Source organism: Somniosus microcephalus, chromosome 9 (assembly GCF_052327205.1).
Source record: "Somniosus microcephalus isolate GS21.2 chromosome 9, FLI_Smic_1.0, whole genome shotgun sequence".
NCBI classification, from domain to species: Eukaryota; Metazoa; Chordata; class Chondrichthyes; order Squaliformes; family Somniosidae; genus Somniosus; species Somniosus microcephalus.
This window is the reverse complement of record NC_140995.1, coordinates 197,611,581-197,755,759: the sequence shown is the minus strand read 5'-3', so window position 1 is coordinate 197,755,759 and position 144,179 is coordinate 197,611,581. Positions and strand designations below refer to the sequence as shown.

The 144,179-nt window shown below is 44.3% G+C and overlaps 1 protein-coding gene across 8 annotated transcripts; it reads left to right on the top strand.

The window, feature by feature from the left end:
* Positions 1-44,266: 44,266 nt before the first annotated feature.
* On the top strand, positions 44,267-136,766 carry hace1 (HECT domain and ankyrin repeat containing E3 ubiquitin protein ligase 1). 8 transcript variants are annotated; one of them, XM_085997715.1, is made up of 25 exons: positions 44,267-44,616; positions 57,966-58,020; positions 58,941-59,030; positions 70,557-70,661; positions 72,210-72,285; positions 74,120-74,251; positions 74,741-74,823; positions 77,099-77,195; positions 83,384-83,485; positions 85,763-85,869; positions 86,663-86,813; positions 92,182-92,528; positions 98,699-98,737; positions 103,993-104,061; positions 104,146-104,233; positions 105,215-105,326; positions 112,397-112,494; positions 114,344-114,431; positions 115,070-115,219; positions 116,378-116,574; positions 121,577-121,708; positions 124,132-124,230; positions 128,029-128,099; positions 131,359-131,472; positions 135,863-136,766. In XM_085997715.1, exons 1-25 carry the CDS (start codon positions 44,538-44,540, stop codon positions 135,963-135,965), a joined length of 2,784 nt encoding a protein of 927 aa, XP_085853841.1. In that variant the 5' UTR covers positions 44,267-44,537; the 3' UTR covers positions 135,966-136,766. The 8 variants fall into 8 exon arrangements, with proteins under 8 accessions (XP_085853841.1, XP_085853839.1, XP_085853842.1 ...); XM_085997713.1 differs by having other exon boundaries at positions 86,663-86,909; XM_085997716.1 differs by lacking the exon at positions 74,120-74,251 and having other exon boundaries at positions 86,663-86,909.
* Positions 136,767-144,179: the final 7,413 nt, after the last annotated feature.

The following is a 144,179-nucleotide window of genomic DNA, read 5'->3' as shown; positions in this document are numbered from 1 at the left end:
TCTCTTACAAACTTCTTTTCAATAATTTTCTCATTGAAGATGTGCACCCCTTCCCCACAAATCAAATCAAATCAAATCAACTTTTATTGTCATTGTTAGTGCACAAGTGCAGTACAACGAAATGTAGGCTTGCGGCTCCCGAGAGTGTACATTTGGATTAAGACATTTAAACATTCAACATACATTTGGCTTGTAGTATATTATCATAAACATAACCATAATAAAGTGCATTGGCAGATGTGCAGGCTTTAGAGTTTATTTGTGGAGTTCAGTAGGATGACAGCCCTGGGAAAGAAGCTGTTCCTAAATCTGGTCGTACGGGTGCGAATGCATCTGTAGCGTCTCCCAGATGGCAGGAGGGCGAACAGACTGTGGCTGGGGTGGGTAGGGTCTTTGATGATGGACCGTGACCTCCGTAAACAGCGTTTCTGGTATATGTGCTCTATGGTCGGTAGCCGGGTGCCAGTAATGCGTTGGGCAGTTCCCCACTTCTACATTCCAGCAATTCCTCCCCTTGTAACAGTGTAACCTCTGTCTCACCGTGAGTTATGAGTTATGTCATGGGTGGGGGTGGGGGGGGGCGGCGGGAATCTGCCACTGATGTTATCAAAACGGTTCTGTGCACACATTTCCTGTCTGTCACACCCTATTGCCCATTTGCCATACTACCCTTCTGTTACACTTAATCATAGTCAAGAATATTCAAAATTCTACATCACACTGCAACTGATTGGCTGGGTGTTAACGTTCTTCCAGGTGATTGACTCATATGCAAACTTTACTTCCTAATTTAAAAATATAGATGGGGAATTGACAAGAGCTGCAATAATTCTGAAGATTTTAAAATTAAATCTAAGGATTTACACTAAGGAGGAGATATTAAAAAATTTAATTGAATACTGAAAGTTCAAACACTTGGACTCAGCAATGCATTCAACACACACTACTGTAAACTCTGAAACAGCTTGGTCCTGGGCTCCATCCCTTCCTCCTCCACTTTCCAACTCCCACTCCTGCTCCTGCTCCTTTTCCTCCAAGTAACGTATGTATGATGGGATTACAAATGGGAAATAACAACAGAAAATGCTGGAAAAACTCAGCAGGCCAGGCAACATCTGTGGAGAGAGAGAAACCCTTCTACAGAACTGGGACATCCATTGTGCTAAGGGGATGGTAGGATCCAAAAACTGTGTGTAAGTCTCCAGCTTTCCTTAAAATTCCCCTGTATTAATAGGTGATTTGGCATCAAATGGTAATTCATTTTAGCAGAATGAATGAGGAGAAGCAATATAAACTAAATGGTACAATTTTGAAGGGGGTGCAGGAATAGAGCGACCTGGATGTGTACGTACACAAATCTTTGAAGGTGGCAGGACAAGTTGAGAAGGCTGTTAAAAAGTCATAAGGGATCCTTGGCTTTATAAATAGAGGGGTAGATTACAAAAGCAAGGAAGTTATGCTAAACATTTATAAATCACTGGTTAGGCCCCAGCTGGCGTATTGTGGCCAATTCTGAGCACCACACTTTAGGAAGGATATCAAGACCTTGGAGAGGATGCAGTTAGCAGTCAACCTCCTTTCTCCTCTGGTTCACAACAACACATTTCGAGTAAGCACGAGACTTCATAGTGGAGTACAGTACATGGAACAGACTTTAGTGATACACAGTAAAGGTGATCGGCATTTAACTGTATACAGGGAGTGTCTTTTCCAGTTTCTGTATCTTTCGAGCACTCTGAGATACTGTTGAAAACCATGATCCTTTATACACCATATTTTGACTACATCAAAGGAAACCATCATAAAGAAGACTGTATGATGTATCTATTCCCAAACCCTTTGAAAACAGACAATTCATGTAAACAGTTGTAGTTTGTTTACTTCAGAACTACTTCCCCTACACGAGTCTTCCTGACGTAACAGTTACTAACATCTTTAAAGTAAAAGCTTTAACAACTAGCTAATGGATTCCTCCTACCCATGTTTATTACCCTAAAACGAAAGTTACATTTTAATACGTAATTACTAACACTTATCCCCTTACACAAGCACTTTACATCTCAGAAAACAGGCAATGCATTCTTTTTACGACACTTCAAAGTCATCGGGGGAAAATTTCGGTTTCTTTGCGCCTCCAGTTAGCGCCCGGGCACGCGTCGCCAACGCCTCCCATGAAATTCAGCGGGAGGTTAGCGGCAGTGCTAACCATTAGCGCCCCGCAGCGCTGCGCCGCCAATGACGTCATCACCGTGCGCAGCACCCTGCTCGTGCCCCGGCCACGATCTTCGGTAGCAGCCCCTGACTTACCGGCGGACGCTATGTCCAACGGGGTCAGGGGGGGGCCTACCTGCGGCCGGGGCAGCACTATTTAAAGGTGAAGTGCCGGGCGCCCATTTTTGTTGCTGGCCGCCTGCCAGCACCTGCCTCGGCTGCCGTCCCCGGCCTCCTAACCCGCCCCCCCTCCGCGGAGTGCCTGTTGCTTTAAGACACAAAGAAGTTTGACTGTTAACCCTTAACTCCCAAAGATGTCCAACAAGGAGATTTACTAGAATGGTCCCAGAGATGCAGGACTTCTGTTATGTGGAGAGACTTGAGAAGCTGGGATTGTTCTTCTTAGAACAGAGAAGGTTAAGGGAAGATTTGATCAAGGTGTTCAAAGTCATGAAGGGTTTTGATAGAGTAAATAAGGAGAAACTATTTCCAGTGGCACATAAGTCGGTAACCAGAGGACACAGATTTAAGGTGTTAGGCAAAAGAACCAGAGATGACATGAGGGAAAAAATTTTTACACAGTGAGTTGCTTTGATCTGGAATTCATTGCCTGAAAGGGTGGTGTAACCAGATTTAATCGTAACTTTCAAATGAGAATTGGATAAATTTTTGAAGGCAAAAATTTTGCAGGGCTTTGGGGAAAGAGCAAGGGAGTGGGACTTTCAAAGAGCCAGCACAGGCACAATGGGCCAAATGGCCTCCTTCTGTGGCTGTATCATTCTATGATCAAGGGAGATTGATAGAATTATAGAACTGCCATTATAATCAAGAGTCATTAGAACTAAGTTATGCCTGCTCATACAATAAAAGTTAAAACTGCTTATCTTCAGCTTCTGCCAAGCTTTACTTTTCCAATTACATTTAATTCTAAAGTTAGGATCACAAATAAATCTTTTTCAGTCAATGTAATTATTAAATAAAACAGTCTGACCATTTACATCAAATTGCACAAGAACAATAGTGAAATAGATTCAAATTCCAGAAATTCTAGTCAGGGCTCAGCTGGGAAGGCCAAACACAGGTAGGCATTTCCTACCTTCTACAACACAATTGGAAGCAGACTGAACTTTGTTCAGTCCAGTAGAATAACAGCAATCGAGGAATTCTACATCTCACTTAATAGTCAATTTCAATTGTAATAAATGATTGAGTGTCACTTTGGCACAGTTGGTAGCAGTTTAGCCTCTGGATCAGAAGGTTGTGAGTTTAAGTCCCACTCCAGAATTTGAGTATCTGATCTATGCCGACACTTCAATGCATTAGTGCAAGAAAGGTGAGCTTTGAGAAAACACTTTGGGGGAGAAATTGGGTGAGTAGCGCCACCTGTTAGCGCCTAAAGAGGCAGTCAGTGGCTGTAGCGCCACTGGCTGCATCTCCGGCGATATTCAGTAGGGGCGCTAATGGTGGCGTTAGGCATTTGCGCTGCGCCGCCACCGATGACGTCATCGATGTGTGCAGCACCCCATTCGTGCCCCGTTCGCGATATTTGGTAGCGAACGCCGCAGTTGCGCCGCTCGCTACCCGCGCCCGGTTCACGGGGCCTTACTGTGCCGGCAGCGGCGCAAGTTAAGGTGGAGGTGCGGGGCGGCCGCTTTTTCGGCGGCTGCCTGCCAGCACCTCCGTCCCCGGCCTCCTAACCCCCCCCCGCCGCGGCATTGCCGGCTGTTTCCCGAGAGCCCGGCACTTCTCCTTGGTGCCGGGCTCATTTGCCGGCACTTGCAATCGGGGATCGCGCTGTTGCAGGCACCTCCCCCTTAACAGTGGGAGGAAGACCTGCAGTACCGCAGCGTGCCGTGCCGCAGCATGTGGCGCTGCGGCACGTTGCGCTGCGATAATCAGTTTCAGCGCCCTAAGAGGGACGTGGAGCGCCTCGAGCCTCGCCCCGTCCCGTCTCCCTCAAGGGGCACTGAAACTGAATTTCTGGCGATCGGTATCACTCCGATCGCTGCGCTAAATCCTGCGCTCAGGCGACTTTTGCGCCACAACCCAGTTTAAAAGAAAGGCATCAAAGAGGTGATCTTATAGAGTTATATAAGATTGTTAATGATTTTTTAAAAAGGAAACCCAGAATATTACTTTAGATTAAAGTGTAGGAACAGAACCAGGAGACGCATTAGTAAAAGGTAATTTTAGGGCTAATAGCATGAAATTATTTACACAAAGTGTGATCAACATGCAGAATAAATTCCAGGGAGAGTACTGGAGTCCTGGAATGAGTTAAAGAACAGTAGGATGCATCACTGGGAAGACTTTAAAATGTTCTTGTATGGATGGATTAAGATGGACAAATGCCTTCCTGATCAATAATTATTTTGTGATTTGCGATTGCTCAATTTCTGTTGCTTATTCATTCCTCATTGGTAGTTACTGCCTGAATCAAGGTGCTTTTGGATTGTTTATGTTTAATCATTCAGATATTTGATTGGTGACAACAGATAAATACATTTTTCAATCAATTACTAATTTTTCTCCTCCTGGTATTTGACATTTTGACGTGCGCACTGGGATTCTCCACTGCAATCCTGCTCAAAATCGGGCGAGATGAAGGAAATTGTGGCCAGACAGCCCTACTGTCCCCTCAATGCCTTGCTTGCATTTCTGCCTGCCAGGGCCACCAATGACATCTCCTTCTCCGTATAAATGGTGACGGGCAGGGGGAAAAGGGCGGGGTGGGGGTCGGGGAGGCCGATTTTGCCTCCGTTCACTTGTATTACCGCTGCATCGTGGGGCAGCCACGAAGAAAGTGGCGGTAGGCTGTAGGGGTTTTTTTCCTGCTCTCTTGCCCGTTCTGGCCTCCTGCCAGGCTTCGTGCAAGAATCACCCTTGAGTCGTTCGACCCACTCCCCCTACGGTTCTAGACCTTGGACTTAGATGCAGAGAACAGTAGTGCAGAGAAAAGGACTCAATAGACCAGGCTGAATAGCACGAAATGGATGCTTTTATTTTTAAACAGTTTGAAGCATTACAAAATACATGTCATAGGCACAGATTAAAGTAACTACAATCATGCACAAATTTATGAACTTGACTCTATGGAAATGGGGAACACACGGCACATCGTAAAAGGGGAAACACATTACGATTTCCCTTAACTCCCTCCCCTATACCTAAACTAAGTTTCGACCTGGGGAACCTGGGATCATGCTCACCACTCTCGAAATCGTGAGAAAGGGGGGTTCGCAGCCCTTTTGGCACCGCTTTCCGTCGTCACGTGGATTTGGAAACTTCTGGCGCAGTCGATATTCTCTCTCTCCAATTCCAATTCCAATTAAAATGCTTTATTGGCATGAAAGTTTACAGAGAACCATATTGCCAAAGCTTACATAGCAAAAAGGTACAGTTTTCCAACATTCTGTAGGTGTCAATCGATTTGACATTTGTTGGGTACATACAATATTACTTTTAAACAATATTAATTTTAAACAGTCTTTGTACTTCATTTGGTACGTTCAATATTAATTTTAAACAGTCTTAATTTTAAACAGTCCTCAGGTTGTGACATGTTGTTACATATTTGGCCCCAAGGTATGGTCTGTCTCCTTCTCCTAGGACTAATCTCAATTTTGACAGATCATCCAATTCCTTGAAATCTGGGGTTGTTTGGCTTAGCTTGTTGAATAATATGTTTCTTGATGTGTTGAATTTTTCGCATTTTAGGAGGAAATGCATTTCTGTTTCAACCTCGCCAGCCAGACATTGATCGCATATTCTATTCTCTCTAGGCTGCCAGGATTTCTTGTATCTGCCTTTTTCAATTTCCAGTTGGTGGTCGCTTAGTCTGTACCTAGTGAGGGTCTGTCTCTGTTTTGTGTCTCTGATGGTCGTGAGGTAGTCTGCCAGTTTATATTCTCTTTTTAGGGCCCGGTAACATTCTAATCTGCTTTGGCTTTCGGTTATTTTGTTCCAATGTTCCAGGTAGGTTTCTTTGCATTTTTTAATGATTTGGTTCACTCGGATTGGTGTTTGGGCGGCTGTGTTGGTCTGGGGCTGGTCAGGGTCCGGCTGAGTACTTAGTTTCCGTAGCAGCTGACTCAGGGGACTCTTTTCTGGGTTTAGCTCTTGGGTCTGAAAGGCTTTGAAATGAAGGGTGTCTGGGGAGCTAGATTTGAGGTGATTTAGGAAGTTTAGTGCTCGTTTTTGGATGTTTATTATCAGTGGGTATCTGCCTAGTTCGGCTCTGCATGCATTTGTTGGCGTTTTCCTTTGGGTGCGAAGGATGCTCTCTCTCTCTTTCTCGAGGCGATGGGGTAGACACAGCCTCGATGAGCGCTCGTCAAGGTTGAGATTCACTAAGCCTGTCGTGGATTTTTGTTCATGGAGTAGGACAACAACCCAATGGGATGTTGAGACACGGAAGTGTCAGGCCCGGACTGTCTTTTTGTCTCCGGCCTGGTCGGTTCTCCAGAGGGTCTCTTCTCCGTCGGCCTGGGTCGTCGATGATCTCCCGACCCCAGTACCCGGGCCACCCTCGTCGTCTTCTCGTCGTGGCCGAGCCTTGTTTGGCTGAACACCGACCACGTTGTCCTTTTACCGAAACCGTCCGTCTTTAAAAAGACGAAAACGTTTTCATCGATTCTGCATCTGCCGAAGTGGAAAAGGCGCCGATCCTGGCCCCGTCCGAAGAAGTTGAAGTAACGTATATGGACTTTCAATCCATAGTTATACTCTTTTGGAACAGTCTTATCTCCCGCCAAATCATAGTCCTGTCTTTGTATTAATTTTGGCGGGCTGAAATCTCTGCAGGGGCGCTTTGTCTTGTAACGGAGCCGGTGATAACTTAAACTGGCCTTCCTGGCCGATAATGTCTTTTAATGTCTTTTGCATTGTCACCGCGGCTCGGTTCGCATATTGATCGGTCCGGAGATTTTCCTTGATGGCTGCTAAACGGTTTTTCCTTTGTACAATAAATGGGTATGAGTGATTTTGCATTGTCCGCCCATATCTTGATGGGCCCCATCCTGTACTTGTAATCCATTGAATATGTATGCTGTTCCTCAGTTTCGGTTCCCAGATACTGGCTTTCGCGGGCTCACTGTCTTCAATCCACAAGCCTGTCTGGCTTGCAGTAACAGAAATAAAATGGTTCAGAAACTGATCACGGGGCCTGGCGGCCATTTTGTATGCCCTTTTATCAAAGGTTTTTCTGTGCAAGCTTACTTTGGTCAATAAACAGTCTTATTTTATCCAGTTTTCTTGCGTGATTTTTGCCGAAAATTGCGAATCTTACAAGGCCCCAGAAAATGGTGGTAGTGGCTTTGAGATCCCCCATAATAAGGAGGCCTCCTCTCCCTCCAGAGTTACCTTCATGTGTGGGCCTCAGTCTCCACTGATAGCCTATCAGGATGCCAATGACCTGATCCTTCAGTCCTTCTGGTGCTGCAGTGGTAGTCCTGTTGCAGCAACACATGGATTTTGTGGCCGGGCAATGGCGGGGTCTCACTTGGTGATCGACCCACTGACGTAAGAAAACTACTAGGCACTTGGTCTAAGCGTTAAACAAAGCTTTAATCAACTGTTTTACAACATGGAGGTCTAGTTGTGTCTTTCACTAGTTCCTGTTAAGGATGTCCTGCGCAAGCTGGGCCCGTGCCCGAGTATTTATACTCTCCCTGGACAGCGCCATCCGCAGGCCACTCAGTATTATTTCATAAGTCTATCTTTCATGAATGACTGATTCATGTCATTCTTCCCGCCTGAAGGATTGGTAGTCCGGCGACTTCCTTCTAATGGATTAATCGGACTACGAATAGCCGCAGTCATTTGGATCTCCATTTGTGGTTGGAAGACATGTCTCCTCGGACCGTGTCTTGATCCCTGGGTCACTTGATTCGTACCAGCGGGCTGGCAGAGCCCATGTCGCCTTGATCGACCGGAGGGGGACTGGGGAGATCATGACTCCGGGTGCGGGCCCCCACAGGCGCAGAACTGGCTTCATCCTGCTCAGTAGTCGGTGATTGCGGCGTCCTGGCTTCGGGTGGTCATCCCGCAGGGAGCGCTCTGTTCCCTGGGTTGATTTGGGCGAAGTGGCTGGCAGATCCCTTGATGTCCCGGGTAGAGCGTCATCCTCGGAGGCATGCAGAGTATCAGCGTCGTTAATACGGATCCCTCTATCGATTGGGACCGGTGGGGCAGGGAGCCAGATCCCGAAGTGAAACTGTGGACTCCCGGCCATCAGGGTACCACACGTATGCATATGTAGGATTGACATCCGATAGTTCCACTTCGTCGATGAGGGGATCACTCTTGGAGGATCGGACGAATCTTCGGAGCAGCACGGGGCCAGGAGCACATCACTGCATAGGTTTTTGAGCACCCCAAGCTATGGAAAAATAAGTGCGGCCATTGAGAATAAGGTCGACAAGACAAAAGCCGGAAGAGTTGGTGGTCAGTGTCGTCAGAGCCATTGCAATTTCCCTGTCTGAGGGGTAAATGCACAGTTTTAACTTACTGACAGCCTGCTCACTGATGAAGCTGTCAGAGCTACATGAGTCGATTAGTGCACTCAAAATGTGTCCATTTACCAAAACCTTCGTGGCTCCATGGGACAGACTTTGAGGAAAAACAGCTGTGATCTGTAACATTAGTAGTGGCTCTTGTGGGGAGGAGCAGTTTTATACTTGACAGCTGTAACATTAGTAGTGGCTCTTGGGGGAGGAGCAGTTTTATAGATGACAGCTGTAACATTAGTAGTGGCTCTTGGGGAAGGAGCTGTTTTATAGGTAGCAGCTGTAACCCTGGGAGAGGCTCTTGACTGACATACTTTAGAAAAGTGACCTTTCTTACTGCAATGATTGCAGGTTGCATTACGAGCAGGACAAAATTTCCTACAGTGAAATACACCTCCACAGAAGAAACATTTCTTTTTAGATTGCCAAGATGCCGCTAGGGTAGGGTCGTCATCAGCTAGGATAGAATAGTCATCAGTAAGGGCTTCCGCCTGAGGCTTATTGGAGGAGTCACTAAAAGTGATAGCAGCAGTCCGTGCACATGGTAAAAGATAGGCATCTGCATTTTTTTTTGCTAAGTCCAGAGAATATGCCTGGTCATAGGCAGTTTGTAACTCAAGGGTTTTATTCTCCAACAGACGCTGGCATATGAAGGGAGACACAATTCCATTAATAAAAGAATCACAAATTAATTCTTCCTGTTACTGCTCAGCTGAGACAGCTTTGAGATTACAGTCTTTGCTGAGCCTGCGAAGCTTTTGAAAGAATTCGTCAAGTGATACCTCGGGTTGTCGTCAAGTTGTGGCCAGTAAGTGACAAGCAAAAATTTCTTTTGGGGCCTTAACATATAATTGCTGCAGTATTTGGATAGCGGAGTCATAGTCTACACAGTCTTCGATATAGTCAAACACACGAGGAAATACATAATTGGCAAGCATTTGTAACTTATCAGGAACATTCTCACCACAAGCCCCGAGGAAGTTGCTGAAGGTACGATACCAGTGTTTCCATACCTTAGCAGATGTAGGTGACTTCGTGTCCAGGTCAAGACGGGCGAGTCTGAGTAGTTTCTCCATGATGGATTGATTACTACGTCTGGTTCCCTTCTACCATTTGAGTCGTAGCTGTCTGTTCCCAAAATCACTCAGAGCATGAAGAAAGTTCCAGTTGATTAAATTAATGTAAGAAAACTACTAGGCACTTGGTCTAAGCGTTAAACAAAGCTTTAATCAACTGTTTTACAACATGGAGGTCTAGTTGTGTCCTTCACTAGTTCCTGTTAAGAATGTCCTGCCCAAGCTGGGCCCATGCCTGAGTATTTATACTTTCCCTGGACAGCACCACCCGCAGGCCGCTCAGTATTATTTCATAAGTCTTTCTTTCATGAATGACTGATTCATGTCAACCCCCTCACTGGGAGCCAGCCTATGCGCGGGTGAGATCCCTAGCTCAGTTTCATGGGCAAGAATTGTGGGCGGTGTCAGAAGGACAGGCAGATGAAGACCTGCCTTGGCCAGAACTAGGAGGACAATCCCAGCTATGATATCTTGAAGTATAAAAGTTTCACATGTGATGCCTTTGAAAGGCATGTTGTGATGGATGTGAGGTAGGTGAAAGACTTTTAATTATATCAACAGGTATTTTGAAAGTATTAATACATATAAGATGCTACATTCACGTAGGGCGCAAAGGGTAAAAAGAGCATGATATTAGACAGATGACCCTAAAAACCTTTCAACAACTGCAGTTCAGCTCCCCCTGCACGCTACCTATTAATAATTGCTTGCAGAGACAGGATGACCTATTATACTTGTGACAGTGGGATCAATATTAAATAAATCTAGGGAAAAAAAGCTAGTATCAGTAATGGTGACCATAAATCTATCGAATTATCGTAAAAACCCATCTGGTTCACTAATGTCCTTTAGGAAAGGAAGTCTGCCATCCTTACCTGGTTTGGCCGATATGTGACTCCAGACCCACAGCAATGCGGTTGACTCTTAACTGCCCTCTGAAATGACCTAGCAAGTCACTCAGTTGTAACAAACCGCTACGAGAAACAATAATAAGATTCAAACAGAATGGACCACCCGGCATCGACCTCAGCACTGGCTTCAAACACGACAATGGCACACCCAGCCCAGTCAACCCTGCAAAGTCCTCCTCACCAACATCTGGGGACTTGTGCCAAAATTGGGAGAGCTGTCCCACAGACTAGTCATACTCACAGAATCATACCTTTCAGCCAATGTCCCAGACTCCTCCATCACCATCCCTGGGTATTTCCTGTCCCATCGGCAGGACAGACCCACCAGAGGTGGAGGTACAGTGGTATACAGTCGTGAGGGAGTGGTCCTGGGAGTCCTCAACATTGACTCTGGACACTGAAGTCACATGGCTTCAGGTCAAGCATGGGCAAAGAAACCTCTTGCTGATTACCACCTACTGCCCTCCCTCAGATGATGAATAAGTACTCCTCCATGTTGATCACCACTTGGAAGAAGCACTGAGGGTAGCAGTGGCACAGAATGTACTCTGGGAGGGGGACTTCAATGTCCATCACCTAGTGTGGCTCGGTAGCACCACTACTGACTGAGCTGGTCGAGTCCTGAAGGACATAGCTGCCAGTCTGGGACTGCGGCAGGTGGTGAGGGAACCAACACGAAGGAAAAACCTACTTGACCTCGTTCTCACCAATCTACCTGTCGCAGATGCATCTGTCCATGACAGCATTGGTCCTTGTGGAGACGAAGTCCTGTCTTCACAATGAGGACATCCTCCATCGTGTTGTGTGGCACTACCACCATGCTAAATGGGATAGATTCAGAACAGATGTAGCAGCTCAAAACTGGGCATCCATGAGGCGCTGTGGGCCATCAGCAGCAACAGAATTGTATTCCACCACAATCTGTAACCTCATGGCCCAGCAAATCCCTCACTCTACCATTACCACCAAGCCAGGGGACCAACCCTGGTTCAATGAGGAGTGCAGAAGAGCATGCCAGGAGCAGTACCAGGTCTACATAAAAATGAGGTGCCTGGGGAAGCTGCAACACAGGACTACATGCATACTAAACAGCAGAAGCAGCATGCTATACACAGAGCTAAACGATCCCAAAATCAACGGATCAGATCAAAGCTCTGCAGTCCTGCCACATCCAGTTGTGAATGGTGGTGGACAATTAAACAACCAACAGGAGGAGGAGGCTCCATGAATATCCCCATCGTCGATGATGGTGGAGCCCAGCACCTGAGTGCAAAAGACAAGGCGGAAGCCTTTGCAACCATCTTCAGCCAGAAGTGCCGAGTGGATGATTCATATCAGCCTCCTCCTGAGGTCCCCACCATCACAGAAGCCAATTTGATTCATTCCATGTGATATCCAGAAACGACTGAGCGCACTGGATACAGCAAAGGCTATGGGCCCTGACAACATCCCGGCTGTTGTGCTGAAGACTTGAGTTCCAGAACTAGCCGCGCCTCTAGCCAAGCTGATCCAGTACAGCTACAACATTGGCATCTAACCAACGGGGGTCACGGTTGACCAGAAAACTGCCCAGGTATGTCCCGTCTACAAAAAAAAAAGGACAAATCCAATCCGGCCAATTACCGCTCCATCAGTCTACTGTCAATCATCAGCAAAGTGATGGAAGGTGTCGTCAACAGTGCTATCAAGCAGCACTTACTCACCAATACCCTGCTCACTGACGCCCAGTTTGGGTTCCGCCAGGGCCACTCGGTTCCAGACCTCATTACAGCCTTGGTCCAAACATGGACAAAAGAGCTGAATTCCAGAGGAGAGGTGAGAGTGACTGCCCTTGACATCAAGGCAGCATTTGACCGAGTGTGACATGAAGGAGCCCTAGTAAAATTGAAGTCAATGGGAATCGGTGGGGAAACTCTCCACTGGCTAGAGTCATACCAAGCACAAAGGAAGATGGTTGTGATTGTTTGAGGTCAATCATCTCAGCCCCAGGTCATTGCTGCAGGAGTTCCTCAGGGCAGTGTCTCAGGCCCAACCACCTTCAGCTGCTTCATCAATGACCTTCCCTCCATCATAAGGTCAGAAGTGAGGATGTTTGCTGATGATTGCACAGTGTTCAGTTCCATTCGCAACTCCTCAGAAAATGAAGCAGTCCATGCCCGCATGCAGCATGACCTGGACGATATTCAGCTTGGGCTGATAAGTGGCAGGTAACATTCGTGCCACACAAGTGCCAGGCAACGACTATCTCCAACAAGTAAGAGTCTAACCACATCCCCTTGTCATTCAACGACATTACCATCGGCGAATCCCCCACCATCAACATCCTGGGGGTCACGATTGACCAGAAAATACTGTGGCAACAAGAGCAGGTCAGAGGCTGGGTATTCAGCAGCGAGTATCTCACCTCTTGACTCCCCAAAGCCTTGCCACCATGTACAAGGCACAAGTCAGGAGTGTGATGGAATATGATAGCAAAATACTGCAGATGCTGGAAATCCGAAATAACAACAGAAAATGCTGGAAAAACTCAGCAGGCCAGGCAACATCCATGGAGAGAAATTAGAGTCAACGTTTTGGGTCAAAACCCTTTATCAAGACTAAAGAGGCACAGGGAATGAAATAGATTAAGAGGCCGGGCTGGGAGAGAACAAAAGAGAAGAGACATTAAGAGGTATTCAAAACGAGACGAAATGGTGATAGGACTAGTGGAGACAAAAGACAGCTCTAGATTAGGTGTGAAATGCACTGGCAGAATGGGAGACAGCTGCCATGTGGGAGAGAGAAAAAAAAAGGAAAGGGGGCGGGGGAAAAAACCTCATCTTCCGATTAGGCACTTTACAGCCTTCCGGACTCAATATCGAGTTCAACAATTTCAGATCATAACCTCGGCCCCCATTACATTTTACTTATATTTTTATCTACACCTTTGTTTTGGCCTTCCCCCCCCCCCCCCCCGCTAGAGCTGTCTTTTGCCTCACAGTGTCGGCGGGAAACTCGAGCGGTGGAGTGGGGCTATAAAAGGCTCCAGAGACCAGGTAAGGCCTCAGAGCGTCGGCGGGAAACTCGAGCGGCAGAGCGGGGCTATAAAAGGCTCCAGAGACCAGGTAAGGCCTCACAGCGTCGGCGGGAAACTCAAGCAGCAGAGCGGGGCTATAAAAGGCTCCAGAGACCAGGTAAGGCCTCACAGCGTCGGCGGGAAACTCGAGCAGCAGAGCGGGGCTATAAAAGGCTCCAGAGACCAGGTAAGGCCTCACAGCATCGGCGGGAAACTCAAGCGGCAGAGCGGGGCTATAAAAGGCTCCAGAGACCAGGTAAGGCCTCACAGCGTCGGCGGGAAACTCGAGCGGCAGAGCGGGGCTATAAAAGGCTCCAGAGACCAGGTAAGGCCTCACAGCGTCGGCGGGAAACTCGAGCGGCAGAGCGGGGCTATAAAAGGCTCCAGAGACCAGGTAAGGCGTACCAGTCTCCGAACTCGGAACTCAAAGGGAAGGAGAGAGGTAAAAAGAAATTGAAGTGTGACGTCACCAGAAAGCAGGTAAGTGATTGGTTGGTGAGTATTTCTCTCTTTTTAAACTTAAACTCTGTGGTTTATAGTTTCTAGGGTCTCTGTGGTACAGCGGGGACTTCTGCCATACAAGCGCCCTAGAGTATATCTTTAATTGGTGGTATTGAATTAATTTAAATTAATTAAAGGGTAAGTCATGTCAGGACAGCCCAGCCCCGTGTTATGCTCCACCTGCGCTATGTGGGAATTCAGGGACACTGCCAGTGTCCCTGACGACCATGTGTGCCGGAAATGTATCCAGCTGCAGCTTCTAGCAGACCGCATTGAGGCGCTGGAGCTGTGGATGGATGAGTTTTGGAGCATTTGCGATGCTGAGAGGGTCGTGGATAACACGTTTAGTGAGTTGGTCACACTGCAGGTAAGGGCTGAACAGGCAGAAGGGAAATGGGTGACCATCAGGCGGAGCAGTAGAAGCAGGCAGGTAGTGCAGGGGACCCCTGTGGCCATCCCCCTCTCAAACAGGTATACCGATTTGGATACTGTTGAGGCGGATGACTTACCAGGGGAAGGCAGCAGCAGCCAACTTCCTGGCACCGGGGGTGCTTCTGCTGCTCAGGAAGGGAGGAAAAAGAGTGGGAGAACAATAGTGGTAGGGGATTCTATCGTAAGGGGAACAGATAGGCATTTCTGTGGCCGTAGACATGACTCCAGGATGGTTTGTTGCCTCCCTGGTGCCAGGGTCAAGGATGTCATTGAATGGTTGCAGGGCATTCTGAAGGGGGAGGGTGAACAGTCAGAGGTCGTGGTTCACATTGGGACCAACGACATGGGTAGGAAGAGGGATGAGGTCCTGCAGCAAGAATTTAGGAGCTAGGTAGCAGATTAAAGAGCAGGACCTCAAAGGTTGTAATCTCTGGATTACTCCCAGTGCCACGTGCTAGTGAGTATAGGAATAGGAGGATAGAACAGATGAATGCGTGGCTAAAGAGTTGGTGCAGGAGGGAGGGCTTTAGTTTCCTGGATTACTGGGTCTGCTTCTGTGGAAGGTGGGACTTGTACAAGTCGGACGGGTTGCACCTGAACCAGAACGGGACAAATATCCTTGCAGGGAGGTTTGCTAGCACTGTTTGGGGGGGGGGGGTTTAAACTAACTTGGCAGGGGGATGGGATACAGAGTGGAGCTATAATAGGGGGTGATGTACAGCCAAATATAGAGCAAAAAACAAGTCAGCTTGGAAGGCAGAGCAAATATGTAACGGCACAAGGGAGTAGGGCAAGGCTGGATGGCATTTATTTTAATGCAAGGAGTCTTGCGAATAAGGTGGATGAACTGAAGGTGTTGATGAACACATGGGAGTATGATATTTTTGCTATCACGGAGACATGGTTGAGGGAGGGACAAGACTGGCAGCTCAATATTCCGGGGTATAGAATCTTCAGGTGAGACAGAATTGGGGGGTGGGGGGGGGGGGGGAGTAAAAGAGGAGGGGGTGTCGCAATATTAATTAAGGAGTCAATTACTGCTGTAAGGAGGGATGATATATTAACAGGTTCCTCTAATGAGGCCATATGGGTAGAACTTAAAAACAAAAAGGGGGCAAGCACTTTGCTGGGAGTGTACTATAGGCCCCCAAACAGTCAGGGGGAGATAGAGGAACAGATATGTAGGCAAATCTCAGAGAAATGTGCAAATAATAGGGTAATAATAGTGGGGGATTTCAACTTCCCCAATATTAACTGGGATAGTCAGAGTGTGAAAGGACTAGAGGGTGCAGAATTCTTAAAGTGCATCCAGGAGAGCTTTTTGAGCCAGCATGTAGAAAGTCCTACAAGAGAGGGGGCGGTACTGGACCTAATTCTAGGGAATGTGGCCGGGCAAGTGGTAGAAGTATTAGTAGGTGAGCACTTTGGTGACAGTGACCATAATTCAGTGAGATTTAAGGTAGTCATGGAAAAGGACAGAGATGGACCGGAAATAAAGGTTCTAAATTGGGGGAAGGCCGATTTTAATATGATAAGGCAGGATCTGGCCAAAGTGGACTGGGATCAGCTACTTGTAGGAAAATCCACATCGGAGCAATTGGAGTCTTTCAGAAAGGAAATTGAGAGAGTACAATGGCAACATGTTCCCGTAAAGGTCAAGGGTGGGACCAACAAGCCCAGGGAACCTTGAGGGATATACGAGAATGGATTAGGAAAAAAAGGGGGGCTTTTGGCAGATACAAAGGACTAAAGACAGAGGAAGCCCTAGAGGAGTATAAAAAGTGCAGGGGGATACTTAAAAAAGAAATTAGGAGAGCGAGGAGGGGCCATGAAATAACACTGGCGAGCAAAATAAAGAAAAATCCTAAGGTGTTTTATAAGTATATTAAGGGCAAGAGGATAACTAGGGAAAGAGTAGGGCCCATTAGGGACCAAAGTGGCAATCTGTGTGTGGAGCCATAAGATGTAGGTGGGGTTTTAAATGAATTTTTTGCATCTGTGTTCACTATGGAGAAGGACGATGTAAACATAGAAATCGGGCAGGGGGACTGTGATATACTTGAACATATTAGCATCGAGAGGGAGGAGGTACTAGCGGTTTTAGCAGGCTTAAAAGTGGCTAAATCCCCAGGCCTGGACGAGATGTATCCCAGGCTGCTGTGTGAAGCAAAGGAGGAGATTGCAGGGGCTCTGACACGAAGGGACAGAATTAGTCTCCACTTGGAGAGGCAAGGATTAATCAGGGATAGTCAGCATGGCTTTGTCAAGGGAAGATCATGTCTGACCAATTTGATTGAATTTTTCAAGGGGGTGACTAGGTGTGTGGATGAGGGTAGTGCAGTGGATGTGGTATACATGGATTTCAGTAAGGCTTTCGATAAAGTCCCGCATAGGAGACTGGTCAAGAAGGTAAGAGCCCATGGGATCCAGGGTGCCTTGGCACATTGGATCCAAAACTGGCTTAGTGGCAGAAGGCAGAGGGTGATGGTCGAAGGTTGTTTTTGTGACTGGAAGCCTGTGCCCAGTGGGGTACCGCAGGGATCGGTGCTGGGTCCCTTGCTGTTTGTGGTCTACATTAATGATTTGGATGTGAATGTAAAAGGTATGATCAGTAAGTTCGCAGATGACATGAAAATTGGTGGGGTGGTAAATAGCGAGGAGGGTAGCCTCAGTCTGCAGGATGATATAGATGGGTTGGTCAGATGGGCGGAACAGTGGCAAATGGAATTTAACCCTGAAAAGTGTGAGGTGATGCATTTTGGAGGGACTAACAAGGCAAGGGAATACACAATGAATGGTAGTACCCTAGGAAAGACAGAGGATCAGAGGGACCTTGGTGTGCATGTACATAGATCCCTGAAGGCAGCAGAACAGGTGGATAAGGTGGTTAAAAAGGCATATGGGATACTTACCTTCATTAGCCGAGGCATAGAATATAAGAGCAGGGAGGTTATGATGGAGCTGTACAAAACACTGGTTAGGCCAGTTCTGGTCGCCACACTATAGAAAGGATGTGATTGCTTTGGAGAGGGTGCAGAGGAGATTCACCAAGATGTTACCTGGGCTGGAGCGCTTCAGCTATGAAGAAAGACTGGACAGGCTGTGGTTGTTTCCCTTGGAGCAGAGAAGGCTGAGGGGGGACCTGATTGAGGTGTACAAAATTATGAGGGGCGTAGATAGAAAGGAACTTTTCCCCTTAGTAGAGGGCTCAATAACAAGGGGGCATAGATTCAAGGTAAGGGGCAGGAGGTTTAGAGGGGATTTGAGGAAGAACTTTTTCACCCAGAGGGTGGTTGGAATCTGGAACTCACTGCCTGAAAGGGTGGTGGAGGCAGGAACCCTCACAACATTCAAGAAGCATTTGGATGAGCACTTGAAATGCCATAGCATACAAGACTACGGACCAAATGCTGGAAAATGGGATTAGATTAGACAGGGCTTAATGGCCGGCGCGGACGCGATGGGCCGAAGGGCCACTTTCTGTGCTGTATAACTCTATGACTCTATTTTCATGGTCGGGTTTTATTTGCATTAATGGGGTGAGCTGCCAGCACTAAGCGAGCACTGGTAGACAGCTCACCGACCAGGTGAGAAATCCAGAACACTTCTTCCAATTAAACCACAACCATAGGACAACAGGATAAAATTTTCAAACTAATGACATTTAGATTTAGGACTGATGTCAGGAAATTCTCCTTCGCACAAAGAGTGATCAAAACTTAGGACAATGGGGACAAAAACCCTGGAATCTTTAAAAAAATACACCAGGATGCTCCAGTATAAGTTCTTTCTGAATGGCTTCCGCATCGATCTATGTTGTGATCTAGCAAAATTTGAAAACCACTGGAACCTTTACCTCTTCCTAAGTAAATATGTTACCGGGAAGCAACCTACATAACATTGAAGTTTGCTACAGGGTTGGTTTGGTTCTGGCCGTACAAGATCTGCTATGTCTTGTAGCTGAAAGTACTGCACGTCCATTGAAATCACAAAGAAGATGAAAGCTGCTTGGTAGTTACCCTATTTGCCTGGAAACTACGCTGCACTATGGAATTTTAATGATTGCTGGTCAAAATAGATTAGGACTGCGACCATGGCATATTACTTTTCCTCAATTGGTGAAAGGATAATTACAGCAATTAGCAGAACACTTTTATGAATGATGCAACTGTACTTCAGCTGAAGCACCTCAAGATTAACAGTCTGAATAATGATTGGGAAATACCTACTTTTGTGATGTGTCGGAAAACCAGATGCCCAGTTTTCTGACAATCAGATCTCAGTACTTTTTGATTTCTTGTGACAATTCACAACAACCTGAGTGCAGTGATTTAGAAGCCTCTCTGTCGGAAGCCGTTAGCCACATAAATGACTTCATAGCGCGGGTTTCCCAATGATGATTGCCTGTTGTTGCACTGCAGCTCAGATGGCCAGTACCACAACATGGGCTGGAGTCTGTTCTGTCGGAGCTTTGCCCGCTTTTGTTTGCCAACACTCTTTCCGCTGGGCGGGACTAACAGTGGCGGACGCGCCTGCTTCAAACAGGCGGATGTGTCATTGAATATTAATTAGGGGCTTGCGAGCCCTGCACACCATTTCCTGCTGTTCTGCCATGCAGGATGTCCAAAGTAAATCATGCCCATTAGAATGGGCATCCAGGGTTGCAAAGCAATGGTAATTCTTGTGGAGATCATGAAAGAGCACAGAAGTGTGAGGGTAAGTCTATTTTTTAACGGCCCAGAAATTCGGATCGGGGGCTTCCTGCGGGTGCAAGCCTCCGACCTGCACTTAGCTACCGCGCCAGCCGTTGAGCTGTGGGCCCCCATGGAATTGCGATCCTGGGCCTCCTCCAACTGCCGGCGCGCAGTGCTTGCGTATCCCAGGGGCGCAGTTCGTTTGATGCGTCCCCTGGGATCACGTGGGCCATGGAGAGCCAATGGCAGCAGGGAATGCTTCATTCATAAGTTTGACAACCTGTCAAACCTATAAATACTATAAGCCCCAAAACATCACTAAATCTTCAAATAATTTTTTAAAAAAGAATCACATTTTTAAAATAAACTATAAATTACATGAAATAACTATTTTAAACAATAATTTAAGTTTTTGAAAAAATAATTTTATTTTCTAATGGGGCTAAAAATAAACTTACCTTTCTTTAAAGTATTTAAAAATAATAAACCTGTGGAAAAAATGTTTTAATTTTAATAAATTCACCACTTATCTTGTAAAAAGCAGGCCTTGCGACTGCTTTTTATATGTCTAACCTCTGGAGACTTACCTTCCCGGGAAAACCTGCAAAAAAAATGTAAGTTCAATGCGCACGCGCAGCCTCTCCGGCGCTCGCGTTCCACCTCTTAACCCCTTCTTTCAGGGGAACGGAAGTGCCGGTTTCCCGTGCATGCGCAGTGCATGCACGAAACCGGCACTTCCGTTGGGCTTACGGGTGAGTACCCAGCGCATACTCACCCGTGGAGACCCGAATTTTTGGGCCAACAATTTATTGACCATTAATCATTTTTTTTTCCTGCTGGTACTTTGGTTCTCATGAATATTTGTAGCAGCTGTTCTATTTATTTAAAGATAAATAATTGGTGATCGACCCCCAGCACCATTATTGGCACCAATGGAATTCCCACTGAAAATCCTCCTATCTGATGTATTTAGGAGAGGAGCAAAACCTATTGAGGGATGCTAGATAGGTCAGGCTGCACCTCTTCAGATGGAGGTGAACCTACCTGATCACTTTCGCTGTTAATTAGTGTTGATGGAAGCATCATTGAGCCGAGTTATATAATGGTTTCATCCCAGCATTCAGGTCACTTTGAGATAGGGAGTGATGTAAAATAACTACCAAGCGCTTGGTTTGAGTATAAAACAAGGCTTTAATCAACTGTTTCACAACCATAAGATTCTAGTTACATCACTAGTTCCAAAAATGTCCTGGGCAAGATGGGCCCATGCCCGAGTATTTATACTCCTTGGACGGCGCCACCAGCTGGCCGCCCAGTGTTATTTCATGAGTCATTTCTTCATGAATGATAAGATTCATGACATTCTTCCCGCCTGAAAGATTTGGAAGTCCGACGACTTCCTTCTGGTGCATTAGACGGACCACAAATAGCCGCAGTCTTTTAGATCTTTCTTTGTGGCTGGAAGGCACGTCTCCTCGGAACATGTCTTGGTCCCTGGGTCGCTTGGTCCGTACTGGTAGATCGACAGGGCCCGTGTCGCCTTGATCGACCTGAGGGAGACTGGGGAGATCGTGACTCCGGGTGCGGGTCCCCACAGGCGCAGAGCTGGCTTCATCTTGTTTGGTAGCCGGGGATTGACTGGCGTCCTGGCTTCGGGTGGCCATCCCGTGGGGAGCACTCGGCTCCCCGAGTTGATCCGATGGAGTAGCTGGCAGATCCCTTGATGTCCCAGGTAGGGCGTCATCCTCACTGTCGGCATCATTACTATGCGTCCCTCAATCAGTTGGGTCCGTGGGACCGGTTGGACAGGGAGCCAGATCTCGGAGTGAAACGGTGGACTCCCGGCCAACAGGGTACTGCACGTGCGTGTATGTGGGATTAACGTCTGTTAGTTCCACCTCGTCGATGAGGGGATCATTTTTGGAAGATCGGGCGAATCTTCAGAGCAGCACGGGGCTGGGAGCTGCCAACCATGATGGTAGGGACGTCCCATGAGTGGAGCGATGCTGGAATCTGAGGAATCGCTCGTGAGGAGTAACGTTGGTGGATGTAGAAAGAAGAGGCCTGATGGAATGCTACACGTCAGGGAACACAGTTTCCCACTGCTGGTCTGGTAGGTTGCGTGACCACAGTGCAAGACGAACAGCATTCAAAATGCTAGCATTGTATCTCTCAACCTGTCCATTACCGATGGGATGATACAGTGTCGTTTTACTTGTGGCAATTCCCCGTTGGGAAAGATAACTTTTCAGTTCGCTTGACATGAAGGAGGGACCCCGATCAGAGTGGATGAAATTGGCCGCACCACAAAGGGAAAAGACTTGATCGAGGCATTTGATCACTGTGGAAGTAAGCATATTGCGACAGGGGAAAACAAAGGGAAAGTGTGAATATTCGTCCACCATAGTAACTGTGAGGACTGGAACTTGGTGAACCCAACTGCAGTAAGGCAAACTGAGGCAGAGGTTAGGTTGCAAAAACAAAGATAGACTTTACTTGAAATAAACAAAATAACAACAGCACAGATACAGGCCAGCCAGAGTTATCACAAGGTAGTGAAACTCAAGACTAAGCAATGAACATAAACTGAGCACCACTTAAATAGTAGGCATATAACAATGCACAGGTGAGTACAATTAGGAATAAAGGACACAATTAAGAGAGTTCATGGTGCCCTCTGGTGGCGAGGCGAGGCGAGGCAGAATCTGGGTCATTCCTGACAGGACCCCCCACCCTAGGAACGGCCCCTGACATTCCCCCAGAAGGTCCATGGCGACGACAAAGAAAGTTCTGCACTAAATCGTGATCCAGGATGTTCCAGTCCGGGACCCAGGAGCGTTCCTCCGGACCATATCCCTCCCAGTCCACCAGGAACTGGAGGCCCCCGCGAACCCGGCGAGAGTCCATCAGGTGACGGACCATGTAGGCAGGCTGGCCTTCGATGATGCGGGGAGCAGGAGGAGGCCTCGTGGCAGGTGCCAGGGAACTGATGGCCACTGGCCGGAGCCGGGAGACATGGAAGGTAGGATGAATCCGCATGGAGCGGGGCAGCTGGAGACGGTCGGACACCGGGTTGGCCTTCCTCAACACCGTGAAGGGACCGATGAAACGGGGCGCCAGCTTGCGGGACTCCACTCACAGCGGGAGATCCTGCTTAGAAAGCCAGACCCTCTGACCAGGACGGAATGAAGGAGCCGGTCTGCGCCGCTTGTTGGCCTGGATCTGTCGTTGCCGAAAAGCTCGTTGTAGGGCCAGCCGCGCTCTCCTCCAGGTCCGTCGACAGCGCTGGACAAACTTCTCCGCGGAGGGAACCCCCACCTCGAGCTCCTGCAACAGTGGAGGCTGAAAACTGAACTGGCACTTGAACGGCGACATTCCTGTGGGGGAGCAGCGCAAGGTGTTGTGCGCGTACTCAGCCCAGACGATGTGACGACTCCAGGTCGCAGGGTTAGCGGACACGAGACACCTCAGGGTCGTCTCCAGGTCTTGGTTGATCCGTTCTGTTTGACCGTTAGACCGAGGGTGGAAACCTGAGGAAAGGCTGACAGTAGCTCCAATGAGCTTGTAGGAAGCTCTCCAAAACCGGGAGGCGAATTGTGGACCACGGTCAGAGACGATGTCAAGAGGCAAACCGAACAACCTGAAAACATGCTGGACCATGAGCTCGGCTGTCTCTTGGGCTGAGGGAAGCTTGGGCAAGGGCAGAAAGCGACAGGCTTTGGAGAAGCGATCTACGATGACCAAAATGACAGTGTTGCCTTGAGATGGTGGAAGGCCTATGATGAAATCCACAGAGAGGTGTGACCAGGGGCGGGTGGGAATGGGGAGAGGATGCAGCAAACCCTGGGGGCGAGATCGAGGGTTCTTGTTTCGTGCACAAATGGCACAAGCTGCCACGAACGCCTTTACGTCCTTCTCCATGGTGGGCCACCAGAACCTTCTGCGAAGGAACTCCAGCGTCCTGGATGTGCCTGGATGACCGGTGAGTCGTGACGAATGCCCCCACTGCAGGACTTGAGCGTGCCGTGTTGGGAACAAAAAGGCGACCGGGTGGGCCGTTGCCAGGATCTGCCTCCCTCTGTTGCGCCTTTCTGACCAGCGTCTCGATCCCCCAGCAAACCGGTGCTACAATTCGGGAAGTAGAAATAATAGGTTCTGGTTGTCTCTCCCGCTCGGGTGGATCAAATTGCCTGGAGAGAGCATCAGGCTTGCGATTCTTGGATCCTGGATGATATGACAGGACAAAGTCAAAACGATTGAAAGACAGTGCCCAGCGAGCTTGACGAGAGTTAAGCCGTTTGGCCCCCTGGATATAGGCCAGATTCTTATGCTCTGTCCAGACAATGAACGGGTGTTTAGACCCCTCCAACCAATGTCTCCACGCCTCCAATGCCAACTTAACTGCTAGCAGTTCCCTGTTTCCAATATCGTAGTTTCGTTCTGCAGGAGTGAGTCGGCGAGAAAAGAAGGCACAAGGGTGCAGTTTGTTGCGTTTGACCGCTGGGACAAAACGGCACCCACTCCTATATCAGAGGCATCCACCTCGACAATGAAGGGGAGTGAGGGATCCGGAATCACGAGGACAGGAGCAGACGTGAAGCGCCGCTTGAGATCCTCGAAAGCCTGCGCAGCCTCAGCGGACCAACTGAACCGGGTGGAAGTGGTTTTGCTGAGGGCGTTGAGAGGGGCAGCAATGGTGCCGAAGCTCCTGATGAATCTCCGATAGAAATTAGCAAACCCCAAGAAACGTTGCACCTGTTTGAGAGAGGTGGGTGGTGGCCAATCTCGGACAGCTTGGGTCTTGCCAGGGTCCATTTGGATGTTGCCGCTGGAGATGATGAAGCCCAGAAATGAAACCGTGGAAACGTGAAACTCTCACTTCTCAGCCTTGACAAACAAGAGGTTGTTAAGCAGACGTTGCAGGACTTGCCTTATATGCTGGACATGATCGTGAAGAGTTTTGGAGAAAATGAGAATGTCATCCAGGTAGACAAAGACAAAGCGATTCAGCATGTCTCGGAGGAAGTCGTTGATGAGCACCTGGAACACAGCAGGGGCGTTGGTCAATCCAAAGGGCATGACCAGGTTCTCAGTGCCCAGTAGGTGTGTTGAATGCCGTCTTCCACTCGTCCCCTTCGCGGACGAGGTTGTAGGCGTTGCGGAGATCCAATTTTGTGAAGACTGTGGCTCCCTGTAGCAGCTCGAAGGCAGTCGACATGAGCGGAAGAGGATAACGGTTTTTTATAGTAATCCTGTTAAGGCCACGGTAGTCGATGCAGGGGCGGAGACCTCCATCTTTCTTACTCACGAAGAAAAAACCGGCACAGCAGGAGAGGTGGACGGACAGATGAAGCCAGCGGCAAGGGCGTCACGGATGTAATCCTCCATGGCGGCGGTCTCTGGAGCAGAAAGGGAGAAGATCCTACCCCTAGGTGAGCATGTCCCAGGCAGGAGGTCAATGGCACAGTCATATGGCCTATGAGGGGGAAGTGATGTGGCTCGAACCTTACTGAAGACCTCCTTTAAATCCTCATACTCGGGAGGCACTCGGGACAATTCAGAGTGCGATGGGGACTCCTGGGGCTGGGAAGGAGACTTGGAGCGAAGACAGGTGGTATGGCAGGCGGAGCCCCATTCCGTAAGCCGGCCGGCAGCCCAATCCATGCGAGGATTATGGCAGGCCAACCAAGGGTAACCCAGAACTAATGGAAACACGGGAGAGTGGATAAGGGAGAATTGGATGGTCTTGAAATGTTGTCCTTCCACGCCCAAACACAGGGGGGCAGTAAGATGGTGAATAGTTCCAGAGCCCAGGGGTCTTCCATCCAGGGCGACAACTGTGAGGGGATGATCAGGATGGGTCAGGGGAATCTTGAGCTGTTTGGCTAAACCTAGATCCATGAAGTTACCATCAGACCCAGAATCCACCAGGGCCTTAAGATCATGTTGTTGATTGCCCCAGAAAAGGGAGGATGCCAGCAGGACCCTAGAAACAGTGGGGCCGGGAGGGATGGCAACGCTCATCTCGGGGCCCTCCGTCCTGGACGAGCCCTGGCTTTTCCCACCAACTTTGGGCAAGAAGAGCGAAAGTGGCCCGGTTCCCCACAATAGAGGCAAGATCCCTCTCTCATTTGGCGATCACGTTCAGGCTGCGAGAGATGAGTTACTCCCAACTGCATGGGCTCCTCTGGATCAGTCAAAGATGGACTCGGGATGGCTCGGAGGTTCTCGGATGGCTTCGAAGCAGGGAAGGCTCTGGTCTCTGGAAACGGGGTCAAAAAGGAGTGGCGTTCTCTTAGCCTCTCACGGAGACGATTATCCACTCGAATGGAGATATCAAAAAGAGACTCCAAATCACTCACCGGATCTCTGGAAGCCAGTTCGTCCTTGATTTCATCCGTGAGACCGTGGCGAAAAGTGGCGATGAGCGCCTCCGAATTCCATTGGCTCTCTGCAGCGAGTGCGAAACTCAATAGCGTAGTCCGCAACGCTACGAGCCCCCTGGCGAAGCCGAAGCAGTTTGTTAGATGCCTCTCTCCCACTGACAGGATGATCAAAGACCCTTCTCATTTCCTCAGAGAAAAGTTGGTAGTTTGAACATGCTGGAGTTTGCTGTTCCCAGACGGCCGTAGCCCAGGTAAGTGCTTTGCCGGTGAGTAGCGAAATGATGTAGGCCACTCGGGAACAGTCACTGGGAAATAATGAACCTTGCAGTTGGAAAGCCAGGCAACACTGGGTTAGAAAACCTCGACATCCTCCTGGGTTACCGTCGTAGCGCTCGGGTGCAGGTAATCGGGGTTCTCAGAGGGGGAGGCAAAACCGGAGGAGCGGGTAACGGTGCTGGAGCAGCTTGGATCACCTGACTCTGGCCCTGGCTCTGATGGAAAGCAAAGACGAGGGCCTCCAGCTGTCTCTGGCTTCGGGAGAATGACGTGGCGAGGCACCGCAGTTCGTCCAAGATCAGTTGTAGCTGTTCAAAGACTTGTCGTAGCCATTGGTCCTTCTCTGCTGGGTCCATGTTTTGGCTCAGTCTTGCTGTGAGGACTGGAACTTGGTGAACCCAACTGCAGTAAGGCAAAGGTTAGGTTGCAAAAACAAAGATAGACTTTACTTGAAATAAACAAAATAACAACAGCACAGATACAGGCCAACCAGAGTTATCACAAGGCAGTGAAACTCAAGACTAAACAATGAACATAACCTGAGCACCACTTAAATAGTAGGCATATAACAATGCACAGGTGAGTACAATTAGGAATAAAGAAGGACACAATTAAGAGCGGGCGGCCGAGGGGGTCGTCCGGCCGGATTGCCTCCCTCTCTTCCGCGGCCATGTTCGCGGCCGGGTGGCCCTGGAGATGGAGCACGCGGTGTCCGCCGGCGCGCTCGAGCTTTTTCGTGACCGGTGGGCGCCGCGGGGACTGGAGTGCATAATTAGTTTAGACAACCAAATTTTAATTTGATTGGTGAAGGTTTATTTAAAGGGTTATTGGATTTTTGTTAGTTTATTTGTTAACTTGTTTTGGTTGCACAAAAAGAGGAGGAGGGGGTCGTCCGGCCGGATTGCCTCCCTCTCTTCCGCGGCCATGTTCGCGGCCGGGTGGCCCTGGAGATGGAGCACGCGGTGTCCGCCGGCGAGCTCGAGATCTTTCGTGACCGGTGGGCGCCGCGGGGACTGGAGTGCGTAATTGATTTAAGGGGCCAAATTTTAATTTGATTGATCGGGTTTTGTTTAGAGGGTTGTCAGACCTTTGGTTTATTTGTTTAATGTTTTATTTTTTTGGTTTATACAAAAAGAGGACACAATTAAGAGTTCATGGTACCCTCTGGTGGCGAGGTGAGGCAGAATCTGGGTCATTCCTGACAAGTAACTAAGTAAGTGTTTTGTGTTGAGGAAGGCAATGGCCCTTTAAAGTCAATGCAGAGCCGCTGCATAGGCTGAATAGCTTGTATGAGCGAGCCATCCGATGGACGGAAGAATTGCGGTTTTAATTCCGCACAAATTCTACAGGTGGAGCAAGTTCTTTTCACATCTTCCGTAGAAAATGGGAGATTTTTAGATCGCACAAAGTGCAACATACGGGTAATGCCAGGATGGCATAAGTCAGTATGAAGATCCGCAAGAGTCGAAGTTGACACAGAAGAGCAGAATGCACGCGTGAGGGTATCCGGGGCCACATTCTCTTTGCCGGGTTGATAATGTATGGTGTAGCCAAAGGTGGCAATTCCATCCTCCAGAGGTGTATTTTGTTATTCTTGATCTTAGTGCATTTCCGGTTATCCAGCATAAAGGCCACGGAGCGCTGATCGGTTATAAGCGTGAAATGGCGACGAGCAAGAAAATGACTCAATTTACGTACTGCTTCGATGATAGCCGTAGCCTCCTTCTCGACAGGAGGATAATGGAGCTCGCTACCCTGCAAAGTTCTGGACAGAAATGCAATGGGTCGACCACCTTGATTCAAGGTAGCTGAGATCGCCACCTCCGATGCATCGCACTCGACCACGAAAGGAAGATTTTCATCGATGGAACGAAGCATGGCTTTTTCCAGTTGTCGCTTGAGGAGGTTAAAAGCTGAAATAGCCGTTGCCTCCAACGGAAATTACTTCGCGTGAAGCAAGGGCTGGATCTTGTCAGAGAAGTGGGGTATCCACTTCGCAAAATAGGCGAACATGCCGAGTGCCCGATGAAGAGAGCCAAGATTCGTAGAGGGAGGGAGCTCCTGAAGCAGATAAAGTCGTTCCGGATCCAGTTTGATGACACCGTTGCCCACCCAGTAGCAAAGGATGTTGACTGATGGTACTGATTTCACAGATTTGGACTCATTTAAGGTTAAGTTGTGACGACGGAGAATCTCAAAAAATTTCTGGAGGTTGGCATCATGCTCCTTCTTGTCATGACCAGCAATGGTGATATTATCCAGATATGGAAAAGTGTCCGTTAAGTTCTCCTGTTTGATTAGGCTATCCATTGCCCGTTGAAAGACAGCCACCCCATTGGTGACCCCAAATGGAAGGCGACAAAACTGGTAAAGCCGACCATTGGCCTCAAAGGCCGTATACTTTTTGTCAGTGTCCTTTAAAGGTACTTGATGATATGCGCTCTTTAAATCAAAAGTTGAAAATACCTTGTAGTTGGCAAGGTTATTGACCATGTCGTCGATGCGTGGTAGTGGGTAGGCATTCAGGTCGGTATACTGGTTAATAGTTTGCGAGTAATTGATGCAAAGACGTTTCTTGTGTTGCTTCAGAGGATTTTTAACAACGATGACTTAAGCCCGCCAGGAAGTTGAACATGGCTCAATGATACCGTCAACTAGAAGGCGAGAGATTTCTGCCTTGATAAAGGATCGATCACCTTGGCCGAAATGTCGTGATTTACTGACTATGGGCTTACATCGGGGGGAAAGATTGGCAAACAAGGAGGGCTCGTCGAGTGAAGACGCTGAAAGTGCACAAAACGGTACTTTGGAAATAGTAAGCTCCGGCTTTGACCCTCCAAACTCGAAAGTGAGTCTTTTGTGTTGTTTCTGGAAATCCTGTCCCAGGAGCACATCACTGCATAGGTTTTTGAGCACCCCGAGCCGGGTGGAGAAATAAGTGCAGCCATTGAGAATAAGGTTGACAAGACAAAAGCCGGAAGAGTTGGAGGTCAGTGTTGTCAGAGCCATTGCAATTTCCCTGTCCGAGGGGTAAATACACAGTTTTAACTTACTGACAGCCCGTTCGCTAATGAAGCTGTCAGAGCTGCATGAGTCGATTAGTGCACTCAAAATGTGTCCATTTACCGAAACCTTCATGGCTGCATGGGACAGACTTTGGGGAAAAACAGCTGTGATGGGAGGAGGAGCAGTTTTACCCTTGACAGCTGTAACCTTAGTAGTGGCTCTTGGGGGAGGAGCAGTTTTATAGATAGTAGCTGCAAAACTAACAGGGGCTCTCGATCGGTATACCTTAGAAAAGTGGCCTTTCTTACTAACAGAGGCTCTTGACTGGCATACCTTAGAAAAGTGACCTTTCTTACTGCAATGATTGCAGATTGCATTACGAGCAGGACAAAATTTCCTATAGTGGGATGCACCTCCACAGAAGAAACACTTCCTTCCAGATTGCCAAGGTGCCGCTATGGCAGGGTCATCATCAGTGAAGGCTCCTAGGGTAGGGTTGTCATCAGCCAGGTTGGAGTCATCATCAGCGAAGGCTTCTGCCCGAGGCCTATCAAAGGAGTCACTAAAAGTGATAGCAGCAGCCCGTGCACATGGTGAAAGATAGGTATCTGCATTCCTCTTTGCTAAGTCCAGAGAAAATGCCTGGCCATAGGCAGCCTGTGACTTGAGGGTTTTATTCTCCAACAGACGCTGACATATGAAGGGAGACGCAACTCCATTAATAAAGGAATCACAAATTAACTCCTCCTGGTACTGCTCAGCTGTGACAGCTTTAAGATTACAATCCTTGCTGAGCCTGTGAAGTTTCTGAAGGAATTCGTCAGGTGATTCCCCGGGTTGTTGTTGAGTTGTGGCCAGTAGATGCTGAGCAAAAATTTTGTTTGGGGCCTTAACATCTAGTTGCTGTATTATTTGGATAGCGGCGTCATAGTCTACACAGTCTTCGATATAGTCAAACACATGAGGGGATACATAATTGGCAAGCATTCGTAACTTATTAGGAACATTCTCACCACACTCCTCAAGGAAGTTGCTGAAGGTACGATTCCAGTGTTTCCAAACCTTAGCAGCTGTAAGTGAATTCGGGTCCAGGTCGAGACGGGCGGGTCTGAGTATTTTCTCCATGATGGATTGATTACTTCATCCGAGTTCCCTTCTACAGTTTGAGTTGTAGCCGTCTGTTCCCAAAACCACTCAGAGCGTGGAGCAGGTCAGTTGGTTAAATTGATGTAAAATAACTACTAAGCACTTGGTTTGAGTATAAAACAAGGCTTTAATCAACTGTTTCACAACCATGAGATTCTAGTTACATCACTAGTTCCTGGTTACAAAAACGTCCTGGGCAAGCTGGGCCCATGCCCGAGTATTTATACTCCTTGGACGGCGCCACCAGCTGGCCGCCCATTGTTATTTAATGAGTAATTTCTTCATGAATGATAAGCATGGGAATTTCATCCCCTCAGCTCCACCCCTCTGACATCAAGGGACCATGTTTGGAGAAGATGGAAGTTCTGTGCATCCCAGATCCCCATTTAGTAAGAATCCTATCAGAAACCTGGTGCCCCAGAAGTGCCACCTCCATTGGGCCTTGTGCATCCAACTTCCACCATTAAAGCATCACTGGGGTTGAGGAAATTCTTCCCACTGTGCATTTGCGGCCATTGGTACCTGCCTAAAGAGTATTGAATGCAGTTGACAGTAGGCACATGGAGATACAGATGCTGACAATTGATCTGATCGTGTATATAAATTGTAAAGGCTCACATTCCCTCAATTTTAAGATGGTCAATGGAACTAGAAACTGATCCTCATGGTGAATGAATAATACATTGCGTCAACATTAGGCAGTTATGTGTATGTAGTTAGCTGGAATGAGATATCTATCAGCAAGACCATCCATTGGGAATCATGGGCTACAGTTGGAAATTTTGGCCCAGGACTCCATTGCACAATCCACAAAGAGCAGACGAACATCATTCTCGCTACCACAAGGAGTAGTTGAGGCAAGTAACAAAGATGCATTTAAGGGGAATATAGTTAAGTACATGAGGGAGAAAGGAATAGAAGGATGTGTTGATAGAGTGAGATGAAGTAAGGTGGGGACGAGGCTCATGTGGAGCATAAATTCCAGCATAGACCTTTTGGGCTGAATGGCCTGGTAGCTTCCCATTCGTTGGCAGCAGTCACTCTGTTCTAGGATGTAACAGATAGAACCAGGAGCAGAAAGCAATGCCATTAATAATAGAATGTATACTCATTCTCAGACAATGGTTTTAGATCTTGGATTGTTCATGAGGCTCTTTTCAGGATGGAAGCAAAGGGTACAATTCTTTATGATGTACTGCATAATGTTGAGATTCACGTATCTCTGATAAACAGGATCGAGTGCAAACCAATATGGTGGGTATATTGTGTTTAATCAGAGTTTTGGACGGAATAGAACACACTAGTAATATAGTAAAAACATACGACCGTGACAAGCAGCTTGTACCAGACACGATCAGACAGACGGCTGGCATGCGTGAACAGTTCTCTGGCTTCTGGTTTCTCTCTCTCTCGGGCCTTTGATGGTGAGCATGGGATCACTCTTAAAAGAGCGTTCGACCAGCTTTTCGGCTCTCCCTTCCGCAGTCTGTGTGCAAGCCCTTGGGGTGTCAGTTTTTATTCTCTTTTTAGGGGTGGGCCTGAGGCCAAGTTATTGACAAGACCATTTAACCTATAGAGGTTCCTCCAAAACTTCATCAACCAATGACAGCTTAAGTTCTTTGTCTTGGTGTTTGGATGAAAGCCCTCCCCAAAGGAAGGTCTCATTACTTCATCCTTATTTTTACATTTTGAAGGTTCCTCCATTGGAATCCATCTTATCTCTTTTTACTCTCGCCCCTTTTTCCCAGCAAGTACAAGGCCCCAGTCAGAGCTGTCGCACATTAACCAGTCACTATCTCACCATTCTGATCTTCACAAGTAAGGTCTATGGCTTACTCCCTTTTTCTACTGTGAACTTTTCTTTCAGAACTTTTACATTCCTATGAATTATGGTTTTGCGCTGCTTTCAGTGTTCAACAGCTGTTGCTTTACACTTTTCTTCCCTTTCAAAAATACATAGCAACTTGCAGCTATTTGGGCTATGTACATTTTTAGGCACCCCTAGTTTCTAACAATAAGAAGTTTCCGTCCACGTCACATATCACCTTGACTTGGATATATCGCTGTTCCTTCACCATCACTGGGTCAAAATCTTAGAAATCCCTATCTAACACCAACACAGGAGCACCATCAGCACAAGGACTGCAACGTTTCAAGGAGAAGGTCCACCACCACCTTCTCAGGATGATTAGGTGTGAGCAATAAATGCAGCCGTGCCAGTATTGCCCACATACTGAGAACAACAAAAAGAAAAAACTTTGCCTTCCTTAGAGAGGTGTCCATTAGCAAGGAACAGCCCTGTGCTATGGCTATGGACGACCAAAGGCTCCAACATCCTACACCAGCAGAGAATTAGGCAGTGATACAAAAAGAAAATACTGCAGATGCTGGAAATCTGAAATAAAAACAGGAAATGCTGGAGAAACTCAGCAGGTCAGGCAGCATCTGTGAAGAGAGAAACAGAGTTAACGTTTCAGGTCGATGACCTTTCATCAGAACCGGCAGAATTAGGCAGCTTCAGGATGAAAGGTTAGTGAAAACTTCATTGGAAAGTAAAATCGGGTGGGATGTAAAACGGGCGGCTGATCCGATCTCGCTAGTTTCCCACTGGGTGGGTTAGGTTAAAATTACCCTCTTAATGAAGCGTAATGGTAGTAGAGTTTAGGATGAAAAGAATAAGAAAGAAGACAAGATAAAGCAAGAAGTGATGGTTAGTTAATGCCAGGGTTTTGGAAGCTTGTAGCTTATATGAAGGAAAGATTTAGAAAGGTTATGGCCCCAATATTTATGGGGAGGTGGGGAGGGAGCGGGGGAGTGCAGTCGCGGGGCTGGGGGGTGAAACCCCGAAATCCCGGGAGTGTGGAGATCTTGACGAATTTAACGGCAGGACCTGATTATAATTTTTTAAATTCTGTTTCCCGCCTAACAGCCGGCCAGATTGACAGGCTGGGGCCGGCTGCCAGGTGGGAAGACCAGTGGGGACTGCCCCTGCAATCGGAAAAAATCAGGGCTTGGTGGTGGGCTTGGAGCTCGGCAATCGAGACGGAGGGAGGCAAAGATTGGGGCATGGTGGGAGGGCTCAGATCATGGCAATTGGGAGGGAAAGAGGGAGCCAAACTTTGGGGAATGGTGGGGGGGTTTGGCTGATCGCGGCAGCGAGAAGATGTCGCGGTCAGCAGAAGGTTTGCTTGAGGGGCCGGGGATGGGTGGGGGGGGGGGGGGAGAACTCCTGTTCCTCCTGGCTCACAAGCAGTGATCTAAAAGGTACTTAGCTGCTGGATCCGGTTGCACCCATCTCCATTTAGTTACCGGGTTTTCCGAGCCCTGGGAATCCCGGCCGGCTACTGTTAAATTTAAATTAGGCTCCCAACTGAACTGAGATGAGGAGGAATTTCTTCTCTATAAACCTGTGGAATTCTCTGTCCCAGAGAGCTGTGGAGGCTGGGTCATTAAATACATTTAAGGTGGTGATAGACAGATTTTTGCAAGATAAGGGAGTGAAGGGTTATGGGGAGTGGGCAGGGAAGTGGCTTTGAGCCCAAGATCAACCATGATCTTATTGAATGGCGGAGCAGGCTTGAGGGGCCAAGTGGCCTATTCCTGCTCCTATTTCTTATGTTCTTATCAAGATGTTGAGGATTCAAGAAGGAGAAAAAACATGTGGAGAGGTTATTTGAAACTTAGGAGGAGCATGAGAAAAAAATCCAGAGGAGCAATAGCCATAGTGTTATAGACAAAATGGAGAAAGACAAGAAAGATTGCCAAGGAGAGAAAGAGGTTGCAGGCTAAAGCTGAGAGAAGGATCAACTACCAGCTGACAAGCTTTTCTTGTGTCCTGTCCAGGTGCATGAAAGGGGAGCTAAAGGAACTTCCCAAGATATGGGAGCAGTATTCAAGTTTAGTCTAGACTTGGGCTTTATAGAGAGTTAAAAGTTATTGAGAAGAAAAGAAGCATTTGGTATGAAAGACAAAGCTTCTTAGAAGCAGTGTTCGAATCTAAAAGATGAGGGATTTCCACTTGGTATCAGATGAGGTAGGATATCAAAAGATGAAAAAGGACTGAAGGTGAAGCCAAGAAGTGGTAGTTGTTGGTCGGACGGGGTAAAGACATGAAGAAATTGTAGGAGTGATTCTGCAATCCATTTCTCACGGCAGGAAGATTGGGTGGCGCACCTGCGATTTCCCGACATATGCCCTTTGTGAGCGCTGCCCCCACTGGGAGTAATAGATCACTGAATCACCGCTTGTGTCTTCGAAGAAATGAAAGAAACAAGATTTTCACTGTACCATTGAAGGGTATGGCGGAGATCAAGATTGACCCCCCCCCCCACACCCGCCCCACCATTAATGATGAATGGATGGCAAGTCCAGACGTTAGTGATTCAACCATTGCACCGTGAGAGGAATTAAGATTATATACACCAAGGATATGTGATTTAAGGAAGTTGATGAATGGAGCTCTGTGGAATAACAGCCGTGAAGCTTCACACAGCACTCCTCCTGCCTTTGAAACTCTTCTGGACAGTGGCATTGCCTGCAGTTCTGTCCTTTGTACACAAGAGTTCAATTGCTAAGCTAATTGTTAGTTGCTGAACCAGAGCTGTTGCAATAGAAAAAAAGAAAGACTTGTATTTATATAGCACCTTCCACGACCTCAGGACATCTCAAAACGCTTTACAGCCAATGAAGTACAGTAGGTAATGATTTGCCTGTAGAAATTCCTCAAGCCTTTTGATACTGTTAGCAACTGCCAAGTCAGACTCATGAGATCTCTATCCCTGTTAGAGTTGCCACCAGCTGCACCTTGTTATTATGTTATTTAATGACGAAAAGCATACACTTTAAATATGCTTTCTTTCATTAGCTTTGAATGGAAGGGCGCATATGCTTAATTTTAAACAATCTGTCAAATATTAGAATTAATGAGAGATCAACAAGGTCTTGCTCTTTCTTAGAACAACTTCAGTCACTGCTTAGAGGTCACAGAAAATGGGTGTTGATAAACCTGGATATTTAAGTAGTTGTTATAATGAACGTTAACAGTAACAAAGATTTGGTCACAATATTAAATGCTTCCACACATCCCCCGCAAAACAAAAATACCAACCAAAGAAAATGATTGCCTGACAGAATTGAATTAGTTGCCAAACTTTAATTCAGCCTTACACGTAGCAGGATAAGTCCAACTGTCTTGCAAAATATTTAATTTTATTAATTTCCAATTATCGATAATGGAAGTAACTCACAGCTGAGAATGATTTCTTTCCCATTGTGTTCTTTGTGGCTGTCAAAGTTTGATGTTGAAACTATAAAGTAGAACAGCTGTGGAGACGGACAGTGATCGCATTACAAAACATTTCAGATTCTCCAGCCAAAATGCAGGTTGGGCTTTTAGTTACTTCCCAACTGTTTTATTGTAATAGAAATGAGTTAGTTACATGCTTTGAACTGATGATTGAAATAAATGAGAGGGAAACCGAAGCTGCTGACATTGATCTCTATTCAAATTAAAGAGAAGTATTTTCATAACATTTAGAGGACTTTCAAGTGGGGGGAAAAGGCAGCGGTCATCTGGGAGAAATGCTTTGGCACAGTTGGTGTGAGGTTTTGTTTCTGAGCTTTAAATAACATGGTCCTATGCTTCTGACACTTCTTCGCTGGATATAGCCTCCAATACCTGATCTGGACTAGATGGCAATTGAGTAAAAAATACCAGGAGGGGTGGAGGCAGCCTTGTATTTTTTTTATACTAGTCCAAGCTAAAATGCTACTTTCAAGTAGTTATTACTTCTTCATCTTCTTCTCATCTCATCTTAGGCAGTCCCTCGGAACCGAGGATGACTTGCTTCCACGTAAAAAATGAGTTCTCAGGTGACTGATGAGTCCAATGCGGGACCTACAGTTTCTGTCACAGGTGGGGCAGACGGTGGTTGAAGGGGCGGGTGGGTGGGGTGCTTGGGTTGACGTGCGCTCCTTGCACTGCCTGCGCTTGGCTTCTGCTTGGTCCCGGTGAAGAGACTCGAGGTGTTCGGCGCCTTCACGGATGCTTCTCTTCCACTTTGTGTGGTCTTGGGCCAGGGATTCCCAGGTGTCGGTGGGGATGTTGCACTTTTTCAAGGAGGCTTTGAGGGTGTTCTTGAAGTGTTTTCTCTGCCCACCTGGGGCTCTCTTGTCGTGTCAGAGCTCCGAGTGGAGTGCTTGTTTTGGGAGTCTCGTATCGGGCATGTGGATGATGTGGCCCGTCCATCAGAGCTGATCGAGCGTGGTCAAAGCTTCGGTGCTGGGGATGTTGGCCTGAGCGAGAATACTGACGTTGGTGCGCCTATCCTGCCAATGAATTTGGAGGATCTTGCGGAGGCAATGTTGGTGGTACCTCTCCAGTGCTTTGAGGTGCCTGCTGTACATGGTCCATGTCTTACTTCTTACAAAACCTAAGGTGGCTATCACAAGAACTTTTAAAAACAGCCCAACCCACCATATCCCTAAATCCCTGTTCTCTCCTTTTTTTGTTACCTGTTTAAAAATCTCTATCTAATTCAAGCTATTAACAAATCTACATCTATCATAGAATCAGAGCCATATATTGTAGGATTTCTGTTTGTCCAATGTGGGGTGCACACACTCTCCCCATAGAACTCATTCGACTTACCCAAGTCTACAAAGCATAGGTGCAGATTGCCAGAACCAGGGCTTAGGGACCCCAAGTTTGCACAGGGATACTACAGGAATGTAACCAGTTAAAACCATGCACTTTACCAGAACGGGACATTGGTAAGCTTCCCGTTGCTTGTTCAGACAGGATCACTCTTACCCTTTAGGACTTTGACTTGCAGGGCTATCTGGAGCCATGTGGGAAGAATCCCAGTCCCTCACTGACAAGTCTATCTCTCCTGATTGCATTAGAAAATAACATTTTGGGTACATCGGTCATGTGAAGAAGACTGATAAGAGACAATTCTTTAAGATAAGAAGCTTGTTTTCTAGTGTGAATACATTAACTAGATTTATTTGAGCTTTCTTTTTGGAGTTGCCAGAGATTAGAAATAAAACAGGGGACGGGGTTGAAGTGGTGATGAGTTGTTCCTAATTAAAAAAAAACTTTGAAATTCCATATTTAGGATTTTACTGCAAAGTAATACTGTGATAGTGCAGACCATTGGTTTGTTCCCAAATATTACACTTTTTTCTGGGTACTTACTTACTTTCAACTGTTTTGCTGGTGATCACTAGTTTGATGTGTGTTGTTCCAGCTTTAAGTGTCAGTTGTGGTTCTTGTAAAAAATATCTCTCTAGTGCCAAATATTTAGGAGGGAAAAGAAAAAAAATGACTACAGAAGTGAAGCCAAATAAAATTTTGGAAAGCTCCTGAAATAGACTGTAAATACTATGGGAAATGACATGAAAGGATTTCTTCCAGAACTGAGTAGTTACATGATGTAGGTAAGATGTGGTGGCTAACTACATACGACTCTATTGTCTCTTCAGGATATTGGTCTCAGTTGTTGGAAGTATATCATTCATAGGCTTCATTAGTGTTCCTTGCACAGAAATGTTCCATCTCACTACGTACAGCCTCTATATCAGTCTTCAGGTGTTTTACTATGTTAACAGCGCTATATAAATGCAAGCTGTTGTTGTTTGTCATCATCTGTCTCAAACTAAAGACCATCAAATATTTTTGGTGCTTTTATGGCCATTACTTGGTAATTACTTGCAATCTCTAGTGTCACTGGAAATGATGCATTTTCAATAATGGATTCACAGACCTGTAAAGTAGCTGCTTTCTATTTTGTGCTTTAAATTATTTATCAGCTGTTACCGTCACACAGAGCAGGATGTGGTTAAACAATGTGTTAGGCCAAATGGCCTGTTTCGGTGCTGTGAAATTCGACGTAATTTTATGAGTCTCTTCCTGCTCACTTGCTGCCTTCCATGGGTGGTGGACATTGTGTTAACCTGTCTGGTGCTCTCTGCCACTTTCCTTTATTGGAATGGGGTGTGTGCCAGATATGAATGTTGCTATCCTCCTAGCCTGCAGCTCTTATACAGTAAAATTTGCTACTATGTTAGTATAATGTGCATAAGGTGCTGAGAGAAATCATGGAATTGAGCAGCATAGAAGGAGTCCATTCGGCCCATTGTGCATGTGCCAGCTCTTTGAAAGAGCTATCCAATTAGTCCCGCTCCCTGCTTTTTCCTTATAGCCCTGATTTTTTTTCCCTTTTCAACTGAAGGAAACTTCAGTATTCCACTTGTTCATAAACACTTTACATTTGATGACAATTAGGTCTATTAGAGGCCCAAATTTTAAACTTGGAGAATTTTGCCCCCAAAGTGAGTCCCTATTTTGAGCCAAATTGTCATGAGGAAGTGCAGTGTCTTCAGCTCAAAACCTAGGCTGACACTCCAGTGCAGGACTGAGGGAGTGCTGCACCATCGGACGTGCTGTCTTTTGGATGAGATGTTGGACCGAGGCCCCATCTGCCCTCTCAGGTGGATGTAAAAGATCCCATGGCACTATTTCGAAAAAGAGCAGGGGAGTTCTCCCCAGTGTCCTGGCCGATATTTATCCCTCAATCAACATCACAAAACCAGATTATCTGGTCATTATCTCATTGCTTATCATGGGACCTTGCTGTGCGCATATTGGCTGCCACGATTCCTACATTACAACAGTGACTGCACTTCAGAAGGACTTAATTGGCTGTAAAGCGATTTGGGATGTCCTGAGGTTGTGAAAGGTGCTACATAAATGAAAATTATTTTCTTTGCAGAGCAGGTGCCAGATGCTTTCCCATAGTGCATCTTTCAGCAAGATTGGCGGAGAACAGAAAGCAGATTGTCTACCTGCCTATTCTGCATGGTTCAGGGAGACCTAGAAGAGGGCAAAGTGAAAGAATATAAAACAAAAACTTGGAAAAATAGGGCACCTTAGAATGGAATTAAGTGATAACAGCAATAATCTACTTTCCATTTGGCACAGTAACTGTTTTACAAGGTCTCTGCTAAATGCAAAGGAAGATTGAACTAATATTATTAACTGCTGATTATAAATCTATGCTTTCCGTTTCACATCTATTACTGTGTATTAGAAAGCTATTACTGCTCCATGCACTCAAGCCTATTATTCTTTTTAACATACTTAAACCCAAAAATGTTCCGTAAGGTGCCATCTAAAATTAAACAATAAATGCTGCACAAATTGTGATATTCACCTCCAGAGGGCACTGTTTTGTTTGTAGTTCAGAGTTTCTAGACTCTTGTGCATGTTCTTTTCTAAGATTGAAATGTAATACTTTGGATTCTGGAAGTTGTAGTTCTATTGAAAACAGGTGCCACTTTTATTGTGTGTATTGCTAATATTCCCAAACACAATTTGAAATAATCAATGTTACATGTTTTGTTACGTACTGACATCTATTTTAACAATTATGCCGAACAATTTTATTGGATATAATTTCTTTGCAATTTAATCTACTGTTCACTAAATATTTTGGAACACAAAGATGTAATTATGCATCTAGCATGGTTTAAAAAAGTATATCATTTCAAACAGCCCTACATTGTAGTAAATAAACCAGTTAGGTATGAGTTAGGTTTTCCATGATCAATGCATGGGAAATCCAGGAGTGGAGCAGGTCAGGAGATGGGAACTGGTTTGAGACTAAGATGATCAGGCAACTGGGAGCAACAGTGTATAGGGTTGATGAAGGCATGAGTGGGGCTGAGTCTGGAAGTTGAGGATTGGGCTAACTTTGAGAGCCAGGACATGAGTTGAGGCCAAGATGGACTCTGGGAAGAGTGGTAGGGGCAGTGGTGTAACTATTTGTGTGTTTCATTGGTCAACAGGGCTGCTTGAAACATGAGTTTTTTCTGTTGAATATGGCTGCTCAACACTTATCCAATCAGTTACAGGAAAATGACGCTACTGACACATTGGACACAAAAAGTGTAATTTTATAAGTTGATAGATACCTAGAAATCTGGAATGAGAAAAGGGCCTATCAAGCCCAGTCATCTAGAATCAATGTATGATTACTCTATGAAGGACTTTCCCTGCTGCTCCATCTACCACCAAAACTGTTGATCTCCTACTTTAAAAAATGATAAAGGGTAAATATTCCACCTTTGGGCTCCTTGCACAGCACATTGCACACATTGGAATAATGGGCACAGAGGGCAACTTACAGAGAACCTGGTTGATTCAGGGTCCAGTGGCACATTTAAAAGGGGGCTGGATCAATACCTATTGAGGGTTATAGAGATATTAATAGCACTCCTTCAGTAGAGGTAGAGGAAGTAATGTAAAGGGCAATTTTCCACTTTTGTACTCCCGGCTCAAAGCATCACATTTTAGGTATGGATAAGGGTTTCAGCTGGAGTGGGGAAAAGGTGGGGTGGGGTCTTGTTTATGGAATGTTTGTAGGGTGGAAGCTTGGGGATGAGCAGCACATTAAGGTTTTGAATGACCTGATAAAGCTTCAGATAGCAACCTGGGAAGCGATGGAGTCAAGGTCAGAGGTATTGGCAGGAATTTATCAACATTAAGTTAGAGGAATTTTGGTTCCTCCAAGTTTTAATGGAAAACACAGTAAGTCTTTGGATTGATAGAACAATGAAGAATGAGATTCATGAAAATAAAGTACATAGATCCATAGCAAAATACTGCGGATGCTGGAAATCTGAAATAACAACAGAAAATGCTGGAATAACTCAGCAGGCCAGGCAACATCCGTGGAGCGAAAATAGAGTCAACGTTTTGAGTCAAACTCTTTGTCAAGACTGGAAAGGCAGAGGAAATTAAATAATAATAATAATAATAATAATAATCAACTTTATTGTCATTGTTAGTGCACAAGTGCAGTACAACGAAATGTAGGCTTGCGGCTCCCGAGAGTGTATATTTAGATTAAGACATTTAAACATTCAACATTCATTTGGCTTGTAATACATTAACATAAACATAATAAAGTGCATTGGCAGATGTGCAGGCTTTAGAGTTTATTTGTGGGGTTCAGTAGGATGACAGCCCTGGGAAAGAAGCTGTTCCTAAATCTGGTCGTTCGGGTGCGAATGCATCTGTAGCGTCTCCCAGATGGCAGGAGGGCGAACAGACTGTGGCTGGGGTGGGTAGGGTCTTTGATGATGGTCCGTGACCTCCGTAAACAGCGTTTCTGGTATATGTGCTCTATGGTCGGTAGCCGGGTGCCAGTAATGCGTTGGGCAGTTTTGACTACCCGCTGCAGGGCTTTCCGGTCATAGTAGCTACAGCTGCCATACCATACTGTGATACAGTTTGTCAGGATGCTCTCTATTGTGCAGCGGTAAAAGTTAGAGAGGATCAGGGGTGACAGGTTACATCCCTTCAGCCTCCTTAGGAAATATAGGCGCTGCTGGGCCTTCTTCACCAGAGAGGAGGTATTGAGGGACCAGGAGAGGTCTTCCGTGATGTGGACTCCGAGGAACTTAAAGCTGTCCACCCTTTCCACCACAGCCCCATGGATGTGGATGGGAGATGAGAGGCCAGCCTGGGAGAGAACAAAAGAGAAGTGAAGAGACATTAAGAGGTATTCAAAACGAGACGAGATGGTGATAGGACTAGTGGAGACAAAAGACGGCTCTAGATTAGGTGTGAAATTTGCTGGCAGAATGGGAGACAGCTGCCATGTGGGAGAGAGAAAAAAAAGGGGGGGGGGGGGAGGAAAAGCGCCAAAACAAAGGTGTGGATAAAAAATAAGTAAAAATGTAATGGGGCCGAGGTTATGATCTGAAATTGTTGAACTTGATATTGAGTCCGGAAGGCTGTAAAGTGCCTAATCAGAAGATGAGGTGCTGCTCCTTGAGTTTACGCTGAGCTTCCGTGGAACAATGCAAGAGCCCAAGTACAGCGAGGTCTGAGTGGGAATGGGGCGGTGAATTAAAATGACAGGCGACCGGAAGCTCGGGGTCATCCTTACGGACTGAACGGAGGCGTTCCGCAAAGCGGTCACCCAATCTGCGTTTGGTCGCCACAATGTAGAGGAGACCACATCGTGAGCAGCGAATACAGTATACTAGATTGCAAGAAGTACAAGTAAATCGCTGTTTCACCTGGAAGGGGTGTTTGGGGGCCCTGGACAGTGGGAAGGGGGGAGGTATAAGGGCAGGTGTTGCATCTCCTGCGCTTGCACGGGAAGGTGCCGGGCGAAGGGGAAGGGGTGCTGGGGGTGATAAAGGAGTGGACTAGGGTGTCTCGGAGGGAGCGGTCCCTATGGAATGCTGAAAGGGGAGGGGAGGGGAAGATGCGTTCGGTGGTGGGATCACTTTGGAGGTGGCGGAAATGGCGGAGGATGATCCATTGAATGTGGAGGCTGGTGGGGTGAAAGGTGAGGACAAGGGGAACCCTATCGTGGTTCCGGGAGGGAGGGGCAGGGGCGAGGGCAGAAGCGCGGGAGATAGAACGGTGAAACAGCGATTTACTTGTACTTCTTGCAATCTAGTATACTGTATTCGCTGCTCACGATGTGATCTCCTCTACATTGGGGAGACCAAACGCAGATTGGGTGACCGCTTTGCGGAACACCTCCGTTCAGTCCGTAAGGATGACCCCGAGCTTCCGGTCGCCTGTCACTTTAATTCTCCGCCCCATTCCCACTCGGACCTCGCTGTACTTGGGCTCTTGCATTGTTCCACGGAAGCTCAGCGTAAACTCGAGGAACAGCACCTCATCTTCCGATTAGGCACTTTACAGCCATATCGAGTTCAACAATTTCAGATCATAACCTCGGCCCCCATTACATTTTTACTTATATTTTTTATCCACACCTTTGTTTTGGCGCTTTTCCTCCCCCCCTTTTTTTTTCTCTCTCCCACATGGCAGCTGTCTCCCATTCTGCCAGCGCATTTCACACCTAATCTAGAGCCGTCTTTTGTCTCCACCATCTCGTCTCGTTTTGAATACCTCTTAATGTCTCTTCACTTCTCTTTTGTTCTCTCCCAGCCTGGCCTCTCATCTATTTCATTTCCTTTGCCTTTCCAGTCTTGACAAAGAGTTTGACTCAAAACGTTGACTCTATTTTCGCTCCACGGATGTTGCCTGGCCTGCTGAGTTATTCCAGCATTTTCTGTTGTTATTTTACATAGATCCATATAGGCTTTCAGCACAGAAGGAGGCCAATTGGACCATCATGTTTGTGCCAGTTCTTTGTGAGAGCAATCCAAAACTAATCCCACTACTGTGCTCCCCCCTCAGCCATGGTTCATTTGGTAGCACTTTCGCCTCTGAGTCAGAAGGTTGTGGCAGCAAGGTTGTTCCCACTCCAGGAACTATAGCACAAAATCTAGGCTGACACTTCAGTGCAGTACTGGGGGAATGCTGCACAGTCGGATCAAACATTAAACCGAGGCCCCGTCTACCCTTCAGATAGACGTAAAAGATCCCAAGACACTTTTCGAAGAAGAGCACGGGAGTTCTCCCTGGTGACCTGGACAATAATTATCTATCAATCAACATCTCTAATAAAACATATTATCACATTGCTGTTTGTGGGAGCTTGCTGTGCATACATAGGCTGCCACATTTCCACATTACACGTGATTATACTTTAAGAGGTACTTAATTGGCTGTAAGCGCTATGGGACATCCTGAGGGTGTGGAAGGCGCTGTAGTAAGGCCTTTCTTTCTTTAAAACTTATCTCTTTGACCAAGCTTTTGGTCACCTGTCTTAATAATTTCTTATGTGGCTTAGTGTCAAATTTTGCTTGATAACGCTCTTGTGAAGTGCCTTGGAGCATTTCACAATGTTAAACAAATGTAAGTTGTTGTTAAAGGCGCTATATACACCTCCTAAGGAAGGAGATATGCACGCAAATTGTTTTTGTTGAAAGGCTCTATATAAATACAAGTCTTTCTTTTAAAACCCCTGCTTCAAATGTGTTAAAACACTTTTTTTTAAAAACACGAAAATGAGCTAGATCTGTCAGAGTGTGTGTGTGGGATGGAAAGATGGCAGGACTACAACCCCCAGAATTCAGTGCGCGACGCGCTTTTCCGGTCGGACCATCCCTCCAATGGCGAGCGCCGCCCTGGCCGGAAGTGAGTGCGGAGGAGGGAAGCGGTTGGGGTGGTAACGGCGAGGGGTTCGGATTGATTTTTGAACGGCCGCGCGATGAGGGGCGGAGGAGGCTGGCAGCAGCTGCTGCTGCACGGGAGGAGGAGGCAGCAGCTGCAGGGACAGGAGGAGCAGCAGCCTCTGCCCTGAGAGAGCCGAGTCGGGCCCGCCCGCCAGTCGGCAGGGAGGAAGGCCAGCCAGGGTCTGGACCTGTGCGCTTTCCCGTCTGGACTCGCCGCGGCTGTAGATGATGGAACGGGCGATGGAGCAGCTGAACCGACTGACTCGCTCGCTGAGACGGGCCCGGACCGTGGAGCTCCCGGAAGGTGAGGCGACAGGGCCGGGGGCCGCTTCTGTTGACACCCGGCCCGCACTGGACGGGGGTACGGTAGTACAGTGGTTATGTTACTGGGGGACTAATGATCCAGAGACGTGAGTTCAAATCTCCCCCCAGCAGCTGGGGAGAATTAAAATTCAGTTAATCAAATTAAAATCTGGCATAAAAAAAAGTTAGTGTCAGCAATGGTGACCATGAAATTATCGGCTTGCTATAGAGGGAGTGCAACCAAGGTTCACCAGACTGGTTCCTGGGACGGGGGGATTGTCCTGTGAGGACAGATTGAGTAGACTAGGCCTATATTCTCTAGAGTTTGGAAGAATGAGAGGTGATCTCATTGAAACATACAAAATTGAGGAGAAATTTCTTCACTCAGAGGGTGGTGAATCTCTGGAATTCTCTACCCGAGAGGGCTGTGGGGGCTCAGTCGTTGAGTATATTCAAAACAGAGATCGATAGATTTTTGAATATTAAGGGAATCAAGAGCTATGGGGATAGTGCAGGAAAGTGGAGATGAGGTAGATCAGCTATGATCTTATTGAATGGCAGAGCAGGCTTGAAGGGCCAAAATGGCCTGCTCCTGTTTTGTTATATATAAACCCATCTGGTTCACTAATGCCCTTTCCAGGCCTGGCCTATATATGACTCTAGACCCACAGCAATGCAGTTGACTCTTAACAGCCCTCTGAAATGGCCTAACGAGCCACTCCGTTGTACCAAACCGCTACAAAAATGAACTGCGGTTTAAGAAGGCTCAACCACCACCTTCTCAAAAGCAATTAGGGCTGGGCAATAAATGCTGGCCTTGCCAGCAACGCCTGCATCCCATTTAAAAAAAACTTCCTCCTGATCCCTTGCACGCCAGGATTCATGCGGCGTGTTCCACATCACAGAAGTATCACAGATGAATTACAGATTTTTTTTTTTCCCTTAGTAAGGGAAGTTTGCAGCTTGCTTGTTTGGAGCGAGAAATTTTACAAGTACCTGGTGATTTGTGAAATTTCCTAAGCTGACACCCGTTTACCTGCAGTTGTCCTTTGGGACCCATTGCACCACTTTCCCCACACGGAATATCTGGGCACTGACGAAAGGACAAGTCATTTTAGCAGCTGAATAATTCTGCTGTAGGCCTTCAGACAACATGTGAGCAATATCCAGGGGTGTCAGGTAGTATTTAATTGGATTGATGGACTGAAAGGTATCATTCCAGTTAAGAACATAAGAAATAAAAGCTTGAGGAACATTTGGCCCCTCGAACCTGCTCCGCCATTCAGTAAGATCATGGCTGATCTTCTACATCAACTCCACCTTCCCGCACTATCCCTTGATTCCCTTAGTGTCCAAAAATCTATCTCTCCCAGTCTTGAATATACTCAACGACTGAACATCCCTCTCGGGTAGAGAATCCCACAGATTCATAACCCTCTTCAGTGGAAAAAAATTCTCATCAGTTCTAAATGGCTGACCCCTTATCCTGAGACTATGCCCACTAGTTCTAGACTTTCCAACCAGGGGAAAAATCCCCTCAGCCTTTACCCTGTTAAGCCCTCTAAGAATGTTATACGTTTCAATGAAATCACCTGTCGGCCTTCTAAACTTCAGAGAATGTTGGCACGTTCTACTCAATCTGTCCTCATAGCTTAAAAAAAACTCCACAGTTTAAAAACCATATATGGTTCACCACTTCCACCCCCCCAGTTTTTTTTTCCTCACCAAATGCCTGTCCAGTCCAACCCTCAGAAAATTCTTGAACTTATCAGCCTTTATTGTCTTCCTGGACAGGCCTTTCTAAATATAAATCACCCTCTGTAAAATAGTTAAAGCTGATCTGTCCACTCACTTTCTCTCTTCTGATCTTGATCTCATGGCCCCTTGATATAGTTCGCATGGCCATGGTAAACAGTTTCTCAGTGCCCAACACCTTTTACAAGATCTATTCTCTATTTTTCTCTGGTGTAAATAAACTCAACTCCTGTGATCTCTCTCAACTCTGCTGTCTGATGCCAAGTATCAGATGGGTAGCCCTTTGCATCTTGCCCAGTGCCATGATATTCTTCTTGCAATATGGTCAGAATGGCACAGTGTAGTCCAGAGAGGAATGAATCAATTGCACCATGTTGGCTCAGTAACATAGTCTGTGATTTGTGTTCTATTCCATGTGCTAAACAACCCAAGGTCATATTTGCCTTGTTTACCACTGTTGTACACTATATAGCCAAGTTCACTGTTCTGTCCACCAATTCCCCTAAATCTTTTGACCTGTGCTGTATCCTGTAGACTGGCACTCTTCAGTTTATAGCTCCAATGTTTATTCTGCTTCCCTTTGTATGTAACATTAGATTTCAATTGCCATTTCTCAGCTTAACTTCCTCTTTGCACTTCATCAGTCTGCTGTGAATGGTTTATAAACCCCATCCCACCTTAGTGTCACTGGCAAATTTGGATTCTTTTTGCCTCTACCTCCGCTTCCAAATTATTGACATACACCATGAATAGTAAAGATGCTATTCTGATTCTTGTGGCACCCCACTAGTTACTCCCTACCACTGATGCTGCTCAATGCATGGCCACTGTATCTCCTCTGATGCAGCTAGTTGCTAATTCACTTTAATAACTGCCCTTCTATTCCATGTTGTTCTACATTTAGGACCAACCTCCCATGTGGCATTGTATCAAAAGTCTTGCAGTCCTGATAAACAATGTCCATAGAGTTCCCTTTATCCACAAACTCTTGATATCCTCAAAAATGTAAGCATGGTCTGCTGAAGGACTTCATATCCTAGTTTTGTGAAGCTCATCTTCAAGGTAACTGGTCATGTTTTACCTGTGACAGATGTCAGGGTCATTAGCCTGTGTTTTCTAAAACAGTCTTTTTGCCCTTTTTAAAGGTAGGTGTTACGTTCCTTTCTCTCCAATCCTTTGGTGCAATTACCAATTCTAATGGTGCCCTGAAGATCTCTACTGAAACCTGACCATTTTCATCAGCTATTTTCTTCAGTACCCATGTGTGCAGGCTATCTTAATCCTCATTCAGAGCCTTCATTGCAACTCTCACTTATTTATTTCAATTTTTCTTTTTGTTCTTGTGATCAAAATTTCACTCCTGTTGATGATAAAATTAATGATGGATTAATAATGTTCTAGTAATTACATCATAGTCTATGGATGTTATCACGTTGGCGCTATACAGAGGTTGCCCGTGTCTGTCGCAAGACACATTCTTGTGGGCAGAAGGGTGGGGAAACGTGGCTTTCACAGTGTATTTATCTGTCAATCTGGAGTATGGTATGCACTTGCTATAAATATTACGTGTACTGTAACATACTCCCTGTCACCCTTTGTTGATAACTCCCTCCCTGAACCTCCCCGCCGCTCTACCTCGCTTTCCTCCTTTAAGACGCTCCTTAAAACCTACCTGTCATCTGCCCTAATATCTCCTTATGTGGTTCGGTGTCAAATTTTGTTTGATAACGCTCCTGTGAAGCGCCGTGGGATATGTTACAACATTAAAGGCGCTATATAAATGCAAGTTGTTCTAGTATAATAGCCCTGTTATTCACAATGAGCACTGCCAGGGCAGATATGTTCGTGTATCTCAGAAAATGTGATTTCAATGTACCAATTTGATTTTGAAGTTTAGATAAGTTTGGTGTAGAAACAAAAAAACAGACTTGCATTTATTTAGTGCCTTTCACATCCTTAGAAGATCCTAGAGTGCTTCACAGCCAGTTCATTACTTTTGAAGTGTAGGTAAACATTGCAGTATTTTGGACCAACTGATCGGTTTTTGGTGGTGTTCATTGAGGGAAGAATGTTGGCTAGAATACTTGAGGACTCCTTGCTCTTTCAATAGTGTTGTGGGTCCATCTGAACGAGCATACAGGCATCCGTTTGAGCTCATCCAAAACTCTGCTTCCCCTATCCTAACTCACACCAAGTCCTCTTCACCCATCACCCCTGTGCTCCCTCCAGGGTCTCGCCCCTCCCTATCTCTAACTTCCCCTACAACCCTCCAAGAACTCTGCGTTCCTCCAATTCTGGCACCTTGCGTATCCCCGATTTTCTTTGCTCCACCATTGGCGGCCATGCCTTCAGCTGCCTAGCCAATAAGCTCTGGAATTCTGTTCCAAACCTCTCTACCTCTCTCTCCTTTTTAAGAGGCTTCTTAAAACCTACCTGTTTGACCAATCTTTTGGTCACCAGTCCTAATGCCTACTTATGTGGCTTGGTGTCAAATTTTGTGTGATAACCCTCCTGTGAAGCACTGTGGGAAGTTTTACTATGTTAAAGGTGCGATATAACCGCACGGCTGACCCTTTCTCCCGCTTTCAGAATTCCCGTTGTACCTGGACCCCTCCCCCTGGCCTCTAACCCTCTCTAGATCTTTTCATCGCTAACCTCCGCCGTGACATTGGCCGTCTCCATTTCTCTGCTCCCCTCACTCACTCCAACCTACCTCCCTCTGAACTTGCAGCACTCCATTCTCTCAGATCCAACCCTGACATTGTCATTAAACCTGCTGACAAGGGTGGTGCTGTTGTTTGGCGAACTGACCTCTACCTAGCGGAAGCTGAGCGCTAACTCTCCGACACCTCCGCCTACCTCCACCTGGACCATGACCCCACTAGCGAACATCAAACCACCGTTTCCAAGACTGTCACTGACCTCATCTCCTCTGGAGATCTTCCCCCCCACGGCCACCAACCTCATAGTTCCCCAACTCCGCACAGCCCGCTTCTACCTCCTTCCCAAGATCCACAAACAGGACTGCCCTGGTAGACTCATCGTTTCAGCCTGTTCTTGCCCCACGGAACTTCTCTTCCTATCTCAACGCTATCTTTTCTCCCCTTGTCCAGTCTCTTCCCACCTACATCTGCGACTCTTCGGACGCCCTCCGCCACTTTAACAGTTTCCTGGCCCCAACCGCCTCCTTTTCACCATGGACGTACAATCCCTCTACACCTCCATCCCCCACCAGAACGGCCTGAGGGTGCTCTGCTTCTTCCTTGAACAGAGGCCCGACCAGTCCCCATCCTCCTCCGCCTGGCTGAACTTGTTCTCACATTGAACAACTTCTCCTTTGACTCCACTCATTTCCTCCAAATCAAAGGTGTTGCTATGGGCACCCGCATGGGTCCTAGCTATGCCTGCCTTTTCGTGGGATATGTGGAGCACTCTTTGTTCCAGTCCTACTCGGGTCCCCTCCCTCACCTCTTTTTCCGGTACATTGATGACTGTATCGGTGCCGTTTCCTGCTCTCGCCCTGAACTAGACAATTTCATTCACGTTGCCTCCAATTTCCACCCTTCCCTCACCTTCACATGGTCCATCTCCAACTCTTCCCTTCCCTTCCTCGACTTCTCCGTCTCCATCTCTGGGGATAGGTTATTGACCAACATTCACTACAAGTCCACTGACTCCCACAGCTACCTGGACTACACTTCCTCCCACCCCGCCTCCTGTAAGGACTCTATTCCATTCTCCCAGTTTCTCCGTCTCCGCCACATCTGCTCCGACGATGTCGCCTTCCACACCAGTGCTTCCGACATGTCTTCCTTTTTCCTCAACCGAGGATTCCCCTCTACCGTGGTTGACATGGCCCTCGACTGTGTCCGTTCTATCTTCCGCACTTCTGCCCTCACCCCTGCCCCTCCCTCCCGGAACCACGATAGGGTTCCCCTTGTCCTCACCTTTCACCCCACCAGCCTCCACATTCAACGGATCATCCTCCGCCATTTCCACCACCTCCAACGTGATCCCACCACCAAACGCATCTTCCCTCTCCCCTCCCCTTTCAGCATTCCGTAGGGACCACTCCCTCCGAGACACCCTAGTCCACTCCTCTATCACCCCTTCCCCTTCGCCCGGCACCTTCCCGTGCAAGCGCAGGAGATAGAAACATAGAAGATAGCAGGAGTAGGCCATTCGGCCCCTCGAGCCTGCTCTGCCATTCAATGAGATCATGGCTGATCATCCAAATTCAGTACCCTGTCCCTGCCTTCTCCTCATATCCCTCGATCCCTTTAGCCTTAAGAAATATATCCAACTCCTTCTTGAATATATTTAATGAATTGGCCTCTACTGACTTCTATGGTAGAGAATTCCACAGGTTCACCACTCTCTGGGTGAAGAAATTCCTCCTCATTTCTGTCCTAAATGGCTTACCCCTTATCCTTAGACTGTGACCCCTGGTTCTGGACTCCCCCGCCATCGGGAACATCCTTCCTGCATCTAGTCTGTCCAGTCCTGTCAGAATTTTATAAGTTTCAATGAGATCCCCTCTCATTCTTCTAAACTCCAGTGAGTATAAGCCCAATCGACCCAATCTCTCCTCATACGTCATTCCTGCCATCCCAGGTATCAGCCTGGTGAATCTTCGCTGCACTCCCTCCATGGCAAGAACATCCTTCCTCAGATAACGCGACCAAAACTGCACACAATACTCAAGGTGTGGTCTCACCAAGGCCCTGTACAACTGCAGCAAGACATCCTTGTTCCTGTACTCAAACCCTCTCGCTGCGAAGGCCAACATACCATTTGCCTTCTTAACCGCCTGCTGCACCTGCATGCTTACCTTCAGCGACTGGTGCACAAGGACACCCAGGTCTCGTTGCACTTCTCCTTCTCCCAATCTATTGCCATTCAGATAATAATCTGCCTTCCTGTTTTTGACACCAAAGTGGATAACCTCACATTTATCCATGTTATATTGCATCTGCCATGCTTCTGCCCAATCACCCAACCTGTCCAAATCATACTGGAGTTTCTCGGCATACTCCTCACAGCACACACGCCCACCCAGCTTTGTGTCCTCTGCAAACTTGGAGATATTACATCTAGTTCCCTCGTCTAGATCATTAATGCAACAGATGCAACACCTGCCCTTATACCTCCCCTCTTCCCACTGTCCAGGGCCCCAAACACCCCTTCCAGGTGAAACAGCGATTTTCTTGTACTTCTTGCAATTTAGTATACTGTATTCGCTGCTCACGATGTGATCTCCTCTACATTGGGGAGACCAAACGCAGATTGGGTGACCGCTTTGCGGAACGCCTCCGTTCAGTCCGTAAGGATGACCCCCCGAGCTTCTGGTCGCCTGTCATTTTAATTCACCGCTCCATTCCCACTCAGACCTCACCGTCCTCGGCCTCTTGCATTGTTCCATGGAAGCTCAACGTAAACTCGAGGAACAGCACCTCATCTTCCGATTAGGCACTTTACAGCCTTCCGGACTCAATATCAAGTTCAACAATTTCAGATCATAACCTCGGCCCCCATTACATTTTTACTTATATTTTTTATCCACACCTTTGTTTTGGCCCTCCCCCCCCCCCCCCCCCCCCTTTTTTTTCTCTCCCACGTGGCAGCTGTCTCCCATTCTGCCAGAACATTTCACACCTAATCTAGAGCCGTCTTTTGTCTCCACTAGTCCTATCACCATCTCGTCTCGCTTTGAATACCTCTTAATGTCTCTTCACTTCTCTTTTGTTCTCTCCCAGCCTCCAAACTGGCCTTTTAATTTGGTTCATTTCCTGTGCTTTTTCAGTCTTGACAAAGGGTTTTGACCTGAATCGTTGACTCTATTTCTCTCTCGACGGATGTTGCCTGGCCTGCTGAGTTTTTCCAGCATTTTCTGTTGTTTCTATATAACTGCAAGTTGTTTAAATTTCATCTGTCAGTGCAGCATTGAATTGTCAGCCTAAATTCTGTAATCAAGTCCAGGAATGGAGTTTAAACCCACAAACTTCTTACTCGTATATGAGATGCAACCAACTGAGCCAAACTGACATTGTGAGGATACCTGAACAACATATTGCCTGGCACTGTCCCCCAAGTATTTGTTAAATTTACAAGAACAGCAACTTGCATTTGTATAGTGCTATAAAAGTGGTAAATATCCCAAATGGATACCAAACAGCAATAAAAGAGTTGGGAGCTGACTGAAAACATAGATAGGTTTTGAAGAAGTGTCTTTGGTGACTCAATTAAGTCAGATCCGTTAGACAGCAAGACTAAAGTTGCCAAAATTCACTCCTCTGTTGCCAAATTCGTAGAGATCTCAACAACAAATATTCACTCATCACCCCTGTGCTCGCTGAGCTACACTGACTCCCGGTTGAGCATTGCCTCGATTTTAATATTTGCATCCTTGTTTTCAAATCCCTCCATGGCCTCACCCCTCCCTATCTCCTCCAGCCCTCCAACCCTCAGATATCTGTGCTCCTTCAATTCATAAGAACATAAGAAATAGGACCAGGAATAGGCCACTTGGCCCCTCGAGCCTGCTCCGCCATTCAATAAGATCATGGCTGATCTTGGGCTCAAAGCCACTTCCCTGCCCGCTCCCCATAACCCTTCACTCCCTTATCTTGCAAAAATCTGTCTATCTCCACCTTAAATGTATTTAATGACCCAGCCTCCACAGCTCTCTGGGGCAGAGAATTCCACAGATTTACGACCCTCCTGAGAGAAGTTGTTCCTCCTCATCTCAGTTCTAAAAGGGCGACCCTTTATTCTGAAACTATGCCCCGTGTTCTAGATTTCCCCACGAGGGGAAACATCCTCTCGGTATCTACCTTGTCGAGTCCCTTCAGTATCTTATATGTTTCAATAAGATCACCTCTCATTCTTCTAAATGCCAATGAGTATAGGCTCAACTTTCCTTCATAAGTCAACCCCCTCATCTGTGGAATTAACCTAGTGAACCGTCTCTGAACTGCCTCCAATGCAAGTATATCCTTCCTTAAATAAGGAGACCAAAACTGTACGCAGTACTCAAGGTGTGGTCTCACCAATACCCTGTATAGTTGTAGCAGGACTTCCCTGCTTTTATACTCCAACCCCTTTGAAATAAAGGCCAACATTCCATTTGCCTTTTTGATTACTTGCTGTACCTGCATGCTAACTTTTTGTGTTTCATGCACAAGGACCCCATGGTCCCTCTGAACTGTAGCATTTTGTAATCTCTCCATTTAAATAATAATTAGCTTTTTTATTTTTCCTGCCAAATTGTATAACCTCGCACTTTCCCACATTATACTGCATCTGCCAAATGTTTACCCACTCACTTAGCCTGTCTATATCCCGTTGCCGGCTCTTTGAGTCCTCTGCACAACTTGGTTTCCCACCCATCTTTGTATCATCTGCAGACTTGGCTACATTACACTCGGTCCCTTCATCCAAGTCATTAATGTAGATTGTAAATAGTTGAGGCCCCAGCACCGATCCCTGTGGCACCCCACTAGTTAACATTTGCCAACCGGAATTCTGGCCTCTTAACTTCCCTGATTTTAATCGCTCCACCATTGGCGGCCGTGCTTTCAACTGCCAAGGACCTAAGCTCTGGAACTCTCTCTAAACCCCTCTACCTCTCTTTCCTCCTTTAGGACGCTCCTTAAAACCTACCTCTTTCATCTGCCCTAATAGCTCCTTATGTGGCTCGGTGTTAAATTTTGTTTGATAATCACCCCTGTGAAGCGCCTTGGCACGTTTTACTATATTAAAGACACTATATGAATGCAAGTTGTTGGTGGTGTTCAATTAGCAAAACATTCCAGGATATTTACAGAGCCTTAATGCGCCATGTACACAGCCGTGTGCATTGGGCGTGGCTTGTCAAAAATCTTGCACCAGTAGCTTGCTAGTTGTGGGCCATAAAGCCATGAGTGAAGATTGGTGCTTCAATATATTCACTGAACCATCAGACCAGCTGCATTTGGATGGTCGCTGGCCTGTTCTTAAGTGTGCCCTCTACCAAGTGGACGAGCCTGTAACAATGGCTTTTTTATAGTGAACTGAGAGATTAGACTTGTTTCATTAGCAGAAACAAACTGTTGCATCTCCAAAAAACAGTCTGATACAGTGTGTTCCATGATGGCTGATTGTTGAGTTAAATGCAAATGTATGGGTTTGTTCGTGTTGTGCCAATTAATGAATCAAAATTCAGGTTGGTTTTGGTGCGGTAGCTGTCATCTTGTCAACCATTTTGAAATATGCCATTCCGTTTTAGGCAATTTTACATTTCGAATCGAGCTGTTTTTGTAATTGTGGTAAACCACTGTTTGTATTCCTGTTTGTCCTGTTTGTATTCCACTGTGTACATGCCTGGACATGCCTCGGCTGACTCCTCCCACAGGTCCTAGTATAAAGGTGACTGCTCCCCAGCCCTTCGTATCCTGGACCGGTCGACCACTCGAGGCAGACCTCCATTCTATTGTTAATAAAAGCCTTTAGTTACTCTTCTAACTCTCAGTCTTTTATGAGTAATTGATAGCGCATCAGTAATCGAACCATTTCCCATTATTTACCTGCATGTTTTTCCATGAGCAACATGGTGATTAAGGAGTTCTGTTCGAGGAAAAACAAAGACTGTAGTGTACTTTTGTTCTTTAGCTGAATGTAATTTGCATAACTGTCTTGACTTAGAATTGCTGTTCAGATAATCCAAGTATTTGTCTGTATGATACCACTTTATCATGCAACATTTTGAATCCACATTACTCCAGGAAAATGTACCTTTTTTATAATTTCATTCATATATTCAAATAGTCTCAGGAACCATTTGACTTTTGTTGTTTTTTCTCTCTCTTGGCTGTGGGGAACAATTCTGTGGGCAGCAATGACCTCTGGTACTTTGCCCAAGTGAGCATTCTTCTAGCTGAGTCAGAGAGTGTCAGGAGGGCATTTGAGCATGGAAAACAGCACTGCAAAACCTGTTCCTGTCTCCATCTGATGCCCACATAAGTGTACTTTTGAGCGGGCGTTAGTGGAGAGATGGGGCCTTCAGTGTAGGAATGCTAATGTCAATTGTGGTGTCCCACTGGCACCATGGTTTCGATCACTTCCTCAGCACAGACTAGGGATTGAACGTTGGCCAGTATGGTTCAATATTGCACCATGTAGTGCATCTATTTGCTAGGGTGTGGTTTTAATATTCAATGATTTGTCTGTTGCCAATATAGTTAATTGAGAGGGGAACCAGGGGATGAAACACCTTGGATTGTTCCAGTGTAATTCTACTGTTACTGAATGGCATTGGCAGAGTCTTGGGAGCATGCTATCTTACTGTATTTTTGGCCAGGGAATAGAGCTAGAATATCACTGGGGGGAGAAGTGGGAAATAATTATATCAGTCCTGGTTTTGTGCCCCCTGTGTTTGATGCATGTACTGAATGAAGCCCTGCAAACATCCACTTCATGCAGCAGTTTGTGGAATGGATATGTTGAAGTGTTGTCAGAAAGAGATATCGGCAGCTTCGGTATGGAGCTTGGTAGTCGACATCTCGAAAGATTTACAAAACAATTCAGTGCATTATCTATTTTCAGTGGAGAATTAACTCCTTTTCTTCCCTCTCTCCACAATGAAACTTGGCTTGCCACAGTACCGAAACAGCTCTCATCAAAGTCACAAATGACATCCTTTGTGACTGTGACAAAGGTAAACTATCCCTTCTCATCCTTCTTGACTTGTCTGCAGCCTTTGACACGGTTGACCACTCCACCCTTCTCCAACGCCTCTCCACCGTCGTCCAGCTGGGTGGGACTGCACTCGCCTGGTTCCATTCTTATCTATCTAATCGTAACCAGGTAATCACCTGCAACAGCTTCTCTTCCCACTCCCGCATCGTTACCTCTGGTGTCCCCCAAGGATCTATCCTTGGCCCCCTCCTATTTCTCATCTACATGTTGCCCCTTGGCGACATCATCCGAAAACAGAGCATCAGTTTCCACATGTACGCTGATGACACCCAGCTCTACCTCACTACATCTTCTCTCGACCCCTCCACAGTGTGTCTAAATTGTCAGACTGCTTGTTCGACATACAGTTCTGGATGCGCAAACATTTTCTCCAGTTAAATATTGGGAAGACCGAAGCCATTGTTTTTGGTCCCCGCCACAAACTCCGTTCCCTAGCCACTGACTCCATCCCTCTCACTAACATCTGTCTGAGGCTGAACCGCACTGTTCGCAGCCTTGGTGTCATATTTGACCCTGAAATGAGCTTCCGACCACATATCCGCAGCATAACTAAGACCGCCTATTTCCACCTCCGTAACATCGCCTGTCTCCGCCCTTGCCTCAGCTCATCCGCTGCTGAAACCCTCATCCATGCCTTTGTTACCTCTAGACTTGACTATTCCAATGTACATCCTGGCTGGCCTCCCACATTCCTACGTAAACTTGAGGTCATCCAAAACTCGGCTGCCCATGTCCTAACTTGCACCAAGTTCCGTTCGCCCATCACCACCGTGCTCGCTGACCCACATTGGCTCCCGGTTAAGCATCGCCTTGATTTCAAAATTCTCACCCTTGTTTTCAAATCCCTCCATGGCCTCGCCCCTCCCTATCTCTGTAATCTCCTTCAGCCCCACAACCCCCCGAGATATCAGTGCTCCTCTAATTCTGCTCTCTTGAGGATCCCTGATTAGAATCGCTCAACCTTTGGTGGCCGTGCCTTCTGTTGCCTAGGCCCTAACCTCTGGAATTCCCTGCCTAAACCTCTCCGCCTCGCTACCTCTCTTTCCTACTTTAAGACACTCCTTAAAACCTACCTCTTTGACCAAGCTTTTGGTCACCTGCCCTAATTTATCCTTATGTGGATCGGTGTCAAATTCTTTGTCTTAAAATACTCCTGTGCAGCGCCTTGGGACGTTTTACTACGTTAAAGGTGCTATATAAATACAAGTTGTTGTTGGTCCAGTTTGTCTCTACAATTTAGCCGAAAGAGATTCCGGTTTCATGGAGTGGACAAAATGAAAGAAATCCTGTTGCTTAACTTCAGTACACTGACCCTACACGCTGCTACATAAAATGGTTATTTCTAATATTATGAAGAGAAGTTCCGTAAAAGAAAACGATAAAGGAAAAAATGCAAATGGTGGCAATCTGAAATAATGTTGGAATTAAACAGCAGGCCAGTTCGCATTGGTAAGGAGGACAGACAGGACCTGCTATTTTGGATGCGGACCTGATGAAGGGCACCTGCCCGAAACGCCATAACTTTCCTTTTCTCATGAATAAAGCTGATTTAGCCTGTTGTGTATTTCCAGCAGTCTGTTTTGTATTTCTAATAAAAATAAGTTTTGAGGAGGGGAAGGAGGAAAGATGTTGGAAATCAAGAAATATTCTTGTGTGGCCAAGTATATTTGATTCAGTTTTCCAGATAATTGGAACATTCCAAATGTTTCTAATTGGTGGTTTCCTCCTCTTTCGGTCTTATTTAATTTCATCATAATTTTGAGGAAATGAAAAGGAACATTTGCCATTCTGCTGCTGCAAGATGTTCAGTGCATTATCTTCGCCAGGCCAGCAAACCATGTTTTTTTCCCCCTCTTACAGATAATGAAACTGCAGTTTATACATTGATGCCTATGGTAATGGCTGATCAGCACAGGTGAGCTTTGTTTATAGTCTCACTTTCCATAAATAAGTTGATACTATGTTGAAAGGAAAGATATGAGAGTGATAATACAATAATCTAATGGAAGGAAGACATGATGCTGTCAAGGGTAAGACAAAGACTAGAAGGTTTATACCTTTCATCTAGACACCGCAATAGTGCCTTTTACTGTTATTCAGTTTTCATTTTACATGGGAGTTTCATTCTATTTTAGATTTGGTTTTATGGTGACTGCAACTGTTACTGCTGTGTAATGACATTGACATTGGAAGATTGGATAGTTGCATGTCACTACTTTTAAGTGTTTTATATGAATTTCAAGCATCCGCATCAAGGACTCCCAAGTCTGGCGTGGTGCGAGCGGATGCAGTGTAAATGTCCCTCTGCTCTGTCCCAGCAAAGTGCCTCCGGTCCCATACTCGGCAGAGAACCCTGTACTGCACCAGTGTGTCCTGTGGCCACTGAGTAAGATTGCCCAATTTGGGGTAATTTTCCTTTGATCTTATTGCGACAGTGCAGAAGGCTGTGGTTTAGAATTTGTTGATCATGTTGTGCTAGTTCCAAATGTGTGTTGTGATAATGTATACAAACCAGTTAAGTTTGTTTCATTTAAGATTCTCGGTTGTCCTCCTGATTTAAATTAAAATCCTCTTGGGATACTCATTCCCAACCATCTATTACTCCACTTGCATTCCTATGCAGTTTGTTATTTTGTTGAACTAGGAAAACAGACTGTTGTCACTAATTTACGTTGTCTTTAGTTTTATTAATTGCAAAGGTGAAGAGATTCTCAGAATAGGCCAAGAGCCTGAGTGTTTTAGTTGTGACTAATAATGTGGGACTTTTATATTGGAATTTAGCCTGTAAGTGATTCAGTGACTTTGATACTGTGTAATGTCTTGTTTCTTTCTAAGGTCTGTTTCAGAGTTGCTGACAAATTCCAACTTTGATGTCAATTATGCTTTTGGTCGTGTCAAGAGAAGTTTACTACATATTGCAGCAAAGTAAGATTCCAAGCAGCTCGCTGTTTTGTTGTATGATTTAAGTGATAGAATTCTAAATATTATTCATGGTGATGTAACTGTATTACTGTCAGTCCCGTCTTGCATTTTATTAGATGTATTTCTTAGCTGGAAATAGAAATAGAGCTCACCTGGAAGACGACTTGTTCTACCGCATTAGAGCTGGACCCTTAGTAGGTTAAAATTAGTCATTCGCACTTGGGACTCTTGGGCCCCGATTTTCGGGCAGCTGTCGGGTGACTTTTCATGCGGCCGTGGTCCGAAAATCGCGGAAAAAGCGGGTCGGGACCCCCCCTGCCTGACTCCCTGCCCCGTCCGACTTTCGGACCGCCGTTTCCACGCGTCCCGCTTCAGTCCTGGCCGCCGCTGGCGGGACTGCTCGTCGGAGCACTAATCACTAATGATCACCTTGTTGAAGTGGATTTTCCCGTGCCGTTGCGACTTTGGGGCTTTCCCCACCTGAAACCCGCCTGCGGGGAACCCCGCCGATGAGAGCTGGCGTGAAAACAGCTGGCTTGCTTGCTTGCAGCAGCAGGTCGTTGAGGGCTGAAGAGATTTAAAGAGGCAGCATTTGCAGGCTGCAGGACCTTGTTGATCAAGGCTTGGGGGAACTATTTGAAGCCTTAGGAGCAGCTGCAGAAAGTTGGAGCCTCACACACTTCTTCAGTGTGAGCTCCTGGGAAGCCCCTCTCACCACCCTAACTCAGGACCTCCTCAACCGAGGCATCTGCTAGAAGCATGGGAGGCCTTTGGCACCTTCCCTTCCTGGCATTAGAGGATCTCCAACAGCAGAGGTGACAGCAGCAGAACCAGGAACAGCAGGATGATTACCAGGAGCACCAGGCTGCTGCTCACTCACCTGAAGCTGCACAATCCAGAAGGGGCCAGCACTTGGAAGTGGCTTGACAGCACCTTGCTGCGCTTTAGGGGGCCAGTGGGACCCGTTTCTGCACTGGCAGTCCTACTCAGAAGGACTTCCATGAAGATCTGGTTTCTCTGTTCAACAGATGGCCAAAGCTCCTCAAGAGATGTCATTCTCTTATGAGCACTCACCATGTTTTCCATATGCTGGTGAGTTATCTCCTCCATGGAGGTTGCCAACCTTTCCATGGTGCTGCATTCATGCACCAATGACTCCACAAAGGCTCTGCTCATGGTCGCTATGGACTCCTCCATTCGCTCCACACTCGCAGCGACCCTGGAGACAAAACCTGCCAGAGACTCCTGCATCTGTGCATGGAGATCCATCACCTCTTCTCTTGCGGATGGACCCAGAGGCAGAGGGTCGTCATGCAGCACAGCTGAGCTCAGCTGGCAGAGTCCTGCGCCCTCCGACGAGGACTCTCCACTGCTGTCCCTGTCTCCAGAATCTGCTGAGGCTCACTTGTGAGATGTGAAACACCAGGTGACAACACTACTCTGTCCCGAAGGTCCCCCCGCGGTGTGAGTGTCTGCGCTGGTGCTGGGTGCGCTTACTTCTGCTGATGCTGCGCCCTCAGAGGTTGGAGCTTCCGCTGAGGAGTCTGGCTGCACAGCCTCTTCCTCCTCCACAGTGAGGACGGGGGCTCTGGATGGTACTGTGGGGGAGTAAAGGAAGGAGATAGAGATGTAATGCCAAGGTTCTTCTGGTGACTCCCAGCGAGTTGGCATCTGCTGACACCTGCATCCATGCAGCATTGGTCTCAGTGGGAGGCCTCTTCCTCCCTGATCTAGGGAAGAAGACCTCCCTGTGGGCCCTAACCCCATCCAATAATGCCTGCAGTGAAGCCTCGTCGAATTTGAAGGCTCCTCTGTCATTGTGCAAGAGTGGTTGAGAAGCCTGCAGAGGTGGAGAAGCTTGCTGGACACTTTGAAAGCACCACGAATGATGACATCATAGTGTGGGGATTTCTGACTCAAATTGGACAATTAGCAAGGCTTCCCACATGCTGGGAATTAATTGGCCACTTGAGGGAAAATTGCGTGGAGCTGGCTGACACTTTTTTGTGTGTCAGAAACCCCACATTCGGGGAAATCCGACCATTCCCCACACAAGCCGAAAATCGGGGCCTTGATGTTTGCCATTCTCAGTTCGGTTTTATGTACAAAGGAAAAATAGCCAAGATTGGACGACTCATCACACGGTTAAAGCACGTTTCCTGACAAATTGCCTGGTTATCTCTGGGCGTGGACCATCATAGAATTTTAAATCAGGGTAGCAGGAATATAAATGCAAAGTGTACCATGAACGACTTCTCTCTTTTTTAGGATCCTGAAATTAAAAAAAACTTGGTGATTTTTCTTCTAGTATTTTCCCTTCCTATCCCTTGGGCGCTGATCTATGCTGGCATGCAGCCATTGCTCAAGTGGTCATTCTTTGTGTGAGATGGTGAGTTTCAACAGACTGTTTGAGTGGAAGGCAACACTGCCTAGGTCAATCCTGTTCTCACCTGATATCCACATATGTGCACTTTCTGGAGCTGCTGGACAGTGGGTGATTTCCCCCCCCCCCCCCCCCCCCCGATGCTAAAGTGGATTGTAGCACCACCGCTGCTGCCTTGGTTGAGATTGGCTATCAGTAATTACATTTAGCAGCTTCTGGTTTGTATGGCTTAGGCCATCAAAGGTTAAGTTTGATCACTTCTAGGCCTAGAAATTCGGTTGGTAGCGCCAGCAATTAGTGCCTAAAGAGCCTGAGAATTGGGGCGTTACCCAATTTTCGGGCGGGCGCTGTGAATATAGCGCCACCTCCCATATTGAGTATGATTTTAGCGCTGGCGCTAACTCTTTGCGCGTGCCCGCGGGTGCAGGCAGATCATGACGTCATTTCAGTGTGCGCAATGCCATTTTTGCGCCCCGGACCGGATATTCGGTGGCGCCTGCAATCTTTCCGCCTGGCGCTATTAGTGACAGTTGGATGGAGTGTTCCCAGGCCCTTCTCGGACTCGGGGGGCGCTATTTAAAGGGGACAGCACTAGTATAAAAGCTGCAGCCATTTGGGCCGGCTATCCTGATCGTTGCTGGAGAGAGTTGCTGACCTTCTGTTGGACAGTAATTTTCTCATTGAGCCTTCGGAGGCACTGGCACTGGCAGCTTGAGGGCCCGGCTCCCGAGCTGGTGATGCAGCATCTGAAAGCAGGGAGGTTGAAGAGTGGCTTTAGCAAAAGGACAGGTTCGCAGCAAGGGATGCCAGATTGCGGCAAGGCTATGACATGGGTCCACAGTGAGAAAGCACGCTGGCGGGGGGAACAAGTAGAAGGAGACAGTTGTAAGAGGTGAGAACCTTACCAGCGCTGTCGACAATGGGGTCGGTAGCTGCAGTGGTTACAGGACCACTCAGACGTCCTCCAAGAATCTGGTGGACTCTCCTCGAGATCCGTGAGAGTGACCACTTGTGGAGGTCCTCCACCGGTGCGAAGCTGGTCTTTGCCAATCCTCGCCGGCATGGACTGCCGGGGAAAGGAGGGGAAGTTATGTTACCTGATGCCCTGAGTGATCATCTCATGCCCCCCATGGTGCAAGAGCCCTTACATGACGCCCTGAGTCAAATGTGCATGTGTGTGCCCAGAAAGGGCCATGGGTGCTTGCTGGCAGATGGCCAATGGGGCACAGGCCACCCTGTAGCCATAAAGTCAGGTGCAAATGAAGGGATGCAGAAGTTTGCAGGAACAACACCCACCCTCACGACCCGAGTGAGGTCGTTGAATTTCTTTCTGCATTGGACAGGGCTCCTGGTCACCATGCTGCTGGAGTTGACCCTCTGGCATACCTCCCTCCAAGCTCGTCGGTAGTCCTTATGATTCGGCCTCCTGCCATTGGTCTGGGTAGAGAACATCTCGCCGGCGCTCCACTGCGGCCACCAATTGCTCCAGAGCCTCACTGGTGAAGCGCTCTGCTCTCTGTCTCACCTTCTCCATCTGGTCCAAGTTTTTATCGCCAGAGAAGGGCTCTGTGCCAATTCTGAGGCCTGCAAGGCGCAGAGTGTGGATGCTGAAGCTGACTGACCCACCCCTTTAAGAGCTAGCCGGCACCTGGAAGTCTCGTGGTCATCGGTAATTGGGAGCATCTGCGCTGAGCCCGTCCGCTCCGATATTGGGTTGCGCCGGAAGTTTAGCGCCTTGGGAGTCTCGTGTAACGCCTGAATTCGCGCCTCAATCACCTTTAGGGGCGATGCAACCCAATATCGCGCCAGGCGGCGATAAGTTTCGTCTGGCTATAAACTTTGCGCAGCGCCAGTTCTAACGCCTCAAGCCGGGCTATACCCAATTTCTAGGCCCTAATGCCTTAAATCAAAAACTAAAGGAGGCAGCATAGTGTGCTGCAAGTACTAATGTGCTGCACTAGAAAGTTGTAGGACATGAGTTCTCGCTTGCAGTATCGACTTGCTAAGCCCTGACCTGCAGTTTCCCACTAGGTAGAAACATTTATGGATGACAAGAGAAAGAACATGGAGCAAGTCATACAGCCCTTTGAGCCTGCTCCGCCATTCAATAAGATCATGGCTGATCTTCGACCTCAACTCCACTTTCCCGCCCGATCCCCATATTCTTCGATTCTCCTAGAGTCCAAAAATCTATCTAAGGCTTGAATATGCTCAACGACTCTGCATCCACAGCCCTTTGGGGTAGAGAATTCCAAAGATTCACAACCCTCTGAGTGAAGAAATTCCTCCTCCTCTCAGTCTTAAATGGCCGACCCCTTATCCTGAGACTATGCCCCCTAGTTTTAGACTCTCCAGCCAGGGGAAACAACCTCTCGGCATCTATCCTGTCAATCCCCCTCAGAATGTTTCAATGAGATCACCTCAGTCTTCTAAACTCCAGAGTATAGGCCCAATCTACTCAAACTCTCCTCAAAATGGACAACCCTCTCATCCCAGGGATCAATCTAGTGAACCTTCGTTGCACCGCCTCTAAGGCATGTATGTCCTTTGTCCGATAAGACCAAAACTATACGCAGTACTCCATGTGTGGTCTCACCAAAACCCTGTACAATTGTAGTACGACTCACTCTTGTACTCCAACCCCCTTGCAATAAAGGTCAACATTCCATTTGCCTTCCTAATTGCTTGATGTACCTGCATGCTAACTTTCTGTGTTTCCCGTATGAGGGCACCTATATCTCTCTGAACACCAACATTTAATTGTTTCTCACCATTTAAAAAAAGATTTTTTTTTACTCTTCCTACCAAAGTGAATAACCTCGCATTTCCTCACATTATACTCCATCTACCACCTTATTGCCCACTCACTTAACCTATCTATATCCCATTGCAGGCTCTTTGTATCCTCCTCACACCTAACTTTCCCACCTGGCTTTGTATCATCAGCAAACTTGGATACATTGCACTTTGTCCCTTCATCTAAGTCATTAATATATATTGTAAATAGCTGAGGCCCAAGCACTGATCCTTGCGGCACCCCATTAGTTACAACCTGCCATTCTAAAAAATGACCCATTTATCCCTACTCTGTTTTCTGCCTGTTAATCAATCCTCTATCCATGCTAATATACTACCCCAACCCTATGAGCCTTTATCTTGCATAGCAACCTTTTATGTGGCACCTTATCTAATGCCTTTTGGAAATCCAAATATACTACATCCACTGGTTCCCCTTTATCTACCCTGCTGGTTACATCCCCAAAAAACTCTAATAAATTTGTTAAACACGATTTCCCTTTTGTAAAACCATATTGACTCTGCCTAATCATGTTATGATTTTCTAAGTGCCCTGTTATCACTTCCTTAATAATGGATTCCAGCATTTTCCCAATGACTGATGTCTGGCTAACTGGCCTGAAGTTCCCTGTTTCCTTGCTCCCTCCTTTTCTTGAATAGCAGGGTTTCATTTGCTACCTTTCAATCTGCTGGGACTATTCTAGAATCTAGGGAGTTTTGGAAGATTACAACCAATGCATCCACTATCTCTGCAGCCATCTCTTTTGGAACCTTCTGATGTAGGCCGTCAGGTCCAGGGGATTTGTCGGCTTTTAGTCCCATTAGGTTCTCAAGTACTTTTTCTCTACTGATATTAATTACTTTAAGTTCGTCACTCTCATTAGCCCCTTAGTTTCCCACTATTTTTGGTATGCTTTTTACTGTGAAGACAGATACAAAATATTTGTTTAAGGTCCCTGCCATTTCCTTATTCCCCATTATAATTTCACCAGTCTCTGCCTCTTAAGGGGCCAATACTTACTTTTGCTACTCTTTTCCTTTTTACATACTTGTAGAAGGTCTTAAAATCTGTTTTTTTTAAATATTTCTTGCGAGTTTACTCTCGTATTGTATTTTGTCCTTTTTTATCAATTTTTTGGTCATCCTTTGATGGTTTCCAAAGCTCTCCTAATCCTCAGAGTACTATTTTTCTCAACATTATAAGCCTCTTTTCACCCAATACTATCCTTAACTTCTTTAGTTAGCCACGGATGGATCACTTTTCCCGTGGAGTTTTTGTTTCAGTGGAATGTATATTTATTGAGAATTTTAGAATATTTCTTTAAATGTTTCCCACTGCTTATCTACCGTTCTACCTTTTTAACCTAATTTCCCAATCTGCCTTAGCGAACTCACCCCTTATACCGAGGTAATTGGCTTTATTTAAGTCTAAGACTCTTGTTTCCGACTGAAGTATTTCACACTCAAACTCAATGTGAAATTTTATTATATTATGATCACTCTTTTCTGGAGGATCCTTTACTATGAGATTACTAATTAAACCTGTCTCATTATACAATACAAGATCTAAATTAGCCTGTTCCCTGGTTGGTTCCATGACGTATTGTTCTAGGAAATTGTCTCGAATGCATTCCATGAACTCGTCCTCCAGACTACCTTTGCCAATTTGATTTACCCAGTCTATATGCAGATTAAAGTCCCCCATGATTATTGCATTACTTTTGTTACAGGCTCCTGTTATTTGTTGATTAATACTCTGTTCAACGGTATAGCTAGTTTGGTGGCCTATAAACTACTCCCAACAGTGTTTTCTGCCCCTTGTTGTTTCTTATCTCCACCCAGACTGATTCTACGTTCTGAGCCAAGATCCTTTCTCACCACTGTCCTTATGTCATCCAATAATATCCGGGCTATCCTCCTCCTTTTCCATTCTGCCTGTCTTTTCTAAACGTCAAGTACCCTGGAATATTTAGTTCCCAACCTTGCAACCGCGTCTCTGTGATCGCTATTAGATCAAAGCCATGTATCTCTACCTGTGCCACTAATTTGCCTATCTCGTTACGAATACTTCATGCATTCAGATAAATAGCCTTTAATTTTAACTTTTTACCATTATTCCCTGCTTTCACCTTTTTTGCTGATGCACTTTTACTGTTAAACTCTCTGTCCCTTCCTGTCACACTCTGCTTATCTTTACCCAAATTGCTCTACTGCTCCATTGCCTTGACTTTTCTCTTTTAGATTTCTAAATTTCCCCCCCCCCCCCCCCCGCCTTTTTAGTTTAAAGCCCTATCTACAGCCCTAGTTATTCGATTCGCTAGGACACTGGTCCCAGCTCGGTTTAAATGGAGACCGTCCCAACGGAACGGCTCCCTCTTTCCCTAGTACTGGTGTATTTATATAGCGCATTTCAGCAAAAACTTGCATTTATATAACTCCTTTTAACGTAGTAAATTGTTCCAAGTCGGTTCACAGGAGCGTTATCTGACGAGAATTAACACCAAGCCTCGAGGAGGTATTAGGATAGGTGACCAAAACCTTGACCAAAGTGGTAGGTTTTAAGGAGTGTCTTAAAGAAGGAGAGAGAGGCAAAGAACCTGAGAAGTTTAAGGAGGGGATTCCAGAGCTTGAGCCCTAGACAGCTGAAGCCATGGCTGCCAATGGTGGGGCAAAGGAAACTGGGGATATGCAAGAGGCCAGAATTGGAGGAATGCATAGATCTCGGAGGGTTGTCCACTGTGGCTCAGTTGGTAGCACTCTCGCCTCTGCGTCATAAGGCTGTGGGTTCAAGTCCCACTCCAGAGACTTGAGCACAAAAATCTAGACTGACATTCCAGTCCAATGTTGAGGGAGGGAGTGCTGCACTGTCAGAGGTGCCGTCTTTTGGATGAGATGTTAAACTGAGGCCCCGTCTGCGCTCTCAGTTGGACGTAAAAGATCCCATGGCACTATTTTGAAGAAGAGCAGGGGTGTTATCCCCGGTGTCCTGGCCAATATTTATCCTTCAATGAAGAGCACTTGGAAAAAACCTCATTATCTGGTCATTATGACATTGCTGTATGTGGGAGCTTGCAGTGTGTAAATTAGCTGCCACGTTTCCTACATTACAACAGTGACTACATTTCAAAAGTTCTTCATTGGCTGTAAAGCACTTTGGGATGTCCTGAGGTTGTGAAAGGCGTTATAAAAAGGCAAGTCTTTTTTTTTCTTTTCTGGAGGAATCTGCAGAGACTGGGAGGAGTGAGGCCGTGGAGAGATTTGAACACAAGGATGATGATTTTTAAATTTGAGATGTTGCTGGACTGGGAGCCAATGTATGTCAGCGAGCACATGGGTGATGAGACAATGGGGCTTGGTGTGAGTTGGGATGCGGGCAGCAGATTTTTGGATGAGCTCAAGCTTACGGAGGGTGGCAGATGTAAGGCTGACCAGGAGAACATTGATTGCTGTTGTTTAGTTGGATGGGGGATAAATGTTGGCCTGGACAGTGGGAGAATGCCCCTAATCTTGGAATAGTGCCATGGGATCTTTTATATATTAAAATTTGTTCATGAGATGTGGGTGTCGCTGGCAAGGCCAGCATTTATTGCCCACCCCTAGTTGCCCTTGAGAAGGTGGTGGTGAGCCGCCGCCTTGAACCGCTGCAGTCCGTGTGGCGAAGGTACTCCCACAGTGCTGTTAGGTAGGGAGTTCCAGGATTTTGACCCAGCGACGATGAAGGAACGGTGATAAAAGTCCAAGTCCGGATGGTGTGTGACTTAGAGGGGAACTTGGAGGTGGTGGTGTTCCCATGCATCTGCTGCCCTTGTCCTTCTAGGTGGTAGAGGTCGCGGTGTTGGGAGGTGCTGTCGAAGAAGCCTTGGTGAGTTGCTGCAGTGCATCTTGTAGATGGTACACACTGCAGCCACGGTACACCGGTGGTGGAGGGAGTGAATGTTTAAGGTGGCGGATGGGGTACCAATCAAGCAGTCTGCTTTGTCTTGAATGGTGTTGAGCTTCTTGAGTGTTGTTGGAGCTGCACTCATCCAGGCAAGTGGAGAGTATTCCATCACACTCCTGACTTGTACCTTTGTAGATGATGGAAAGGCTTTGGGGAGTCAGGAGGTGAGACACTCGCTGCAGAATACCTAGCCTCTGACCTGCTCTTGTTGCCACAGTATTTATGTGGCTGGTCCAGTTAAGTTTCTGGTCAATGGTGACCCCAGGGTACTGATGGTGGGGGATTCGGCGATGGTAATGCCGTTGAATGTCAAGGGGCGGTGGTTAGACGCTCGCTTGTTGGAGATAGTTGTTGCCTGGCACTTGTGTAATGCAAATGTTACCTGCCTGTTATCAGCCCAAGCCTGGATGTCGTCCAGGTCTTGCTGCATGCGAGCATGGACTGCTTCATTATCTGAGGAGTTGCGAATGGCATTGAACACTGTGCAGTCATCAACGAACATCCCCACTTCTGATCTGATACAATAAGGTTGACCTTTTAAATGTATTTCACAATTCTTCTTGCCTCTTCTCTCTTGTGATGTACACTATTTTCCAGTTGAACAAATCTGCTTGATAGCGCTGTTGATAACGCCTTCCATCACTTTGCTGATGATTGAGAGTAGACTGATGGGGCGGTAATTGGCCAAATTGGATTTGTCCTGCTTTTTGTGGACAAGACATATATTGTCGGATAGATGCCAGTGTTATAGCTGTACTGGAACAGCTTGGCTAGAGGCGTGGCTAGTTCTGGAGCACAAGTCTTCAGCACGATAGATGGGATGTTGTCGGGGCCCACAACCTTTGTTTTATCCAGTGCGCGCACCCGTTTCTTGACATCATGTGGAGTGAATCGAATTGGCTGAAAACTGGCTTCTGTGGTGGTGGGGACCTCTGGAAGAGACCGATATGGATCATCTACTCAACACTTCTGGCTGAAGATGGTTGCAAATGCTTTACCTTGTCTTTTGCACTCACATGCTGGGCTCCACCATCATTGAGGATGGGGATATTCATGCAACTTCCTCCTCCCGTTAGTAGTTTTATGGTCCGCCACCATTCACGACTGGATGTGGCAGGACTGCAGAGCTTTGATCTGATCTGCTGATTGTGGGATTGCTTAGCTCTGTCTATAACTTGCTGCTTCCACAGGTTGGCACCCCATTTTTAGGTACGCCTGGTGCTGCTCCTGGCATGCTCTTCTACACTCATTGAACCAGGGTTGGTCCTCTGGCTTGATGGTAATGGTAGAGTGAGAGATATGTCAGGCCATGAGGTTACAGATTGTGGTTGAATACAATTCTGCTGCTGCTGATGGCCCACAGTGCCTCATGGATGCCCAGTTTATAGCTGCTAGATCTGTTGTGAATCTATCCCATTTAGCATGGTGGTAGTGCCAGGATACAGTTACAGTATAGATTAGTACAGTAGCTGTTGTTTTGTATGACAGGAATAGCTTATAATGGGATGTCTAGTTTGGCTATCCATTCGATGGCCTCCTGAGATGTGAGTGGAGAAATCAGATGCCTTCCACAACAGATCTTATTGGGCAAGTTGATGTGATGTGTTCCATGGTCTGGGAGTCATGGCCACCGTCACACTTCGGGTCATCTCTCATCTTCCACTTGTGGAGCAGGTGGCCGCCTCGACCATGCCCTGTGTGGATTCGGTTGAGCGCTGTCCACTGTCTTAGAGGGAGGTCAAAGCTAGGGACTTCTGCTGTTGGGTCAGTGATGAGGTGTTAGTTCTTTATTTTGCATGTGCCCCATGATTCCGCCCATTTGGATAGTGGATTGATACCAGCTGCATAAATATTGGCTGCTGTTTCCCAGAATGGCGGCGTGATTTTAAGTGCTTTCGTGCTGGATTTTTCAAGTATTTGTGGATGGGAACATCGATACTGCTCATGACTTTTTCCATTTCACTGAGCACGGTGCTGTCGTGGCCAATGGCAGGCAGCGCAATGTGGGACAGTATAGCAGCTTGAAGAAAGTTTTACACTATTTAAGTGTTTCCTTTTTTTTTTGCTGCTAATGTTAACATCCTTGCACCTGTTTATAGTTTATTGCAAATATCTCCTATTGAGATTGAACAAATCAAATTTTTTAAAATTGCAAACTTGAGCAGGCTTGGATGATGATCTGAGTCTGGTATTCACTAGCAATGTTTCATTAATGCCAAGCTTTAGTTGCTGGCTGGTTAAAAAGCAGAAGCTCTTTGACATTCCATGCTCTCCAGATTTAGTTGAAATTTAATTTAAGGGGATTTGAATATTGGCTGTATAAACTATTGTAATAAAAATCCCAAAATGATAAAATTCAAATAAAGGCAAAGTATTGCCTATTGATGAGTGTTTTCTTTGTCTGGTACAGTTGTGGCTCTGTTGAATGCCTAATTCTGCTTCTGAAGAAAGGAGCAAATCCAAACTACCAGGACATTTCTGGGTGTACACCCCTTCACTTGGCAGCTAGGAATGGGTGAGTTTGCGAAGCCATCTCAATCCTTTGAGTTCTTCAAGAAATTAGTATATTTTTTCACATGATAATCTTAGAACATTATTTAGAAAATAAATCTGCAACTTTCACATAGTTCTTGTAATGATGAAGCAAATGGTCCTATTTAGTTAAAACAGGTTAATATAATCATGATGCATGTTTAGTCATATAGCTATGAAGTTTGGAAATCGAGAGAATAATTCTTAACCATTGAAATGGCCACATAGAGAATTTTTCAAATGCTTTGGCGCTATCACTTGATAACCAAAAATATTTTTAGACATCAAACTTAATCTCAAGTTATTTTTACAGTACTACACTAGGACTTTGTGAAGCAGAAGATTGGACTTGGTGTCTTTGCACTGTTTCCAGACACTGGGATTTTGATTCCAATATAGTCCTAAAGGTTGGGATAGAAGACTCTTCTCTGGCTGTTTAGGCAGTTTTTATCCCATTGCGAGTGGGTGTGGTCCTGCAGCATTAAACTTTCCCTTGAGGCACAATTGATACTGATTTAGCACAGAGGTCACGTGGTTAGTGATGGAATAGTTATTTTGGTGAAGTAGTTAATTATTTAACAATGTAAATTTATGTAGAAGGACACTATTAAAAACTATAAGGTGGGGGGGGAAATGCAGATTTTGAGCAGGAGGGGAAGAGGGAAAACATAAAGGAACAGAGTAGGGCTAAAAGCATGGTCAAACAGAAGGAAGTTTAGGGTGCTTTTGAAAGCAGGATGTTGGATATTGAGGCAAAGGAAGTTGCAGTTAAGTGGAGGGGTCCAGAGGACTGAGGCAAAGCCATCAATGGAGCAGAGGGACCAAGGTGTAAGGAGTAAACCAGAGTTGGCGAAATGGAGGTTACATATAGCTGAAGTTCATTGATTAGGTTGGGGCAAGAGTTTGAAAGTGAGGTTGCATATCTTAGTTAATTCAATGGAGCCAGTGGGACTTGACCAGGGTGATGGGAGTATAGGTAAATAAGGGCATGGGCCACCGCATTCTGAATGAGTTGTCATTTGTAAAGGAAGGAAGCTAACTAGGTGAGGATTTGAGAAAGTGAGCCTTAGGATGATGGGTGTGGATTAGAATTTCTTCAGCCTGAGGAATATGTAGAGGAAGGCGGTTTTGTAGTGGGGGAAGAAAATCGACTTGGTCGCAATGTATGGGGAGAAGGAAGCGGAGTACGAAGCAGAATGCACAGGGCCTGCACCTCCAGACGGCCTGAAGTGGCAGCCGGCCAGTTTGATGGAGTTGAGGTTAGGTGCATGTAGGTGCTAGCAGAAGCTGAAGACGGTGACATTGGATTTGCTGATGAGATGGTGGCTCTTTGGTCCATTCAGGTCAGACAGACAAGTGGAAACTGTAATCATGGTCTTCAACTTGATGGAGGAGGCGGAGAGATAAAGCTAGGTGTCATTGATGCACATGCAGAAGCTGACCCCATGTGTCAAATTGTAGTGTACTTTTTCTGTCAGTAGGTATGTGTGATAAACAAGCAATATTGTTAAGGGATGCGCTCTGTTTGTAGGCAGAAGAAGTGCATGGGGAAATTGTTGGAGTATGCTGCTGATGTGAACATCTGCAACAATGAAGGGCTGACTGCGGTAAGATTCGAATCTTTAGGGTTGATATTTTTCCTTTGAATATTGCCCAGAAAAGAGGTAATCTAGAAAGCTTAAAGTTTGATTGCCTTTGTTTTTCATGAATTTGTGGTTTAATATCATTTATATAGTGCCTTTCATGACCTCTGGCTGTCCCAAAGTGCTTTACTTTTGAAGTGCAGTCACTGTTGTAATATCTTATTTCAGTATAAGACAGATTCCAGTTAGCTTCTTGTTTCACTCCCAACTTTCTTATGGTAACCTAAAATAAGGTTGACCTTTTAAATGTATTTCACAATTCTTCTTGCCTCTTCTCTCTTGTGATGTACACTATTTTCCAGTTGAACAAATCGGTTTTGAACTTGAAGTGAGATTTCTTCAATAAAAACTTTTGTAAGTAAAAGATAATAAATTGGGAATATAGTCTACCATATATTTTAAAAATGAGAGAGATTAGTCTTTCAGCATCTTTATTATGAATTAAATAAAGGACAGATTTGATGCACAACAGAGGATCCCAGATTCCAATCTAGTCCATTGAGGTAGCTCAACTCGGCTCCAGTAATGGTAGCAGTGCTCCCTCCAGAACTCTAGTGAATTACTGAAGAGTAGTCATTCATTTTAACAGGATGCCCAGGAGTCAATCTGGAGTTACTTGATTCCAGGAAAATCTACTACCATTGTATGAAAGCTACCATTTCTGATGAAAAGCAAAATACTGCGGATGCTGGAAGCGTGAAAAGAAAAACTGATAAAGCTGGAAATATTTGAGCCAGGCAGCATCTATGGAGAAACAGGTCAATCCTGAGGAAGAGTATTAGAACTGAAATGTCCACTGACTGACTACTGTTTCTTCACACATGCTTCCTGAACTCCTTTTTCTATCTTTGTTTACCATTTCTGACTCCTACCGAGGTTTGACACAGAGATTTGATGCCTCTATGCTCATCGGCCTCCGAGCACCCTTAGTACTTGAATTAACTTAAAAGAAGTGTGTCTCAGCAATTTAGAGACATTTACTGAGGTTACTCCAGTTTTATCCACAGTTTTCAAAATTGCCTGAATTATCTTTCCATCTTGGGTATTATCTGTAACTCAGTGATACTTTGTTAGCCACAAATTTTGCATTCTAGCAGTATAAAAATAAAGTCATCCATTCCAAATGCAGATTGCTTGATTAAATACATGGGGATTGCCTCAAGATTGATGCTGGCACTCGTTAAAGTAACTAGAAATTGCTGCACTTGAGTATCACAGAAACCCCACAGTGCAGATAGAGGCCATTTCGGCCCATCGAGCCTGCACCGACACATATCCCACCCGATCCCTGTAACCCCTACACCAACACATAGCCCACCCTATCCCCGTAACCCCACGTATTTAATCCCCCTAACACTAAGGGTCAATTTATCATAGCCAATCAACCTAACCCGCACATCTTTGGACTGTGGGAGGAAACCGGAGCACCCGGAGGAAACCCACGCAAACACGGGGAGAATGTGCAAACTCCACACAGACAGTCGCCCGAGGCCGGATTCGAACCCGGGTCCCTGGCGCTGTGAGGCAACAGTGCTAACCACTATGCCACCGTGCTGTGTGTTTAGTTCAGTTAAGCAGTGGGAGGCTGAGGATAAGTGCAGGGGTGTCATGTGTTGCTGCCCAACCTCACCAATTGCACAGAAATGATAGCTCCAGTCCGGGGGAGCGTCACGATGGGTTTGTTTAATTATTAATGAAATAATGATGTAGAATAAACATGGTTATTTCAAAGGAAGAATTTACTTTAAAGCCAATGACCACAGCTTACTAATAGTATGGAACAAATCTTTTGCTGCAGATTCACTGGCTGGCTGTAAATGGGCGCACTGAGCTTCTTCATGACCTAGTGCAGCATGTTACGAATGTGGATGTAGAAGATGCAATGGGTCAGACTGCTTTACATGTGGCCTGTCAGAATGGGCATAAGACGGTGAGTGTACATGGCTTGAAGAAAATGGCTGTTAAGCTTTCATAATTGTCGTCTTTTCTGACTGTCTGAGAAAGTCTTGATGTGCTATTTAACTTCATGGAATAAATTAGGATTGGGAATCATTCTGAATTGAGATGGCAACACCACAGAGCATTAAAGTATTGTCTTTTAGATGAGATGTTAAGCCAAGTACATGTCTGTCCTCTCCAGTGGAGGTAAAATATCCCCAGGTACTATTTGATGAAGAACAGGGGAGTTCTCCTGATGTCCTGGCTAACATTTATCCTTCACCCAACATCGCTAAAACAGATTATCTGTCCTCTATCTCATTGTGGAATTTGCTGTGTACAATTTTGCTGCCACATTTGCCTATATTACAAAAGTGACTACGCTTCAACAATAGTCCATTGGCTGTGAAGCATTTTTTGAGATGTCCTTTGAGTTTAATTTACACTGGCAGTTGACTGTCAACCTTTTTTCTCTTCACAGACAGTTCTTTGTCTTCTGGACAGTGGTGCAGATATTAACAGGCCTAACGTTTCTGGAGCTACCCCTTTGTACTTTGCTTGCAGGTATTGTGGATTTTTTTTAAAGAGTGAGAATAGCTTCCTTAATATATCTCTATATAATATAAAAAGTGCACATGGTCCTAATCATTAAGTCTCTTAAAGAAGGTGTCCAGCTATTCCGTTGGCTCAGCTAGTTAAGCCAGTTGTTACCTTCTCCATACAGAGCAGGAGGGACCCAAGTTTGGTTCCTGGTCTATGCTGAAGTAGTTAATTTCAGCCGGGGAGGTGATGGGAGTGCCACAGTTGGTCAGAGCTCCCTGGGTTATAGTGTGGGGGAAAAAAAGTCAGCCTTGGTTCCTGTTCCTCACTGTACACTCCCAGCAGAGGTCGCTGTCCAATCCTTGGTCTGATCATTGGCCTATTTACTGAAAAAGCTCACATTATATATTAAACAGTAGTGAGGCAGAGCAATCCAGTTAATGACTGTCAAGTGAGCACTGGAGCCAAAATGAATTGGCATAATATTTGACTGAAACCCATTATGCTATACCATTCCCTGAATGTTTTATGTTTGAGTGATTTATTTAAAATATTTAAATATTGGAAATGTTGAGTATAGAGCTGCACAAGGATACTGTGCTTTGCTGTCCCCAAAATAATAGGATGCAGGTTAAAGTAATTTCCCCCCACACACTCCCTGATTTTTGGCGGGATGCTGAGCAGCTTTCCTACTGTGAGGAGGTGGAAATAGTGGATTCCCCCCAAATTGTTCTTGCATTGCATAACTGAAGGCTCAAGGCCAGCAGTGGCGTGGGCCTGGGACTAGGCTGCCTGTCCCATATATCAGCTGAGCGTTCGTGCATGGTACAAAGCAACTAAAAATAAAAACTCTTAAGTTTCTCTGTTATTTACATACTTTGCTATGATTTTATATAGTTTATTGTATTTGAAGCATCAATCATGATATGTTGGCCACGGTGTGAGTTTATTCTTCAGAAGTCATTGGTTTTTAAACGAGCTCTCTTTGTATTTCATATCAAAAGGCCCAATGTGTGATGCTGTTAACATTTAACGTGTTTTTACAGTTGATAAGTACAGGAACTTTTTCGGTAAGAAATACTAGTTGAGCTGTTATCTGTATGACATTTGTTTGTTGAAGGGCTAGGGTAAAAAATAGTTGATAGCATATTGGGCACTTTATGCCCCTTTTTTTTTTACAAGCTGGAAGGAAGATTGATGTCCTGTAATGTAGGTGACTGGAACCAGTTCTGTCTAAGGCATTGGCTCTTCACTTGGAGGTTTCTGTTGGGAATTGCCACTGACCATAAAGCCAAATGGCTCTTGCTTATGGCACTTGTTATGAGGCCCACTGTTTGGGGTCTGGCCATTGGTGTCCTGTATGGATATTCCCCTGACATTGGAAGGATACTAGCCAGATTGACAAAGACTCCTGCTCAGTTTTGCACATATTGAGTTGTTGACTTATGAACAATCAATGCTTACATAGATTTTCCAGGGGCAATTTGGCGACAACAGGAAGAGACTCAATTACTGAATAATGGGTATAAAGGTCCCTTTGGATAATGCATGTTTGGTGCAGTCCAGTTTTTTTAATGCTGGTTTTCACCCCTCCCACTGAGTGTTGGAACTCTTTTATATTTAAAAAAAAAAAAAAAAAAAAAATTATATATATATATACACACACACCCATTTTCATGCCACCCGCTCCTGATGCGTGCTGTCATCTTTGTGTCTCTCCCCCTCCGAAGACACTTGCTCTTGCTGGTCTGCAGAGACCCGGATGGCAGCAGCCGTCCGTGAACTCATCCAAGTAACTGAGCATGTGCGATGTGGACGGTGTATTAGCAGACTATTCATCAGAGAAGACATCACATCTCCTGCTTATCCTGTGCTCACCTGATGTCTGCATATGCATAGTTTCCATCAGGGCATCACCTGATAGTGATTATGAGCAGGCATTTTGGCTGATTTCCCCTCTTCCTCCTTCTCCAAAGGCCAAGGCGCTCAGGTCAGTTATAACACTCCAGTAGTAGACTGAGCATGGACCTGGGGCTGAACCGGGAACTCTCCTAGCTCAGTATTACACTAAGTTCTGGATTTATTCTTGGACCTATCTGAGAGGTACCTTCTGTGCTTTGAAACAAAGGAAAAAATTCCACCTACATTCCCAGTTCTGTGGTATTACATGATGTCACCATATATTTTCTACAAGTAGATGATCGCCACACAAAAGAAAGCTGAGTTGGTTTAAGACACTAGATATAATTAGTGGGTATAAATTTTGAAGTTGTCTAATTTATACATCAATTTATTGCAGCCATGGTCAAAGGGATACAGCACAGATCCTGATTTCAAGGGGAGCCAAATACTTACCTGACAAAAATGGTGTTACTCCACTGGATCTCTGTGTACAGGTATAAACTGAACATTGCTATTTCTGGTATAGTGACTTAGGAAATGTACTACATCCACAGGAGGAACAGAAACTGGACTCTAGGCTTACTGAAGTTTATTTTTCAGCAGAAGAATAAATTGTGTTGGGTGAATTACGAAATCAGTTTGGAGTCTGAGCTGTGGAGGAGTCTACAATTCTGTTTGTCCATCTCTAGTCAGCAACTTTACATTATCTGTTGGAATAGATAATTCATATACAATGTGGTCTTGAAGGGCCAAAAACCCTCTTTTTTTTAAATTTTGCATTCTGTTCTTCATGACGGAAATGTTTTCGTGGGTGAGCCCCTCCTTGTTTTGATGTGTTTTCTTGTTTATGGAACAGGATTGTTCTGAGTGTTGGAGTATCCTGCCCCCTTCCCTTCCTCTCCCCCTCTTTTCCCCCCCCGGCCAGGTTTCTCATCATATATCTGTTCTGTAACTAAGATCCCCTTCCATGCTGAAATCTGTATGTACATTTTCATTACCTTGAAGATAGGTTGTTTATTGCTGATCTACCCTCGGACAAGTTCTACCCTTGGACGACTAAAGAAGTAAGGGATAGCATAAAACTAAAGAAAAAACATACAAAAGTGCAAAAAATAGCAGAGATCCTGGCGAATGGGAAAGATACAAAGAACAGGGAGGATAGAAGATTGGGGAGCATTTAAAAGCCAGCAAAGAATAACTAAGATTAATTAAGAAAGGGAAGATAGATTATGAAAGTAAACTAGCAAAAAATATAAAAACAGATAGCAAGAGTTTCTACAGTTATATAAAAAGAAAAAGGGTGGCTAAAGTGAATGTTGGTCCCTTAGAGGACGAGACCGGGAAATTAGTGGTGGGGAACATGGAGATGGCAAAAATGCTGAACAAATATTTTGTATCAGTCTTTACAGTAGAGGACACTAAAAATATCCCAACACTGGACAAACAGGGGGCTATGGGGGGGGAGGAGCTAAACACAATTAAAATCACTAAGGAGGTGGTACTCGGTAAGATAATTGGACTAAAGGCGGATAAATCCCCTGGACCTGATGGCTTACATCCTAGGGTCTTGAGAGAAGTAGTGGTAGGGATTGTGGATGCATTAGTGGTAATTTTCCAAAACTCCCTGGATTCAGGAAAGGTCCCAGCAGATTGGAAAACTGCTAATGTAGCGCCCTTATTTAAAAAGGGAAGTAGACAAAAGGCTGGAAACTATAGACCAGTTAGCCTAACATCTGTGGTTGGTAAAATGTTGGCGTCCATTATTAAGGAAGCAGTAACAGGACATTTGGATAAGCATAATTTAATCAGACAGAGTCAGCATGGTTTTATGAAGGGGAAGTCATGTTTGACAAATTTGCTCTAATTCTTTGAGGACGTAACAAACAGGGTGGATAAAGGGGAACCAGTGGATGTGGTGTATTTGGACTTCCAAAAGGCATTTGACAAGGTGCCACACAAGATTACTGCACAAGATTAAAAAATCACAGGATTGGGGGTAATATACTGGCATGGGTGGAAGATTGGCTATCTAACAGAAAACAGAGTTGGGATAAATGGTTCATTCTCGGGTTGGCAATCAGTGACTAGTGGTGTTCCGCAGGGGTCAGTGCTGGGACCCCAACTCTTTACAATCTATATTAACGATTTGGAGGAAGGGACCGAGTGCAACATATCCAAGTTTGCTGACGATACAAAGATAGGAGGGAAAGCAGTGAGTGAGGAAGACATAAAAAAACCTGCAAAAGGACATAGACCGGCTAAGTGAGTGGGCAGAAATTTGGCAGATGGAATATAATGTTGGAAAGTGTGAGGTTATGCACTTTGGCAGAAAAAATCAAAGAGCAAGTTATTATTTAAATGGAGAGAAACTGCAAAGTGCGACAGTACAAAGGGATCTGGGGGTCCTGTTGCATGAAACACAGAAGGTTAGTATGCAGGTACAGCAGGTGATCAGGAAGGCCAATGGAATCTTGGCTTTTATTGCAAGGGGGATGGAGTATAAAAGCAGGGACGTCTTGCTTCAGTTATACAGGGTACTGGTGAGGCCACACCTGGAATACTACGTACAGTTTTGGTTTCCATATTTAAGAAAAGATATACTTGCTCTCGAGGCAGTTCAGAGAAGGTTCACTTGGTTGATTCCGGAGTTGAGGGGGTTGACTTATGAGGAAAGGTTGAGTAGGTTGGGCCTCTACTCATTGGAATTCAGAAGACTGAGAGGCGATCTTATTGAAACATATAAGATTGTGAGGGGGCTTGATCGGGTGGATGCGGGGAGGATGTTTCCACTGATGGGTGAGACTAGAGCTAGGGGGCATAGTCTTAGAATAAGGGGCTGCCCTTTCAAAACTGAGATGAAGAGAAACTTCTTCACTCAGAGGGTGGTAAATCTATGGAATTTGCTACCTCAGAGAGCTGTGGAAGCTGCAACATTAAATAAATTTAAAATGGAGATAGACAGTTTCCTAGCTGATAAGGGAATTAGGAGTTACGGGGAGCGGGCAGGGAAGTGGACGTGAGTCTAGCTTCGGATCAGCCATGATCCTATTGAATGGCGGCGCAGGCCCGAGGGGCCGTATGGCCTACTCCTGCTCCTACTTCTTATGTAACAGCAAAGGGTTACAAAACAGGTAGTAAATCGGCAAAAAGGCAGTATGAAAAGAAACTTGCAAGGATAACAATCAATATGAAGAATTTTTACAATTACATTAGGAAAAAGAGGGTAGTCAGTGATGTAAGAAAACTACTAGGCACTTGGTCTAAGCGTTAAACAAAGCTTTAATCAACTGTTTTACAACATGGAGGTCTAGTTGTGTCCTTCACTAGTTCCTATTAAGAATGTCCTGCACAAGCTGGGCCCGTGCCCGAGTATTTATACTCTCCCTGGACAGCGCAGGCCGCTCAGTTGATTCATGTCAGTCAGGAGCAATGTTGGCCCTATAACAACTGAAAGTGGTGTTACTTCACTGGATCTCTGTACAGCATAGTCAATGATAAGGGAATGGCGGACATGTTGAATAATTTACGTAGCATCAGTATTTACAGTAGGGGAAGAGGATAGCATGCTGGAAATCTCAAGGAAACTAATATTGAATTGGGGACAGGGACTCCATAAAATTCACATAAGTAAAATAACAGTAATGAAGAAAATAATGGCACTAAAGAGTGACAAATCCCCAGGGTTTTAAAGGAAGTAGGTGAGCACATTGGAAGATTATAGTTAGGGCATCTGCAAAGTTCTCTAGATTCAGGAGTCATTCTTTTAGATTGGAAAATTGTGCATGTCACTCCGCTATTTAAGAATGGCGAGAGAGGGAAACTAGGGAATTATAGACCAGTTAGCCTAACATCTGTTGTTGGGAAATTGCTGGAGTCTATAATTAAGGATAGGATGACTGAACACCTCAAATTTTCATTTGATCAGAGAGAGAGCCAGCATGGATTTGTGAAAGGTAGGTCATGCCTGGTAAACCTGATTGAATATTTTGAAGAGGTGACTAAAGTAGTGGACAGGGGAATGTCTATGGATGTTATTTATATGGACTTCCAGAAGGCATTTGATAAAGTCCCTCCAAGGTACAAGCCCACAGAATTGAAGGCAAATTATTGACCTGGTTAGGAAATTGGCTGAGCGGCAGGAGACAGTAGGGATAATGGGTAGGTACTCAAATTGGCAGGATGTGACTAGTGGTGTCCCGCGGGGATCTGTGTTGGGGTCTTAACTATTCACAATATTTATTAACATCTTAGATGATGGCATAGAAAGTCATATATCCAAATTTGTCGATGACACAAAGATAGGCAGTGGAGATGAAAGCATAAAATTACAAAGGGATATTGATTAGATTCAAATGGATTTCAATGTAAGCAAATGTCAGGTCATCCACTTTGGACCTAAAAAGGATAGAACAGGGTACTTTCTAAATGGTGAAAAGCTTAAAAACAGTGGAGGTCCAAAGAGACTTGGGGGTCCAGGTACATTGATCATTAAACAGGTACAGAAAATAATCAAAAAGACTAATGGAATGGTGGCCTTTATATCTAGAGGACTAGAATACAAGGGGGTAGAAGTTATGCTGCAGCTATACAAAACCATGTATAGACCACACCTGGAGTACTGTGAGCAGTTCTGGACACCAAACCTTAGGAAGGATATATTGGCCTTGGAGGGAGTGCAGCGTAGGTTTACCAGAATGATACCTGGACTAAAGGGTTAAGTTACGAGGAGAGATTACACAAATTAGAGTTGTATTCCCTAGAATTTAGAAGGTTAAGGGGTGATCTGATCGAAGTTTAAGATATTAAGGGAAACAGATAGGGTAAATAGAGAAAAACTATTTCTGCTGATTGGGGATTCTAGGACTGGGGACATAATCTAAAAATTAGAGCCAGACCTTTCACGAGTGAAATTAGGAAACACTTCTACACAAAAAGGGTGGTAGAAGTTTGGAACTCTTTTCCGCAAATGGCAATTGATAATGATAGATCAATTGCTAATTTTAAATCTGAGATTGATTGCTTTTTCTTAATCAAAGGTATTAAGGTATATGGGCCACAGGCGGGCATATGGAGTTAGGTTGCAGATCAGCCATGATCTCCTTGAATGGCGGAACAGGCTCGAGGGGCTCAATGGCCTACTCCTGTTCCTATGTTCCTCCACAAACTAAGACATATTCAAACTCTGGCTCGAGTCCTCTACCAATGCTCCACACACCCATCACTGTTATTTTTGCTGTGTTGACTCCTTATGCCCTATCCGATCATAGTATTACATAGTATTTACAGCACAGAAACAGGTCCATGCCGGTGTTTATGCTCCACGTGAGCCTTCTTCATTTAACCCTATTAACATACCTTTCTCCCTCATGTGTTTATCTAGCTTCCCCTTAAATGCATCTATGCTAGTCACTTCAATTACTCCTTATGGTAGCAAGTTCCACTCTCTGGTAAAGAAATTTCTCCTGAATTCCCTATTGGATTTATTACTGACTACTGTATCTTATATTTATGGCCCAAGTTCATGTGTCTATATTTTTAAAATAAAGTGTTGGAGAAAAAATCAAAAGAGTAATGACATTGGCTAGTATAACTGTGTACTTCAACAGTTATTTAATTAATCTGAGCTGACAGGCTTTAAATAAAAGTTGCTTGCAATGGAATATGTTTTGGTTTCTTAGAAAATATATAATTCATTTGTGCAGCAAATCTTGCCTATTGAAGCCCATGGAATTAAAGGGGCATTGGTTACGAAATTGGCTGAGACACACAGCAGAGAGCAGTAGTGAACTGTTTTTCAGACTGGAGGAAAGCGAGTTCAAAATCCACCACCTTGCCTTCAAATTCCATCAGGAATTTGTTCCACTCTGTTGGCAGTCTTCTCTCACTCCATTTGAACCCTCTTTTTCTAACTGTGATTACTTGTTTCTTACTCTTTGCACTCCACAATCACACACCCTACTTTTAGCTACCATATCCCTGCTGTCTGAAATTTTCTTCAAGAGCCTCCTTAAGATCTATCTCCTCGACTTGCCTTTGTTCCTTTTAATCTCATTTTCTGCTTGGTGCCCACTGCATCTGCTTATGAAGTGCATTGAGAGACTCCTTTGGGTGAAAAGCACTATATGCGTGTGTTAAGCAAGCTGAATGGCATGAATCAAAACAAAAAGGTGTTTTTTTTTTTATAACAAAATATAACTTTTGTATGTTTGTAATTTCCATGTTGTGCTGGTACCCTTTTTCACAAGAGAACTGTTTTTTGATTGACACACGCAAAAATACCTTTTTAGAGCAATTGGTATTTTCCCCTCTTTCTGCCAAGGTAACGCCACGCATAAGTTTGACCTGCCCTGTGCATTGCGCAATTCCTGTAACAGGCTGCAAGACTTTTATCAGCTAAGAATAGCTTGAAACTTAAAGATGCTGCTCAACAGTTCTTGAAACACGTTCCAGGACTTCCATTATTTCACTAAGTCTGGTACACCTTCGATGCCCAGAAAGGGAAGCAGTTTAGAATCTGGTACCATTGATGTTTGGCAATGGGTCAACTTTATTTTGTATACATAGGCCACTGACTCGCCCTCATCCTCCCCCCTTTTTGCAAGTATCCATGTGAAAATCTACAATGTTTTTTGATTATTTAGTTAACCAAATAAAATTTCTTGTGATCCTTTTGCCTCTTTAGGGAGGGTATGGGGAGACATGTGAAATTTTAATCCAGCACCATCCCAGACTCTTCCAAACACTTATTCAGATGACACAGAATGAGGATATCAAGGAAAACATGGTAATGCTATTCATTTAACTTCATTCATGAGACCAGTTATGGATTTTAAATGTACTTGTGCAACCTACAGTATTGAATAAAATGTACGAACATACAAACAATAACAGACAAGAATAGACCCTCTGGTCCATCCAGCCTGTCCCACACAGTATCGTAATACACCTCCACCTCACCCAAAAACCATGTGATCTCCTGATAGAGGCGAAAACCAGATTAAAAACCCAGGCCAATTTTGGGGGGAAAAGTCTGGGAAATTGCTCTCCGACCCCCCCCCCCCCCCCCATGGCGATGAAAACTAATCCAGGAGATAATTCGGGCCCTGATGATTCCTTGCGCTACCTATCTTTTGTAAGCGGTGATCTATGTCCCGACCAGAAAGGGGTCCAGCTATCGCTTGAAGGAATTCAGCGAATCTGTGTCCATCACACGAGCCTGCAGCCTGATCCAGGGGTCCACTATTCTCTGGAAAAATAACCACCTCATGACATCTAACCTAGATCTGGCCTTGTACAACTTATGATGGACCGCCCTATTTAATTGGAACAAACTGTCAACTCAAACGTAATCTATTCCCTTTATCATCATAAACACCGATCAGATCACCCATAAGTCTATGCTTTGCTGAAGTGTAGAGTCCCTGCTCTTTTAGCCTATCTTGATAACCAAGATGCTTTAAACTAGGAATTAGTCTAGTGACTCTCCTCTGTACCCTTTCAAAGACTCAATATCACCCACCATGTGAGGAGACCAAAACTGGAAACAGTATTCCAACCGAGGCCTGACCCAAGATCTTGTACAAGCACAAAATAGTATGTTTTGTCTTAGTCAATTGTCCTATAAATACACCCCAACACCCTCTCCGCTTCATGGCATTGCTCATGAACCTTTAGTGAACTATGCAGTAGAATGCCCAGATCTCTCTCCAGCTTGTTTAATGCTTTTCCCTGAAAAGTGTATGTATGTTGAGCATTCGCCCTGCCCGCATGCATAAAGCTGCACTTTTCCGAATTAAACATCGTCTGCCAGTCACAAGCCCAATCCCCCAACATGTCAAGATCTGCCTGGAGCAGTTGAACATCGTCTACAGTCGTAACGTTCGCACAGATCTTGGTGTCATGCAAATTTGCAGATTGTGCCCCGAATACCTATATCTCGAACATTAATGAAAAATACCAAAGAACAACGGTCCCAACACCGATCCCTGCGGGACACCACTGATGATCGGCCTCCAAACCGACTCAAATCCATCTATAACCATTTCTGCCTACGTCCTTCCAGCCATTTCTCAATCCAGCTCAATATATTACCACTAATACAAGAGGCTTCAATCTTGTAGAGAAGCCTCTTGTGCGATACCTTGCCAAAAGATTGGACAAATGCACCAAATTAGTTGGTAATATAGTGTAGTGATGCTATTGTTTAACATAGACCAAGGCATCAAATGTTAACTATAAATTGCAGTATGTCACTATTGATCTGTGTAATTTTTAAGTTTTCACTATAATCTACTACTACACCATCTTAAAATCTTTGGGCAATCTTCTGTACTTGAAATTATACAAATTAATAGTATTTAGTTAAATCTTCAATGATAATGAAGTATATAAACTTTGTGACATTCCACTTTTTAAAAATTCTAGAATCTGATTTTAATAGCACTGAGTTCAGCTTCTTAAAAATGGAAACCTCATGCAGTGTGGTTGTTGTGACCAATGTTCCCTCAAGCGTGGCCGCGCAGCTCTCTGCCGATCCCGCACAACCCGAGACCTATGTTAAATTTCGCGCATGCGTGAAACTGTGAATGGGCCACGCAGCCCGTTAAAGGGGCCGCGCACCCAAAAAAAGTTAGGGGGAGCATTAGTTGTGACCGGTATTCACTCTTCCATCCATTCACTCAATTTAAGTTCAAGTCTTGCAAAAGTAGAGAAGCCCCACAGTAACTTTAATCGTGACTGCTACTGTGTTTTCAGTTAGAAAAGCCTATCGCCATTACTTTTTCATTTTCTTTGGATCTCCCATTTAATTCTATAAATAGGACATTTAAGCATCAAGCAGGCAGACCTGTTAGGCCTCCAATCTTCATTTGCTTCAGGAGAAACCTGGTTCCTAATATTTATGCATCTTTTAAAATGAGTGAGATTTATCAACATGAAACTGTTGAGAGCTACTTTTAACTTTGAACTCCTGGTTGCTTTGCAGAAAACGTCATTATTTGTCATTCTTACTTAGTGTGCTTTATAAGCATTTTAGAATCAGATTGGTTTCTTTTGCATTTAGTTGCGTCAAGTTCTTGAGCACCTATGTCCACAGAACGAGAATCAGTATCAGAAGATCCTAATAAGTCTTGCTGAAGTTGCTACAACAAATGGTCACAAACTGCTTAGGTGAGTTAAGGGGTACTATTGGATCAGATGATAGTGTTGACTCTAATTTGAGTTCCTATTGGCGCAGTTTACCACATAGCATTTGAAGTGTAAGGTTAAATATTAAGAATAATTACCTGGATCTCTCTTGGGCATTTGGTCAAATTTTTCTTTCAAAATTTCAATCTTATTTGTTTATGCTTCTCATGCAAGCCTGGGACACTAGTCCTTCAAGTAATTTTTAGTTTTGGGTGGTCAAGTATATATGTATATTTCCCTGCTGTATGTTAAGGCCTCATTCTGGGATTTTCACAGTAATGAAGGACCAAAGGCCTGTTTACTTGCCATTCCAGCTGAAAGTACTTGGGGCTGATGAAATCATTATTATGATATATGAAGGAGTTATGGGGCTGGACTGTAATAGGGGGCATTGTATAGTAACATTTTTCTACAGAAGTGTTTGTGAGCCACTGAATATTAAGTTACAGCTAAAATCGAGCAACAGAGAAAGTGATTGACTTTGTTTCTTTATTCCTGGCAGAGCCATATGCAATGTGATGTGTATCTGAGTTTGTGGTGTTGCCAGGTTATTGTAGCGATGAGCTCATATACCATAAACCTGTTTCCATGTTGAATTATCTTTCAAACATGAATAAAAAGGCCATAACTCGTTAAGAGTACAAAGTATCCATACTGCAATAATTATAAAATATTTACGGAAATTGAAAAATGTTACTCCTATTTTGCAAAATAATCAGTGTTACAGGCAAATAAGACATTAATAAATGTGTGACTTATTTTCCTCCTTCCTCAGTATATCAAGTAACTATGAAGCTCAGATGAAGAGTTTGCTGAAGATAGTGCGAATATTCTGTCATGTGTTTCGCCTAGGCCCATCCTCTCCCAGTAATGGAAATGACATGGCTTACAATGGAAATAAAACTCCCAGAAGCCAAGTTTTCAAGGTCAGAAAAATATATGACGTTATTAGGAAGATTGAAGTAAAAGAGATGAATTTCACAAAGCATGCAAACATTAATCAGACAACTCTTGAAAAAGAAGTAAGTTTGGTTGACCGAGTATGTACACATTTACAAGTTATGTGAAGCTTAAATTCCTCTTTAAATGAACAATTTATTGTTGCTTTACTCTCAGTTGGAATTTGCTACATCAATCTATTGCCTTCTTAAAAATAAACTTAGTTGGATTTTTAATGTATAAAATCCTTCTTTCTATTTAATTTTCTAATTAATACTTTAAATCTCTTCCGTTTCTGGAGATGGCAGCTTGTAAATTTTGAAGCAGTTTTTTTTTTAAGGGTTTCCAGTTGATATACTTCACATTAAAAAAAAATTGTTTTGCTCTTGTGTTCCTAATGTTTTACTCAGTTTAGTTCTTTTGTGGCATAATACAATGCATATTTCTTTTTTTTCTTTTGATTTGCTGAGCTGAGACAGCCCTCTGATCTTTGTTTTGTCTTAATATCTTTTTTTAGTTGGGCTTTATATTTACATTAATGTATGACCCTTTGCTCAGGGGTATCACTCTCGCCTCTGAGGCAGAAATTCATGGGTTCAAGCCCTACTCCAGAGACTTAAGCACCTAATCTAGGTTGACACTTCAGTGCAGTTCTGAGATGGTGCTGCAATGTCCGAGGTGCTGTCTTTCAGATTAGAAGTTAAGAACATAGGAGCAGGAGTCGGCCATTTGGCCCTTCAAGCCTGCTACGCCATTCAATAAGATAATGGCTGATCTTCTACCTCATCTCCACTTTCCTGAACTATCCCTATATCCCTTGATTCACTTAATATTCAAAAATCTATCGATCTCTGTCTTGAATATACTCGAGGACTGAGCCTCCACAGCCCTCTAGGGTAGAGAATTCCAAAGATTTGCCACCCTCGTGAGTGAAGAAATTTCTCCTCATCTCAGTCCTAATGGCCAACCTCTTATTCTGAGACTGTGATCCCTGGTTTTAGACTCCCCAGCCAGGGGAAACATCCTCCCTGCATCTACCCTGTCAAGCCCTGTAAGAATGTTGTATGTTTCAATGAGATCACCTCTCATTCTTCTAAACTCCAGAGAACATAGGCCTAGTCTACTCAATCTCTCCTCATAGAACAATCCCCCCATCCCAGGAATCAGTCTGGTGAACCTTTGTTGCACTCCCTCTATGGCAAGTATATCCTTCCTTGGGTAAGGAGACCAAAACTGTACACACTACTCCAGGTATGGTCTCACCAGGACCCTATATAATTGCAGTAAGACATCTTTACTCTTATACTCAAATCCTCTTGTAATAAAGGCTAACATACCATTTTGCTTTCCTAATTGCTTGCTGTACCTGCATGTTAACTTTCAGTGATTCAAGGACACCCAGGTCCCTCTGAACACCAACATTTTCCAATCTCCCTCCATTTAAAAAATGCTCTGCTTTTCTATTTTTCCTACCAAAGTGGATAACTTCACATTTCTCCACATTATATTCCATTTGCCATGTTCTTGACTACTCACTGTACAAAGGTGAGCCCTTGCTCTCAGGCTCTCCAATGACTCTTTTTAGGATGAAACAGATGGCAGGTGAGGGTACAGAAGCGATGTCACTTCTCCCATTGAGGTGAGGTCACACAAACACTTCAAAGCTTGTCACCTATAGAAAAATCTAAACACATTAAAAATGACTTTCCCTACATTTCCTTACCTCTGATACTCATCAGTGTCCCATTGCATCCTTCACACCACTTCTGCAGCTGTCATCTGTACACCAACAGTACAACAGACCCACAGCACGCCTCACTTACCCTGGCGGGGTTCCCCGCAGCAGAAGTCTAATAATTGGAAAAAACCTCTTAACTGCCTGTTAACAGGCAGTTAAGTGGCTATAATCCTCTTCCTACCACTAGGAGTCGGGTCCCTTCGCAAATCAGGGACTCGACTCCCAGGAAGATTGGTTGGGAGGGGGTTTGGGACCCGCTCCCATTCTTTTTGACTTTCCCAGCAGTCCCGCCTATTGAGGACTGGTAAAATCCAGCCCAAAGTATTTGTTTAATTTCTCTGCCATTTCCTTATTCCCCATTATAATTTCTCCTGGCTCAGCCTGTAAGGGACCCACATTTACTTTTGCTAATCTTTTCCTTTTTACATACCTATAGAAGCTTTTACAGTCTGTTTTTATGTCTCTCGCTAGTTTACTCTCATTCTATTTTCTCTTTCTTTATCAATTTCTTTGATCCACCTTTGCTGAATTCTAAAATCCTCCCAATCCTCATGCTTACCATTCTTTTTGGCAGCATTATAAGCCTCTTCCTTTGATCTAATACTAGCTTTAACTTCTCTTGTTAGCCACGGATCGACCACTTATCCTGTGGGGTTTTTGTGCCTTAAAGGAATGTATATTTGTTGTAAATTATGCATTAATTCTTTAAATGCTAGCCATTGCTCATCCACTGTCATACCTTTTAATGTAGTTTCCCAATCTACCTTCGCCAACTCGCCCCTCACACTGACGTAGTTTGCTTTGTTTAGATTTAAGACCCTAGTTTTGGATTTAACTGAGTCACTTTCAAACTCAATACAAAATTCATCATATTATGGTCACTCTTCCCTGAAGGCCCCTTTACTACAAGCTTATTAATTAACCCTTTCTCGTTGCACAATACTAGGTCTAAAATAGCCTGTTCCCTAGTTGGTTCCTCAACATACTGATCTAGAAAACTCACTTGCATACATTCCATGAATTTGTCCTCCACACTATTACTGCAAATTTGGTTTGCCCATTCTATATGTAGATTAAAGTCCCCCATGATTACTCTATTAGCCTTGTTACATGCACCTCTAATTTCCTGATTGATACTCTGCCCTACATTACAACTACTGTTTGGGGGCCTATAAACAACTCCCACCAATGTTTTCTGCCCCTTGCTGTTTCTGAACTCCATCCAAACTGATTCTACTTCTTGATTTTTGGAACTAAGATCCTTTCTCTCTACTGTCTTTATCCCATCCTTTATTATCAGGGCTACCCCTCCTCCTTTTCCATTTTGCCTACCCCTTCTAAAAGTTATGTATCCTGGAATATTTAGTTCCCAACCTTGGCCACTTTGCAACCACGTCTCCGTTATGGCTATTAGATCAAACCTGTTAATTTCTATCTACGCTATTAATTCATCTATTTTGTTGTGAATGCTTTGCGCATTCAGATATAGTGCCTTTAGCTTTGACTTATTTCTCTTTTTCGCTGTTACCTTAGTCACTGATGCCTTATTACCTTTGTTACTCTCTCTCTTCCTGACCATTCTGCTTATTTTTACCCAAAACTCTACTCTGTAGAGCCTTGACATTTCTCTCGCTGCTTTTAAATTTACTCTTTCCTGAATCCGCCCCCCTTCATTAGTTTAAAGCCCTGTCTACTGCCCTAGTTATTTGGTTCGCCAGGACACTGGTCCCAGCCCGGTTTAAGTGGAGCCCGTCCCAATGGAACAGCTCCCTCTTTCCTCAGTACTGGTGCCAGTGCCCCATGAACCGAAACCCTTTCCTCCCACACCACTCTTTGAGCCACGCATTTAAACCTCTAATCTGTTTGTCCCTATGCCAATTTGCATGTGGCTCAGGGTAACAATCCAGCCTGAACTTGAACAGAGTGCTTTGGTTGGGATTTTGGAAAAAGTGGGAATTCGGAGAACCGAGAGAAGGAGTTGTTGCTTTTTGCCGACTCTACTTGTAGTACTTTGTATTACAGGTAGATATTTAATTTCAGTACCCTTAACTTAATCTAGATAAGTAAGTAGTCAGGAAACTACACTGTAAACTAAGTTACCGAATTATAAATTTAATTAAATAAATCAAGGTCATATAGAGATGGCAGTGCAGACGGTGTGCCATGACTGGAGTTTGTGGAGAGCATTGCGATCCCGGACAACCACGTTTGCAGTAAGTGCCTGCATCTTGAGGAACTTCAGCTCAGAATTTTTGACCGAAGGCCCATCTATCATCTCGGGTGGGTGTAAAAGATCCATGGCACTATTTCGAAGAGAAGCAGGGGAGTTCTCCCAGTGCCCTCCACCAACATCGCTGAAAACAGATTAACTGGCCATTTATCTCATTGCTGTATTTGGGACCTTGCTGTGTACAAATTGGCTGCCTCGTTTCCCTACATTACAACAGCGACTACACTTCAAAAGTACTTAATTAGCTGAAGTGTTTTTGGATGTCCTACGGTTGCGAAAAGTGCTATATAAATGCAAGTTCTTTCTTAAGATGCTTGATACTCAAAAGTTTAATGGAGTAATTTGCCGTTGGTGATACAACTGTTTAATAAAAAATTGCTGCGTATAGATAACCAAGGTATCTCATTGAACAAAACAATTGTAACGCTTGCACATGCAAGTGTTTGTGTTGTGCACATTCACCGCCTCCCATTGAACTTGACCATCAACTTCCTTGGGGATCATGCCTTGTTTGCCTGACAATACATGATAAGTGTTACAAACCATTGCATCATTATTACATTTGGCATTGTGGTTCAAGCTGGATTGCCTATAATTGTATAAAACATACAGACCACATAACATGAAGGCAAACACTTTTATAAGACAATAAGTTGCATTTATATAGCACCTTTAACACAAGAAAACATCCCAAGGTGCATCACAGGCGTGCAGTAAGACAAAAATTGACACCAAGCCAAAGAAGGAGATGGTAAGTTTTAAGGAAGGTCTCGCTCTCTTTATCTCTTTCTTTCTTTCTCTCTCTCTTTCCCTTAGCAGAGGTTGCTGGATAGTGACGAGTGATTTTTCCCCTAATCCAGAGGTACTGAGGCCAATTATAGCATCTCTAGCACAGTCCTGATTGAGGTCACCTAACTTAGTGGTTGAACCTGTGCCATCTTTAACCTACCTGGCTGATACCATGTTTACCAGCTAATATCAAAAAATACAATCTTTCGTGTCGCCCAGTAATGTGTGTTGAGATTTACTCTGGTTCTATCTCTTTTTGTAAATCTACTTTGCAATATTTAACATTTTAAAAGCTTACAGAAAACCCATACATTATGGAACCTGAAACATTTCAGTACAGACAGAATTATGAAGAGCTGCAGGCTTTTTGGTTGTTTATCTCCCTATTGCAATAGTTCTTTGATTCTAATTGCCGCATTCTGCAGTTGCTAAGACTGAAACAATACTGGCAAATGAAATCAAATACCGTACTTTGTATATAAATTAGTTGGTATTTTTACATTTATACATTTTACAAAATAATTTCCTGGATGACGGTTCAGTAATAAAATTAGCTTTTTATAGTAATGGTAATTTTTTCTTTTTTTTGCTTTCACAGCCTTTAGAACTACTTTGGCATTCGCTGGATGAGTGGTTAGTTCTTATTGCTACAGAATTGAAGAAAAATAAAGAAGACTCTGAAATGGATGCCAAAAATATCACTTCCATTTTACTGAAACAAAGAGCCCAAGAACAGCAGGAGGCTGTCACTACTCAGGTGTTCGAGACTGTAAAAAAAGAGATCTTGGAAGACCAACATCCCAGCTTGAAGAAGCTGGAGGATGGTGACAACACCACACAAGATGCCGGTTCAGATGGTCTAGATGTAATTTCTATGACCGCAAACCGGCTGAGTGCAGTCATCCAGGCCTTTTATATGTGCTGTTCCTGCCAGATGCCTCAGGGGTGAGAATAATTCAAACTTAAGATTATTTTGAGTCAAAGCTTGTGTTGTCTTCACCCTCTGCCTATAGGGTAAAATAGTCTGAATGTGGAAATCTCCACTGATTTGTACATGCGCTGTATGGTATCAGATAGATTTTCTCTTCCCTAATAACTGACCCAGAGAGGGCAGTCAAGGACACAAGTCCAGTTTTAGACATTGCAACTGAAACCCAGTGCACTGCCTACATTCTTTCTAACACTTACAGTATGTAGGAACTTTACATTTTTAGACCTTTCATCAGTTGAAAATTTATGTTCAGAGATGCGGCAGCAACTATTTATATAGCGGGTTTAATGCAGAAAATGTCCCAAACTGCTTTACAGAGAGAGAAAAAATAAATAAAATTGATAATGGAATGAATGCATGGTGGGAGAATTAGTGACTGAAAGCTTGGTCAAAAAGAATGAGTTTTGAGAACATTTTAAAAGTGAACGTGCAGAAGGGTTTAAGGAGGCAGTTGGAAAGTGTATGGCTGAGGCTGAAGCGGGTGGGGAAGATGCACAGAATGTCAGAGTCTGAGGACCAAAGGATGTGGGAAATGATATAGCAGAGAAGGTTGCAGGGATCTCAGGAATAGAGTGGACACGAGTGATGGCGTGATCAGAGAAGGTACCTCACCACCACCTCTCTTGACCGCTCCACTGTCTCTAAATTGTCATACTGCTTGTCTGACATCCAGTACTGGATGAGCAGAAATATCCTCCAACTAATTATTGGGAAGACCGAAGCCATTGTCTTTGGTCCTATCCCTCTCCCTGGCAACTGTCTGACCATTTGCAACCTTGGTGTAGTATTTGGCCCCAAGATGAGCTTCCGACCACATATCCACGCCATCACCAAGACTGGCTACTTTCACCTCCATAACAGCCCGACTCTGCCCCTGCCTCAACTCATCTGTGGCTGAACCACTCATCCATGCCTTTGTTACCTCTAGACTTGACTATTCCAACGCCTTCCTGGCCAGCCTAACACCTTCCACCCTCCATGAACTTGAGCTCATCCAAAGCTCTGCTGCCCATATCCTAACTTGCACCAAGCCTGTTCACCCATCACGCCCATACTCGCTGACCGACATTAGCTCCCGTTCCAGCAACGCATTGATTATAAAATTCTCATCCTGGTTTTCAAATCCCTCCATGGCCTTGCCCCTCCCTATCGCTGCAAACTCCTCCAGCCCCACAACTGTCTCAGATCTATATGCTTTTCCAATTCTGACCTCTTGCGCATCCCCTATTTTAATTGCTCCACCGTTGGCGGCAGTGCTTTCAGCTGCCTAGGTCCTAAATTCTGGAATTTCCTCCCAAGCCTCTCTGCCTCTCCTCCTTTAAGGCGCCCCTTAAAACCTACTTTTCTGACCAAGTTTTTGGTCATCTGGCCTAATATCTCCTTATGCGGCTTGCTGTCAAATTCTGTTTGGTAACGCTCCTGTGAAGTGCTTTGGGATGATTTGCTAGTTAAAGGTGTTATATAAATGCAAGTTGTTGTTGTTCCAGTGAGTGTGGCTGAGAGTGTTTATGCGAAGATGTGATTGACTGAGGAAGTCAGAGGAGTTGGGACTGGGTAGTTTAACTGATCGTTGAAATCATCACGGATGAGGCATTACTTCATGTAGAACCTAAGGTGTCAGCCTTGGCTCTTGTCTCTGACTCAAGGTCATGGGTTGAAGCAGCACTCCGTAGACTTGAGCACATAATCTAGGCTGACATTTCAGTGCAGTATTGCGGGGCGCTGCTTTCTTTGTGGTGCAATCTTTCGGATGAGATGTGAAACTGACGACCCATGTGCCCTGTCGCGGGATGTAAAACGGGCAGGGTAGTGTGGTTATGTACTAGACTATTAACCCAGAGGCCTGGACTAATAATCCAGAGAATGAGAGTTTAAATTCCACCATGGCAGCATGAGAGTTTAAATTCAGTTTATATTTGGGAACAAAAAGCTGGTATCAGTAAAAGTGACCATGAAGCTGTCTGATTGTCATAAAACTCAGCTGGTTTATTAATGTCCCTTAGGGAAGAAAACCTGCTGTCCTTAGCCGGTCTTGCCTATATCTGACTCCAGACCCACACAGAAGTAGTTGACTCTTAAATGCCCTCAGAAGTGGCCTAGCAAGCCACTCTGTTGAAGCAAACCGCTATCTGCAGCAGTTCAAGAAGGCCCAATTTCACCTTCCCAAGGACAACTAGGGATGGGCAATGAATGCCAACCTTACCAGCGATGCCCACATCCCGAGAATGAATTTAAAAAAATCTCGACACTATTCGAAGAAAGCAGGGGAGAACTTCTGGTTAACTTTTATCCCTCAACCAGGACCATTAAATAGATTGGCTGGTCATTTGTTCCATTGCTGTTTGTAGGACCTTGGTGTGTGTTCAATTGGCTGCCACGTTTTCCTATAATACAACAGTGACTACACTGCAAAAGTACTTCATTGCTATAAAGCACTTTGCGATGTCCTGAGGTCATAAAAGGTGATATATACATCCAAATTATTTCTTTCTAAGGGACAAGATCTTTGAAGAAGTCTGGAGGGGGTGAGGGAGATGGTACACAATAAGGATTTTTAAGGGAGACATGGAAGGAGATCGGGTGCCTGAAGGAGAAGGTGCTGGAGGACTAAAGGGTCAAGTTGGGGCTTGGTGATGAAAGCTTTGCTATGGTGATTTGGGTAGTACAAGTTCTTATCTCTGCGGCCACCTCTTTTAGAACCCTAGGATGTAGGCCATCAGGTCCAGGGGATTTGTCGGCTTTTAGTCCCATTAGTTTCTCAAGTACTTTTTCTCTACTTTAGTCCCCCACTATTTTTGATAAGGCTGTGGCTCGATAAAGAATCCTTCAAGCCTGGGATAGTGGTAGGAGTGAAGGCAAGCTGAGGAGTAGTGTTAAGCAGAGGGAGGGATTGAGGGAGATGGAGTGCTGGCAAAGGAGGAGTAAAAGGAGATGGCTGGGTGAGATGAAATGGAGAGAACAGGGTCAGAAATAGTTGAAAGGGAAAGGTGGAAGGGATAGGGCTTGGGTCTAGGAGAACTGTATTTTCAGAAGTTCAGTCTTTTAAGTGACAAGTCTAAATATTGAAAACATTTTCTGGGATATTTATAGGAGTGTGATTTTGAATTTATTTACATTTTGAATGTGGTGTGCTCAGTTGCAAAGTGGGGGTGGGGTCAGAAGTGGGAATAATGTAAAAATTAAAAGTTCCTTAGTAAAGAGCGGATGTTTCTCTCTCTTTCTCCTCTCCCCCCCCCCCCCCAAAAAAAAAAAAAGTTAATTGAAATGTGCTTTCTGAGACATTGAATGTTGTCGTTGCCTTATTATTCCTACAGTAGTTTGGTAGAGATTTGGTTTCATTGATGCAGTGGCAAACTTAACTTGGCGGCAAGATTCCTGGAACACTGAAGGGAAATACACATGAACAAAGGTGTTGAAGATTGTAATAGAGAAAAGATCGTTAATGGTACAGTAATCTTATTGGAATATATAATCCCTGGAGTGCTAAAGAAATCTGGAACCAATATATACAATATTGGCAACTCATTAAGGGAAGAGAGCAGAAACTAAATGAAGTACTATACCTCGCACTGACGTGGAGTTAACATAACATAAGAAATAGGAGCAGGAATAGGCCACTTGGCCCCTCGAGCCTGCTCCGCCATTCAATAAGATCATGGCTGATCTTGGGCTCAAAGCCACTTCCCCGCCTGCTCCCCGTAACACTTCACTCCCCTTTCTTGCAAAAATCTGTCTATCTCCACCTTAAATGTATTTAATGACACAGCCTCCACAGCTCTCTGGGGCAGAGAATTCCACAGATTTACGATCCTCAGAGAAGAAGTTCCTCCTCATCTCAGTTCTATAAGGGCGACCCTTTATTCTAAAACTGTGACCCGTGTTCTAGATTTCCCCACGAGGGAAACATCCTCTCTGCATCTACCTTGTCGAGCCCCTTCAGTATCTTCTATGTTTCAATAAGATCACCTCTCGTTTTTCTAAATTCCACTGAGTATAGGCCCAGCCTACTCAACCTTTCCTCACGAGTCAACCCCCTCATCTCTGGAATTAACCTAGTGAATCGTCTCTGAACTGCCTCCAATGCAAGTATATCCTTCCTTAAATAAAGAGACCAAAACTCTACGCAGTACTCGAGGTGTGGTCTCGCCAATACCCTGTACAGTTGTAGCAGGACTTCCCTGCTTTTATACTCCAAACCCTTTGAAATAAAGGCCAACATCCATTTGCCTTTTTGATTACTTGCTGTACCTGCATGCTAACTTTTTGTGTTTCATGCACAAGGACCCCCAGGTCCCTCTGAACTGTAGCATTTTGTAATCTCTCCATTTAAATAATTAGCTTTTTTTATTTTTCCTGCCAAAGTGGATAACCTCACACTTTCCCACATTGTACTCCATCTGCCAAATGTTTGCCCACTCACTTAGCCTGTCTATATCCCTTTGCCGGCTCTTTGATTAATCCTCTGCACAACTTGCTTTCCCACCCATCTTTGTATCATCTGCAAACTTGGCTACATTACACTCGGTTCCTTCATCCAAGTCATTAACGTAGATTGTAAATAGTTGAGGCCCCAGCACCGATCCCTGTGGCACCCCACTAGTTGTCGGTTGCCAACCGGAAAATGACCCATTTATCCCGACTCTCTGCTTTCTGTTAGTTAGCCAAATCTCTATCCATCCATGCTAATATATTACCCCCAATTCCATGAGCTCTTATCTTATGCATTAACCGTTTATGTGGCACCTTATCGAATGCCTTCTGGAAATCCAAATACACCACATCCACTGGTTCACCTTTGTCCACCCTGCTCATTACCTCCTCAAAGAACTCCAGCAAATTTGTTAAACATGATTTCCCTTTCATAAAACCATGTTGACTCTGCTTGACTGCATTATGATTTTCCAAATGCCCTGCTACTGCTTCCTTAATGAAGGACTCCAGCATTTTCCCAATGACAGATGTTAGGCTACTGGTCTATAGTTTCCTGCTTTCTGTCTCCCTCCTTTCTTAAATAGGGGTGTTACATTTGCGATTTTCCAATCCGCTGGGACCTCTCCAGAGTCCAGGGAATTTTGGTATATTGCAACCAATGCATCCATTATCTCTGTGGCCACTTCTTTTAAGACCCTGGGATGCAGGCCATCTGGTCCAGGAGACTTGTCTTCTTTTAGTCCCATTATTTTACCAAGTACTATTTCCTTAGCGATAGTGTTTGTCCTTAGTTGCCCCCTCCCTGTGGCCCCTTGATTATCCATTATTGGGATGTTGTTAGTGTCTTCTACCGTTAAGAACGATACAAAATATTTGTTCAGAGTCTCTGCCATTTCCCCATTATTAATTCCCCAGTCTCATCCTCTAAGGGACCAACATTTACTTTAGCTACTCTCTTCCTTTTTGTATACCTGTAAGAAGCTCATACTATCTGTTTTAATGTTTCTTGCCAGTTTACTCTCATAATTGATGATCTCTCTCTTTTAATATCACTACAGTGGGAAGAAATTATCCATTGGTTTAATCTTTAATGTCTGTTGCATTCAAAGATCCCTAAGAAAAGCATGGAGCCTGCATTTGCAACAATTTTACTGTTATTGCTAACTGGAATCAGCTGTATATTAAGGCTGACCTCTTTTTCTTGAACTGGACAGTCTGGTTTCTAGGTGGCTGCGCAGTAGTTGTGATATTTCCGAATCGGCAAAGCCCAGTTTTCAAATGTTTTAATATAAATGTGTGTATGCATGAAAAATGGAAGCTGTTTCACTTTTCCGTATGAACAAGCAATTTGTTTTGTGCATGGTTAAAGGTGGATTGGGCAAAAGGTGATCCTTGGCGACAATGTCAGTGCCTAGTGCTCTCACCTCTGACACAGAAGGTTGTGGGTTCAAACCCCACTCTCGGGGCTGAATTTTGCCGGCGCTCAGTACGGGTTTGGAGGCAGGTCTGCTGTCAAAATCACAAAGATTGACAGCGTGTCGGTATCCCACTAAACCTGCCTCCTTGTCAGTTTTCCAAGTGTCGGGTCTGTCATTCCTGAACAGACCCGACACCAAATGGCAGGTTAGTCAATTTAGAGAGTTAAATGCTTCTTAAAAGGTAGTTAAGAACTATTTTCCCATGTACTTATCAGGTTTTCAACGAGGTTCTCGGAGAGCGGCTATCACGTCGGGTAAGTATGTCGGGTTCTCAATGACTGTGGATTGTTGTGAATAGGTGAAAGCTGCAAAAGTGGTATAAAACCTACCATTTCACAGCTGTTCACTTCTCAATCTTAGAAGCTGGAGCATTAATGCTTTGGAACCCACTTTTGAGCTTTATGCACTTTTGAAATGTTTGGAGTAATCTCTCTTCACTGTCACCTCCTTGGAACAACTTATCTCAACATTGACAGATTACTTCTGTCATCTCAACCTCACCTGCCATCTATTCCATCAGCATCGGTGCCCTTGATAATATCTTACCTTGGTCCTCAGAATCCCAACACGATCAGCCCCAACACCAGCAGCACCGGGCACACCAGCAGCAGCAACATCCACAGCAACCTTCTCCGCAATCAACTAATGCTGCACTGGACACGGCATCATCACCTGAGTGCACTGCTGCCCAGGACACCAGCGATGGCCTCACCATGTCTAGATTTGCTTCACTTAACACTACACCCTGGCTGCCACATGATGCACCAGGTTGGCACCACCCCACACCAGCATCATAAAGCATCCCTACAATGTCCAAGCCATTCCTTTCACACTCATTACCATTGGGTGGTGGGGTGGGGATGCTATCTCTCACCATTCACTGGAACTCACAAAGACACTTCCAAAGGTGCGCACAAATCTGTTCAAGAAGGCAAAGTGTTGAAATTAAAGATTTCAATGCTTGACAACACATTCACATACACTTTTAATGAACATTGGCTAAAGCACACAAGTGCCTACCCTTGTGTGTTAGTTTTGAATGATTGGACAAGGATGAGTGTGAGGGTGGCTAGTGAGATGGGGAAATGATAATGTAGATAAAGAGGGATGGGGGGAGGTGTAAGGTAAGTTGGTGTAAGGATGTGCAGGGTAGGGGAGGCAGAGTGATGGGAATGTGATGAGTGGCACAGCAGGATGAGGTTGCGTGTTGCTTTGCAGTAACGTGTTGTGATCTACTGAGATCATTGAAAGGTTTGCGCCACTGCAGCCAGGTCCTCCTGACGACATCCCTGCTTGTGTCCTCTTGTGCAATGTGCAACCAGGCTGCATTGATCTCTTGGGGAGGTCTCTTCCGCCCATTGAAAGGGAAGAGAACCTCCCTGCATGCTGTGACTCCCTCCATAAGCCTATGGAATATCTTGCCCACATGCCACAGACGTCTGCCCTGGACCTGCCGAGGTTGGAAAAATCCAGCCCTAGGCCTTTGAATATGACATCTCAAACTGTGGTCTCTCTGCCTGTCCAATGACATGCCTTACAGTACAGGCTTTGTAAGAGCTAACCTTGGTATTCATGTGCTAGCGAGAACAGAAATAGGAGAATAGACCAGATGAATGCTTGGCTGGAGAGATGTTGTAGGAGGGAGGGATTTAAATTCCTGAGGCATTGGGACCGATTCTGGGGAAGGTGGGACCTGTACAAGCTGGACGGGTTACACCTCGGCAGAACCGGGACCAATATCCTCGCAGGGGGGTTTGCTAGTGCTGTTGGGAAGGATTTAAACTAGTTTGCTAGGGGGTTGGGAACCTAAGTGTGGACCCAGAACAGAGAGAAACAAAGCTGGAAGTGCAAGTTAGAAAAGTAGTCGGCAAAACTAGTAGGGAGCAGAAACAAAGGCCAACAGTAAAGAGGGTCAAAGTGCAGAAAAATATTAAACAGGCAAAGTTGAAGGCACTTTATCTAAATGCACGTAGCATTCGCAACAAAGTGGATAAATTAATGGCACTAATAGAAGTAAATGGGTATGATGTCATTGCCATTACAGAGACATGGTTACAGGGTAACCAAAGCTGGGAACTGAATGTTCCAAGGTATTCAACATTTAGGCAGGACAGACAAAAAGGAAAAGTTGGTGGCGTAGTGCTGTTAATAAGGGATGAGATCGGTACGGTAGAGATAGAAGATCTTGGCTTGGCAGATCGTGATGTAGAACTGGAATCAGTTTGGGTGGAGCTAAGAAACTGCAAAGGGCGGAAAACATTGGTGGGAGTTATGTATAGGCCACGAAACAGTAGTGGTAATGTAGGGCACAGTATCAATCAAGAGATTAGAAGTGCATGTAACAAGGACAATACGGTAATCATGGGGGATTTGAATCTACATATTGACTGAGCAAATCAAATTACCACTAATGGTGTGGAGGACGAATTCTTGAAATGCATGCGAAATGGTTTCCTGGATCAGTATGTGGAGGAACCAACCAGGGAACAGGCTATTCTGGATCTGGAATGAGAAAGGGCTGATCAATAATCTTGTGGTAAAGGAGCTTTTAGGGCCAAGTGACCATAATATGATTGAATTTTATATTTGAAAGTGGTGTAGTCCAATCTGAAACTAAGGTCTTCAATCTAAACAGAGGAAACTACAAGGGTATGAGGGACAGGTTGGCCATGGTAGATTGGGAGACTACACTGAAGGATATGAAGGTGGACATACAATGACTAACATTCAAGGAAATAATGCATAATTTGCAACAAACATATTCCTCTCGGGCATAAAAACCCAAAAAGAAAAGTGATCCAACCATGGCTAACAAAAGAAATTAAAGCTAGTATTAAATCAAAGGAGGAAGCTTATAAAGTTGCAAGAAAAAGCAGTCAGCTTGAGGATTGGGATCTTTTTAGAAATCAGCAAAGGGGGACCAAGAAATTGATAAAGAAAGGGAAAATGGAATATGAGCACAAACTAGCGAAAAATATAAAAACGGATTGTAAAAGCTTCTATAGGTACGTGAAAAGGAAAAGACTGGCGAAGGTAAATGTAGGACCTTTACAGTCAGAGATGGGGAATGAGGAAATGGTAGAGAAATTAAATAAATACTTTGTTTCTGTCTTCACGGAGGAAGACACAAAAAACCTCCCAGAAATAAGAGAAAACCAAGGGTGTGGCAAGAATGAGGAACTTAAAGAAATGATTATTAGTAAAAAAAAATAGTACTAGCATAATTAATGGGACTAAAAGTCGATAAATCTCAAGGACCATATGACCTACATCCTAGGGTTTTGAAAGAGCTGGCCATTGGGATAGTGGATGCATTGGTTGTCATCTTCCAGAATTCTATAGATTCTGGAACGGTTCCTGCAGATTGGAGGATAGCAAATGTAACCCTGCTATTTAAGAAAGGAGGGAGAGAGAAAACTGGGAACTACAGACCTGTTAGCCTCACATCAGTAGTTGGGAAAATGCTGGAATCTATTATAAATGATGCAATAACTGGGCACTTAGAAACTAATAGTAAGATTGGGCAGAGTCGACATGGATTTATTAAAGGGAAGTCCTATTTGACAAACCTATTGGAGTTCTTTGAGGATGTAACTAGTGGAGTAGACAAAGGGGAACCGGTAGATGTGGTGTATTTGGATTTTCAGAAGGCCTTCGATAAGGTCCCACACAAGAGGTTGGTGAACAAAATTAGGATACATGGAATTGGGGGTAATATACTAACATGGATTGAGAATTGGTTAACAGACAGAAAACAAAGAGTAGGGATAAATGGGTCTTTTTCAGGAAGACAGGCTGTGACTAGTGGGGTACCGCAAGGGTCGGTGCTTGGGCCCCAGCTATTCACAATCTATATCAATGATTTGGATGAGGGGACTAAATGTAACATTTCCAAATTTGCTAATGACACAAAGCTAGGTGGCAGTGTCAGTTGCGAAGAGGATGTGAAAAGGCTTCAAGGGGAGCTTGACAGGCTCAGTGAGTGGGCGAGAACATGGCAGATGGATTATAATGTGGATAAATGTGAAGTTATCCACTTTGGTAGAAAAAACAGAAAGGCAGAGTATTTCCTAAATGGTGAAAGATTGGGGAATGCAGATGCTCAAAGGGACCTGAGTGTCCTTGTACATGAGTCACTGAAAGTGAATGTGCAGGTGCAGAAGGCCAAATGGTATGCTGGCCTTCATTACAAGAGGATTTGAGTACAGGAGTAAAGTCGTCTTACTCCAATTATATAGGGCCTTGGTGAGACCACACCTAGAGTACTGTGTACAATTTTGGTCTCCTTACCTAAGGAAGGATATACTTGCCATAGAGGGAGTGCAACGAAGGTTCATGAGATTGATTCCTGGGATGGTGGGATTGTTGTATGAGAGGAGATTGAGTAAACTAGGCCTGTATTCTCTTGAATTCAGAAGAATGAGGGGGGATCTTATTGAAGCATACAAAATTATTACAGGGCTTGATCGGATGGATGCTGGGAGAATGTTTCCCTTGGCTGGGGAGTCTAGAACCAGGGGCCACAGCCTCAGGATAAAGGGTAGGCCATTCATGACTGAGATGAGAAGAGGGTGGTGAATCTTTGGAATTCTCTACCCCAGAGGGCTGTGGAGGCTCGGTCATTGGGTATATTCAAAACAGAAGTCGATAGATTTCTGACTAGTAAGGGCATCAAGGGATATGGCGATGGGGCCGGTGAATGGAATTGAGGTAGAAGATCAGCCATGATCTCATTGAATGGCGGAGCAGGCTCGAAGGGCTGAATGGCCTACTCCTGCTCCTATTTCTTATGTTCTTATGGAGAGGAATTCTTTATACAGGAGCTTATGGATGTTGGTATGCAACATGTTCACATTTATATGATGCTGAAATAGACCAATTAAATTTGGCTCCACGATCACTATTATCTTGATCTTGCTTTTTTGTTATGCTGGGCGTACAATGTTTCTCATTTGCTGTGTATATGTACAGGAAGTGGTGCAGAAATGTATGCATGCCAGAAGGTGCCGGTAGTGAGTGGACTGTCTACATTTGCCTGAAGTGCACTGCATATACTGTAGGATGTAGAAGTAAGTTTCAAGGCAAAAAAATAATTGAGAGCTGATACAAATTGCAAGGTATAGTTGATACCTAGATTTGAAGTGATTTTACAGATTTTTTGCAGATACAATATGGTTTCTCCTGTTTGGCAACACTCCAGTGTCTGCCAGCAATGCAGAATTATGTTTATAACGGTATGATACTCTTCGGGAGCATTCAATGTTCAAGTAGTGTTAACACTACTGCGAATTTATTGAAAAACATTCCCTGCATAATAGGAAACTTGATCTTGGCGCAGTTATATTTATTACCAAAATTGCCAGTCTAATGTACAAAACTACTTTTCTTTTGAGGATATAGATTTAGGCTTGGAGTTCTGTAATATACAGTTCCCATTATACTTATATAGTCATCTCTTCAGGTGAACACCTTAGTGGGTATGAACAAACATGGCATTTTTCTTTTACAGAATGACATCTCCTCGCTTTATAGAATTTGTGTGCAAGCATGATGAAGTTCTGAAATGTTTTGTGACAAGGTGAGCATGTGTGCTTTCAGGTGTCTATTGTTGCTTTATTGTAAATGCTCATTTTAAAAAAAACAACATTTTTTTTTGTTACAGAAACCCTATAATAATATTTGACCACTTTCACTTTCTTCTGGAGTGCCCCGAGCTGATGTCAAGATTCATGCATATCATCAAAGCACAGGTAAGCTGTTACAATCTGTAAATGATCAGAGAGGTATCGAGTTCAATTTCTGGTCTCAATTGAGTAGCTGACGTCATCTATGATGGCTGTTACAGTTGACTGCTACATTATTCGGTTGGGGAAGGGGAGATTGACGAAGGTGATATTCCTAATTACAATCCAGTGATTCTCTGCTAGAAGTGCATGTCTAGTGAAGGCAGGATTGGGCTCAGCTGTGATGCTGTTCCTCTGTTGACACTCAGAGACACAATCCATAATGGCCTCTTTTAATTAAAAAAAACCCCACCAGAGGGTAACCTCTGCCCATGGAACTCTACCCTGGCAAGAAATCAGTGCTGAGGCCAATCTCCAGCCCCCCACACCTTGCCTAATTCTTGTTATGCCCCTACTGTCACCCCAGCTGAGGTCAGCTTGTTTAACACAGATCAGGGATCAAACCTGGGATCTTCATGGTGTGTATGACTCAGCTACTTACTGCCTTAACCAACCAAGCCATGGGTGAAGCTTGTAGTATAAAATTCTATTCCTAACTGACATTGTTGTATTAAGCTACAGCCAGTAAATTATTCTGCATGTAATTGCAGATAGTGCCCACAGTACTGAATTACTATTCATTTTTGGGTACTGTAGGAGAAAATGACAGGCTGGAAATCTGGTCTTTAATAAGCCCTTGATAAATATGTCCCCTTTTTTCCTCCCTCTGTTGTGTCCCTCCTTCCTCATCTTCACGTCGCTATTATCACTTCATGGTGTGAAACTTGTATCTTTACTCTGAACTAACATTGAGTGATCAGGAATAATGGGCTATTGATTGAGCTATAGTATTACAGTGATAAGGAATGAGGACATCAAGGTCCTCCTGTCATCTTCATGAGGTTCTGAACCTCCATTTCAGTTGCCTATCTTTCTTTCCATTTTTCTTTGCTTGAAAATTGAATGAGGAGATTGGTATTAATTATATTTTTCATTCTCCTCATTTAGCCCTTCAAGGAGAGATGTGAATGGTTCTACGAACATCTTCATGCTAATCATCCTGACTCTGATATGGTGCACAGGCCAGTTCATGAAAATGATATCTTGCTTGTTCACCGAGGTACACTTTAAGTTATTTATTTTGGCTGTACTAGTGATTTTTTCATTTGAAAATTCCATCTTTTGATTAAAATGTTATTTTTATTTCCCCTTGTTTAGACTAAGGTGAACTATGAAGGAGTGGACTAATCATCTTTATTTAATTTTAGAGTTCATGTCAGTTTAACTCTGACACTTCTAAAGGTTTAAATCCAATTAATGCAGCCAGAAAGCATACTGCTTCAAGTTACCCTTCAATGTGATGTCAGGATGCTTTCCCTCAAATGTAAATTGCAATATGCTGCAAGGCAGGAAGACAATTGATCTTAAAATAAATTATATTGTGTGTGATTGCTCAGTTTTGTTTGACTTTACTAGAAATGTCTTAACCAGAATTTTTCTTATTGTTCCCATTCTAAAGAAAGGAAGGGTTAGATTTTCAAATTGGTTGGGTTAGCCACCAGAGCAAGGTTGGGCAGGACTTCTGGCAGCTGCCCTGATCCCGCCATGACCCTGACCCATTTTCCTGTTTTGGGGATCATTAGTTATGCAGGTGGGCTCTCCCAGCAAGGTCCCTACTACACGCAGAGTGTCCACTGCTGCTGCCAAGGGAAGTGAGGCATCGCCCAGCAGTCCTGCTGCAGTGCCTCGAGGAGGAGCAGAAAGATTGTCTTTTAATACTCCTGTGCAGCGCCTTGGGACGTTTTACTACGTTAAAGGTGCTATATAAATACAAGTTGTTCTTCTTGATTTAAGAGTGCAGGAGCACCTGTTTTTAAAAAGAAATGTGTGGTTTTTAAACAATACTAAGAAAAGGTTTTAGTGAGCCACAGCCCCTTCTCAAGAAGGTTTGGGGGCTTGAGAGGGAGAGGCGACCACCTCTAGGCTCTGTCCGTCCAACATTTGAAAGAGTGGGCTTGGTGCCACTGCCCCAGGGTACACCGTCATCCCTCTTCTGGTTGTGTCTGGAGTTCATGATGGTAAGAAGGGAAATTGGTTAGGTTACTGCGCCCTGCCTCTGTGCCATTGTTTAGAACTGGGGGGACGGGCAAGGGTGGCTAGCAGACTTCCCTGCTGGGGTGGTGGGTGAACAGATTCCCAGCGACAATGGCGGCGTTGCGGCCAGCTTCCCCATCCCATTTTCCTTCATTTTGTGTTACAATATCACCCAATTTCGGATGCTGCAGCAGAGGAAGATCCACCACAACCCTTATCTGGTCAGCAAATGACTGATCAATCACAATCACCCCTGTCCTTGTGACCTATATTGGCTCCCTGTCCTTCATCACATTAAATTCTTGTCCTCTTAAAAGCTCTCCATTCCTGCACCCAACTCTACCTCAAATCTCTTCCAGTTGTTTATTGCCTCCCAAGCATTTCATTCTTCTGACTCTGGATTTCATTGCATTTTGCTCTCTCGAACCCATCATTGATGGCAGAGCCTTCAGCTATTTCTTTCCTGCTCTCTGAAACTTCCTCCCTAATGCTCTCCATTTAATGGGCCGAATTTTGCAGTCAGTGGCAAACGAACAGCGCTAGCCATTTGTTACACTTGCACATAAACTTTCTATATATAGGCTTTTGCATTGGAAATTCCTGTCAGCCAACCATCTAAAAAGTGTAGTGCTCTCTACAGGGCATCTGAGACCTGTGTGAACAGGGCAAACTGTTTGGTTGAGGAGATAAACAGTTGGAAGAATTGTTACTGAACAGCACAGAGTCTGAACCAGGAAGTGTCAGTTAGAATATTGAATTCAATGTCAATCAGGCACAGAAAGCAAAATAAAGAGAGGGAAAGAAAGATTGGATTAAAAGAGAGAGATAAGAGACCTTGGCCTAGAAATTCAGTTGTTAGTGCCAGCCGCTAGCACCTTAGGAGGAGGAGGAGGAGAAGTGGGGCGCGAAGCGGCTAGCGCCTGGGCGCGGCGTGATCTGCGCCTCTCGCGAACTTCAGTCAAGATTTAGCGGCGGCGCAAAACTGCAGTGCCCGCTCAGCTGCGCGCGCAGATCCTGACGTCATTTGATGGTGCAACGCCCTTGGTGTGCCCCGAACCAGAATTTCAGTGGCGTCCCCCTTCTGTGCGCCTGGTGCCCCCAGCGACTGGTTGAATGGAACGGTTCCCAGTCGCTGTGGGGCGCGGGGGGTGCTATTTAAAGGGGACTCTTCCTGCATTCTTTGTGGCAGCCATTTTGTTCCACTCCTGTGTGAGAGAGAGATTTGGAGAGAGACAAAGGGAGAGCGCTTTCTGCTTTGACTCTGCGCTCGCACAGGTACTTCTGGCTTCAGCCCAGAACTTTGCACTTGGATTTAACTTTCAGTGCCATAGCCTTGAGTCGCCATATATAATGGGGGCTGCAATGGGTGGAAACGTTGGGTTTCTGCATTGCATTCAAGGGGCTCAGACGCCGTGAGAGAGTGCCAGTCATGGCCAGACGGAGAAGGGCCAACAGGTGTCGGCACAGGAGGCCTTACCCACCCAGGGTCTACTGCCAGCAGTTCTCATATCTTAACATGTCTGAGGAGCAGTGTGTTTGGAGGCTGCGATTCAGAAGGGAGGTGGTCACAGATCTGCCACCTGCTTCAGAGAGATCTGCAGCCACAGCTGAGGAGCAGGGCGTCTATGTCGGTGGCAGTGAAGGTGACAGTGGCTCTCAACTTCTATGCCACTGGCTCCTTCTAATCCGCTACTGGGGACATTGCCAATATCTCCCAGTTCGCAGTGCATTGCTGCATCCGCCAGGTGACGAATGCCCTCTTCAGAAGGAGACGTCAGTACATCTCCTTCCCCATGACCCCGGACAAGCAGCAAGAGCGTGCAATGGGATTTGCAAGAATAGCGGGCTTCCCCATGGTCCAGGGCGCCATTGACTGCACGCATGTGGCTTTGCGGGCACCTCTACAGAATGCCGAGGATTACCGCAACCGGAAGGGATACCATTCGCTCAACGTCCAGTTGGTGTGTGACCACAGGCAGCTCATACTAGCTGTCAATGCCTGCTTTCCAGGCAGCAGCCACGATGCCTTCATCCTGCGCCAGACTTCTGTGGCAGACATTTTCGAAGCCCCGGCTCACCCAGGAGGCTGGCTTGTCGGGGACAAGGGCTATCCTTTGTGTACCTGGCTGATGACTCCGCTCCGTGCGCCCAGCACCCCTGCTGAAGAACGATACAATGACGGCCATCAAGCGACCAGGAACATCATTGAGCACACAATCGGTGTGCTCAAGCAACGGTTCCGCTGTCTGGACCATTCCGGGGGAGCCCTTCAGTACTCGCGTGAGCGAGTCTCCCATTTCGTTGTAGTGTGCTGCATGCTGCACAACCTGGCTATGCTCAGGACTCGGCCACTGCCAGCAGACATTGGAGGACCACCAGAGGAGGAGGAGCACCAAGACTGGAGGGAGGCACAAAGTGCAAGGGCCGTCCGTCGGCGGATTATTGCAAGTCGGTTCTAGGCCCCCTCTCAGGGAATGGCTTGTGACATTGAAAGAACATGAATGGAGCCGCTCCGCAAACCCTCAGCCGGACAAGGCAACAAATAGTTCAAAGTGCAAAGTGCAAACATGGACAATCTGAATAAAGACAATTTTTTATTTTACAAACTCTGTGCCCTTCCCGCATGACAAACAAATACAGAGAAACCCCCCAAAAAACAGTCGGACACATAACTGGCTCTCACAACCTGGAGAAAATGAAAAAAACAGTTAAACAAAAATGACCATGATCCTCGGCCTTCATATAAAAAACAAACACAACATTGTCGGCCTTCATATTTATAAAAAAAAAAAAAAACATTTTGCCACACCTTTTTTGCCTGTGAGGGTGATCCGCCTCACTTGCGCAATTTGCCCCTTCCCGCCCTGCAGCTGCTCCTCAATGGGACCCCAGTGGCTGGGGGAAGGCTGCTGAGAGTCAGATGGTGAGTCGGCAGATGCCCTTGGGGGACGGCCTGGACCAGCTCTGGGCCTGGAGGGCCCGGCTGCTGACTGCTCCAACTCTGCTTGGGTGGCAGCAGTCTGTCCTACGGGTGGTGGCAGCTGCAGTGGAGGAGTAACAGTGTTGGCAGCAGGAATGCTGCCAACCTGACAGAGCACAGGCACTCCCTGGTCGGCCGATACACTGGCACTCGCACGGGCCAGCACTGAAGCATACGCAGCAATCTACTGAAGCACAGACTTCCCCCAGCCACTGGGGTCCCATTGAGGAGCAGCTGCAGGGCGGGAAGGGGCAAATTGCGCAAGTGAGGCGGATCACCCTCGCAGGCGAAAAAGTAGGTGTGGCAAAATGTTTTTTTATTTTTTATTTTAAATATGAAGGCCGACAATGTTGTGTTTGTTTTTTTATATGAAGGCCGAGGATCATGGTCATTTTTGTTTAACTTTTTTTCATTTTCTCCAGGCTGCTGCGGCGCGGCGAGGGCCCTGGCGATTCCTGGCTGATCCAGCAAGGGTGGCAGCAGTTAGTGCCCGTGTGGCCCTGATCTGTGTCTGCATCAGACCAGCCAGTGATTGCATGGCACGACTAAGCACTTGGCTGGAAGCCGCCTGTGCTGCCCCGAAGTCCTGCAGACTCCTGTCCTGTGCTGCCCTGAATTCCTGAACACTCCTTGCCAGTGACTCTATGGAGTCAGACATCCTTGCCACTGCAGCCATGAGCTCAATGTGCCTGCGCTCAGTTGGGCGCCCATTTCGGCAAGGAGCTGCACCTCCTCTGCGCTCACCGTAGCAGGACTGGAGGCCGCATTCACCCTCCGGGGAGAAGACCGCCGAGCTTCCCCACCCCTCCCGCGTTGCTTTGCTGCAGCCCGCTGGGCCCCGGAGCAGCCCGCTGGGCCCCGGAGCTTCACCGCCATCAGACCCTCCACCCCCCCCCCGCTCCCCTCCAGGGAAGACGTGTCCCCATCATGGCCATGGGCTGCCTCGGCTGAGGGTGGCACTGATGGGCCGGCTTCCTCTTCCTCTTCGAATTCCGAATCAGTCGCAGTGCCAGCTTGAGGGCCCGCTTCCTCACCTGGCGATTCATCATCTGAAAGCAGGGAGGCGCAGGAGTTGCTTTAGAGTGAGGACAGGGTGGCAGTGAGGGAGGCATGAGTGCTGCAATGCACTGCATTGGTTCGATAGTGGCAAAGGATGCTGGTGTGAGGCACAAGTGGAAAGAGAGAGGTCAAAAAGGTGATGACCTTACCATTGCTGTCCGGAACGGGGTCAGCATCTCCAGTGGCGACGGGGCCAATCAGCCGGCCTCCCATTATCCGCTCCACTCGCTGCTCCAGGTCTTTAAGGTCAGGACGGCCTCCCCATGTCCATCGCTGCTGTCTCCGATTGTGGGCCAGCTTGCCCTGCAAGAGAAAGGACGGCCTCTGAGTACAGTGTCAAGCCCTGGTCTTGCCTGCACTGTCTCCCATGGTGGAATTGCCCTGACACTGTCAAGCCCTCATCTTGCCTGCACTGTCTCCTATGGTCAAATAGCCCTGACAGTGTGTAAAGTGGTGAATGTGCATGTGATTTTCATGAGAGTCCCATAGCTGTTGGATGAGGGCTGGGCATTGGGGCTTTCAGGACCCTTTGGCCGTAAAGTGAGGTGCCCATGCAGGGATGAAGAGGATACTGGAAAAGGTACTCACCCTGACAACCCGAGTGAGGTCGTTGAACTTTTTTCTGCACTGCGTGGGTGTCCTGGGGACCAAGTTGTTGGAGGTCACTCTGTTCGCCACCTCCCTCCAGGTTTTTCTGTACTCGCTGGGCAGCGGCCTCTTGCCACTGTCAGGAAAGAGGACAGGTCGCCTGCGCCAACCAGAAGCTTCAGGGCACCCTTGCTGAAGCGCTGCGCTCGCTCCCTGGCCTTCTCCATAGTCGTGGGCGTAGCGTTCTTGAAGCAGCTCTGTTTAGGCCTAGATTCAGGGCTGCAGTGTGCAGGGCGTGGGTGCAATCCAAATCGACCCTCCCCCTTTAAGAGCTGACCGGCGCCAGCGTGTCTGCCTTCAATCAGTAACTCGCCGCACCTGCGCTGCGCCCGCCCTCGGTGGTAGCGCCTTGGCTCGCCGGCTTAGCGCCTTATGATAGTTGTGCATCGCCTGCTTTAGCACAGCAGCAACCTCTTGGGCCGATGCAACTCAATTTCGGCGAAGGTAGCGCTAAGTTGCGCCGGCCGCTAAATTTAGCGAACGCCCGGCTGTAGCGCCCCAAACGTGGCGATACTGAATTTCTAGGCCATTTTTTTTACTTTATAAAATCTCCAGCAATAATTAAAATCTGAAGGAATGAGACTCCACACTTGTAAAGTTAATTTTCAGTGTCGGAGAGGTACCATTAAAAGGGTACTTACACTGGAATGGACAAGCTCTAACTTTTTCTGGTGAGATTAGTCCATATCTATAGGGAAAGTACAGGAACTTCATGCTGTTCAATGAATTTGAATGATGAGTCAGACGGAGAGATACCGTTATTGCGCAGATTTTGGAGGAGCCGGGAATCTTTGACAAATACTTCCTGAATTTCCTTGTTTAACTGCGCATGTGCGGTTGCCGGAAGTTGCTGTCCAATTGCCATGTAAATAACGGTGGTCGCTGTTTTCTACTGTAAAATCCAACCCATTGAAACGATAGTTGTGTAAAATAAATAATCCAAATAACAATTCAGAAGTCTAAACTAAGTTTGTTCTACGTTTCATTCGGATTTTCTTTGAGAGTAGAATGGCACAGAAAAAAAAACATTAAAAATATCCGAAATGATTTTGTGCAGTTCCAACAGATATCCTTGTGGAGAGTTTCCTTCACTGTTGGTGGTTAAACTGGTACTATGACTTTCTATGCCAGAGAAAATGATTGTATTGGAAACCAGAGAGCTGTCTTACTGCTTAACTGCTGCTTTGAGTTGACAGTGAATAGAAGATAGAGAAAATAGAGGGCTGAAATTCTGATGACATTACACATTACTTTTATAAGATCAGAGGTAATTTGTATATGGAAAAAAAGGTGAGAAGACTTATCGGAGTCATCAATGCTCACCATATCATGCTTTGTTGTCTGAATCGCATCCTGCATCTTGTCTCTCGGGAAAGTGCAATAAACACACTTCGATTTTCTGTTTGCAGATTCAATTTTCCAGAGTAGCTGTGAAGTTGTGTCAAAAGCAAGCTACGAAAAACTGAAACAAGGTGTTGCTGTCCGTTTTCATGGAGAAGAAGGCATGGTATGTGTTTGTACCCCTCTTCAAAATAACTCCATGATTTATATAGTGGCTAGCACCCATGTTATTGTACATAAACTTTCATCAAGATATGTACTTAAAGTATGTAATTGTTCTGAAGAGATTAAAATATAGAATAATTTTATAACATCAACAGCAATATTGGAATATTTAAACCAATATTCTGGGTTAAAGTTTGCAATTATTTAGGAATACCATAACATTTTGACGGTTATACACTGAAGTTTTATATGAAGGACTTTGAGAGACAAGACTTTCTTTTGCAGCTCTGTAGTACCAAACTGGATGAATTGTGTTTGTCCCTGTTCAATTTGCTAATTCTTTTCAACATTATCTTTGGACCAATGCATATTTTATTTTTGTAGAACAGATGATTTAAAATTTTGTTTTGTAAATTGATAATACATTGCACACCATTTGAATCCTGTGGAGAGATTTTGTTAAAACTGACTATGTAGAAATGTCAGACACTAGTATAAAATGAATGGAATTTATTTACCATCTGGCAGCTGAAAATGGGACCTGACCAGTCACTTTCAATGTCTAGACAATGTGGAAAAGCAACTTAAAAAGATAATGGCCCAGAAATTCGGGTCTCCACGGGTGAGTACGCACGGGGTACTCACCTGTAGGCCCAATGGAAGTGCCGGTTTCCTGCATGCACTGCGCATCCGCGGGAAACCGGCACTTCCGTTCCCCTGAAAGAAGGGGTTCAGAGTTCGTGCGCGGGAGAGGCAGCGCGTGCGCATCAAACTTAGGTTTTTTTTTGCAGGTTTTCCCGGGAGGGTAAGTCTCCAGAAGTTAGACATGTAAAAAGCAGGCGTAAGGCCTGCTTTTTACAAGGTAAGTGGTGAATTAATTAAAATTAAAACATTTTTTCCACAGGTTTATTATTTTTAAATACTTTAAAGAAATGTAAGTTTATTTTTAGCCCCGTTAGAAAATAAAATAATTTTTCCAAAAATTTAAATTAATGTTTAAAAATGTAATTTATAGTTTATTTAAAAAATGTGATTTAAAAAAAAAAAAAAAAATTATTTGAAGATTTAGTGATGTTTTGGGGCCCGTAGTATTTCTAAGTTTGACAGCACTTCCTGTCAGACTTATGAATGGAGCATTCCCTGCTCCGATTGGCTCTCCATGGCCCACGTGATCCCAGGGGACGCATCGAACTAACTGCGCCCCTGGGATACGCAAGCACTGCGCGCCGGCAGTTGGAGCAGGCCCAGGATCGGAATTCCACGTGGGCCCACAGCACAACGGCCGGCGCGCTAGGTAAGTGCAGGTCGGGGGCTTGCACCCGCGGGAAGCCCCCGACCCGAATTTCTGGGCCAATAGAATTACAGGTGTTACAAATTTATCTGCATCTGCCCTTTCTATAAGTTTTGTAGTTTGTTTTTGACTGCTGTGGCTGCAGGCCTGCAAAATATGTGTATTTTTATGCCAAATGAATCCTTCTCAATAGGATGTGTGTTGGCACCTGCAGTTTCCATGGTATTGCTGAGTTCCAATTCTCAGCGCATTGGTGTGGGGAAATGCTGAGTGGATGCCTGGAACCCTAGATTTGGCAGTGGTCAGAGCAAGGAAGGAGAGAGTATATGTGAAAGAGGAAACCAATCACAAGGAGCCTCTTGCAAGTTATTGTCGTACACATTTAAGTGACCTGTTCTAAATGGTATTGAAAAAGGCCTGCAATCAGTTTGACTGAGAGATGCATTTGTGAAATAATCTGGAAAGATAGGTGAATGGGGAGCAAATCACCAGGATTTTGACTCTTAAATAAATTATTAGTATGGTACCTTTCAATTCTGTGTTCCTTTTCTGTACTCAGGGCCAAGGTGTGGTGCGTGAATGGTTCGACATCCTTTCCAGTGAGATAATCAATCCAGACTACGCACTCTTCACTCAGTCAGCTGATGGTATATGTCTCCTGTGGATTTGAAAGGAAATAATTTCATATACATAGCATTTTGAGATCTTTAAAGTCCGCAGCTGGATTCTTTTTGTCTTCGCTTTCAACTTAAAAGTTGTCAATTGATGATGTACGAACTAAGAAATTTGTGTATAAAAACAGAAAATTCTGAGTATTTCCAGCATTTTCTGTTTTTTTTAATTTCAGATTTCCTGTATCCGCAGTACAGGAAACTTTCGTTTAAACGGAGGTTAAATGTCCGGAACGCTCTATCCACCGGCAAAATTCAGGAGTTGATTCAGAAAAGTTTTTTTACTTTTCGTTGCTTTTTTTCTCCAGTCGTGGCTCTGCAAGCGTCTAGTTGAAGCTGTTGCTTAGCTACAGAGACGCTTGCAAGCTGCGCCGACTGTTTTGAAGGGTTTGTTGCTTCAGACGGAGCTCAGAAGCTCTATGTTTTAACATTAGCGCTGGTTTCTCTGGCAGTTTTGATGGGCCAGCATCAGCTCGGTCCCGTCAGTGCCGGATACCAGAAAGTTTCCTGTATTTTGCTTTTGTAGTAGTTTTATGCATAATATCTTTCAATATATATTGGTTTATCAATTCAACCAAAGAAACAAATGACATGAGATATCTACATTCTTACAGGAACCACATTCCAGCCGAACAGTAATTCCTCAGTGAATCCGGACCACCTGAATTACTTTCGGTTTGCAGGGCAGATTCTAGGTTTGGCACTTTATCACCGACAACTGGTTAACATCTACTTTACACGCTCATTCTACAAACATATACTTGGTAAGAATTGTTTCAGTTGAAAATTTATATTTTAATTTGCACTCTTTTTCTTTTGTTTCCAAGAATAGCATTGCATTGAGGGAAAGTTGTACATTGGCTACATTGCAAGGGGTTAATTTTTCATAATCGGCAGGTTATTTTAGTGCGACTTGTTTCTACTACACGTCTGTGATGAAGGCATGGACTAGTTTCAGTGGGAATGGGGGCAAAAGAGAGGTAGAAGTGGAGGCAGGCAATGTTTGCGGTTAAAGAAAGCTGTCTTGGTAAATAACAGCAACAACTTAGATTTATCTAGAGCCTTTAATGTAAGAAAATGACTCAAAGCGCTTCATAGAACCATAAGTAGATATAAATTAACGCTGAGCCAAAGAAGGAGATGATAAGAGGGGTGACTAAGCTTGGTCAAAAGGGTAGGTTTTAAGGAAGGTCTTAAAGCATGAGCGAGAGGCGGAGAGGTTTAGGGAGGGAATTCCAGAGGTTGGGACATAGATGGTTGAGGGACAACCAGAGGAGGCAATGGCAGGTATATTAATGACCTTGACCTTGAACACAATCTGTGAGGTCCTCGCATTGAGATTGAGGTGAGGCTGTGGGGATGGAGGTCTGAGCAGGTGGCTTGTGGTGAAGAGGACTTTGAGGCATTAAAGGCGCTATGTAAAGGTGCACTTGAATGCTGTCACTGTAAAGAATTAAATGTTAAATAAAGGTAAGATAATACGTACCACAAATGTGTCTGTGGGCCTCTGTTAATAGGATGTTGGTCTGTGATCGCCTGGTTACATTCTCAAGGTCTATAAAATCAAATGGAATGCGGTAGAAAGGAGAATGAGAAAAGGCTAATAAAGGGCAGAGGATGTGAGGAACGAAGCCAAGTGTATTTACAAGAATAATTAGCAAGGAAAGATGAAAACCGAGAAGTGACAATTTCACTGCAGGAAGCGGGGTGGTGGAAAGATTGAGAAATCCTTAGTTGAATTTCAAAGTGAAGTGGCATGCGTGGCTTAAGGTGCAGTCATTGCACTTGTGTATATGCAGGGATTTGGTTTTATAGTGTATTACATGAACTTGGGCACTTTAGGATTCATACTTAGCCTTTCAATATTTACATAAAGCCTCAGTGGTTTAAAGATTTTCCTGGTGTGTATACATGTTTTTCAGGTATCCCTGTAAACTATCAGGATGTAGCCTCCATTGACCCAGAGTATGCTAAAAACCTTCAGTGGATTCTGGACAATGATATTAGTGACCTGGGCTTGGAACTTACATTTTCTGTAGAGACTGATGTATTTGGTGCAATGGAGGAGGTGCCGTTGAAACCAGGGGGAATAAGTATACTTGTCACACAGGAAAATAAGGTAAGTTTATTTATTTTTTAATGTTTCCCCCCCCCCCCCCCCCAACCCACCCCCTCTTCACAGGTGCCAGCAGTCTCCTGCTATGTCATCCAAGTGGCCATTCTTAATGTGTGAGCTTTGACAGTGAGTGTCAATGGCTAATTAATGGCAAAGGTGGCTTGGAATCTCGGCTAAGCACAACTTTTTCATTGCGCAACATAAGGCTTCCTGCCGGGTAATACTGGATAGCGATCAGGAGTGAGCATCTTCACCCCACAATTTCTTGGTCTTGCATGGCCTGGTACCACACCAAGTACATTTACTTGTCACACCACTTGGGTGGGGCCTGTTCATTTTTAAAATAACTGCAAACATGCCTGCATGCTTTGATTCTTTTCTTTTTTAATCTCTGCTACTGTTGGCATTCTATACTGCATTAGTTTATTCAAAACAGCAATGTCTTAATATTTAACATTTTAATGGGATGGGTAAACTGGATTATTTTATCAGTTAACTTTTATTGTGGCAAATTCTGTTCAGTTTCTAGAAGTCCAGATGTGAACTATATCCCGACATTAGTCAGCACCTTCAGATCTGTACATTTAACTTTGTTTAATATATAGTTTTAATTTAAAAAAAATAAATTGACTGTGTTTTGCCTGAGAAATAGCTTATCAAAAATTAGATATAATGCAATATATCATATAGCAAAGCGAACATTGATTGTTCCTATATCACAATTTCATACCTGCTAGATTAAAAATTATATATTTTAAAAGTGCTGCAATTTTTTTAGATGCTTTTTAATGTGTGTTTGGAATATGTTTGGCAGAAAGTGTGCATTATACTTAAAAAATTATGATTAACAATTTTGTTTAGTCATGGGGCCAGATTTTGGTGCAGGAAATTGTGATTTCAATAAAGAATCTTTTATGCTGTAGAAAACTCATTGCCAGATGAGGGTCAGTGGGCTGAATGACCTTTCTTATCAAAGACTTTTGTTTTTCTGAAATGTTGCTGTCTCTGCTTTTAAATTGCATCTAATTTAGTATGGTAAAATGTCATTTTGTTACTGTCTTTTCTTGGAAGTTTGAGGGCATGAACTATTTTCTGACCTTGACTGAATGGGAAGCCATCAGTGTGATTGAAAAAAGTGAATTCACCATTACCATTTTTTGTGTAAAACATTGCTCTTTCTCCTTTTGCTGCTCTTCATTGTTTGCACTTGGCAAGCCTCTGAGAGCAGAGAACCTGGGTTGGTAACTGTGTAGAACAAGCTGTTCTGAGTGAGTGCTGCCATTCTTAATACTACATATTTATTACTGCTTGGTTGGGATTTGAAATCCAATCCAGTTTGATCACTGTATGCTATGTTGCTTGAATATATTATGCATCGAAAAATGAATTGCATATTTTTGTATTGAGACTTTCAGTAAGTTTTATTAGAAGCACAACAACTCACACACAAATTTGTGATGGCAAATAGCAACTCTGAGGACAAAATTAAAAACTCATTACAGTATATTCATAACATAAGAAATAGGAGCAGGAGTAGGCCATTTGAGCCTTCTCTGCCATTCAATAAGATCATGGCTGATCATCTACCTCATCTCCACTTTCCTGCACTATCCCCATATCCCTTGATTCCCTTAATATTCAAAAATCTATCGATCTCTGTCTTGAATATACTCGACGACTGAGCCTTCACAGCCCTCTAGGGTAGAGAATTCCAAAGATTCACCACCCTCTGAGTGAAGAAATTTCTCCTCATCTCAGTCCTAAATGGCCGACCCCTTATTTTGAAACTGTGACCCCTGGTTCTAGACTCCCCAGCCAGGGGAAACATCCTCCCTGCATCTACCCTGTCAAGCCTTGTAAGAATTTTGTATGTTTCAATGAGATCACCTCTCATTCTTCTAAACTCTAGAGAATATAGGCCTAGTCTACTCAATCTCCCCCCATAGGACAATCCCCCCATCCCAGGAACCAGTCTAGTGAACCTTCGTTGCACTTCCTCTATGGCAAGTATATCCTTCCTTGGGGAAGGAGATCAAAACTGTACACAATACTCCAGGTGTGGTCTCACCAAGGCCCTATATAATTGCAGTCTTTACTCTTATACTCAAATCCTCTTGTAATAAAGGCCAACATACCATTTGCAAAATATTCAGTGCAAAATACCAATCTGTTGGGCTAAATCTTAAACACACTGATATTTGTATAATTTTAAGTCTGGCTCATTAGTTTCAAAATTAGAAATGTGACCGCTTTGAGCAATTTTTTGATGTACATATACAAATGCAGATGTAACATGTAATACTGCATGAAGTTTAAAGGAAGTAGGTGAGCACATTGCAGATGCCCTAACTATAATCTTCCAAAGTTCTCTAGATTCAGGAACCATTCCTTTTAGATTGGAAAATTGTGCATGTCACTCTGCTATTTAACAATGGTGAGAGGGAAACCAGGGAATTATAGACCAGTTAGTGTAACATTTGTTGTCAGGAAATTACTAGAGTCTATAATTAAGGTTGGGGTGACTGAACACCTTGAAAATTTTGAGCTGATCAGAGAGAGCCAGCATGTATTTGTGAAAGGTAGGCCATGCCTGACAAAGCTGATTGAATTTTTTTGAGGCGGTGACTAAAGTAGTGGACAGGGGAATGTCTATGGATGTTATTTATATGGGCTTCCAGAAGGCATTTGATAAAGCCCCTCATAATGGACTGTTAACTAAGGTTAAAGCCCATGGAAATGAAGGCGAATTATTGACCTGGTTAGGAAATTGGCTGGGTGGCGGGAGACAGAGAGCAGGGATATTGGGCGGGTACGCTAATTGGCAGGATGTGACTAGTGGTGTCTCGCAGGGATCTGTTTTGGGGCCTCAACTATTCACAGTATTATTAACAACTTAGATGATGCACAGAAAGTCATATATCCAAATTTGCCTATGACACAAAGATAGGCGGCATTGTAGGCTGTGTAGATGAAAGCATAAAATTACAAAGGGATATTGACAGATTAAGCGAATGGGCAAAACTGGCAAATGTGAGGTCATCCACTTTGGACCTAAAAAGGATAGAACAGGGTACTTTCTAAATGGTGAAAAGCTAAGAATAGTGGAGGTCCAAAGAGACTTGGGGGTCCAGATACATTGATCATTAAAATGTCATGAACCGGTACAGAAAATAATCATAAAGGCGAATGGAATGCTGGCCTTTATATCTAGAGGACTAGAATACAAGGGGCTAGAAGTTATGCTGCAGCTATCGAAAGCCCTGGTTAGACCACACCTGGAGTACTCGGAGCAATTCTGGGCACCACACCTTGGGAAGGATATGTTGGCCTTGGAGGGAGTGCAGTGTAGGTTTACCAGAATGATACCCGGACTCCAAGGGTTAAATTACGAGGAGAGATTACACAAATCAGGGTTATAGTCCCTAGAATTTAGAAGGTTAAGGAGTGATTTGATCACAATTTTCAGGATATTAAGGGGAACAGATAGGGTAGATAGAGAGAAACTATTTCTGCTGGTTGGGGATTCTAGGACTTGGGGGCATAATCTAAAAATTAGAGCCAGGACTTTCAGGAGTAAAATAAGGAAACACTTCTACACACAAAAGGTGGTAGAAGTTTGGAATTCTCTTCCGCAAATGGCAATTAATGCTAGGTCAATTGTTAATTTTAAATCCGAGATTGATAGACTTTTGTTAACCAAAGGAGTTAAGGGATATGGGCCAAAGGCATCTTTATGGAGTTAGGTCAGCCATGATCTCATTGAATGGCGGAATAGGCGCGAGGAGCTGAATAGCCTACTCTTGTTCCTGTGATCCTACCTTCAGAAAAGCTAGATACTCATCTCTGCTGCCTTTTAAGCAACTGCTAGCTGCATGAAAGTGAATAAGGTGTCAGGAGAATTTAAAAAAAATCATATCTCTTTCTTTCTCTCTCTCCTCCTCCCCCCCCCCCCCACCACCCCTTGGAAGTAACTGGCTTCCTCTCTGCTTAACCCAGTGAAGTGGAAACTTGTTACGTTGTGTATCAAAGTCATGAAACTGTCCTACCACTGCACTGTCATATTTTGTACAGACCTGTCTCCTTGCAGTTTATTCTTTACTTGGTAGAAGTTGTTCCTTAACAAAAACTTGCATTGTAATCTGTAAAATAATATATTTGTGAAATGCAATGACCTGCAATAGCATTTTAATCACTAGAGTGAACACTGCATGTTAACAGTGAGGTGTTTTGCTAGGAATTCCTCTTGCCGCTGTATATCACAATATCAGAAGTGTTTTCAGGAAGATTTCCTCTGTTCGGTGTTCCTGGTAAAATTATACATCTGTTCTTTTTGAATGCTTTTACAATTACACGAGTGGTACCAAGCAAAAGGAATCTTTGCAAACGTATTGATGATGTTGCTTGAACAAGTGATGAGAGTAGTCCTCTGTTCTTCCACCCCCCCCCCCCCCCCCCCCAAAAAAAAGTGAATCTTGGGGATCATAAGTCTAGAAATTCAGAAATGGACATGTTTCTGTACTACATTGCTGAGTCCCTTTTAAAGTTGCAGATACCAATAGATCTTGCAGTTCTGGTGTAGGATGTATCCATCAATAAGGCAGCAGTACTAATATCTTCAAACCCATTAAATTCTAACAGAACAAACCAGCAAATAAGAAATATATAGTGTTGAGTTTCCTGGACTTTGAGACCTGCATGAGGCCCACAGGCCAAAGTTTGGACACCCCTATTCTAAACTTGAATACATGAAATAAATTTAGTAATTCAGAATATTACCAGTAGGTGTCACCTTTTTAAAGGGATTGCATTCAAAATAAGGCTTTTGGTAGATTGTTCCTTGAACTTTAGGGAACTTTTCTTTTTAATAAGATGCTAGGAGTTAATGTTTAAAAGTGCTTTAATTACATTATTACTAATCTTTGCACGCATTGTTTTATTCCGTTAAATGTTTTAGTTAAATGAGTTACCTTTTTCCGAAGATTAAACGGCTACTTTTTTTTTTCAGGCTGAGTATGTCCAGCTCGTTACTGAATTACGAATGACTCGTGCTATTCAGCCTCAGATAAATGCATTTTTGCAAGGCTTTCATCTGTTCATTCCACCCTCCCTAATTCAGCTTTTTGATGAATATGAGCTGGTAAGAACACTAGTGCCTACAGAATACTGAATGTGGGTGCTGATTAATATAATAGTGTGTGTAAGTAAGTCAGGAGTGGAAGGAGAAATGAGGGAGAGGGAGCGATGCTTCAGATGATCATATATCCCCTGAGCTGCTTTCACAATGACGCGCTGAAGTCCAAGTTTTTAATAAAGGTGGAAAAAGCTTGTATGGTTAGAATAGCATATTATGATAGTTAACTGGCAGTGATTATAAGGCTGTGATCAAGCTGACTGGTTAGGATGACCATTGTTACCTGGTTTCAGCAGAGGTGAAAAGGAACAAATGTAGCCATCCTGTAATTGTTCTCTGAAGAGACCAGACAAATGGACACAGTGATATTAAGTGGATGTATTGCAGGCAACATCCCCGCAGCTAATCAATCACAGTTTATTATTTGTCTCACTATAGCACTAGATTAACACAGGGTACAATGAAGCAGTAAATATGGATAGTCTAAAAAGACAGTCTTTTGTAGATGAATAAGTTTAATCAAGACTGTTCAATAGTGGTTAATTTCTTGAACTTTTTGAAGCACCATTGGTGAGTTATTGTGCTTGGTGCAATCAGGCTGTTAGGACTATTCTTTCCCTTTTTTAAAGTATAAAAAAAAATTAAAAAATTGACATAACTGATGTGAACATGCCAGACTGTGAACCTCTGAGCCTCAATTAACTGAATAAAAAGCTTTTCAAGACCATTTTCAACTGATCAGTGGAAGACTACCCAGGTATGACCTGTCCACAAAATGCAGGACCAATCAAATCCAACCAATTACCACCCCATCAGTCTACTCTCAAGCATCAGCAAAGTGATGGAAGGTGTCCTCGACAGTGCTACCAATAACCTGCTCACCAATGCTCAGTTTGGGTTCCGCCAGGACCACTCTGCTCCAGATCCCATTACAGCCTTGGTCCAAACATTGACAAAAGAGCTGAGTTCCAGAGGTGAGGTGAGAGTGACTGCCCTTGACATCAAGGAGCCCTAGTAAAATTGAAGTCAATGGGAATCGGGGAAAACTCTCCACTGGCTGGAGTCATACCTAGCACAAAGAAAGATGGTTGTGGCTGTTGGAGATCAATCATCACAGCCCCAGGACATCACTGCAGAGGTTCTTCAGGGCAGTGTCCTAGGCCCAACCATCTTCTGTTGCTTTATCAATGACCTTCCCTCCATCATTAATGTCAGAAGTGGGGATGTTTGCTGATTGCGCAGTGTTCAGTTCCATTTGCAACTCCTCAGATAATGAAGCCGTCCATGCCCGCATGCAGCAAGACCTGGACAAAATTCAGGCTTAGGCTGATAAGTGGCAGGTAACATTCACGCTACAGAAGTGCCAAGCAATGACTATCTCCAACAAGCAAGAGCCTAACCACTGCCCCTTGACATTCAACGGCATTACCATCAGTGAATCTCCCACCATCGACGTGCTGGGGGTCAGCATTGACCAGAAACTTAACTGGACCAGTCACACACATACTGTGGCAACAAGAGCAGGTCAGAGGATGGGTATTCTGCAGTGCATGTCTCACCACCTAACTCCCCAAAGCCTTTTCCACCACCTACAAGGCACAAGTCAGGAGTGTGATGGAGCACTTACCTGGATGAGTGCAGCTCCAACAACACTTAAGAAACTCAACAGCATCCAGGACAAAGCAGCCTGCTTGTTTGGCACCCCATCCGCCATCTTCAACATTCACTCCCTCCACCACCGGCACACCGTTGCTGCAGTGTGTACCATCTACAAGATGCACTGCAGCAACTCGCCAAGGCTTCTTTGACAACACCTCCCAAACCCACGACCTCTTCCACCTAGAAGGACAAGGGCAGCAGGCTCATGGGAACACCATCACCTCCAAGAACACACCACCCTGACTTGGAAATATATCGCCGTTCCTTCATTGTTGCTGGGTCAAAATCCTGGACTCCCTCCCTAACAGCACTGTGGGAGTACCTTCACCACACGGACTGCAGCGGTTCATAACGTGGCTCACCACCACCTTCTCAAGGGCAACTAGTGATGGGCAATAAATGCTAGCCTTGTCAGTGACACCCACATCCCAGGAACAAATACATTTTTTTTTAACCATATAGGTTCCTGCAGAAGAGTGATACCTGAGAGCTCAGGAAAGAAAGTTAAATTAAACAATTTTCAGTTAACCTTTAAAGTTTTTTAAGGTTAGAACAGGTTATAATAGTTGCAAATAAAAATGGAAAAAATAAGATAAAGTAGTATTGGGAAGATGATCGAATGAGGTGAAGACAAGATTAGCAGAATTAAAGTTTTAAATTTTATTTCTAGTTTAAATTAAATGTTTTGTATTATAGCTTTAAAAGTATTTGGCTACCTAGCTCTGTGTATAGATAATAATTACAACATTTTGTTCTCGCCTTATCTGTAGGAGTTACTGCTCTCTGGGATGCCAGAGATTGATGTGACTGACTGGAAACGGAATACAGAATACACCAGTGGCTATGAAAAAGAAGACCCAGTGATACAGGTACTAATATCAGCTGGAAAAATAGCAGACTTAAAATCAAATCCATTTGATATGTATCTGTTGCTTGACATGGTGATATTTAGGCTTCAATATTGCCATATAGCAATACCAGATCATACCCCTAATAGAAATGTCAGGAAAAATAAATTTGTCCAAAGAATCCACACAATGCAACAGTTTAGTTCACCGTTCATTAACGAGAAAAATACAAATTTCATTCTATTACTTGCAAAACATAGTTGACACATTGTACTTGAACTGTGCTTTCATGGTTCATGATGTCAACTGAATTTTCTTGGTTGTGTAACTGCATTGTAACTCACTTGTGCAATACTGAATAAACTGTAATTAATATTTGCCAGAATCAAAAATGATTTTGGATATAGAAATGCATCAAATAACACTACTTTATTTAACATCAGTCATAAGAACATAAGAAATAGGAGCAGGAATAGGCCACTTGGCCCCTCGAGCCTGCTCCGCCATAGTTAATACCATCATGAGATTACATATTGAGGCTTACAGTAAAGTAATTGGATATTTACTATTAAAGTGTAAATCACCATAGGCACAATAGTAATTTAGCTATATTACAATATTGCAGCCTCAGTTGGATTTTGTTTAAGTGTAACTTGTATTCAATGTTTTAGATTGCAATATGGTTTAGCAAGGTTATGTTTACTGTCGGTATTCAACATATCACTAGTAGGTTCCAGTATTTAGACAATCCCTCGGTCACATGAACATGCACAACCGCGTCCTTTGTGGTAGATTGGCTACTGTGCCATGAGCAGTTCTTCTGTAAAAGGGTAGTAAGAGGAGGGTGTGGGGCCGATTCGGGACCAAAAAGGAGATCTATGCATGCAGACAGAGAGTATGGCTGAGGTACTAAAAGAGTACTTTGCATCTGTCTTCACCAAGGAACAGGATGCTGCCATAGACATAGTGAAGGAGGAGGTAGTGGAGATAGCGGTATTAGAAATGCTGGCTGTACTTAAAGTAGATAAATCCCCAGGAGCGGATGCGATGCATCGTAGGATGCTGAGGGAATTGAGGGAGGAAATCGTGGCGGTTCTGGCCATAATATTCCAATCCTCCTGAGATACGGGGGTGGTGCCAGAGGACTGGAGAATTGCAAATGTTATACCATTGTTCAAAAAACAGTGCAAAGATAAACCCAGCAACTACAGGCCAGTCAGTTTGACCTCGGTAGTGGGGAAGCTTTTAGAAACAGTAATCGGCGACAAAATTATCAGTCACTTGTATTTGTGTGGATTAATTAAGGAAAGCTAGCACGGATTTGTTAAAGACAAATCGTGTTTAACTAACTTGATCAAGTTCTTTGATGAGGTCGTTGTCGTACGTGTCTTCATACTGTTCCCTTTTGGGGAACTGTATGAAGTGGTGGAAGGATTTCTGGCCGCGATTAACGCTCCTTCCGTGACCGTAACCATCTTCGTACCAGCCATTAGGGTGGTTAGTCCTATGGCGGGAGGGTTTTACGGGCTCCCACAACCCATACGAGGGGGGGGGGGGGGCCACCCACACCCACGGACGCAAGTATCCCGCTGGATGTCAACGCAGAATTTAGAGCCGGAGCTCCGACTCCACTTGCCGGGACTGTCTGGAGCAGGGTTCGAAACCCTACGCCTTCTGGCCCAGCGGCGGGGATGCTACCGCTACGCCAAAGGCCCACTCCTTTGATGAGGTAACAGAGGGTTAATGCGGTTGACGTAGTGTACATGGATTTCCAAAAGGTGTTTGACAAAGTGTCACATAATAGGCTTGCCAGCAGAGTTGAAGCCCATGAAATAAAAGGGACAGTGGCAGCATGGATATGGAATTGGCTAAGTGATAGGAAACAGAGAGTAGGTGTGAATGGTTGTTTTTAGGACTGGTGTTCCCCGGGGGTCGGTTCTAGGACCACTGCTTTTCTTGAAATATATTAATAACTTGGACGTGGGTGTACAGGGCACAATTTCAAAATTTGCAGCTGACACAAGATTTGGAAGTATAGTGAACAATGAGGAGGAGAGTGATATACTTCAGGAAGACATAGACAGGCGGGTGAAATGGGCAGACACATGGTAGATGAAAATTAACGCAGAAAAGTGTGAAGTGATATATTTTGGTAGAAAGGATGAGGAGAGGACATAAAAACTAAAGGGTACAATCCTGAAGGGGGTGCACGAATAGAGACACCTGGGGGTATGTGTGCACAAATCGTTGAAGGTGGCAGGGCAGGTTGAGAAAACAGTTAAAAAGGCTTATGGGATCCTGGACTTCATAAATGAAGTATAGAGTATTAAAGTGTGGAAATTATGATGAACCTTTATAAAACACTGGTTCGGCCCCAACTGGACTACTGTGTCCAATTCTGGGCACTGCACTTTAGGAAAGATGTGAAGACCTCGGAGGGGGTGCAGAAAAGATTTACGAGAATGATTCCAGGAATGAGGGACTTCAGTTACGTTGATGGACTAGAGAAGCTGAGGTTGTTCTCCTTGGAGCAGAGAAGATTGAGAGGAGATTTGATAGTTATTCAAAATCATGAGGGATCTGGACAGCGTAGATAGAGGGAAACTGTTCCCATTGGCAGAGGGGTCGAGAACCTGTAGAGGACACAGATTTAAGGTGATTGGCAAAAGAACCAAAGGCGACGTAAGAAAAAACTTTTTTACGCAGTGAATGGTTAGGATCTGGAATGCACTGCCTGAAACGGTGGTGGAGGCAGACTCGATCGTGGCTTTCAAAAGGGAGTTGGATAAGTATCTGAAGGAAAAAAATTTGCAAGGCTATGGGGAAAGGGTCGGACTAGCTGAAGTGCTCTTGCAAAGAGCCGGCACGGGCTCGACAGGCTGAATGGCCGCCTTCCGTACTGTAACCATTCTATGATTCTATGTACACCACATGGGTACGGTAATGTGTAAACAGAAAATGCTGGAAATGCTCATATGTGGAGAGAGAAACATGTTAATGTTTCAGGTCGATGGCCTTTCATCAGAACTGGAAAATATTAGAGATATAACTAGTTTTAAGCAAGTACAGGTGCAGGGAAAGGGGGAAGGAGAGGAAAGAACAAAAGGGAAGGTCTGTGATAAGAGTGGAAGACATGAGAGATTTAATGAACAGCAGAATTCCTGCCCTGCTGAGTATTTCCAGCATTTTCTGTTTCTCTTTCAGATTTCCAACATCCACCGTATTTTGTGTTTTGTATTACGGTAATGTAGTGGGTTATGTTAGTGGACTAGTAATCCAGAGAACACGAGTTCAACTTCTACAATGGCAATTTGAGAATTTGAATTCAGTTTTTTAAAATAATATCTGGAAATAAAAAGATGATTATCGGTAAAAGTGACCATGAAGCTGTTCAATTGTCATAAAACCAAGCTGGTTCATTAATGTTCTTTTAGAGAAGGAAACCAGCCATCCTTACCTGGCCTATATGTGACTCCAGTCCCACACCAGTGTGGTTGACTCTCAACTGCCCTCTGAAGTAGACTAGCAAGCCACTTCGTTGTATCAAAAAACACTACAAACACAGATTGCAGTGGTTCAAAAAGGGCCACTACTACCTTGAAGGCTTCCAGGGATGGGCAATAAATGTGAGCCTTGCCTGCATTGCCCACAATGCAAGAATGTGTGTATAGCTATTATATATCATGGTTGACTTTTATTTAAGTACTTTTAGAAAAATTGCCCACCATTTACTGAATCACAAGAATTGCCTCATTTCCTCAAGTTCTGTATATAAATAAGATTTAATGTCATTGCTGTTAAATCTTTATATTTTTCCAGTGGTTCTGGGAGGTTGTGGAAGAGCTAACTCAAGAAGAATGTGTTTTACTATTGCAATTTGTTACTGGCAGGTAAGATATTCTGTGATCAAATACCTGATTTACTGAAGTAAATGCCAGAGTATTTATTTGAAGATGTTCAGATCTGATTACATCCTACTGTACTTAATCACTTTCTAATTATTGGAATACAGAACACTTCAGAAATGTTGGAAGATGTAGAGGAAATTTCCAACAACACACTGGATGATGATTTTTTTAATAGTTGTGGAGGGGAGGAGGAAAGAGGGAAGGGAACAAGAAAAGGGAGAAATATGCACCAAGGCCAAATAACAAAGCATCACATTAGTCTCCAGCTTTTGAAACCGCTTGGAAATAACAGCTGTGAATAGGAACCTAGTTATCAGTAGCACTTGTACATCACAAAAAAAATTAAAGGGTGTATATTTTTATAAAGAATATATACTCATGAGGCCATTGCATCTTGCAGTATTAGTTCTAACGGTATTTATTAAAATTGAAATTTATTCAGCAAATCATCTTTTTTAGTTCACACTTCTATTTTAATGCAACTTCACTCTGCAAAATTGGCATTGAGTAACAAATAATCTACCTGACAATTAATTGCTAAGCTGAAACTTACAGTATGCCATGGACTAGAACGTGCCTTTTATAGAATCATAGAATAGTACAGCACAGAAGGAGGCCATTCGACACATCGGGCAGGATTTTCATTGGGCCGTGGAGGCGGGATTGGAGGCGTGTGGAGGGTTAAAATCCCGAAATGGGGGGGGGGCACGAACCCAACCCGCCTCCATGCCAGTTTCAAAGGGGGCGGGTACCCGACCCGCACTGTGACCCGCCTCCGAGGCGGGAAGGGGACTAGTGCCAATTAACTGCCTGTTAACGGGTAGTTAACAGGCAGTTTTTAGCCTAATCCCTATTTTCATTGGTGAAATGTGGGATTCCCGACGGCTCCAAACCATGCCAAGTTAGCGAGGCGGGCCGTTGGGCTGGAGGGTTTGAGATGTCCGGTGTTCAGGTGAGTGATGGGTGCATGAGTGCAAAGGTAAGTGTGTTTGGTGTGTGTAAAGTGTTTGAAGAAGTTTTACTTACCTTTACAGCCTTCCTTCCTTCAGGTCTCTGGAGTCCCTCATCTCACCGGCACAGAAAGCAGAATGGCCGTGAGCTGTCAAAAGTTCAAGCATTCAGCTTTCTATTCCGGGGAGATCTCTAAATCATCCTGAGAGGAAGGAATTAACTTAGAGTACAGATTGTCAGTGTTTGACAGCTTCAAACAGCTGTGAAATGCTGATATTTCATCTGTCAAAAGGTCTTGACATGAAATATCAATCTGTGATGTCACCTGTTGCCGGGTGGCCCTTAATTGGCCTGCTGAGCCCGCTGGGCGGGCTCAATAAGGTCAATCAAGTCAAAATCACGTGGGTTGACTGGAACTCGATGGAGGCGGGACTACAACTCCAAAAGTTGTAGTCACGTCTCCTACCCGCCGCCTCAATGACAATCCAGCCCTTCGAGTCTGCGCCGGCTCTTTCGAAGAGCAATCCAGTTAGTCTGTTGGGATTAACCACCATTATTGAGGCAAATTATCACTGCCTGATATCCATGCTTCTCTATGTTCGAGTTGTTCCAGATTCAGATATTCAAATTGCTGCTGTGTGGACTTTGTGATGGCTGTGTTTTTAAAGTTCATATTTCTGATGCAGTTAGTGAAGTTGTTTCTTGAACCACAGGTATAGAGCTTTTGTCAGCCTAAAATTATCACCGAGCAATTGAGATGCAGAGATCATTGCATCTTTTAAGGAAAAAGTGGACAAACATTTGAAGCAGAGTAACATATATGGACACAGAGCAGGGCAGTGGGATTAATTTTGGTTTGCTCTAGCAAAGAACTGGCATAGATATGAAGTGCTCAATGTTATCCTTGTGTGCTATAAACTTCTATGGTTCTTCTGTGCCTCTGTATATAGTTCTTAGTGAGGGTGTTTCTCTAGTTGTGTAAACTTGGAGATTTGGTACACCACAGCATGTGAAATGGGAAGAATGGTGGAAGTCCACCTGTTGGGTTGAATACAACAATAACTTGCATTTATATAGCACCTTTAACATAGTAAAACGTCCCAAAGCACTTCACAGGAGTGCTTTCAAACACAATTTGACACTGAGCCACATAAGGAGATAGTAGGACAGATGACCAAAAGCTTAAACAAAGAATAGGTTTTAAGGAGCGTCTTAAAGGAGGAAAGAGGTGGAGTGGTTTAGACAGGGAATTTCAGAGCTCGGGGCCTAGGCAGCTAAAAGTGTGGCCACCAATGGTGGAGTGATTAAATCAGGGAACGTAGGTACTTTATATCTCCTGATTTACTGGAGGAAAAATAAAGTCCTAATTTAAAAAAAATCTTGACCTTATCTATTGAAATGAGATCTATATACAAATCCTGGATGTGAGATGCTGATTATACAGAAGTATTCAAGATAAATTATTCTGAGTAATAGAAAAAGAAAGACTTGCATTTATATAGCGCCTTTCGCAACCTCAAAACGTCCCAAAGCGCTTTACAGCCAATAAAGTACTTTTGAAGTGTAGTCACTGTTGCAATGTAGGAAACGCAACAGTCAGTTTGCACACAGCAAGGTCCCATAAATAGCAATATGATAATGACCAGATCATCTGTTTTAGTGATGTTGATTAAGGGATAAATATTGGCCAGGACACCGGGGCTAACTCCCCATCTCTTTTGAAATAGTGCCATGGGATCTTTTACATCCACCTGAGAGAGCAGATGAAGCCTCAGTTTAACGTCTCATCCAAAAGACGGCACCTCCGACAGAGCAGCCGAGATTTTTGTGCTCAAGTCTCTGAAGTGGGACTTGCTTCTGCGTCAAAAGGTTGTTGGTTCAAGAGTGCTACTCACTGAGCCATGGCTGACACAATCGCCCTAATAGACAGTCCTAATAGCTCATTATTGAAGCTTTCACTGGGGAAAGTCATGTCTGAAATATGAGGATCATTGTATAATTTCAGAACTGGGTTGGCTTTGACTCAACTCCTTTTCACTTTGTGGTGTTAACATTTCCGTCAGAGTGACAGGGCCGTTGTCCTACCTGTTGCTACTGGCTTTGAGCCTGTTTCTGGCAACCAGTGTCCCAATTCACGAGTGATGAGGGTAATGAGAGTTGATGCTCTAAAGGAGCGACATTTTTATTTTAATTTGAAGTACACTTGTATAATCGCCAATGAGATTGTTCTGGTAGTGTACTTATTTATTGAAAAACGTCCTTGTTTAATTTGCATGTTTGTGTTTTCTAGTTCCAGAGTCCCTCATGGTGGCTTTGCATATCTCATGGGTGGCAGTGGGTTGCAGAAGTTCACGGTAGCTGCAGTACCATACACTTCAAATCTCTTGCCAACATCCAGTACTTGGTATGTACAGTTCACATGCAAGACAAATTTACAAGGCAAAGCCTTTCTTTTATTTCATCTCCTATTTGTCAGCTATAGAAATGTCTTGCGTGCTGTAGTTTGCCCTCGATGCAGTTTCATAAAATGTGTTGCCTTTCATGAGATTTCAGGCTATTAAATACTATGAAAGGAAGATAAATGCTGACAGCAGAATGAATGCATATGTGGTAGATTAGCATCGCAGAAAGTAATGGAATACTGTATTGGAAGTGTTCAAGATCCTGTGAAATTCTGCTGTTCCAAGGCAGAAATCTCTCCAATAAAATCTCAACATATCAGCCAAGTTTCATCAAACACATAAAATATTCAATTGTATTTGCATTTAGCTGGCAGCCTTGCCACATTTTTAATACCTGTGGTCTATACGTGAGTAATGTAAGAGTATTGGTCCTGTGGGCTGTCACATGGCTAAAATATTAAACAGTAATTTACTTAGACAAATATATGGATACCAGAACAAAGGAATGTTCAGAAATTAATTCATATTTATGGACTATTTGAATATCGGCAGCAAACCTGATTAACAAATAAAGCATGAAATGTTGTAAGCCCTGAGGTTTATTTAAGTTCAAGGTTATGAGGCATATATCACGCTTTGTAATCAGTTCTTACCAGTTTAAGAGTTGTTGTCATGGCCTTTCTTGGAGATGTTTCCGACACCTTCTCAAGTTTGCATGTGAATAATGACCACTTGGGTGAGATAATCAGAGGGGCTGCAGAAAAAAATGAATTAAAAAAACAAAACAAAAAACTTAATTACAGGAAACTTTGTGCTATCCAGCACCCACAGGTCCGAGCTGCTGCCGTTGCCTCAAAACTGCCATACTCTCCAGAGTTAATGTTGAGAGATACGGAGATTCTTATCTCCGTATTTGACAACAAACACTGTTGCTTAGCAACAGCTTCTAAACACTCGGGTGTGGCCTGCAAGCTCTGTATATGAAGCTGTTGCTATAGCTACAGACCTAGCACAGCTTGACTGTTCAAACAAAGCAAAAAAAACAAACAAAAAGAATAAAAAACGGCTGATTTTTGCCGGTGGCTCCAGATTGCCGGATAGCTCACCTCCGGATAGCGCACAGTTTCCTGTAACAACTTTTTACTCTTTAAAATAAATAAAGCTGCTAAGGTGTTCTTATTTGTTTGTCATCTGGTCTGTGTTCTAATTTAAATACATGTCCAATCAAACCATAGCATCAATATATTTAACATTTGTACCAAGAGGATTTTGGGATAATTTTCTAACTTTGCACCACTGTCAAGGAGCCTCTCCCATCATTTGCACATGTGAGAAATTTGGTGAGTGCTGTACACAATTTTCCAATAAAATGATGGTCAGAAGATTGTGTATAGTTTGTCCTAAATTTTTCTGCACTTCCCGCCAGCAGTGTGAGGATTGGAAATTACCCTGTAAGCAATGTTCCCACTAAGATGTGCGCGTGGCCGCGCAGTATTCTGAAAGGTCCCGTGCAGGCCGCTCACCGGCTTTTACATTGTAAATACCGCACATGCATAGAAATTTAACGGGACCGCACATTAAAAGAAAAAGGCCGCGCGGAACAAAAGCGCAGCTTACAGGGAACATGGCCTATAAGTCTTCAAAGATCTTTCTGTATATTTCCTTGGTGGGCAGGCAAGTGACCGACTTTATAGGATTCAGTCCAATGCTGTAGCAACATAAATCTTGTGCCCTTGGTGGGGGATGGAATTCCTTCAATTTCCTTGCAAGGGATATCAAAATGAACACAAAAGCTGTTTACAATTATATTAGGAAAAAGAGGGTGCTCAGGAGCAATGTTAGCCCCTTGAAAACGGATGACGGTGATCTTGTAAATGAAAATAAGGAAATGACGGACATGTTGAATAATTACTCCCTTTTTGTAGTTCTTGCTATCTGTTTTGTCGCCTTTTGTTTTTCTTTGTAACTCTCCCAGTTGCCAGGGTCTGTGCTAGTGTTTGCATTTTCTTTTAGTTTTATGTTGTCCCTTACCTCTTTAGTCGTCCGTGGCTGTTTTTTTTTGGCAAGTAGAGCTCTTGCCCCTTAGTATAAACTGGTTCTGTATCACATTAAATTCTTTTTTAATCACCTTCCACTGATCATCTGTCATTTTACCCATCAACAGATTTGCCCAGTTTACTGTGGACAGTCTCTGTCTCATCACATTGAAATCAGCCTTACCTCAATCTGGAATCTTAGCTGTTTCACATTTCTCCCTTTCAAACAATACATTGAACTTGTACTGGCCGCGCTAGACGTGCTCCTATCTAGTTATCCAGCAAGTTAAACACTTATTCAAAATAATTCTTTGTGAAGCCGTTTGCTGTTTGAAGCCTTTACTTGAACAATTTTTGTGAAACTGTAAACAAAGACAAAGTATGTTTTGTACATAAACTGAGTACTATACATTCGATATTACAGAAGATATAAACATATTTACAACAGTAGAATAGATTAATTGTATAACTAACATTTGGACTAACTTCTGTAACTATTAAATATTAACCTTTTATAACATATTATTGTCAAAATACTACTCTGACAACGTTGCTATTGTGCTAACAAAGATACTCACAGATATTGCGCTTGGCCTAACATATGAAATCAGATTACATTGGATTGTGAAACCCTCATGGAATCCTCCATTACTGCCAGGTTCTTCCTGGAATTCTACTTCCTGGGTTACACAGGAAGAAAGGTACGAAGGTCAAATGACCTCTGCGTCATACAAACACACTGCTAACACATAACCACCACCAGAGGGTGCTATCTGCACATAAAATAGTCCATCGGTCCAGAACAGAACTCTATCATATTATGATCGCTATTGATAAATGTTCACGCACCATTAGGCTGTTAACTAAATCTAGCTGATTATTCATTAATAAATCTAATATGACCTGCCCCTTTGTTGGATCTAGGACATGTTGCAGAAAATGATCCGGAACATAAGAAATTCATTACCTTTCTGACATGAGCTAGTCTGCTTATATTATATTCCAATCTATATGAAAGTTAAAATCCCCTATTAAAACCACTCTGCCATTGCTATATGCTTGTCTAATCTCTGCATTTATACATTCTACCACATCGCAGTTGCTACCAGAGGGCCTATACACAACTCCCACTACAGTCTTAAATTATTTTCTATTTCTTAATTCTACCCATAAAATCTCCACTCCCTGCTTACCTCTTGTTAAATCCTCCCTTATCATTGAAGTGATTTCATCTTTAATCACTAAGGCTACTCCTCCCCTTCTACCATTTTCCCTATCTTTCCTGTAGACCTTATAACCTGGTATATTTAGTTCCCAGTCCTGACCGTCTATCAGCCATGTCTCAGTAATGGCTACCAAGTCATACCCTCCAAGTTGAATTTGCACCTGCAATTCATTTAATTTGTTCCTTATACTCTGTACATTTGTATAAAGAACAGGTTATAACAGGTTTTAAGCAAGTACAGAGGCAGGGAAAGCGGGGAGGGGAGGAAAGAACAAAAGGGAAGGTCTGTGATAAGGTGGAAGGCAGGACAAATTAAATGACAAAAGGTATGATGGTGCAAGGCAAAAAGGGATGGTAATGGGACAAGTAAAGAAACAAAAGATGGATCTAGAGGAAGTTTAAATGGCAGTAGCAGTATCATTACTAACAGCTGCTGTCCGAACAAATGGGAGCAGTAGTTATGGTCTGAAATTGTTGAACTCAATGAGTCTGGAAGGCTGTAAAGTGTCTAATTGAAAGATGAGGTGCCGTTCCTCGAGCTTCTGTTGAGCTTCATTAGAACAATGTAGGAATCCAAGGACAGACGTCAGAGTGGGAATGGGCGGGGAATTAAAATCACATACATTGAAGAGGGTGTAGAAGAGAATAACGAGAATGGTACTGGTGGGAAGTCAGACGAAAACTTCTTGCTCAAGGTAATAGATGTGGAGTAAGTTACCAGAGAAGAGCTTTGAGGTGGCTGGTATAAATTGCTTGTAAATCCATTATTAAACTTTTCTTTAGAGGCAGGAGACTGAGTGACAAACACACTTGGGGATATTGGGCTGAATTACCTTTTTCTGTTTTAAAGATTTTATATAATTGGAAAATAGCACATTTAAAAATATTAATGGTAGCTAGCTCATTTGATATGTTTCCCTTCACTGAAATGGTATAGTGTGACTAGGACTCCATGACGAGCTCATAGGATATCAGGTTATTTCTTCTGTATATTTCATAAATTCACAAGCATACTTTGTGTAATGTTATGTTTAAGTAGGTTAATGGGTATAAATTAGTTCTTTGTATACCTATAGATTAATGTAATGTGGCTTGTAATAATGCATATTTATTTCAAAAAATGTTTTCTAGCATCAACATGTTAAAATTGCCGGAATACCCCAGCAAAGAGAACCTGAAGGATCGCATTCTTGTAGCATTGCACTGTGGCAGCTATGGATACACCATGGCATAAACATGTCTGAAAACTTGAAAGTGGCTCCTGAAGAGACCTTCATTCCTCAACGGTGTTTAATAATGCTTCTGATTTTTAAGCGCTGTCTCCAGATTCATATGCACATTTCTGTGTTGTGGCACATCTGTATATGCATGGCATACATTGAATGCTCATGTCGAGCAATATGCTTATGTATGTACTTTAGGGATTTACATTTTCTTTTAAATTGTTATGTTTTGGTACAACTAATCATGTGCTCGTGAAAGTATAGGAATTTGCAAACTGCTGCATGATGTCAAAACATGTGGTATTCTGAAATCTGAAATTCAGTGTATGCAGGTGTACTCTCAGTACGCTTGAATCAGTGGCTGGAGTATGTAAGTTCTATTGCCAAGCTTCATATATTTATGGTGGGGGGAGGGAAAGAGGAAACCAGTGGTTCTCCAAAGCCAAGATTTCATTCTTTTTTTGTAAGATAGGGAACAGACATTTTATATTTTTTGTGAAGATGTTTATTACTCAGACTTCATAATTTAACATGTCATATTGAGATGGAGGGCATTGTCAGTAGAAATGGCAGAATATATTTGATAGACTGTCCTAACAACCAAATTATTTTGCGGAATTTCTGCAAAGCAATGTTATTAGCTAGTTTAAAAAGATGAAAGTATTTGTATATTGTGAAAATTATGCACTGTATATATTGCTTGAAGTCCTGTATATTTGTATTTGTAGAGTATGATGCAGCTGCTTATGTATCTCCCTGTTGTGCATGCCTTTTTAAAAAAAAAACTATTAAATTTCTTACTGAAAAATTTACCATCGTATACCATTCTTTTACATTTAGTGTAAAAGGACTAATATTAGTGGCAGGCTCCAGTATATTAGTTTCTAGTCTTGGAGCCTTCACTTGAGTAGCTCCTACTCTGGGACTCCCTCCCTAAACTTATTTGCTACTCCATCTTTTGTAATCAGGAGGGCAGGCCATACTAGATATGGTAACGAGTAATGAGCCAAACTTTGATAAATGTTCCCTGACTCTTTGAATTCAATCATAATATGATTAGTTAATAATCTATATTAGTTTTGAAAGGGAGAAACGTAATACAATTACTAAGATTCTAGGTTTTTGTAAGGCTAACTTTTAACGGGATATGACTGAGACTGACGACCGGAAACTGGTCAAAACTGATAAAAGTACAGATGAACAGTGGGAGATGTTCAAAAGAGAGTTTAACTTAATACAGGACCAGTGTCTACCCCTAAGGGGCAAGAGCGCTACTTTACCAAATAAAACAGCCATGGTTGACAAAACAGGTGAGTGATAATGTAAAACTAAAGGAAAGATCATACAAAAGTGCTAAGAATAGTGCACATCCAGGGGACTGGGAGAGATATAAAGAACAGCAAAGGAAGACAAAAAAGAGAGTTGCAAAAAGGAATATGAAATGAAAACTGAGAATGTTATCAAGAATAACAAAGTTTGTACAATTATAGAAGAAAAAGGGTAGTCAAGGATAATGTGGGCCCTTTAAAAACAGATGCAAGTAATATTGCAAATGAAAATAAGGAATTGGCAGACTTGATGAATAATTGCTTGTCAGTCTTCACAGTAGAGGAAGAGGATAATATACCTGACATTCCACGGAAACTAATAATAAATCAAGGACTAGAAGTAGTTAAAGTAAGCTAGAAAACATTATTGGAAAAAATAATGGCACTAAAGATTGATAAATCCCCAGGGACTGATTAGTTTCATGCCAGGATTTTAAAGGAAGTAGGTAAGGAAATTGCAGATACTTCAGATGTGATCTACCAAAGTGCTCTGATTCAAGAATTGTCTCTTTAGATGAATAGTCCTGTTAGATTAGAAAATTGCAAATATAGCTCCATTATTTAAGAAACAGCGAGAAACCAGGAAATTATGGACTAGTTAGTATAACGTCGGTTGTGGGGAAGCTATTGGAATCTATAAGTAAGGACAAAGTGATTGAGCACTTTTGAGAAATTTGAGCTGATTAGAGAGCCAACATAGACTTATCATGTCTAACGAACCTAATTGAATTTTTTGAGGAAGTAACTAAACCAGTAGACAAGGGAATGTCTATGGATATAGTTTATATGGAGTTCCAGAAGGCATTAGATAAGGTTCTGCATAAGAGATTGTTAGCTAACATTAAAGCCTATGGAATTGAAGGCAAATTATTGACCTGGTTAGGCGGTAGAAAGAAAGACTGACTGACTTACATTTATATAGCGCCTTTCACGACCACCAGATGTCTCAAAGCGCTTTACAGCCAATGAAGTACTTTTGGAGTGTAGTCATCGTTGAAACGTGTCAGCTAATTTGCGCAAAGCAAGCTCCCACAAACAGCAATGTGATAATGACCAGATTATCTGTCTTAGTGATGTTGATTGAGGGATAAATATTGGCCAGGACATTGGGGATAGCTCCCCTACTCTTCTTCGAAATAGTGCCATGGGATCTTTTACGTCTACCTGAGAGCGCAGATGGGGCCTCGGTTTAACATCTCATCTGAAAGATGGCACCTCTGACAGTGCAGCACTCCCTCAGCACTGCACTGGAGTGTCAGCCTAGATTTATTTGCTCAAAGTCCCTGGAGAGGGCAGAGTAGGGATAAGAAGGCAGAGAGTAGGGATAATGGGTATGTACTTGAATTGGAAGGAAGTGACTAGTGGTGTCCCACGAGGATCTGCATGGGGCCTGAACTATTCACTATATTTATGACTTGGATAACACAATAGGCAGCTATATATCCAAGTTTGCCGAGGACACAAAGGTAGGTGACATAGTAAGTAGTGTAGACAGGAGTGTAAAATTAGAAACATTGATTAAGTGGGCAAAACTGGCAGATGGATTTCAATGCAGGGAAGTGTGAGGCCATCCATTTTGGACCAAAAAAGGATAGATTAGAGTTTTTTAAATGTTGAAAAGCTAGGAACAGTGAAGGTCCAAAGAGATTTATGAATCCATGTACACAGATTACTAAAATATAGTGGTTAGGTACAAAAAGGCTAAAAGACTGCTGGCCTCTATATCTAGAGGGCTAGAATACAAGTGGGGTAGAAGTTATGCTACAGCTATACAAAGCCCTAATTAGAGCACATCTGGAGTACTGTACAGTTCTGGGCACTGCACCACAGAAAGGATATGTTGGCTTTGGAGGGCGTGCAGTGCAGATTCATCAAAATGTTACCAGGGCTTCAAAGGTTAAATTATGAGGAGCGATTACATCAACGAGGCTTGTGTTTGCTGGAATATAGAAGGTTAAGGGATGATTTGATTGAGGTTTTTAGGAATTGACGGGGTAAATAAAGAGAAACCATTTCCGCTGGTGGGGGAATCTCACAAGAGGGCATAACTTTAAAATCAGAGCCAGGCTATTCAGGAGTGAAGTTAGGAAGCACTTCTTCATACAAAGGGTGGTAGAAGTGTGGAACTCCCACAAAAAACAGCAGATGCTAGCTGAAATAATTTTAAATCTGGGATTGGTCGATTTTTGCTAGCCAGGTATATGGAGCCAAGGTGTGTAAATGGATTTAGGATACAGATCAGCCATAATACTTCTGTTCCTATATTCCTAATTCTTCTCAAAATCCACCCTTTTAACCTTCAGTCACCCCATCTAATTTTTTCCTACCAAGCTAGCTTTCGATTTTCTCTATGCCTATTTGTGTAACCCCTTGAGACATTCTTTACGTTAAAGGCACTATATAAATGAAAATTGCTTTTAGAAACTTTGTGCATTTACAACAGTCCTGCAAGATTGTGTAGCCTATTCACCAGTTGAGCTGGGACAATGAATGAAGGGTCTGTAACCTAGGATTGTATTAAGAAAACAGGTATTAAATACACTTTGCCAATAAGTATGTGGTGAAATAGCAAAGGCAACTAGTAATTAATAACTGAAAACATTACAATGTCTGTGTATGTATTGTGTAATAATCTCTATAATTCACTGTTATATCATAGAATCTTTCCAGAGAAACCTTTGTTAAACCACAAATTTTTGGTTAATATGTTGCCATACCCAAGTCTCATAATTCAAATATCACATGATCCAACAACTGCTTCCCAAGATAACAATTCTGAAGACATTCCAACATTCTCTGCTGCAACAGCAACAGAAGTGGTGAAAGACCTTAAGGGGCAGAAGCGCCCGAAGATTGGAATTGATGTCCCACTGAAGGCCTCGGCCAAGACCAGGGCCTTCAGCAGCTAAGTGTTGGGGGCAGGAAAGAGGAGGCTACTACAAGGTCCTTTCCATACGAGCACCCCAGGGCCGTCTGTCGTTTCCTGGGGCCTAATGAAACCTTTGTCATTGCAGACCTGCGATGTGATGGCACCACTGGTGGACAGGTGGGAAATCTGCCGGTGGCCCCAGCCTTACTCCCCTCCTGCCATTTACGTATAGTGGGTGGGGAAGGAGAAGCGAGCAGAAGTGAGGTCCACAAAAGAGTCTCCAGCTCTAGATGTGCCCAATTTCTGGTGGTTCTTCATACTAGTTCCTGACACCTGTTATTTCAGGAGACTGCTGTATTGGTGTCTGTCCAAGGTGGCAGGAAGCAAAAGCTTAACTTATAATCTTTGGGACTGATGGTAGTTACCATCTGTGTAGTCTAACACTGGGACTATATGTGAGACCTTTAACAGCTCGATGTGCTGACAGCGTAGTCTTCCCAAACACACTCCTTTTGACCAGCTACTGAGAACCTGTTGCATGCTGTTTCATTTACTTGAGAAGTTACTGCGTACATTTCATTTGATTTTGGGAAGTTACGCACCATCATTCCTCACTGCTCCCAGATGTCCTGCCAAGTCTGAACGGAAATGCTCATTGCAGTGTATGGATGTCGAGTTCACTGTTCCTAAATTGACAAAAGCATAGGCATTGGGTAATTGTGTCAGCTGTTTTGTATTCCACTGCAATAATATCCAATAATCTGCTTTGGGCTTCTGGATTTTGGCCTGAGAAATGTAAGTTTTGTTTTCATCGAGTCTTGACTGATCAGCAGCCTTTAAGTGACTGGATTTTATATGCATGCATCCATATTGTTTCCAGTGGCAGAAGGTTTGGTAACCAAAGGAGACAAATTAAAGGTGATTGGCAAAAGAACCAGAGGCGACATGTGGAAACACTTTTTTTTACAGTGAGTTGTGATCTGGATTGCGCTGCCTGAAAGGGTGGTGGAAGCAGATTCAAAAGAGAATTGGATAAATACTTGAAGGGTAAACATTTACAGGACTATGGGGAAAGAGCAGGGGATTGGGATTAATTGGATAGCTCTACAGGCTGGCACAGGCATGATGGGCTAAATGGGCTCCCTTCTGTGCTGTATCATTCTATGAAATGAACACAGGAAAGCAGGCAGATTTGTTGGTCAAATGTAAAATAAGCAAAACTTAATGTAGAGTATTGGTGAGAAATAATTCAAACTTAAAATAACAAATACAGAAGAAATGCAGCCAGATCAGCAGTATATTTATAAAAATGTTTTAGAATTGTTTATAAGTGCTTATTTTATTTGTAAAACTATTACTTAATGAAGCTAGCCTAGGCAAACTAGGCATACTTTAATAATCTATTGGAAAATTATAGCTAGTACCTTTCTTTTTTCATCACCACCCTCACTCACTGTTCTGGACTATAGACCATATTGGCCTGGTGAATTTATTAACTTACATTACAACAGTGACCACACTTCAAAAGTACTTCATTGGCTGTAAAGCGCTTTGAGACGTCTGGTGGTCATGAAAGGTGCTATATAAATGCAAGTCTTTTTCTTTTTTCTAAGTTTTTAGTGGAGTTTCCTTATAAGGTCAGTTTCTCCATCCCGTCCTCTGAGCTTACTGGTTCAGCCACAGCTTCATCTATTCTCATTGCTGGTTTGGTTCCGGTGGGAAATGTTCAGCAACAATTGGGGTGAAATTCAACTTTGCCGTAGGTGCAAAACGAGCAATGGTGGATTGGCCACCTGTTATACACCCCGCCCAATTTGACTTTGATGGAAAGGGAAATCTAGCAGGGTTTATAACTCGCGGTCGATTTGCGAGCGCCCTCGCTGGAATGGAATTTTACCCCCAATGTGTCAGCTGAACGTGTGTGTTTGTGGGACCTTGCTGTGTGCAAATTGGCTACCATGTTACATAGAATTACATAGAGTTTATAGGACAGAAACAGGCCATTCGGCCCAACAGGCCTATGCCAGTGTTTTTGCTCCACACAAGCCTCTTCCCCACCTTACTTCATCTCACTCTATCAACACATCCTTCTATTCCTTTCTCCCTTATGTACTTAACTATATTCCCCTTAAATGTATCTATTTTACACGCCTCAACTACTCCTTGTGGTAGCGAGAATGATGTTCTTCTAGTCTTTGTGGATTGTGCAATGGAGTCCTGGGCCAAAGTTTCCGACTGTAGCCCATGATTCCCAGTGGACGGCCTTGCTGATAGATATCTCATTCCAACTAACTACATACACATAACTGCCTAATGTTGACTCAATGTATTATTCATTCACCATAAGGTACCATTGGCCATCTTTACAATTTATATACGCGATCAGATCAATTGTCAGCACCTGTACCTCCATGTGCCTACTGTCAAATGCATTCAATACTCTTTAGGCAGGTACCAATGGCCGCAAATGCACAGTGGGAAGAATTTCCTCAACACCAGTGATGCTTTAATGGTGGAAGTTGGATGCACAAGGCCCAATGGAGGTGGCATTTCTGGGGCACCAGTGGGGAGAAATTTGGGGGCGCTAATGACTTACCGCCCAGGCTTGGTGAGATTAACGACTTACCGCCTGGGCTTGGTGAGATAAACGACTCCCGCAAAATTCGGCGAGAGGTTTGCGGTGGCGCCAAGACTTTGCAACATGATCTCCTTCACCCGGAGATCATGACATCATCGCCGTGCGCGTCGTCCTGGTAGCGCCCCGGACCCGAACTTCAGTCCTGCCCCCCTGCAGCATCGCGAGGCAATGACACCGATAGCTGCAGGAGGCGTTGATCGGGAGGCTGGGCACTTGGGAGGGCGAAGGTTAAAGTGGAGTTTGCCGAGGTAAGTACCTAAATTTCTGAAATGGTTTTGGCCAATTTTTTTCCTTCTCCTGGGCCGCGCTCGATCAGCCCGGCACTCTACTGGAGTACATGGGGCTGATCGAGCCAGATCGCGGCCGCTGTTGTGGACCAGCTCACTGGTCCCAATGCAGAGCCTGCAGCGATGGCCCTTCCCTTTAAGGGAGGGAAGTAGCCTCGGAATGCAGCAGCGCTGCTCGGGACATTGTGCACAACTACCGCCCCCTCCTGCATCCTTTAGCACTCCAGGAAGGAAGTGGAGCGCCACACTCCACTTCTTTCCTGGAGCACTGAACCCAATTTAGTGAGAGCTGGGAATCACTAGTGCCTGGCACTAAGTTTCCCAGCTTTCAAAAGATACCGCCCCCAAATGGGGTGAAAATGAATTTCTCCCCCCAGGTTTCTGATTGGAATCTTATTACGTGGGGATCTGGGATGGGCAGAACTTCCATCTTCTCCAAACATGGCCCCTTGATGTAAGAAGGGATGGAGCTGCCCACTTAACAACAGTACTTTACCGCTAAAGTTATTTATTGGCTGTGTACTGAGAGTGTGAAAAGTGCTCTATAACTCATTAAATAAAAGCTCTGATTTAACAATGTTCTTTGGGGATGTGCTTTTGTTTTCTGTTGCAGAGGGGGCTTCTTGCCCTGGGCAGGAGGGGATATTAACGATGAGCTGCAATGCTGAGTGCACAGATTTTGGTCAGGCTTGGAACAGGATGAATAACTTATTGTTCAAAGACCTCGTCACCGGAGATTCAATGATGGGCAAAACCTCCCTGCTATGCCAAACAAACTAAGAATTAAGGAGAGATAGTTCATAATCATATAACTGAGAAAAAGGAAAGATTCAACAAATCCAAGCAAATACTGCAAATCTACAGCATTAGCATGGTGTGTAATTTTTTTTAATGTTGTCAGTCATGTGACATTGCTTCAGTAAATCTGCCCTATTATAATGCTGGATGAGCCATTATAGTGTTAGACTGCAGCGTGACCCCTGTATATATCAAACCACATGCACTACCTCTAAGCAGTGCCATGCGAGAGCTAGTAATTGTGTTAACATATGAGTTTGTGGTAAAAATAAATCACACAATTTACAATCCACAAAACCATAGGA

Bases quoted from the DNA above. Each gene is read 5' to 3' on its own strand.
- hace1 (XM_085997713.1), top strand. From the start codon at position 44,538: ATGATGGAACGGGCGATGGAGCAGCTGAACCGACTGACTCGCTCGCTG. The intron at 83,486-85,762 runs GTAATGCTATTC...TTTTGCATTTAG, and splicing joins AGGATATCAAGGAAAACATG to TTGCGTCAAGTTCTTGAGCA. The intron at 115,220-116,377 runs GTAAGAATTGTT...CATGTTTTTCAG, and splicing joins ATTCTACAAACATATACTTG to GTATCCCTGTAAACTATCAG.